We start from the raw sequence: 144179 nt of genomic DNA, 5'->3' as shown, positions 1-144179 counted from the left end.
AAATATTTAAGTGGGGCTCCCATACAACAAACGTGATTTTTTTGGTGTTTTTTTTGCGTAATGGTACGGAACCCTTTGTGCGCGAACCCGACTCGCACTTGGCCGGTTTTTTGTTAGTCCTTGCTTAATTTTGCGCACATTTTTCCTTTGTTCGCTTGTACTTAGTCAGTGTACTGTGCATAATACTTATACTTTGACAACGCTTTTTTTCGCATACTATGTACCAACTTTTATAAAATGGACCGAACAAATTCGGGCCTCAAATTTTTCATTTTGTAAATGTTTTGACATGTAACAGTATTCCAGTATTTCAGTTCATAGTCTATTATTTAAAAAAATAATAAAGAATCATGAAAAGATATATTCATTTCAAAGTAGACATGATTTAAATTTTAAATTTACCTCCGACGTTTCGAGGACGGCGTTGTCCCCGTGGTCTCGAGTGAGTCTTCTCCGAGTTAATCTTAATCGTGTATACATAATGTTTGGGAGGTTTGCGATACAAACATTGGAACGTATGACGATTTTATATGAAATGCAAAATAATCGCAGGAGCGGCTTAGTGTGGCGTGTCGTGTAAGGTGGTAAAGTAGTAGGCTATCGCCGCGCCCTCACGCGGCCGTGCTTGGAACTCCGCCTTTTCTTGCCCGCTAGATGGCGATAGGCTTGCGAACACATAAGCTTTAAAATCCTCCAACGTCTACTCGCCTTATTTTCTTTGTATTACAATATTTACGTAAAATAATAACCAGACAAGATATATGTTATTTGAATGTTGTTGCCAAATTTGATGTCATTTTAGCATGTCGTTTTAAAATAAACTCCGATTGTATGGCGGCGCCGGCGGGTCCGTGTGACTGTAACTCTTACGGACATCGTCTTTAAAATATCTATAAAAATCTTCAACCCTCATTAAACCATTTTATAAGCTCGCTAACTTTTTAAATTCCGGTCTAGCAACACTGGTAACTCGAATAAAGAAGCGAAACTCCAAAAAGTTTTCGGAAGTCAATAACAAAAGAGAGAACACGCATATAAAATTACCAAAGAGTTTTACGAGAGCGCGCAGAATGCGCCCGTAAACGTATCGCGAATTCGGATCCTCGTAATAAATTTATGGTACATAGAAGTTTCATATCTTGTGCGTTATTATCTTTTCAAAATATGGATCGTACATTTGGAGTCGTAAAATTGATGTGAGTTTAACGAGATTCTAACGGAGACGGTTAACCTCAAATATACACTTGAAGTGTTAAATCAACGACTACTGGTACTTTATGGCGTTCTCATGCCTTAACTCGATAGTATAGATATGAAGCACGATATTGGTGAAATTTGCCTTTTATGCAAGCTCTCATAGAAATATATTTTAGTGTACGGCTCCAATGGCGAGCGGTATAATGGGGTTGGCAACTGTCAAAGACTGTCAAGGGACTTAAGATAAACACAAATAAAACAAAACACAGGATTGTTACTAAAAAGCCAATTTCAGAAACACTAGGTCCACTATCCTTAAATAACAAAATAATAGACAGAGTAAAAAGTTATAAGTATCTGGGTTGTTGGTTAAATGAAGACTGGGGATCAGAGAAGGAAATACGGACGAGAATTGAAATAGCCAGAAACACCTTTCAGAAAATGAGGAAACTTTTAACTAACAGAAAAATAAACTTAAAACTGAGGTGGCGAATGGTTAAATGTTACATCATCCCAATTCTTATGTATGGTTCCGAAAGCTGGACCCTGAAAAAGAAGTTGGTCAACAAACTAAGGGCTTTTGAAATGTGGATTTATCGAAGGATGCTCAAAATTAAATGGACAGATAGAATAACAAATGTTAGAGTTTTGGAAATCATGAAAAAAGGTTTAGAAGTAGTATCAACAATTAAGAAAAGGAAAACAGCATATTTTGGACATATATATAGAAACAATAAATACAATTTACTGAAATTAATAATTGAAGGAAAAATTGAAGGGAAGCGTGGTAGCGGTAAAAGGCGCACATCATGGACTGGAAATATAAGAGACTGGTTAAAAGTGAAGAGCATAGATAGACTAATTCGCATGACTGAACATAGAGAGACATATAGACATATGGTCGCCGACCTCCTGGACGGAGATGGCACGTAAAGAAGAAGAACTGTCAAAGGTTTGCAGAGATGGCGCCATCATAGCTTGCCCCTTTTTCTATGAGATTTGGCTTAAAGGGCTGGCATCCAGGGCATTAAAAAAACAAAAATTTGACACAATTCTAGGGATTGACAGGGCAAGCTATGCTGGTGCCATCTGCTAATTATTTCGACCGGACAACCCCATTGGCGGTGCGTGCAGCGTAGCATCGAGATTAGAGTTGTGCTGTTCCCAGTAACATTTCCCATTTTGTATGGGGAATGTTACCAAGCGAGAAATTTCCCCATACAAAATGGGGAATGTTACCGGGAACGGCACAACTCTAGACTCGAGATTCAAGGGTTGACCAGATTGCACTGAGACCGTTCGTCTACGTTTCCATATTTTGTTTAACATAGAAGCTCGAGCTTCGAATCATTTTACATACACTGATTCAAAATATAAAAGTGCTTATAACATTTGAAACTTTCGCGTTTTGAACACATATTAAATCACATTTAAAACCACGCCCACGACCAGTGACACCTGTGTCGAAACGTCGGTAAATAAAGGTGACAAAATAAATTCGCGATAGACCCGATTGTAAATGTGATTTATTAGAAAAGCGCTTAAATAAGTTCTTGTTATTAATAAATAAATAAATAATTTCTTTATTCAGACACGGTGTTCCAAATTTGTTAGTTTGTTACTTAAAAGCTAGGTTATTTATACTAAAACAACAATAACAATTACATAACAACATAATTAATTAATAACAATTATGTAACAATTTTTTTAATAAAAAGTTTACCATCAGGCAGGTCGCAAGTTAGTTTCCTACCGTAGTGGTGAATAAAGTGTTCAACAAAAATTAGTAGGTAATATAATCTCAATGCGAGTTTCTCAATCAAGTTTTTGTAGGAGACAAAGCCTTTCATTTAAGCCTTCCTTAACATGCGAAACACATAGACACTTCAAATAAAAAGAAAACTGTTTATCCCTCCGCGCCACGTTTTCAAAACAGTATGACAACATAGCTCCATTTGGAGTCATCGACGCTTAAACGTATAAGCCGTTTTGTGGTTGAACTAACCGAACAAACAATCGTGGGTCCTCATTCCCCTGTTCGTCTTTTCATCTTAAAAGGTCATAAGTGGTGAGATTTTTTTAGGAAAAGGAGCGTTTTGGAATTGATTTGGGTGCTATCACTTTATTACTTCATTTTACGGTTGGCGAAACCTGGTAATGACCTTTCGTGTTTTTAGATTCGCGGGAGATTTGAGTTTACTAAAATATAGGTTGTGATCGATTTGTATTAAAATGAATAACGGTTTTTAAAGTTGAATTTTAAATTGGAAATTAATTGGATAACGGCCTGATTCGAACTTTAAGATACGTCTAAGTTACGATATGGATCGGATATGCCGGTGTAAAAAGTGACGTTTTTGTTTGATGAAACGTCACTTTTGACACTGACATATCCGACTCATACATTTTCGTATAATATAGCTGAGGTCATGAGCTTGCAGGAATCGAAATAAAAGCATTTAATGAGTTTTAGAATGTCTCAATCATTAAAATAAGAGCGTAACTTCGATGATTGTATGTGCACCGTGTGACTCTTAAGTTTGAATTATACAGGAAATTTCCAGTAAAACAGAATTAAAATGCAAAACTACAATAAAACAGAAATACGGACATAAACCGATACCTACACAACACCAACAATACTAGGGTGTCACAAAGAGCATTGAAAATCGGATCGTCAACTTGTCGGGGCCAGACATTTATTGGCGAATAGACGCATTGAGTTTGAATGAAAAACGACCTTAATACGTTGTGTTAGAGCTGTGGGTTGCCGCTTTTAGTGGATTGTGATTCGGCTACTGTCACACTGGTTGGACGTTCCTAGAAATATAGAATCCATTTAAATTTCGAGTTGCTTAATTCAAAATTAATGGTGTGTTTATATGCTTTCAATGGATTGTAATTCGGCCACACTGGTAAAGGGATATTATGTTCCTAGAAATATCGAATCGGTTTAAATTTCGAATTGTTTAAATAGAAACCAAACGTACTAGTCGGCGTATTTTTTTTACATGTTGTGTTTTCGATAAACATCCGTATAATTAACGCTCTATTAAACACAAAGCTAACAGGAATACTTTGCATGTCAACATAATAATTAAGTATATTTGGCCCAATTGGACACTTTTACTTTCTTAAACAAATCATAGATTCACTACCACGTTGTATGTAATCGCCAAAAACTTATTAATGGATATTTTTTAACCTAAATATATTGTTTATTTTTATCAATCCCATTCCATTGACACTGTTAAGTTTAACGAAAGACCGAACATAAATAATTTAATCAAGAATGCAATTAATTCTCTTTTATTTCGTCTAAACGAAATGTTTGTTTTCAATTCAGCGAATTATTTATTCCAATGGTCGTTTATTCCCTTCAAAGCCACGGTTCAGTAAGTTGACAAAATTATGTTTCTTGAGGCCGAATTATTTTACGAGCACAATTTTAAAACTAACTCAAATTTTCCAATATAACCTAGTTTTACGAAGTTACCAACTTTCTAATAAAAAATATCAAATAGCTTTTTCCCTTGAACGTTTCAAATGACGCATTTCACGAGCTAGTGAAGTATAGGACTCGCATCGGATTATTGGGAGAAATGTATTGCATTCCCGGAATTGTGCAGGATTTCATCTACCGTACGTATCAGTGCAGACTTATGACTTGAAGACAATTTATTAAGACTCTGAGCTTGATATATAGGTAGGTACGCCTTGGCAGCTTAGTGTAATAGAAAAGTTTTATTTAGTCGTATGGCATATTACAATTCATGGTCGCTTTACAGATTTACAACTTAATAGTTAGGTTCTTCACCCAATGGGCTGCGTTGTCGCTTAGCTTAAGTAAGTCCAGAGGATCTCCTGTGTACTTCCTTTTTGGGCACTCGCGGACTATGTGGAAAATGGACTGTACAGGTGCTCCACAGTCGCACATCGGTGTATCTCGCCACCCACACTTAAACATAAATTCTCCGGATCGCCCGCTTTCAGTGCGGAGTCTGTTTAGTTGGCACCATTCCCGTCTCGGGGCCGAAAAACCTTGCGGTTTGTGGGTGGGATCGTAGCTGGCATGGGATGCCCTGGGCAAGTTAGCAATCCAGTCCTCTCTCCATTTATCTTTGATGTTAAAACTGCTCTCTTTAAGTTCCTGTGCCGTATTGTATGGTGGATGTCGGGATTTTAAGCGTATATATAGAAAAGTTTGAAAAAATGCAACTGTTCTATGGAGAAACAATTTGAGTTTCTATATTTGCTGTGAGCGCGACAGTTAGGTTAGTAACACACTTTTGGCTATGGGGCACTTTACTGCAAGAAACGTGTTTAATATACATTTCTCGACTACATGGTATAAAACAAAGTCGCTTTCCTCTGTCTGTCCGTCCGTCTGTCTCTATGTATGCTTAGATCTTTAAAACTACGCCACGGATTTTGATGCGGTTTTTTTTAATAGATAGAGTGATTTAAGAGGAAGGCTTGTATATGTATACTTTGTATAGATTTTGTGTAAATTACTTCAACTACCCGTGCGATGCCGGGGCTGGTCGCTAGTTTCTCTATAAATTGACAATTTAACGTTTCCTGCAGAGGTAATGCAGTCGACTGCAGCAGTATTGCAAAGCGACATTACTGCTTATGTTGATGTTGCTGCCCGGAAATTTGACATTTGCGGCAGCAATACTGCAGCAGTAATGCTGGTGCAGTCTGAATCCGAACGTCACCTTAAGACTGTTGATAGATGTTAAATAATATGAAAATGTGGGCTCACATCACAAAAGCTTATAGATTTTTGTTACAATGACTAGTCGAGTGTCCAGCTGCCTGCTGCCCTTATCCGAGGAAACCCTTCAGCAGTACAATCATATCCAGATTGTCGGAAGGTGAAAACCTTATTATCATTTCCTCATCAACAAATTAAAATACCTACACAATTCGTGAAATATATTGTCTTCGGTTACCGCGATAGTTACTCATGAAATAAAACTATGAAAACGGATTATATCGCGTATATTGAATTTATAATACATCCCGACGTTTCGAACTCTTTACAGCGTTCGTGGTCAACGGGTGACTGAGGAAAAATTACAAAATGCAAAAATACCCACATACTAAAATAATGAACAATCATAGACTACAAACTTTAAGGCTGGTTGTACATGCAAAATCGGTTCATAAGGCTAGTTATACACTATAATTATTTTTCAAGTAAAGATATATATATATACGCGATAAAAAAAAAAAAAAAAAAAAAAAAAACTATGCCGGCTCCAACCCTACACCACGGACCCGAGAAGATTTAATTCCCTCCTAAATTGTAGGAGGGTATCCCAATATGGGACCGGCAACAAACTCGGCGGGACACATCTTTTCAAAACATCAGAATGTCCAGCATCATCCAACACTACGGTCTCACAGTCTATGTCTCGCTTGCTCCTTTATCAGGTGGACTACAGGATCCCAAGCTGGTGGTAGAGAAAAGCCATCTTCCCTATTAAAGTTTGGATATTTCTTAATCTCAATGGCCTCGCGCAGCATTCTGGGTATGTAACGCTTCTCCTTGGCAAGAACCAGAGGCTTATCAAACTTGATTGAGTGATTGGCTTTATCCATGACATGCTCACAGACAGCAGACCTAGGTCGACGGTGCTTGACATCAGCTATGTGTTCCTTCACCCGAGTGGAAATGCTCCGTTTCGTCTGCCCGACATATGATAGGCCACACTCACAGTCCAGCCTGTACACTCCTGCAGTCTGTAGAGGGGTATTGCATTTTACAGGCCTCAGGAATTGTGACATCTTCTTCATTGGCTTGAAATATGTTTTTATAGAAGCACGCTTCAAGATGTGGCTGATCCTGTCCGTGACCCCCCTGACAAAAGGCAGAATGGCAGGCCTGCGCTCAACTGTGGGGATCTTAATGTGGGACCTCTGGTTGACCCGCGGTATCCTGAGCTCGTTTGCCTGGAGCGCGCGCCTGGCATGCTGGAGCTCCGCGGCCAGATGCTGGTCATCACATATCCTCTGGGCTCTCTGAAACAAAGATTTGCCTACTGTAACAAGTTGACTGGGATGGTGATGCGATTTGCCATTTAAGTACCTATCAGTATGAGTAGGTTTCCTATACACAGTGCGACCTAGGGTGTTATCAGGATTTCTTTTTACCAATACATCTAAGAAGGGGAGAGAACAGTCTTTTTCCAACTCCATAGTAAATTTTATTTTGCTATGGATGGAATTTAGGTGATCCAAGAAAGTTGAAACACTACTTTTTGGAAGTATAGTAAAAGTGTCATCTACGTATCTTTTAAATATCTTCGGTCGCACAGGAGCCAATGAGAGTGCCCTCTCCTCGAAGTCCTCCATAAAGATGTCAGCGACTACTGGAGACACCGGAGACCCCATGGCCACGCCGTCGACTTGAAGGTAGAATTCACCATTCCATAGCAAGTAGCCAGATGTAAGGCAATGTTCCAACAGCTTAGCATATTCCTCTGACATGTTCTGCTCACATAACCTCTTCTTGACAATTTCAATGCAGTCTTGTACCGGTAGGCTTGTAAATAGCGACTGGACGTCAAAACTGACCATGATCTCATCATCAGTCAATGTTAGTGTAGAAGTTAGTGTAGAAGACTGTCTGGTGAAAAATCAGGTAAAGAAGGAAGATTTGGAGGCTATACGGCAGGATGTTTCGTCATTATTACGGAAAGCCAAGCCTCCGAAAAGGAATTTGCCTAGAGATGAATTGGCCGCGTTGAAAACGTTACGCGATGATCCAGACCTTACTATTCTTCGAGCGGATAAGGGAAATGCGACGGTTGTACTTAATACTTCAGATTATAACCAGAAAATTAGGGAATTATTAGCGGATACTACAACCTACAAACATGTAAAGACGGACCCGACTATGAAAGTATTGAAAACCACTAAAGAACTAATTAGTGATTACTCGGACAGCCTTGATCTGAATGTTGCAAGTCTAGTTCCTGACTGCCCCGTGCCTCCAAAGTTGTATGGGTTGCCAAAAATACACAAACCTAGTGCCCCACTACGTCCCATAGTGAGCCAGATAGATGCTCCCACATATAAATTGGCTCAGTACCTCGCGGGAGCCCTCTCAGCATTACGTGGTAACACTAGCACGCATACAAAGGATTCTTACCATTTCATCGGTGAGATTAAAGACCTAACATTGACTGATGATGAGATCATGGTCAGTTTTGACGTCCAGTCGCTATTTACAAGCCTACCGGTACAAGACTGCATTGAAATTGTCAAGAAGAGGTTATGTGAGCAGAACATGTCAGAGGAATATGCTAAGCTGTTGGAACATTGCCTTACATCTGGCTACTTGCTATGGAATGGTGAATTCTACCTTCAAGTCGACGGCGTGGCCATGGGGTCTCCGGTGTCTCCAGTAGTCGCTGACATCTTTATGGAGGACTTCGAGGAGAGGGCACTCTCATTGGCTCCTGTGCGACCGAAGATATTTAAAAGATACGTAGATGACACTTTTACTATACTTCCAAAAAGTAGTGTTTCAACTTTCTTGGATCACCTAAATTCCATCCATAGCAAAATAAAATTTACTATGGAGTTGGAAAAAGACTGTTCTCTCCCCTTCTTAGATGTATTGGTAAAAAGAAATCCTGATAACACCCTAGGTCGCACTGTGTATAGGAAACCTACTCATACTGATAGGTACTTAAATGGCAAATCGCATCACCATCCCAGTCAACTTGTTACAGTAGGCAAATCTTTGTTTCAGAGAGCCCAGAGGATATGTGATGACCAGCATCTGGCCGCGGAGCTCCAGCATGCCAGGCGCGCGCTCCAGGCAAACGAGCTCAGGATACCGCGGGTCAACCAGAGGTCCCACATTAAGATCCCCACAGTTGAGCGCAGGCCTGCCATTCTGCCTTTTGTCAGGGGGGTCACGGACAGGATCAGCCACATCTTGAAGCGTGCTTCTATAAAAACATATTTCAAGCCAATGAAGAAGATGTCACAATTCCTGAGGCCTGTAAAATGCAATACCCCTCTACAGACTGCAGGAGTGTACAGGCTGGACTGTGAGTGTGGCCTATCATATGTCGGGCAGACGAAACGGAGCATTTCCACTCGGGTGAAGGAACACATAGCTGATGTCAAGCACCGTCGACCTAGGTCTGCTGTCTGTGAGCATGTCATGGATAAAGCCAATCACTCAATCAAGTTTGATAAGCCTCTGGTTCTTGCCAAGGAGAAGCGTTACATACCCAGAATGCTGCGCGAGGCCATTGAGATTAAGAAATATCCAAACTTTAATAGGGAAGATGGCTTTTCTCTACCACCAGCTTGGGATCCTGTAGTCCACCTGATAAAGGAGCAAGCGAGACATAGACTGAGACCGTAGTGTTGGATGATGCTGGACATTCTGATGTTTTGAAAAGATGTGTCCCGCCGAGTTTGTTGCCGGTCCCATATTGGGATACCCTCCTACAATTTAGGAGGGAATTAAATCTTCTCGGGTCCGTGGTGTAGGGTTGGAGCCGGCATAGTTTTTTTTTTTTTTTTTTTTTTTTTTTTTTTTTTTTTTTTTTTTTTTTTTTTTTTTTTTTTTTTTTTTTATCGCGTATATATATATATCTTTACTTGAAAAATAATTATAGTGTATAACTAGCCTTATGAACCGATTTTGCATGTACAACCAGCCTTAAAGTTTGTAGTCTATGATTGTTCATTATTTTAGTATGTGGGTATTTTTGCATTTTGTAATTTTTCCTCAGTCACCCGTTGACCACGAACGCTGTAAAGAGTTCGAAACGTCGGAATGTATTATAAATTCAATATACGCGATATAATCCGTTTTCATAGTTTTATTTCGTGAAATATATTTTACAATCGTAAATTATTTTTGATGCTTGTAAACATGACTTTTACGTTCAATCGTGTCAATAATATTTCACCGTTCCTTTATCTTCTAACAAAGGCTGCCACGGCCACAGAGAACTGTTTTAAGTATTCCGTTTGCGTGCAGGAAGAACAGCGAGGCGATTTCTCGTCTATTACTAGTGAATTAAGTGACTTCGACATCTTCAATGATAATTGTGCGTAAATAAAGAGCGCCCTATTACTGGTTAGCGTATGCTTTCGACTCGATAACTGATTGGAATGAACTTAGAGGCCTATTAGCTAGGAACGTTTAGATACTAACTTCATTTAGATATTACTATACTCGTAGCTATAGCACAGGACACGCTATACATCAAAAATCACTTACGTTTCTATGTGTGAACGGCACGTCTGTACACGCGGCATGCGTCATAGTGTGAGTAAGTTCTTAAAAATAGTACTGAGCGGCCGGCAAACGGCCGTCAATCTGCTGTCGCGGGGCGAGGTAATTCGAGTCGGGGCGGGGCGGTGCGTGGCCGTTCTAATGATAAATTACTTATTCTGTGCCTATAGCGTTAAGAATGCAGTAAAATCATCACTGTCCGCCGACCTAGTGATGCTCGTACCAGCCAAACCAACCAACCAAATCGTTCAAATCGCTCGTAAAACAAAAGCTAGTGGTAAATATCAAAATGCTCTGCTTGCCGTACATAAGTCCTGAAAAACTCATTAGTACGAGCCAGGATATTCAACCGCGACCTCCGGATTGATAATCAGACGTCAGATCCACTCGGCCTAGTTACCGCTTCACTATTAAATCCATACTAATATTATAAATGCGAAAGTCTGTCTGTCTGTCTGTCTGTCTGTTCCCTCTTCACGCTTAAACCGCTGAATCGATTTAGATGAAATTTGGCATAGAGTCTCTGAGAAGGACATAGGATAGTTTTTATCCCGAAAATCATCCCTTAAGAAAGTAAAAAGCGGGGTGGAATTTAGATAATTAATGAAGTGTCTGCTAATTTGTGTGCATAATATGCTCAAATTGAATAATTGCTATAAGACTTTCTCCAGGGGCTATTCTTACTCTAGCTGGGGTTACTAAGTCCACGCAGACGAAGTCGCGGGCAAAAGCTAGTAAATAAATAATCGTTGAAATGCAGTTTCACGGAATACAATAGAATGCTCAATTAAAAAAATAACACTACGTTCGAATGCTTGGACTGGTGTTTCAGTTCATATTTAATTCATTTGAACGTACGTAATTGTTGTTGGAGACCGAATTGAAGCTAAAAACCTAGATCCATACTATCCATACTAAGATTATAAATGCGAAAGTCTGTCTGTCTGTCTATTTCTCTGTCTGTGTGTTACCTCTTCCTGCTTAAACCGCTGAAAATCATCATCATTCTCCTGGCGCATTCCCTATTTGGGGTCGGCCCTCCTGATACTTGATCGCCACTTGTTGCGATCTTTAGTCATTGCTGGCGTTAGGCCTAGCTCCGTCATGTCCTTGGAGATGGTTCTAGTCCAGTTGGTTGGCGGGCAGCCTCTGCCTCTCTTGCCCTCGTCTATAGCCATAACTAGTCTCGTCATGTGGTGTTCGTCGCTGCTTAAACCGCTGAAATTATTTGGTCGAAATTTAACATAGAGATGGTTTGAGTCCCGGGGAAGGACATAGGATAGTTTTTATTCAGAAAATCATCCCTTAAGAGGGTGAAAAATGGGGTGGAATTGAGAGATTTAATGAATTGCCGCAGTGATCTCTTAAACGCATTGTTCGAATTGGACCGTTAGTCGGTGTTCCTAAACGTTCGACTCGTCAAGTACGCGTTTGGAATAACAACTTAGCGGACAAAAATCCTTTGTTCCATTTCCAATAATAAATAGACTACGTTTGTTATTTCCCCTTCTAATAAAAAAGTTACCTTTCTTGAAGTTGAATCCGCGAGCACTGATATAACTTATCCATACTAATATTATAAATGCGAAAGTGTATCTGTCTGTCTGGCTGTTACCTCTTCACGCTTAAACCGCTGAACGGATTTAGTTGAAATTTGGCAAAGGGATAGTTTGAGTCCCGGGGAAGGACATAGGACATAGGAAATCATCCCTAAAGTGAGTGAAAAGGGGGGTGAAATTGAGAGATTTAATAAATTGCCTGATAGTTTATGTCAAGCTTATGCTTAAATTAAATGATTGCTATTACACTTTATCCAGGCGCTATACTTACTCTAACTGCTGTTACTGATTACTGAGCAAAAGCTAATAAGTAATATTTGTGCTAGTTACAGAAAAGTAAAAATTGTATTCAAGAAATAATTTTAAATGATGATATAAATGAAAAAAAAAAACAATAGATAAAATAGTTTTTTTGTTTTTATTGTGTACACCTCAATTGAAGATTTGTTACCCGTTTTCGCTCACCACATAAGATAAACCACACACCACAAAAGAGAAGATAAAACAGGCATTGAAAGGCAATAATTTGAAAGTAAGCTTTATTAAATTTGAGTTTATTTTAAATTGCCGAAGGCACTCAAATTCCAACCATCGTTAGCTAAATTAAAAACAAATTAAATTGAACACTTGAGAAAATATAAGTACAGTTTGCTATTCAGCTCAGCTGAAACTAATCTTCAGAAAATACAGCCCAGTAGGTACTAAATCTACGGCCCATAAGTTCAATACGTAATTAAGTAAGTACTTACAAGGGCATTTTCACTTAATTGTAAATAACGGCCGGTTAGCAATCGTCACAAAACTGACGGTCAATGTCAAATCCCATACATTTTGTCAAGAATGTGCCGTCACATTCCTAAAACACGACATCTTTTTTTTTATTCGAGTTTTTTATCCATTTATGAACATACTATACTACGATACGAATTACGATATTTAAGTGTCACACCTCAACGAAAATATTTAATTTAATTTTGGGCCATAGTTGGGAGCTTAGCGACTATTATAGTTGGGTGGTGTTGAATGTTATTAAATAAACAAAATAAAATGTAGTCAAATAAAAATCATAAATTTCATCATAAAGTAAGCATAAACCAACCAAGTTTTCGTAAATCTTAATAAACGAAACGTACAGAATGCAAAGTTGCAAACCCTTAAAACCGGAACGTATCAAAAACGTTTACACAAATCTGAAGAGATACGGCTGCATTCGTATCTCAGCTCGTCAAAACAAAACGAACAAATGCATAGTTGCATTAGCAACAATTCCAAACACGATCCAACTGCGTGTCGTAATAGCTTAGAGGGACACACTGCTGATGCTACTAGCCAACTTGTAAGACACATGTAGCACAGCCCTTAGTTCCCACACAGACGTGTACACACCTCATACACACGTCTGAGAACCCTCTAATCTTCATACACTTATCATTCATCACATTCACTCTAAATCAATCACTCAAATCACCTCGCGTGCGCCATGTTGGCAGTCCGATTCCGTTTGCCTTTCGAGATGCAACGCACGCGAATTGATGATATTCCGTGAGTGTTTATAATATTGTAGTTTATTTGTGTAAATCACAGGACCCTTTTAACCATCCCTGGATGTATTTTGTGTAAATTTAAAATGGCGGATTTTTTACGCCAAGATGCATGATGTCAAAAAGTTTCCTCTGAAGCATATCGGGTAGAGATTCTAAATGTTTGTTAGTTAGGAGTCAGACCCTGGCCATTTTTCAAACACTAGCCAGCGAAATGGCGCATTAATTATACCTGTGCTTACCGATATCATGTGCCATTTTAATATAATGCACTGTAAACATGTCTTCTCCATCAAGCTGCCATGATCAGGGTTCCAAGTGTAGCAAAGTTCATCAAAACTTTAGCCGCACTACTTCAGCTGTAACCTTGGCAATTTTTCAACCGCCAACCGGCATAATGGTTCATTGTTTACCGATATCAAGCGCTAATTTGATGACAAGCATTATTATAAAAGACGTGGCAACGGAGACATCCAGCAAGCTGTCATCATCACGCCAGCGGCAAACAAGCATACGGCCCGCCTGATGGTAAGCAGTCACCGTAGCCTATGGACGCCTGCAACACCAGAGATATTACATGCGCGTTGCCGACCCTTTAAAAACCTGTACACTCCTTTTTTGAAGAACCCCATACTGTAGCCCCTCGGGAAAACCTCGGCAGGGAGCTCATTCCACAGCCGAAGCGTCCGAGGGAGGAAATTCCTCTTAAACCGCACAGTACGCGACCATTTAGGTTCTAGGGTTTTTTCACTTCTATCACAAACAATGACCTAAATATGCTGCCAATACCGTATGCCCGTATGTCACGGTCTTCCCCGCCCTACAGCTGAAACCCTGGCCATTTTTCAACCGCCAGCCGGCATAATGGTGCATCATTTATACCTGTGATCACCGGCATGTGTGCCAATTCTATTTGTTGTATGAGTGTTAGATTTAAATGTTGCTATATTGTCTTTCTATTTTGTTATATTGTTATTAGTGGAATAAAATACTGTTCAGTTTGTTGCAAATTCTATTGGATTTTTCTTGAGGAATTGTTTTATATTGAATGTTTGTGTACAGGTACTTGAGTCAAGCCAGTGTTCCTTAGTTTAAGGATGTTTCCTATGTATATAAGTATTTATATATACACACGCGTCTTATTGAGCTTACTGTGGTTATCTGTTTGTGTAAGATTGTCCTTTAATATTTATTCAATTCATTCAAAATGTTTATTTCAGGTTAAAATGCCCATAGATACGAGTAAAGCAATATCAGATAATATGATATGTGGCATAAAGCCAAATGGACTGTATTGGTTATGTGCTATACTAACCCAAAGGAACCCAGTTAGAATAACATTGGGGACAAAATCAAATTATTCTATTCAATATTTTGATTTGTGTTTTTTAAGTAGTCACACTACTATATATAAATTATAAACTGTAATAGATGTCATATAATATATTAAAGAAAAAATTACGAAGCCCTCCAGTGGTGAAGGCCGGATACGAACCGGCGTCTAGATATCCGGCCTTCACCACTGGAGGGCTTCGTCAATTTTTCTTTAATATATGACATCTATTACAGTTTATGAACCTAGTTAGCTTTTGGCTTACCAATGGCTGCGGGTCCTCGTGTTGGCACTGGCCTCTGCTGCTGGTGGCCTTCCTGGTTCTTTCTTTACATTAATAATTAGGGAACACTTAATTAGCTCGGTTTTTACGGAATATTATTGGGAATTGTGATATAATTCCTCTCGCGATTCGAATGACACTGAAGTATTGACATTTATTTTTTATGGTCCTTTTGTGTCACCGGCCAGTAGCCGCGCTACTTCAAATGAGTTAGCGTAGCAATTAGGTGTAATACTAAACATAATATTTATATTTATTTAAACACAATTCCCAAACAGCCATTCAATAAGGCTGTGGTCACATAAAAATAAACAAACAATTGAATGTCAAGTACGACCGAGATCACAAATAATTCAAGTGCGGACTGACCCCTTGCAAATAGAATACTTTAGTAGTTCCTTTCAAAACGCGGCGAGTTTTCTAGTTGGTGCTAGAAAATGTAGCTAAAGTGTAGAGTTGTTTGTAACCGCATGTAATTTAGGTGTGAGCATTTTATAGTGAGTAGTTTAGATGATAAAAATGCGCTCTCGGACGCTGTTTATAAAGATAGAAGTTGCTAATAAGGTCTGTTTTTTTATTCCGTAGACTAAAATGACGTTTCATGTGTAAGACATGACATGACATTTCTTAGTACCACGTGAAATGTCATTCTAGTCTACGGAATAAAAAAACAGAATTGTACGTTACCAATCATTTATTCCGATATGTGACAGTTTCTTATATAGGTTCTATGAAATACAGGGTGGGCCAGTGATAAATGCATTTAATTTTTTTAAAATAAATAATCAATTTTTATGTTTTTAAATAAAAATTATAATTAGTATTTGGGATAAATAAATAAATTTTACGTTTTAAAAATTAAATCATCAAGATGTCGTCCGTAGCGGTTGCGGCACTCTTCCAATCTTGCTTCTAAATTTTGAAAGACTTTCGTTAGAAGTTGCCGAGATATTGATTGGATTTCTTGACGAATATTCTCCTTTAATTCTGCTGTGATTGTCGGATTATTGGAGTACACTTTACTCTTCAAGTAACCCCACGAAAAGAAGTCTGCCGAAGTTAAGTCAGGGCTCCTGACAGGCCAAGCAATGTCACCTCGCCTCGATATCAATTTTTGACGAAACATTTCACGCAAAACTTCCAGGGTCACGTTACTTGTATGGCAGGTGGCCCCTGTTTTGCTGAAACCATGTGTTGTTGTTGAAACCATACGATTCGTGAAGTTTCAGAGCCAGGAAATCTCTTAACACGAAAGTCTTGTTAAATCTTTCATAATTTACAAGCAAGACTGGAAGAGTGCCGCAACCGCTACGGACGACATCTTGATGATTTAATTTTTAAAACGTAAAATTTATTTCTTTATCCCAAATTCTAATTATAATTTTTATTTAAAAACATAAAAATTGTTTTTTTTTTTATGCATTTATCACTGGCCCACCCTGTACTAGCGTTATCTAGTTTGCGTCGGGAACAGCAACATCTTTGAGGTAATTTGGACAACAAACTAAATACTACATATCGGCTTGAACAGACGCTTTAGATCTATGTTCGTACATTAAGCTCAGTCTTCGGCCATCGTAGGGCGTCAAAGGTTACCGTAGAGACCAGTTTGCTTATTAACACCTTGCCACACATAACATAACATGTTAGATGGAACAACATTACAGCTCTTTTAACTATAATTTCTCGTGAGACTCAAACATATTTGTGGTATTTTCTATAAAAAGGGACCTTATTGTCGATGGCGCTTACTCCATTTTAAACGATGCTCCGATATAAATACAATGCCGCGCGACGCTGTGCAGTGTAAGCGCCATCGACAATAAGGTCCCTTTTTATAGAAAATTCCCCATTTAATGAGCTATTCGACTTAATAATACGTGAGTGACCCGTTTAAAAAAATAACATTACAGCCCATCGTTGCAATGTTGCAAAGTGCATTGACAAGAAAATATCATAGGATCAATTTGTTATTCTGATCACTTCTGATATTAAAATTGATTTTGTCTGAAGTAATGGACCTTTCAATGTAAGTATTCTTCAGTAATGGTACGCTGCAATAATTTTGCTATTTAAATATTACCTATACGTTGTATTCGATCTTGAAAAAACGACATTTAATGTAATATAAGAATTAAACAAGAAACACGTACAATTAATATATATTTCGAATAGATCTTACTTCGTCTTTAACTTAAGCAAATACCCGGCAAGTTCCGATCGCTTTGGTAACAAAAACTAATTGGAGTTCAGGAGTTACGGCCGCCTTATTAAACGGGCGCATGTCATGGGCGAGCAGCGGGTAAAGGATGCTTCCTGAGGCCCGTTTCTCAAAAGCTTGTAGCTTGTAATACAAGTGGAAGTCCCTTTCTAACAAAAGCTGTCAAAAAGTGACATCCGCTTGTATTACAAGTTACAAGCTTTTGAGAAACGGGCCCCTGGTAGCAAAAGATACGTTGCAGAAGATTTTCAGAATTGGAAATATTGCGCAAAACACTGCGTAGGGGGCGCCAATAGCACAACACCCGTAACCGCCTTGCTTGATGCATCAGTGTCATATTTATGTGTAATTTGTTACACAATCTGTAAAAACTTGTCAAAAACTGTTTACGGTGTTATATGTAAGTTACTCTATGGTTTATGGTTTGTACTAGTGCTGCCTCTGGAGGCAGAACATTGCAGTATTACTCCCTATTGCCGGAAATTCCTAGAAACTTTCAGGAGAAAGTTGTTATGCAAGTTTCCACTAAGAAAATTATCTTTCATATTAGGGGTTAGTTTCTAAATAAAAAATAGGTTGATGATCGAAATTAAACTATCGTGAGACATATTCCAAAATATTTAGATCAATACGGTTTCGGTTTTCGTGCCTGAGGAAGGATTCCTGAAAAATCTATACTAAAAATAATAGTGAGTGAAACCGTATTGATCTAAATATTTTGGAATAGGTTGATGGCTGGTAAAAATAGTTAGGTGGAGACTGTGGACAGTGATGGTTCGTTGTGGGCACTATCAAAAGACTTTTAAGTATGCAAGGAAACTAAGCAGTCGGGCAAAACCGAATGATACACCTTTAGCACACTATGCGAAGAAAATCGTCGTATACAATAGTTTTTTTTGGGTGAGATGGGAGTAGATCTGATGTAAAACTTCGAATGAAAGTAATGGGCAAGATACCTACTAAATTCAAATATTTTCATCACACTTAACTAGCTCAGTAAATGTGGAATTACACGCAGGCTTAGCGGGAACTATAGAAAAAGCGATTTCCCTAGGGAGTTATGAAGTTTCTAGTATTATAATTGACAGTTTTTTGTCTTTATACTTCATTTTTGTATCGCAAGTGTGATGAAAAACATTGTGTGTAACTCGGGGCGTAAACTTGAGTCTATAAATCGCTCCTGGAAGCCGTCGCTATTTATATATACTCTCGTTTGCAATATTTAACTTACGCCCCATATTGCACAATGTACATAATTGAGCCTACCCTGTACAATTAGTGTTAGCAAAATGGTATAGGTAATAATAAGGATTTTAAAAAGCCACGTTTCACTTGCCTGTATAAATATCGCCTCCGCTTATAACATAGAGGACATGAAAACTTCTCCCTTTAGTAGGCAAATATTGAGAATAAACTTCAAATGTTGGCTTTATTAAACCAATATTTATATTACTTAGTTTGAAATGCCAAGTTCTGGTTTACCTTAATGTTTGCCCAACTAAAGTTGAGACCCTAATTCAGGTAGGATTGCTTCAAATAATTACTTTACACTATTGTGTTTAACAAAACTTCCGTGAGACACAGACATATTAAATATATTAAAACGGGTCACTCACGTATTTTAAGTCGAAAAACGCTCGACATGTTTCACTCGTACCGAGGAGTCGCCCACCCTGCCGCCACCGGCGCCCGCGCCGAGTCATCGGGCGCGGAGGTTTGCAGCCCGCATAAGTCTGCGCCGGTCCGTCACCGACGTCACCGTCAACGCAAGCTCCTGATGACACTCTCAGGTTTATTATGTATAAACCTTCCTCTTGAATCACTATCTATTAAACAAAACGCATCAAAATCCGTCGCGTAGTTTTAAAGATCTAAGCATACATAGGGACAGACAGACAGCAGGAAGCGACTTTGTTTTATACTATGTACGAGTAGTGAAGCTGTGACTTTCAGCATTATAATCATCGTACCTTTTTGTTGATTTTCCTTTAGAGTAAAAAAAAAGAATTTTCGGTATAACCTCAACCTGGCTTTATAAATTGCTAAAAATGGAATTATGTCCTTTAAAAATCACATTGGGCAGGACCAATACAATCATGGTCTACATTCCGCAAGTTCTATGCAATGTTTCTTTTGTTTTTTTCTGATGAGTTTGTTCTCGCATCTATGAAAATATTTCGCCTTAGAATTCTCTGGAATAATAGTCTCACCTAATCTAAGATATTCGAGTTATTTTTGGACTATACAATACAAAACAATACAATACAATACAAATACTCTTTATTGCACACCTCAACCACCATAGTTGATTAGATTTTAGGTAGTTTTACGGTAATAGATTTTAAAGTTCGACTTCGAATGCCGTTTGCCGCAGGCGTGAAAGCCGATTCTGATCTATCAATTTGTAATTTTTTACTTACTGTTTTGACACTACGTTGAATACCGTCATTAGGAATATCACGCGCAATTATAACTGTGAGTTAGAGAGTTAGTTATCCCTAATATATTTGAAAGCAACGCCACGATTACTCTTTAACTTAAAGTGTCCTTCTTTCAATAGCTGTATTTCATGGGTCCCTTTGTTAAACATAATTATTGAAAGTCATAATGTAATGATTGTCATATTATCATCCGAAACCGTTAACTTTTTAGGATTTTCCTCGGGTTATCCTATAGATAGGTTAATTAGGTTAGGTTTGTTTTATGGCAATTCTGAAAATTTACGGGTTTCTGAGAAAAACCAAATTATGACTAATGATAATATGACAATCATTACATTATGACTTCCAATAATTATGTCAAACAATAGAGACCCGTATTTCATACGAATTCGACGTGGACAGTGTTGGCAAAAACTTGAGATAACTGTACTAGCCATCAAGGATGCTAAAAATCGGATTAAATGATGTTTAAAAAATTATTTCTCCAAATAAAATATCATCACAACAGACTACAGTCGGCAAAAAAAAAATGTTATCTTTTAAAAGGCTTTTTTTTATTGGGCTAAGTCGGCTGGTACATTTTGCGAGCACCAATTAGCGTGAGCCACACTACTTATCGGTGCATTTGAGCCTAACTCAATGTTGTGTCAAAACAAAATGAAAATCTTAACAAATGGTTTAATCAGAATCAGTCTCTTTGTAAGTTAAACAAGTCATCCGTTACCTGCACAAATTCTACAAAACAGTCGAGCTACCAAACTTTAATTCAAAGACAACGTCCCACTGTCGCCCTAACTTTATAACGATGGATCTAGAATAATCTAAAATCGGAGTGTGCACTGGATTAGCATTTCCCTATTAGTTTAGTACGTGGATAACGTCACGGGCGTAGATATATATCAAAATAGATAGCCCGTTGAATGGGATAATATAAACAATATAGTGTTGCCGTGAGAACCGATTATCATAAATTACCTACCCGATTAAGCGTACATTATCGTAACAAAATTTTGTGCCAATCTTGATAAAAAGATTGTGTACCTATAGCCTTACTACATTTGTTTCCTTTTTCTATTTTTAGTTCTTTTTTTCAACTATTGCACAGTAAAAACTATACAGTGACAAAAGGCGGACTTAATGCCACACGGCATTCTCTACCTGTCAACCGTTAGGCCAAACAGAGAAGCATAGTTAGTGCAGGGTATGTAAAAGAACACTAAAACTTGACACTAACTTAAAATTAATATGCACACATTATAAATGTAATGAGAAGATAAAATAAATATGTATATTATTTGTACTTTTATACAAAAACGTCAACTACTTATATGACTTTTACGGTTCATAACCCGCTGACAGACTGGAAATAAATGTGAAACTGTTCGAGTATCGACCCAAGAAACTTAAAAAGTTTCCATCTTAACCACTGAGATGGCTGGCAGTACTCACTCAACCGTGCGTTTCTCCAGAAACTTCCTGCCTAGCACACCAGAAGTAACAGAACTAATGTGGAATGTACAAAAAAAATACAAATGAATTTATTTCATTACTTTTTACAGCTGTTCTTAGTAATATTATAAGGGTTAGGTAGGTAATTAATACATCTTAAGTATAATAAAAAATCGGCCAAGTGCAAGTCTGACTCGCGCACGAAGGGTTCCATGCCATTACGCAAAAAATGAAAAAAAAAACAGCTTTTTTTGTATAGACTTACTTAAATATTTATTTTAATTTGTTTTTACTATTTGTTGTTATAGCGGCAACAGAAATACATCATCTGTGAAAATTTTAACTGTCTAACTATCACGGTTCATGAGATACAGCCTGGTGACAGACAGACAGACTTACTGTGAAGTCTTAGTAATAGGGTCCCGTTTTTACCCTTTGGGTCCATACCCAAGGGTTCCCTAACCCTAAAAAGGAGTATGAAACGCAGGTGCGTTTGCGGTGTCCATTTAAACATGTGTCTATGATCACAGGCCAAATATATGTACCCGAGTTCCCGCTTGTACAGTCTCACTACTTGACCGAGTTTGATACGGTATGCTATAGATACAGATACACTTTGGACACAAAACTTCATACATTATGTATATCTGACAGACTACGAGCAAACCCCGTGTCAATCTAGCAGTTCAATAGGGATGTTGACACATGTTGAATTTTATAACAAAATCTAGTGTAACATAGATAGGAAATAAGCAATTTATCACTATAATGCAGATATTAAAATAATATTTGGAAATAATACAAAAATACAGGACTTGAAAGTTTCAAAATTTATGTAATTTTTTAACTTCCAAAAAGGAAAAAGTAAGGGTACCCTTGGATTCCTTACATTTTATCCAAGAAAAGATTGTATAACAACTATATACATAAACGCAATATTTCACCGACAAAAACAGGCTCTCAGTGATCTTGACGTCACGTTCACTTATCGTTTTGTTAGGAGCGTTTCGCGACTATCGGACTTTGACTATCATTTCTGACTTTTGTATTGCTTTAATGCAATGGGTCCCATATAGACATTTGATCCTAAAAATAAACCTGATCGATTGATACCATTAATGAAAATTTGTCATCTAGCCTATTGAAAATATGGGTTGGCATTGTTGGCAAAAATACGTACACTAAAGTCGTGTTTGCTACATAACTTTCTCCTTAATGAGCATTCAGTGAACTGCAAAATTTATAACGGGGTTTGATAATAGCCGTTCCCGTAGTTAAAAATTAAACTGCAATGAAAATGGCTTGTAAAAGTTTTATTGTCCTGTAATTGCTTTTATTTAGCATAAAATACCGATCACATCGATTTCGTATCTGGCTCGCTTATTACGAAACTAACCCCGACTCGATCTGTTTCATTCCCATTGCACCGAGCGCTTTGTCAAATGGACGACGGCTTTTTCGATTATGGCGAAGGTACCGTTCGGATTGAGACTACACCAGCATTATAGTATGAATTTTCTCAAATGATTTTTACGCCTAAAATCCTAATCTGTTAAACAAAAGCCATTGTTTCTATTATGCAAGCGGTTAGCTCCGGTATCACTCCAGCTAAGGCGGCAGGAGGGACCTGCTGATCCGGCCGCAGATTAAGAAGATCACCAGAGGCTACCTGTCACACGCACCAGCTGACCTCGGCGCTCCCGAGACGTCCCCACGCGACCGACCCCAGGGCCTGCAGTACCAGCTTGCCACGTCAGGCGAGTATCCGCCTACGTCAGCGAGCCCAGACAGGCTATTTTTAAATTAACGGACCACTTCCAAGACCTCCGTTCGGCTTTTATTTTTAATATATTTCTTTGTTTGAAAGCGTTGGGACTTTAATTCAAATTCTCCTACCCCAACCGCTTCATTGGCAATCTTGATAAAATGACTATTTTGACGCTTCTTCCAGCAATGCAGTTGGCAGCATCACTGCAGCAGTATTGCATCGCAACATTACTGCCGACTGCATTACTGCCGCAAATGTCTAAATCAATATTGTTGCCCGGATTTTTGACATTTATATGTCTTTTTATTGAAAAAAATATAATAAATTTGACATTTGCGGCAGTAACGCAGTCAGCGGTAAAGTACGCGGTATACTGGTTCGCAAACTCGCTCGCTCAAATAGGAAGTATAGCTTGGAAGTGATCTCCTAAAATAATACAAGCCAATTCCGCGCTCCTAAAGTATGCTTTGTACAATTTATTGCTCTATTAGGGTATAATAATTGCCCATTTAAAGTTTGGAATTGTTTATAAAAGAAAATTATTTTTGTAGTTGCGGTTGTTCTGTTGTCTCGCTTATTCGTGCTTGAGATTTGTTATAGATGTTTTGTATTTACAGGCTGGATTTAAATATAGTCTGCATCTTCTCAAATGATATTTTCGCCGAAAACCCTAATCTGTTAAACAAAAGCCTTTGTTCCTTTTATGCGTGCGCGTGACCATTGTATATCAGCGAGTGGCATGCGCTCACCAACAATGGGCACGCGTACGCACATAAGGAACAATGGCTTTTGTTTAACAGATTAGGGTCTGGCGAAAAAATCATTGACGAAGATGCAGACTATACGCTGATTTATTTTATATACAGGCGTAGATGTAAGTTTATTAATAATTAATAATAAACATAATATTATATCGGAGTAGGGAGCCATATCGGCAGTAACAGGTTTCTTATTACTTGTACCGTTAGTCATACTTAGATCACTACGGTTTCACTCAGTATTATTTTTAGTCGCTTTTGGAGACATGTTTCGGACTCTTCGGGAGTCCTTCCTATGGCACGAGGCACGAGTGTCCGCGGCGGCTCTACTCCGTGCACTATCCAGTACCCACGCCGCTCGCCACGTCGCTCGTTGCGCGCGCGATGATGGGGCGCGGGCGGGGCCGCGGGGAAGTTGATTTAAATATTTTGAATTATGTCTCACGATAGTTTAATTTCGGTTATTCATACTCTTATCAACACTATTTTGTATGACATTTACATCAGTACATCCTTGTTTAATATTTTGACATTAATTTGTCTATAAGGGAATAAACAAAAGTCATTTCAAAGGTCAGATGATCTTTAAAATTTATTATTAAGGGGATTAAATATTTCGAGCGTAAGCCCTACAGAGTTTGACTGTTGTGAATATGAAAAATATTGTTTTATTGTAAATATAAATCGTGCGAAGCCACATTACCTTAAATAAAACTTCACAATTTCGGAGAATTACCTTTCAACAATGGGTTTGGGAATTCATTTTGCGAAAAAGAGATATTTTGTGGAATTAACATTTCGATGTTCAACTTTGGAAAAGCGTTAACATGGCATTTAACTTTTAACGATTCTGATATCAAAGTACAATTTCAGTGATGCTTTTATTTCAGTTCGTTTTCAGTGTAAAAGTACTTGTAGAGCTTTGACTCTCGGCCTTTAAAGAAATTTAAGCCAGTAAGCCAGAAATGTTCAGTATTTTCTTTGTTTAATTTTTCATTTCAAACCTTTTTTCATCATATATGTAGGGATTATAAAATATTTATACTTATACAGGTACCATATTTCTTTTACAAGCAGCACAAAAAAGAAATTTAGTAAAAATGAACGTGTGTTACATTATTCGACTCCTTAAAAATTACATTTAAGTTTAGTAAAAAGTTTTTTTTTGATTAAGTGAATTAGGTACTTTTGAAATTATACGCTTAGAAACCCCTAAATAAAGTGCCTCCCTTTAATTTATGAACCGCAAGCATGTAGACATCTCGAAAACCCCAGTGTAACGTGACCGTGAAATCCGTAACAACCTATGCGTAATCGAAGAGCTTACTTATACCGGTTTCTTTAGTCATTGACTCGCGTATGATAAGTAACATTGAGAAGGTTGCATATAGGTTAAATGCCTAGAATCCGAAAAAAAGTAACACATAATAACTTTTTCAATATACTTGCTCAAAATGACGATTTTATTCCACCGATTTTTGGCTCATAATCCTAGATATTAAACACGCGTGCTTTTTCAGTATATTATAACACTCGTGCTTTTTCATTATGTTATCCGACCGACTTAAAAAGGTAATAATATGTATGAAAACAGAGCCTTCTTAAATTGGTCGAGTACCCAGATTTTACCTGCCTACCGCGGCCCGGCCGGCGGCAGGCAGTATGACAGATTACTAACTGTTTTAAGAACTAAAATTTGATTAATATGAAAGTTTCTTTTTTTCCTCGCAAGTGTGTTGAAAAACGTCGTATGAAACGCGTGTGCATTGGTCATTACACACATCGGCTTTCTTATTGTGCTCGCTTACAGCTCGCGTGCACAATATCGCCTCGTAATGTCCAACTTAGCACACTTGTATCACAATGTACTATTTTTAAATATTTGCCACGGTAAAACTACCACGGGAAATAAATTCTCAAAAAATCATCCCATAAAACAGCTAACAAAGAAACAGTAGCGCACTCGTTGCGACTCAGGGGAGGGCTTTAAAAATTCCCGCGGTGCCCCGGGGCAATAAACACTACCGACTGCGGGTACACTTTGTAGAGCTTGCTGGTTTAGAGTTAAAAAAAAAGAAACTTCTTTCAATAACCTTTGGTTATTAGAAAAGGTTCGATGGGGGATGGGGAACAGAAATATTGGGGCAGAGAAACACTACTTATAATTGAAACAACGAGCCAAAAGTGCCTGTCACCTTCGAATACTTTTCCAAATTGATACATAAATAATATCTAGACAGTTCGCTTTCAAGTGTCTGAAATAGATTAATTATTCTATACAAATACCTTGAGACATAGATGGGGCATTTTCTATGAAAAGGGACCTTATTGTCGATGGCGCTTACGCCGCACAGCGTCGCGCGGCATTGTATTTATATCGGAGCATCGTTAATAATGGCGTAAGCGCCATCGACAATAAGGTCCCTTTTTATAGAAAATACCACAAATGTTTTTGTTAAGCTATCAGAGAATGGTAAATAGATATAATTTTGACGCTAAGAGCGTTTTCACATTGTCTGATCCAATATCGGATGTCGGAAGGAAGTATAATATAAGATAATATCTTATATTATACTTCCTTAAATGCAGAAATAAATCATTATACTAAAAAACTATTAAAAACGCAAAAAAGGCGCACTCAATGCCAATGGCACTCTTCTGCAGCTATTTTTGTTATAGGCGCCTTCCGACATCCGATATCGGAAAGGCGGATAAATTCAGCCATGTCGGAGCCCCCCGTCAGCTGTCGGACGGATAATATTTGTTTGTATGCGTATGTGTAGGCATAATGCTTGTTGTAGTGTGCGTGACCGCTAAAGATGGCGCCCGGGCGCGCCCCCGCGGCCTGACTACGCGGATGTAGGATCCCACATCCGATAATATTGGATCGGATAATGTGGAAACGCTCTAAGTCGGATACGCTACATTTGGCGCTGACTGCACTAAAAGGTGATACAGCAATTAGGTATCTCCTATGTATAAAATGAATTAAATCTTTATAACTTTTATTGTTTCGTTTTGACTAACAAACGGCTTTAGTTTAAGCAAGAAAAACCTCCAAATATATAAAATTTCGTTATTTTCCAAACAGGATCATTTAATTTTGAATATAAATTAAGTAAGATGCCTTTTCATCTTCTTTAATTTGAAACACTAGTGAAAATTTAATATAATGCAATATTAAATAGATATTACTCCTAGAAAAGTCATCACTGAGCTTACCCTGAGGACCCTAAGGGTCTTAGCCGAGATTCATCGGGTCACTAATGAAAGCCTGATCTAGACATAACTTTAATAAGCTAGGTCCTTCGAGGGATTGAAACACAATTCATTTTAAACCCTTTGACAAAATTGTATATCTATTTAAAAGTTAAATAAGCATTAATGAAATGAAATGAATTCTTTATTGTGGGGGGCAACTATTAGCTCAAAGATGGCCCTCCTTAAAACTAGCGCTCAATACCGGCGCGATTCGAGAAATGAATTAGACACTAAATATGAAATAGTAAAGATATGTGACATTTTACGGCAAAGGGTACCTTATGGCGGCTGGCGCTATCCAATATTAATTTGAGCGGCGTTAATAATAACGTAAGCTCCAACCGCCATAAGGTACCTTTACCCGGGGGACGTCACATATCTTTACTATTTCATATCTAGTGAATCTCTAATTCATTTCCCGAATCGCGCCGATAGTAGCGGATGAAACAACTCGTCAAATGTATCTGCCATCCTGTAATACTTTTCCACATAGGGATTTATCTTTACACTGAGCGTTCAATAGTTATTTGTGCAACAAGAGAGGAAAGGTGGTTTTTCTTGCGAGGGACTCAAAAACACGAGATGTAAAATAACTTTGCTCTCGTGTTGCACACATAATTTTTCACCTCAGTAGTGAGAACATATTAAAGGTTAAAATGTATTTCGAATTACACAGAATAAACAGAAAAAAAAGTATTTTACCGTACCGTACGGTACCGGTACGGTACGAAGTTCATGGCCTTCACTAAATTAAAAAGCTACATTGTTTCACTCCCTGGAGTGAGGAAAGTCGCACTTTCCTCACTCCAGGGAGTGACGAAAGTAGGCTTGTTCGAGCTGCTGAGGTGAAAAAGTATATGTCATAGTATACATACACATGATATAAGTATATGTTAATTTACACGATAAATGTATGTATGATAGGATGATTTTATACTTTTGATACAGACTGTAGGTATCTAAAATTTATCACCGAAGCTTATCAAATCTTAACGATTTACAATGAGAAGTACAGGGGTTGACTTGGCTACTCAATCCCAGGATTATTCGTGAATTTTGGCCAACTTAGCCATAAGATCTTGCCTTGTTGTATTGCAATTTTTGACATGCGTTTTTGACATTAAAGATTGATTGATTGATTGATTGTACCATATTCTAGCAAATAAAGATATTTTGATTTGAACACTATATCCTTACCCCCTTATCTTATCTTATCTTATCTATTAGCGGCTTGCCAACTTTAGTAAACGTTTATGAATAAGGGGGTTAAAATCTAACTCAAAGGAAAAACTAGTTGGGGTTCTGCTTGAAGATCGTTGCTGTAAAGGTACCTAAAGAAGCCCACTGACTATCAGTCCGCCGTACGATATCGGCCTGTCAGTTATTCAGAACTGTCAAATTTTTGTTCTAACTGACAGGCGGATATCGTCCGGCGGACTGATAGTCAGTGGGCCCCTTTAAAATCACATCCCATGTCCGCATTCAAACAAAAGAAAAATCACCGTGTTCCATGCTCAAAAATTCCAACAGAAACAAAATACAATCGGAACAAATCACCCACCGCTTGCGGCTGCGTTCTGAATTATTCATAATTCACGTGCAATAATAGCAGGTGAATATTATTTTTCTTTTATACAGCGTCACTGAATAGACGCCTGCGACCGAGCGATAATAACTCATCGATTGTTTACTACGAACCTAACAGGGTTGAATGGAACCGCTTTTTGCTCGTGTGTGGATGAGTTGCTGAGTCGTTTCGAATGGCTGAATGCTCTGAAAAAGGGCCACTCTGACTTTACGTAAAGAGAACTATAATGTCAGCTATAGCAATAAGTTAGAGTCCATAGAGGGGTCAGACGGGCAAATTTCATGGTATCGTAAAATTAGGTAACTTTAGTCCAATAAAATAAAACTATGAAAACTAATGATTGTTCATTATGTGGGTATTTTTGCATTTTGTAATTTTTCCTCAGTCACCCGTTGACCACTAAAGAAAGGGTTCGAAACGTCGGGATGTATTATAAATTCAATATACGCGATATAATCCGTTTTCATAGTTTTATTTCATGAGTAACTATCGCGGTAACCGAAGACAATATTTAGTCCAATACTGCAACAACAGTCGAATTTAGAATAGTACCTACTTCCCAGGTAGCAAAGTGACGTCAGCGACGTCATAATGCTGTCATAATCACGTCGCTGACGTCATAATGACGTATAAATGCTACCTGGGTTAGATGGTAGCTACATAATGAAAGGCATTCAAATACGAGTCTAGGTTTAAAAACATCACAGGAGTGTTTAATGCCTTATTTAGGATGACAAATTAGAACGGGCTGAGTCCGGGCCGGAGCTTACGGCGCTTAATTTTCTATAACAGGTGACCTGTGAGCACGTGATGCTTTCGATAGAAAACGAAGCGCCGGAAGCTTCACTCCGGCCCGGACCTGGCCCGGTCTAACGTGAGTCACTCTTTATGTACAGGTTCTGCTTTATGATGTGCTCAGGAACCGCATGTTACGACTGCCATTGCGACATTTGATTACATACTTAATAACACTTCATTTCTACTGATACCTGAAATGAGGTCAAATGAAATTCCTTTATTTTTCAGAGATGTGCGGATGATGGGAATGTCATTATTATATCGACATCGACATTATTAGGCAACAATAACATTTTCACAGATAAAAAAAATTGTAACAAGTTTATCTTTATGCTGGTCGTAATTTGTGGTTTTCAACGCACCATGGAGGGGTAAAATTTGATATCGTACTTACACTTTCGTTGATTCCCGAGTAGCATTTATACGTCATTATGACGTCAGCGACGTCATTATGACGTAATAATGCCGTCATTATGACGTCAATGACGTCATTTTGCTACCTGGGTTATAAAATCATCTACATATGGGCCATATATAATGATAGCTGTGTGATGTAGACCATAATAGTTACCTACCTGAATTTACGATAGGTAGTAGTAGAAATAATTAAAACAAAATTATACAATGACTTTTTTATTATTAACGTTTGCTTAACCTTCATAGTTTTAATTATTTTATTATTAACTAAATCACGTTTTATTTAATGCACAATAACATTTTATTAATAGGCAAACAATAAATCAGTATAGTAGAATAGTTTACAATTCAACTATATAGGAATTACATCGATATTGGATGAGGATATAAATAAGAATTAAAAAAATATTCATAAGTAATATATACACAAAAATATTAAATAATACTGCATATTGGATCTTGATAATTTTTAAACGTTTAAAAAAAGTTTTTTGTTATAAATCATTAATGCGATCTTTTAAGGTATGGAAAGAAAAATTTATTTGTACAAAAATGCGCAAATAACACTTTTAGAGCTTAAAAATATAATTTTATGAAAAACTTTAACATCATTAAAACAGATTTGCTAATATTTTACAAAACTATTTCACCAATATCTATTTACTGAATCACATCTAGGCATAACGTTTTAACAATTAAATAAACAATATTTTAGTACATTAACTAATTCCTGTATAATCAGTTAGTCATCATATTGCTAATATTAATCAATAACAGTAACAATAAACTGCAATTAATTTTACAAACGTAAATCTAATACTTGTTCATTAATGATGTGAAATATAAAATAATAATATTAGTTCATTTGTCCATTTATACAAGTAGGTATTCAAGTTTATTTTTCAGATACGAAATCAAACATCGGAGCAAAGGATATAGATTGAACGTTCCAATTTCTAACTTAAACATTATGATGGAAGTTAATTTAGCAATGCACGGTACTTCATAGTATAGAAGTTTAAAGATTTCAAGCCTGCAAAATACTTTAAATATATCGTTGCTTACAAAAATTGCATTGTATTTGAAATGTAACTTTACAATGTAGTTATCAGTGAATTAACAATAAAAACAGTTGTAAGTGCAGACAAAAAATGTGAACAGTATTGTTACAAAATTAATAAAATAACATATTCAAAATGACAAAATAAGTTATTTGACGACACTATTCCTCTATGTGGCTTTTAAAATTAAAGTAAACGTATTAAGGTTAGCGTATAAGTATCTTAAGTATTTACACGACATAATTACCTTATTTTTGGACTATTACTTATAAGAATTTAAACGTTATTTATATAATATTAAACATGGCCTTTGATTTCACAAATAACAATGTACTATATACAATGTAAATTATTCTAAAATCAGTCTATGTTAACGGTATCTATAAATCGAATGATAATGTTTCAAAATAACTTTTGATGCATAAAACTTATTGATGAAACTTCATTTCATTTTCTGGAATAGCGTGAAAGCAGAAATATTTCTGAATCGATTTAGAATATAGAAATTTCAAACGTAGGTAACAAGAGACTCGAGTGATGTGGACCAAACGCTTCTATCGCTCACATTTGTCAGAGAGTGCACTGTTCTACAGCGTCTGAGTGTTTGAACTATCCGTAGACACATATGACACTATTGAACTAGAATTTGTTGAGGCGCCCCAGTGAACTAGTTCTCTGCAACTCATGTGTGCATGTAATGTATTGATTTAATTTGATTCCGAATGCTGAATGTTTCTGAACTTTGAAGAGTCGAAGGAGTGAGTTCGTAGAATGAACTGATAACATGAAACTATTCATTTTGCTTAATATAAAATAATGATTCACAGAAATGTGTGTTAATTTAAATATCCAACCATACGATTCGTTTAACAAAGTTGTTACAATAGGAAATAAGGTCAATAAGGATAGGTGTGGCAAACGGGTAGATAAGTGTGGTTAGCCTTTACATTTGGCCCAGTTTTTGTAGTAGTAAAGTAGTAGTAAATCACTTTATTGTACAAAAATAGGTTCACATGACATAAATTCACATTTATTAGTATTTATTGCGAGTTTTGACACATTTGCTTCTTGCGTTTAGTGTGTTTACTACACTCCGTAGCCACAATTACCCATATTAAGCACATAAAAAAAAATGTTGGTAAAACTCAGACATATTAAGTAATTAAAATGAGTCACTCACGTTTATAAAACATAATGTTACTTGACATGTTTCGCTCTATAACGAGGAGCTTAAGAGCCGTTTGCTTTGGCTTACCGACGTAGACTTAATAAACTTGAGTGATCCGTTTGAATTTAATTTGTTAAAAAATTTACAATACATTTACAAATTTTCATCATACCGTTAAAACATGGCATTAATAATCAGAACACATTTGATTTAACTACGCAGCTTTGGCCCTCAGTTATTAATAAAGGCCTGTGCAGATTGGATGCATGTGCCTACACGTGCACGTGCGCGTTGTAATATACACATCCTTATGAGGGACGGCACACCGCTTGCGTGACTTGTGCGTGCACGGCTCCAACATTTTAGCGCACGCGCACGTGTGTCTACGCACACTTAGACCTTGTGCCCTGTCCTTAAATGACATTGCTTATAACTCCGAATGAACTACTTTTATTTAGTTAGATTATGCAATCACTAACTAAATCCGGGTTCAACTAAACCAGCTATCTTATTGAAGTCTCGACATATTTTCCTAATAATATTTTAAGGAAGAATTGAAGAAGTAGTACCATTATTGTAGGTAGGCGTGTTTCTGCTGCAGCGCCTGTGGAATAAAAAAATATGGTTTGAATTTTTCTCATTTGCTTGATTTTTCCAGTTGAACTCTTATAGCCTAGGTAATAAAGGTCAGTGTGTTAAAAGGCCAGTTAAAATAATATTAAAATTAAATTTTAGGTATCACAGTTCAAAAAAGAATTTAAATTCCCATTCCTGTATACGGATTCCGAAAAACGAAGTATGAAAAGGTAATTATAGTATGAATTTTATCTCAGATGATTTTTTTGGGCTCGGGCCCTAATCTGTTAAACAAAAGGTATTGTTTCCTTTATGCAGTTACAATTTAGAAATTTTTAATTTATTTGCATCTTATTTGGTTTCGTCGGTGAAATATTGCGTTTATGTATGTAGTCGAATGGTATCACTTTTTTTTCCCTTTTGTATCTTAAAAAAAAAATCTTTGAGGTCTTGTATTTTTTTTGTTGTAAAATCCAACATGTGTCAACAACCCTATTGTGCGCCCTGAGTTTAATATATTCAAATAACAACTTTCACCGTCTTAGTAGAGATTACCGAAGGGTCGAATGTAGGCTTTAATATGTATTCAAATTACAAATTAGCACAGGCGAGTCAAATAATTAAATCAACTAGCGTAATGTGGCACCTCATTAAAAAAACTGAAGCGTCCATCACTTCAGTTTTCTATAGTGAAGTGAAATGAAGTGTCGGAAGCGTCGGCTCAGACCCGGACCATTTTAGACTCGACGGTGACTCAGACCTTACGCTGGTTTCTCAAACCGTTTGCCTCACCCGCTTTCAATAAGCGATTGAATTGATACCCAAAAGTTCTCTCCAAAATTGCCGAAATTCCCGGCAACCTGTAAAACCTTGGCCTAGGGCATTACCTGTGAAACTACGACCTAAAGCCGAGGCGGGGTTCGCGCTCCGCTCCCGAAGTACTAAGGTTTGACTCGTCGACTTCCATATGTCGAATATGGAGGCCTCGCACCTGTAAAATATGAAATTATTCAATGTTTGCTAATAAACTACAGCCGTATCACTTAACTTGAATGATTTTACCTTTTATCTCAATTACTCTGAAAATATATTTCTGTTTAAAAATTTGCTCACCCAGACCACATAGGTAGTAAATGTTTGTAAATAATATAAATTTTAATAGAACGTCATTTTAAAGAAATTTACGGATTTAATAACAAATAATTTACATTAACATTTAACATGTACAATTTAAACTTATGCTAACAAAACCTAAAACTAAACCTTAAATATAAAAGACTTCCCCCAAATCACCTCCTTCCGGCATGGTCGCAAGGACGCTAGCGGCGTTACCCCTCTGCACCGCCAGACTTAGCCTCTGGGCAAAGAAAGCGCCCGCCCTATGATCGCCTGAGACGCCTATCAACCGGACCGACACTTCCTTTACAAAATTCTTGGTGTCAGTCGACCACGGGCCCAATGTCTCCATTGCAAGCGCCGCAAACTCGTACTCATTCGACAAGAACGCGTATTTGCGGCGCTTGATAGTTTGGGCCTGGTCCGCGGCAGTCCCAGGCTTCCGAGCCGACCCCTCCACGTGGGACGGAGCCAGCGTGTCCACGCAGGTGGCGTCCCACGCCAAAGGGCGACCCAGGCTCCAGGGCACGAGCGTGCAGCCATCAGGTCTCTTCCCGTCAGCTGCGCAGAGACCTGACGGCTCCAAAGTCGCTGGGAGAGAGGCAGTGCTGAGGGCGCGGCGGATTAAGTCATTTAGGGTGGCATGCCTGTAAAGCCTGCCAGCGCTCAATCTGCAGTGCAGGCCATGCCGCCCCAGAGTGTCCACCGGCAGGGCGCACCATAAATTAAATAAATTAATAAATAGTATAGCTTAACTTAGTAGGTGTATTAGTTATCAATAATCACGGAAGATACAGGCAAAAATATTGCTACACTACCGGCGTACACCATCCCTCAAATTATATGTACTCTGTTTTATAAAATAAACAATTTTTGTATTTTTTTTTTGTAAAGCTTCTTACCGAATCAGTAGAGTAGGCACGGGCGAGAGCGCAGCTGCCTCTAATTCTAGAGTGGCTTGGCTCGACGCGTAGCCATTGCTGAAGTTAAGCACGTGGTTAGCTGTGAAGCCAGGTACCTGTTGACAAGGAAAATACATTAACTTGCTGAGTTTTTTTTGACAGAGAGATGAATATACCCAATTATTGTTCTTCAGTCACCAGTTGACCCTGAACGCTGTAAAGGGTTAGAACGTCGGGATGTATTTTAAATTTATAATAGGTTCGCAATTAAAGCGATATAATCCATCTAAATAGTTTTATGCAGTAACCGAAGACAATATAAAAAACCGGCCAAGTGCGAGTCGGACTCGCGCACCGAGGGTTCCGTACTTTTTAGTATTTGTTGTTATAGCGGCAACAGAAATACATCATCTGTGAAAATTTCAACTGTCTAGCTATCACGGTTCATGAGATACAGCCTGGTGACAGACAGACGGACAGACGGACAGCGGAGTCTTAGTAATAGGGTCTCGTTTTTACCCTTTGGGTACGGAACCCTAAAAACGATCGAATTGAAAAACCTTATTTTTTTGTCGGTAAAAATGGCGCTGATAGTTTTAAATTCGTATAGTTAGTTATTAATTAATTTATTTATTTTTTTGTACAGAGGCGTCTATCATTTTATAGATGTACCTATCTATGCACAAGTTTCACTGTATACAAGCCAAAAATAGAATTTCTCTATTGATTTTAATTCAGTTCATTCTACAATAATTACAGATTATTAAATCTTCAAATTAAATATTACACAATACTTAAAAAATACCTAAGAACTCAAAATTATCTATTAAAAAAAGGCCAAAAATATGATGAATAAGAAGCCAATAAATTTACTTAATCAAAGAACAAATTTAACTTTCAAAATTTATTTCATGTTTCTAATACTTTTTAATTCAAACTTATTAAAATTTCATGAAGTTTAATTGTGTAATAGCTTTTATTTAGACCTTGAGCGTCATTCAAACATTGATTTTAATTTCACCTTGTAGACCGCGAGCCAGGCGCAAATTTCGTCAGTCATCGCCTCCCGGGCGAAAACTCGTATAGCGGTTAGGGGCTCTGTATGATGAACCCTCGTGAACGTCAGCTGCCGCTCCGTTAGTGGGTTGAGGAATGGCAGCCGCCGAAACGCGTAACACGGTCTTTCTACCGCGATACAACATAACATCTAAATTATCATCTGAGAAAGTATCAAACGGGAGGCGATGACGCCGATGACTGAAAAGTATTTTCTTTTTTACATGTTCTTGTGACCAGCTGACGGTTTTTCCACAGCGATACAAACGGCTAACGATTTTGTTTAACCACAATAGCATCTAAACTATCATCTGACAAAGTATCAAGCGGAAGGCGATGACAAAAAAAAATTATAGACTTTATTTGCTCCCATTCCTCAACCCACCAACGGAGCGGCAGCTGACGTTCACGAGGGTTCATCATACATAGCCGTTAACCACTATACAAGTTTTCGCCCGGGAGGCGATTGGTCATGGAAATCTGTTCCTGGTCCGCGGTCTATTGTGTGTTGTGCGCGAGTGAGGTGCGCAATGAGTGATGTCAGAATGATAAATTTACTCTACTCGCGACTAACAGGCAAGTACTAATAGACAGTTGTTAAGTACGCGACTATAGTGTCAAAAGTGACATTTTTGGTCGAAGAAATGTCACTTTTGACACTGACAGATCAGTATCTAATCGGAAACAAATCGAATAACTAAAACTCGAATTGGCTTGGTTTAGCCCGATTTTTAACAACATGTTACGGTTTTGATTTTCTTTTGATACTTAAGTGCGAGGATGAGTCTAATACTCGACCAAACAAACATTAGAGGAAAACTCACCATTTGCTCGTTGACGTACCACGTGACGTTAGCGGCAGGCAAAGATGGCGGCGACGAGCAGTTCGCCTGTATGTGGTCGCCGCCGAAGTACAACAAGCGGTCCGTCGACACGTTCGGGCTTGTTAGATCTTTAAGTGCGAGGATGAGTCTAACGTCACCAACGTACGACAAGCGGTCCATCGACACGTTCGGGATTGTTAGATCTTTAAGTGCGAGGATGAGTCTAACGTCACCAACGTACGACAAGCGGTCCGTCGACACGTTCGGACTTGTTAGATCTTTTAGTGTGAGGATGAGTCTAATACTCGACCAAAAAAACAGTAGAGGAAAACTCACCATTTGCTCGTTGACGTACCACGTGACGTTGGCGGCGGGCAAAGATGGCGGCGACGAGCAGTTCGCCTGTATGTGGTCGCCGCCGACGTACGACAAGCGGTCTGACGACACGTTCGGACTTGTCAGTGGGGGGTCTGTTGAAGAATGTTGGAATTAAAATTGTTTATAAAAGTCAAGGTAAAAATAATAGTACCTATGTTATTACAAAGGCATCATTACGGAAGCCGCAGTATTACTGCCGCCAATGTACATAATTATTAAATATATGTATATTTAATTATATATATATTAAATTTGTATATATGTAGGTATATTATTATTTTCTTTATGGATATTTGTGTAAATATAGTATCATAGTAGTCTGACTTGGATCTTTTTCATATTTACTCTTTACAATCCTGCACCAAACTAACTGTCTCTGTTTAGCCCAATGGTTGACTGGTAGAGAATGCCTCAAGGCGTTAAGTCCGCCATTTGTACTCTTTTTGTGTAAATTTGTGCAATAAAGTTTAAATAAATAAATAAATGAAAAATGTCAAAATCGATGTTGCTGCCCGGAATTTTGACTTTTGCGGCAGTAATGTCGCGCTGCAATACTGCCGCAGTAATGCTGGTTCTGAATCCGAACGGTACCTTTAGTCTCATAATGTAATATTTCATCGCTCCTAATAAAATATTCCGTAGATGGGGAAATATCGTGAGTGGGCAGATGGGGACTAGAATAAAAAGGTGCAGCTGATACGCTAAAACTTTTCTTCGGGCGAAACAAGTACTTAAATAATAGAAGTCGTGTAGCGACAGGTAAATAATAAAGACTGTTAGCCTCAGCTCTACGACTCAGGCCAATTCAGACATACACTGTCATCAGAATGATATTTGAATCATGTTATTATATTCGTACGTTTCGTCCGCGTCAATACACGTACGGATAAGTAAAAGCGAAATGCACGATCACTAAATAACATTAATTTGAATCATTCAGATGTCAGTGTACGTTTGAATTGGCCTCATCGTCAACGGCCTCCTAGTTTAGTCGGTTGTGATCCTGTCTACGAAGCCTAGTAAATCTCGGGTTCGAATCCCGGTAAGGGCATTTATTTGTGTGCTCATCATGGAATTTGTTCCTTATTAGTTAGTTATGGATGTTATTTATTTATTGAAACTATTTCACAAAATAAATCTTTATATAAAAAAGGCGTTATGTTAAACGAAATAATAATATAATTTATCTCATACCTCACTTATATTTTACCGTATTTAAAATTAATTATTAAATAAAGCACCGAAAGATTAATTATGAAACGTAGACAGCAGTTATTTTTAAACACAATTTCTATTTTAAACCCCGTATAAAACTATAAAGAGTAGGTAATTTGATTGTGACGTCACAATACTAGTGTTTCATATAAATTCCATAGTAGCAAAATCGTTTTGAGAGTTCGAAAAAAGACACTGATTTTACTAGTAGTCATATATCCTATTGTAATTCACACGTGATGCCACAATTTACAACAATAACGAGCACAACTTCATAATTATGGACATGGATAGTTTTTATGTTGAAGTGGTCTTTGACCGCAGGTAAAAAATAACGCTCAAAGACAGACCGTATTTAAATTGAACAGAGGAAAGGAAAAGAAAATCTTGACTCAAATCCAACTCATTAGAAAAGCTTTTAACTTAAAAAATCCATCATTAAAAATCCAAGAGAAATTTATGCAATTAAACAGATACAACTACGAAAAACAGGGGGAATTAAAGGAGGAAAAACGGAAGTTCCGTTTCCCTGGACATTAACCCCATATCTCTGAGCGGGAAATACCAGCAATTATTTAAATGGGTTAACTCTGGGGCGAGGTTCTGGCACAGTAAGCTTAGTAACAGCATGGCAATGATGTTAACTGACAAACGTAAGGTAAGTTTAGGCAGTTTAGCTAAGATGAAATTTGCAATAATCGCACTTAAACTATCGTGAGACATATTTCAGAATATTTATCAGTACGGTTTTTACTCACTATTATTTTTAGTCGCTTTTGGCGACCCCGCCCCATCAGCGCGTGCGCAACGAGCGACGAGGCGGGCGGCGCGGGCAGTACACGACGTACAACCGCCGCGGACACTCGTGCCTGAGGATGGATTCCCAAAGAATCCAAAACATGTCGCCAAAAGCGACTAAAAATAATAGTGAGTAAAAACCGTACTGATAAATATTTTAAGATGAAATTTGTTACGCGTTAACACTACAATAACAATAACACCTTTCCTAATTTTTCTATGCATACTAAGCTGGTACAGTAACTACGGGTGGCTTGGTGTACCTAAACATTAAATATTTTGGTTAGGTTAGGTTTCATTTTTACATGATTTGGCCAACCGATCATTTCATGAAATGATTAATTGCCACATACTGAAATGATCAATTCTATGAAATGAAAGTAGTGCATGACCAGTTCAAAATCGTAACAAGTTGTGAAACCATCAAGCGATCAAGAAAAGAGCGTACTCCCATCTTAAAGGCTGGCAACGCACTTACAACCTCTCTGGTGTTGCGGGTGTCCATGGGCGGCGGTAATCGCTTACCATCAGGTGATCCGTTTGCTCGTTTGCCTCCTATATTATAAAAAAAGAGCTCCTATACCTACAAGTGTGACGTATAATAAGCTGGTGATGATGTCTTCTACGTCGGACATAGTGTACTAATTGTTATTTGTTTTACAAAGGGCCAAAGTTGTTGTTTAACCTCTCGTGCTAATATTGATACCCGAGCAAGAGAAAGATCCCAAAAGTGGATTCTTGAGCGTTGCGAGGGTTTCAAGGCACGAGGGTTAAACAAATTTTGGCACTGAGTGAAACGCAACATTTTTCACCACACCAACGCAAGGAAAAACTTTAAAACATCAAACCGAATCAATTCAAAATCTTCTTCCTCTCCTTGTCCTTTTCCCATTATCTGGGGTCGGCTCTCCTAGTTATATTTCGCCAGGCTTCTCGGTCCTCTCCTCGGTCGGGTCATCTCAGGCGGGATTTGGGCTTCTTCCATATCCCTCTTCACTTTTGCCAGCCATGTCAGTCGGGGTCTTCCTCGTCGCGATTGTGTGGGGAACATACCGAAACCGAATCAATTCAAATTGAATGTCATTAAATATTTACCATTCAAAATCATCATTTTTTTTATACCACGTCGGTGGCAATCAAGCATACGGCCCGCCTGATGGTAAGCAGTTACCGTAGCCTATGGACGCCTGCAACACCGGAGATATTACACGCGCGTTGCCGACTCTAACACTCCTCATCATTCATTCATCATTTAAAAGTCAATTCCACCAGCCAACATAAGAACAACTTAAAATTTTCATTCTATTACTTTGCCACACATGTGGATAAAATGCAATTTTCTCATCCGTTTTTGAACAATCAAGAGAGTCTAACAGCTGGTGTGGTGAAAAATATAAACGGGATGAGTAGGAGCAAAACTGATATTCAAACCTCGATAACATTTTATTTTTACAAATGCAAACTGAATGGTATATATAATAAGTGTTCCGGACGTTTGTATTTTAGTTTTTATTTTATTTTGGGTAGTTCCATTTCATAGCTTTGACGATAAAAAGGAAAACCCACCTCACCCCGTAGTCCCTCATGATTGGGGTGAGATGGGTTTTCATACAAAGGTGATTTTTGGAAGATTGTTGGATCGATTTTTTTTATTATGAGTATTACTATAGCTCCATTTTCAATTGGAATACATTATGTTTGTAGCAGTAGCTTTAAAAACCCATCTCACCCCCCTTTCAATCCTTCTCTCCCCATTCATAACCCAACTCTCCCCGCGAACCCTACTAACCTCATTTTACGGTACTGATTCTTTACTACTGTGGCGCTCTTGTTGCATTTTTCAGTGCCACAGATTAAAATGAAGTTTACTGTTTGTGAACAACGGAATACCTACGGAATACAGCGAAACACGTTCGACGTGTTGCCTCTCTGTCGCACTTGTAAATTCGTACGTAAGTGTGACAGGGATACAATACGTCGAACGTGGTTCGCGGTAGGCCCTCTGGCCTCGACATTTGCAAGTGCAATTTCCAGTAAAAGATTCTAAATTTAAACGGATTTGTGAGATTCTCTCAATGTGACATACCTATGGATATTCGATCAAAAAGTGTAATGGGTTGTATTTGTCTTAGGTGTTACTGTTTATTACAATTGATTCTTTGGAAGCTACTCTAGTCACGCGGCCTCGCCCAATAAATTTCTAAATTAAAAATTAAACAGCAGAAAGTATCTAACCTACGACCACGGTTCTGCGTTAGACAATGAAAATGAAATTATATATACAGTGAAATTTTAACCACCGAACCGTTACTCTACGTAGTGACTTTATAGGTCATACTGAACAACTTTTATTATGGGACCAATGCCGAAATGGCGAAAAAACGGCTCTGATTTAAACTGTCACGATTGTTACTCATTTATTCACAACGGCGGGACTTAATCGCATAAATGAGTTTTAAATTTAAACAGCAGCAGCACTTTTTTTTACTTTTTCTTTATTATATGACATCTTTTTTTTCTAGCCTGTTTTAGTGTACCGCTGCTGGGCAAAGGCCTCTCCCCTTGATCTAGCGCCTCTTCACTCTTCAGGCCAGTTGTTGAGAAAGGTGTCTAGCTCTTCCCGCCATCTCCGTATGACATCTATTTCAGTCATAGACATAGTATATACAAGTAGTTATAGACGCGCCACCGAGCGACCGGGGGTAAGAGAAAGAATATTCATATGTATAAAATTATACTACGCAATTTATCCGGTTTGCATGTCCAATGTCTTTTCTCTTTCGCTATTATAAATTTCGGTATTTCGCCATCTTCTCCTTGCTATGATGCCATAACCCGACCATGAAAAAATGCCCGGTCGGTGATAAAGACAAAGCATGGCACTATTTTCTCTTTCCTCTTATAGGAATCGCAATAAGACTATCTTTCTCTACCAAAGAGTGTCAGGCCCTTGATTTCAGTTAATAAAAGAAGAAAGTTTATGGATGAAGTCAACTTACCTACTACCACCATCTCAGCGGCTTTAATATCCGTGTGAAAAAGCGGAGCGTCTGCTGACACTTCACACTGGTACTCCCCCGTTAGAGCTCGATCCACTTCTGTTAGAATCACCCGGTTCGCGTCCGAGCCTGCCACCTGTTGACAAAAAGCAAAAGTCAAGTCAAAAGCATTTATTTGTTCAACAAAAATTACATAATTTTTAAGAAAAAAAAACCGACTTCAATGGGGGATGCCGCTGAAAGCATTCTTAGATTCCAGACACTGAAATGAAAAAGACAGCATCTTTTGCCTAATTATGTAGAAAAGGAGGTAAACCGACCCACTTTTCTAGTAGCATTTCGTTTTTGTAAGGGTCGCAGTTCTAACTTAACCTAACCTACTTTTCTGGTAGCATTTCGTTTCTGTAAGGGTCACAGCTCTAACCTAACCTAACCTACTTTTCTGATAGCAGTTCTGTTCTGTGAGAATCGCAGTTCAAAACCCACCCACCCACCTAACCCACTTTTCTAGTAGCATTTCCGGGTCCGGGTCTGGGTCCGGATCCGAGTCCGGGTCCGTGTCCGGCTGTCCGGGTCCAGGTTTGGGTCAGAGTTCGGTCCGGGTCCGGGTCCGAGTTGGGGTCCATGTTCAGACCCGGGTCCGGGTCCGAGTCCGGGTCCAAGATTGGGTTTGGGCCCATAAGGAAGAGAACAAATCGCCAAACGTGAACTATGTGTCATTGAATAGTTCCATTCTGATCATCATCAGCAGTTCCACTTCATCAAATATCACTTTTTAAATGTATGTGCTGGATCTGTTGATGAAAATACAAAAATCACTATATGTATGCCTTTCACATTTGAGGAGTTCCCTCGGTTCCTCGTGGGTCTCATCATCAGAACTCGAGCTTGACAAAAATATGTCTTAAAAACTTAAGTTGCTTAACAAACATAAAGAAGTGGACAAATCGCCAAACGTAAACTATGCGTCATTAAAGAGTTCCATTCTGATCATCATCAGCAGTTCCACTTCATCAAATGTCACTTTTTAAAATGAAAATGCTGGATTTGTTAATAAAAATACAAAAATCGCTATATGTATGCCTTTCACATTTGAGGAGTTCCCTCGATTCCTCATGGATCCCATCATCAGAACTCGAGCTTGACAAAAATGTTTCTTGAAAACCTAACTTGCTTAACAAACATAACGAAGAGGACAAATCGCCAAACGTGAACTATGCATCATTGAAGAGTTCCGTTCTGATCATCATCAGCAGTTCCACTTCATCAAATGTCACTTTTTAAAATGGAAGTGCTGGATTTGTTTATAAAAATACAAAAATCACTATTAGTATGCCTTTCATATTTGAGGAGTTCCCTCGATTCCTCATGGATCCCATCATCAGAACTCAAGCTTGACAAAAATGTTTCTTGAAAACCTAACTTGCTTAACAAACATAACGAAGAGGACAAATCGCCAAACGTGAACTATGCGTCATTGAAGAGTTCCGTTCTGATCATCATCAGCAGTTCCACTTCATCAGATGTCACTTTTTTAAATGTAAGTGCTTGATTTGTTGATGAAAATACTAAAATCACTATATGTATGCCTTTAACATTTGAGGAGTTCTCTCGATTCCTCATGGATCCCATCATGAGAACTGCTTTTTGACGAAAACGGGACCAATCTGTATATATATACTTACAATCAAAAAAAGAATTTTCAAAATCGGTCCCGAAATGACGGAGTTATGGAGTAACAAACATTAAAAAAAAAAAAAAAAAACAAAAAAAAAAAACACAACCGAATTGAGAACCTCCTCCTTTGAAATCTTGAAGTCGGTTAAAAATATAGATCTTCCAAGATACAATAATCAATAACCTAACCTAATTCCATAAATTAAAAGTGATGACGCTACCCTCATTGTACATTTATGAGATAAGTTTATATGTCAAACATAATATAGGTCTATTTAGAAATAAGGCATCTACCACAATATATCCGTCTCGAAACGGCACTGTTCTGTGCTATCCTTACCACTCGAAGACAGCATTCTTTGCAAACAATGTGTTATGTATGTCTATAAAAATATTTAATAACTTACCCGTAGAAATAAGAAACTCTGACATGCCTGAATTTAAATACAAATTATACAAATTTTGCTTGGATAAATGTTATTACAGAATCGACGAATATTTGACATGCTTACGCTTATGAATATGAATAATAAACAATTAATAATGGAAATAATGAATGATGATGAATAATGATTATAATATATTGTATATCTTAGATAGAAATTAATAATTAGTATATGTGTTCTAACTGATGTAAAGTTAACTGATACTATATGATTGGTTTGCAATAATGCATGGTTTATTGTTCTGTATACTTAGTTATAGTACCTAGTTAATAAGGAATGTTTGCATGCTTCTTTAAGTAAAATGTACGCACTTAAAATTACCCACTGTCCAACTATGTTTACCACTACATTTTTTGCAAATAAATATCATCTTAAAAAAATATATATTTATTCCACATAAAAATAATCCATTCCATTTAATTCTGTTCAACATAGGTATATGTACATAAGTACAGGTCTCACATACATTATCATTGTATCACTATGTGGTGCCGTAAGGCGTACAATTTCAATCGCAATCGGTATAAATTATGTTTTTTTTAATGATGTTAAGCAGTCACCGTAGCCTATGTACGCCTGCAACTCCAGAGGAGTTACATGCGCGTTGTCGACCCTAACACTGCACCCTCGTTGAGCTCTGGCAACCTTTCTCACCGGCAGGAACACAACACTATGAGTAGGATCTAGTGTTATTTGGCTGCGGTTTTCTGTAAGGTGGAGGTACTTCCCCATCAGTTAGGCTCTGCTCTAGATCTGGAATGACATCCGCTGTGCTGTGCTACCACACAAAGCGAGATGACATTAACAGTGCCCATACCTCTTTTTTGGACGTAGTTTAAGGTATGGATGGTATAGAAAGGATCGCAATCTCTTATGGCAAAATTGTTGTAAAACTGACCGCGTTAAGCTTTAAATAATAGTTCCTAATCTCTCCGGTGGCGCTAGTTAGGCTCTGGGACATGAGTATAACATGAACCATATAAGGCAACAAATAACCCGACCAAATTACGTAGGTTGTTTTTGGTAGTATTTCGGTGCATGGTGGCGCCGCCTAATTACTGTTTTTTGATGGTCACTTTTCATACATAGAGATTTGGCTCCTTTATACAGTCTCCATGGTTTAAGGACATACCCGGATCCATAGATAAAGAATTTTCATCAATTGCACAGATAGGACCCGGAGTCTTACGGGAAAGGAATGAATAATTAATAAAGGAATAACTAAGTTATGGTCCACAAGTTTAAACGTAATTAAATATCAACACCAATCTTCTTTTTGTGTTGCCTGAGTTTTTTCCTTTTATAAATAAATAAATAAATATTATAGGACATTCTTACACAGATTGACTAAGTCCCACGGTAAGCCCAAGGAAGCTTGTGTTATGGGTACTCAGACAACGAATGAATAAACAATTAAAATGATTACCTTCAGAAACGCTGTTCTGCTGCGCTGTGCTGAATATTCTTTGAATGTCGCTACATTCAAAGAATATTCACACCTGAACGAAGACAATCGAGATAGTTTAAGACCATAGTTGGGAATTTTCGGACTATTAATTGGGTTAGGTTAGTATCGTCATGATGAAAAATAAGTGCCATGTATACAGGCGCCATCAGATATATCGGAGCGGCCGAGGTGTTCACAATATCTGAAAATGAGCTCTAACGCCTTGACAATAGAGGCGTGTTCAGATATTTGTGAGCACCTTGCCCGCTCCGATATATCTGATGGCGACTGTACATAAATGACGCGTGATATAAAATAAAAGATTTCTGATAAAAGCTTATCGGAAATGAAATGTTTGTCAAAAACTATTAAATTATAGTCTGACCAGCAATATATGATCACGCGCCATATTGCGGAATTTCACTGGAACTATTATCATACTATACAGAACTGTCACCCTGTACATGAAAATAACAGCGCCCTCTTGACAATGATCATATCGGTTAGGCTTTAAATGCGCCTGTAATGTAAAAAACCACAGATAAAAAATGACGACGGAGGTAAAAATACCGCATATCCCGGGTTATGTCAGGCTGCGGTGCGCTATATTCAGTAAAGCCCCGTCAGAGCCGTTAAAGTGAACAATTTTATTTTAAAACAACCGGTACCCTTACTATGAGGCTTATTTGAACTTAACAAGCCCCCTTATTCATTAAACTTAGCAAACCTTTGTTAAATCTTGTCTCTTTCTAACAAACACAAATATCAAAATGACAGGGATAAACGATGTTCAATAAGACTTGACAGGTGTATATGGATAACGCCTTTTGTGCCTATTTCATCTGTTTTTTACAATCTACTTTTTTCATATATTTTATGTTTCGTGGAAGAACTACGTAATTTATAAGTTATTTAAATAAATGATAAGGGTATACACTCATGGTAAGGGTATACATATTACCGTGCGGGATAAAAAAGCCGTAACTTTGTTAAATTCCATTGAAAAAAAACATGTCTTTTTCATGACAATTTTTTTACGGTTGCGTAAATATATTTGTTGTATGTTTACGTAGTAAGTATTTTTGCCGTTGTCTTGGCTTTTAGCCACGCCTTGCTAATTCTTAAAAGACTATTGTTTTTACAAAAGATAAGTTAAGGTTACCAAAAAGGTGTATTTTCAAAACATAAATAGTTATTACAATTTATGCATAAAGAGAAAATTATAATCCAACAAGAAAAACAAGAAATTGTAAAAAAAACACATTCTGTCCCGACCCAGAGCCGTGATGCAATTTTTTTGCGGCATTTCGGGACAAATCTTCAGGATTATACATACATATTTTCCAAGTTAGCGGCAGTTCTCTAGATCCCCAAATGCCAAAATGGTGTGCACATGAAAAGCGGCCTTAAATTACATATATACCAAATTTCAGGCCTCTTTTAGAGATTTAGAGCTTTATCTTTCGATTGTGCTATAATTCTTTGGGTCCATATACATAGTATATACAAGTAGTTATAGACATGAAACCGAGCGACCAGGGGTAAGAGAAATGTATGACAGCATAATCCTTTTTCTCTTTCTCCATCGCCTCCTTGCTATGATGCCATAACCCGACCATAAAAAAATGCCCGGTCGGTAATAAAGACAAAGTATGGCACTATTTTCTCTCTCTTATAGGAATCGCAATAAGACTATCTTTCTCTATCAAGTGTCAGGCCCTTGTTTGGGTCAGATATACTTACGTCGACCTTGATCTCAGCGACGGGGAACACTTTCGTGGCCGGCGACTCCTTAGGCACGTAGCGGTAGAACTCCATCATATTCCTGTACCACCGGATAGAGTACAGCTGGGCGCCTTCCAACTCGTAAGTACACATCAGCTCCGCGCTCGTACCAGAAAGCACAGCCTTTGGTACGTGAATGTGCAGAGATTTCAGCGTGTTCACTGTACCTGGAACAAGGATAATATGTTTTAACTTTGAACGCGACGCTTTTCGTGTGTCGTCATCGTGCTTTATCAGAATGCACAAAGGTTGATAATGGACTGTTACCGCGCGCGTCAGTTGACGTTTTTGGCGGTTAACGGGTTAAGATAAGATAAATGTTTTTGAGGAAGAATAATGGTGTGGCATATTGCAAGGTGCAGTTGAGTGGACTGGGAATTTATTGGATTTTTCGGAATTGCAGTGTCATAGTTTACAATTCATTCTCCATTCAGGTAGCTCACCTTTGGAACAGTCTCGCTGTTAAAATTAGACAGTCCAAATAGATTTGTTGTTAAAAAAGCTTTTAGTGAGTACTTTGCTGGCAGAATGGCAAATTCTTAGCGTCTCTATTTTGTTAGTTTCATCTGATTTCTTATGTATGTGTATCTTTATATATATTTTTTTACTTATATATATAGGTATGTAGGTATGTATTATACCTAATGTATTATTTATATTACATGTATTTGTTTAGTTGTATGAGTTGTGTAAAATACCTACTATGTTTTGTAATTACAACGTGATGTTGCACCGCCTACAAGTTATCTGCTTTGCCCGAAGGTTGACTGGTAGATAATGCCTTGTAGCAAAAAGTCCGCCTTTTGTACATTTGTATTTTCTTTTGTGTAATAAAGATTAAATAAATAAAACAGTTTGCGTTTGCAATGTCCGGATTGTGCGGTCTTGGGAAATACTTATTCTACTCCAAGTCAAGATAAGAGGTGAAACCTTATCTGTATATCTTGATAAGTAGTTCTTGATAATTTTTACCTCTTGAATACAAATTTGTTAAGTATGGGTTAGTATATTGTTACCGGTGAATTCGCAGTATAACTTGAGATACCGGTGCCGTTCAGATAAGACATTCTTACGGTAGATCGTTCGTTTGTGGTAAGATTCGGTACCTCATTTGGTAAAAAGCGATTGGACCGTTGTTCCAAAAGGTAGCAAGTTCGAATTTTCCCGACACGCTGCTTTTTTCATTAAAATAAAATCTGAAGAGTAAGCTAAGACAGATTTTAAACGCCGTTTTGTTTTTGGTTTGTCTGTCTGCTAATCGATACATCAAGGGCAAGTTTTATTATAAAATACATCAATAGTACAGTCAAGTGTAAAAATATGGGTGCACATATCATACTCAAAAATATGTAGGCAGTCGAAGGCAAAAATATCGATCCAGACAAATGGCTCAAAAATATGTGAACACGACTTTATTGTCTAAGGTGTAAGAGCGTACACATATTTTTCAGACTTTGTGAATGTATATATATTTATGCCCTTGACTGTACAACTCTTATTTTTTTTTTTTTTTTTTTATACCACGTCGGTGGCAATCAAGCATACGGCCCGCCTGATGGTAAGCAGTTACCGTAGCCTATGAACGCCTGCAACACCAGAGATATTGCACGCGCGTTGCCGACCCTTTAAAAACCTGTACACTCCTTTTTTGAAGAACCCCATACTGTAGCCCCTCGGGAAAACCTCGGCAGGGAGCTCATTCCACAGCCGAAGCGTACGCGGGAGGAAATTCCTCTTAAACCGCACAGTACGCGACCATTTAGGTGCTAGGGTGTGAGGATGAACACCCTGCCGATGGCGAGCGGTGCGGTGATAGAAAGCGGCCGTTGGCATCATGTCAAACAATTCTTCAGAGCACAGCCCATTGTACAAGCGGTAGAACACACACAAGGAGGCGAAGTCTCTCCTTAGACTTATGTCAGCAAATTTAGAACTATGAGACATATTTTTGAGTAGGTAAGTTATATGCACCCATATTAAACTCTTGACTGGTGTTGACACTGGACATAAGTGAAATAGTTTTTATATTCTCTTAAATTTTACATAAACTTCTTTAATACATATTTTCAAAGAAATCCAAAGATTACGACATCTCATAGCTTAGCGCGGACCGCGGAAGAAAAGTGATTACTCAACTTTAAAGTGACATCAACTTCGCAGAATGAATAACGGTCACCTCCATTATTTTATGATTATGACGCGGATGGTGGAAAAAATCAAACAACGTATTTACAAAGGCCCTGGCAATGATTATGTTAACCAAGTGTATTAAAATTGTCTTCGGTTACCGCGGTAGTTACTCATGAAATAAAACTATGAAAACGGATTATATCGCGTATATTGAATTTATAATACATCCCGACGTTTCGAACTCTTTACAGCGTTCGTGGTCAACGGGTGACTGAGGAAAAATTACAAAATGCAAAAATACCCACATACTAAAATAATGAACAATCATAGACTACAAACTTTAAGGCTGGTTGTACATGCAAAATCGGTTCATAAGGCTAGTTATAAATTCAATATACGCGATATAATCCGTTTTCATAGTTTTATTTCACAAGTGTATTAATAACAAGTAAGAGGTTTCGTTAATAAAATATAACTTTATACAAATTTTATATTAAAGGAAAAAAAAGAAAAATGGAATGGAAACTGAATTTTTTTCCTTTAAAATTTGTAGTATCGCTCGCAGGCAGGTTTTTGCTGGATAAAAAAAATAACTTTTTTACCACACCAGCTCGGAAAGGCACTCTTTGTACTCAATGATTTAACCTTTTGGACGCCAATGACCGATATATATGCACCGTAGGTTCAACGCCAAAGACCGATTAATCGGATATAAACCACAGAGCAACATAGACCTACATGCATTATGCATAAAGTTCAATTTCAGTTTTGACACGTCGGTGACGTGGCCTCTGGATGACAGCTTTTGTGTTTGACACGGCGTCGAAAAGGATAAAATAACTCAAGATACGAGTATGTTATAGGCATAAACATAGTATATACAAGTAGTTATAGACATGAAACCGAGCGAACAGGGGTAAGAGAAAGACATATTCATGTATTGACAGTTTCATGTATGCTGCCAATCCTTTTTCTCTTTCACTCTTATAAATTTCGGTATTTCGCCATCGCCTCCTTGCTATGATGCCATAACCCGACCATGAAAAAATGCCCGGTCGGTGATAAAGACAAAGCATGGCACTTTTTTCTTTTTCCTCTTGTAGGAATCGCAATAAGACTATCTTTCTCTATCAAAGAGTGTCAGGCCCTTGGTTATAGGCGTTCTAAAATTGAAGCGCTAAGCGACAAATTAATTATTATTAATTTTAGTCGCACCTGGGCAAGCGAGAAATGTGCACGTGCTAACGAACTCCCGCTCACCGAAAGAAAGACAAGCTGTGTAACATTAAAATTTGCCCCATCAGCGCGCGCGCAACGAGCGACGAGACGAGCGGCGCGGGCAGTGTACGGAGTACAGCCGCCGCGGGCACTCGAGCCTGAGGAAGGACTCCCGACAAGTTCGAAACATGTCGCCAAAAGCGACTAAAAATACTAGTGAGTGTAACTGTAGTGATCTAAATATTTTGAAATATGTCTCACGGTAGTTTAATTTCGATTGAAACGATAATATTTAGTTTTTGCAGTAACAGAGGTCGAATGTATAGCTAGAATGGTTCAAAAATATTAATCACACAAAACCCACATCTCACTACAAAAATGACTAAATTTAAGGCATTTGTCGTCACAATTTGCGAGTGCAACATTCCACGTCCATTTAACGAGCGCCGGGAAAATAAAACATGGCGCCAATAAAACACAGATCGCCTACTAGATAGAGCTTATGGTCAAATTCCCGTCAATTTCCTTGATGAATGTGGTTCACCGTTCGAAGTATTTTACAGATGGCGCCAGCATAGATTTTAACTGACAATCCTACGAATAGTGTTAATTTCTTTATTTTTTTGGTATTTTATGGTCTTTTAAGACAAATCACATAGAACAAAACTAAAGACAGACAAAACCTATGCTGGCGCCATCTATACAAACCTTTACAAAACAGTTGCCAACCCTATTGCTTTAGTTGCTGCATTGCTCATTCAAACCCGTCAAATATTACCCGTTGCTGCAAAGTCGCGGCAGTAACGCTGCTGTGTGGTCGTGACCCGAATGTCACCTTGAGGCGAGTTACGGTCACACATAGATGCTACTAGTTTATCACTCTATAAGTCCGAATGAACATATAAACATTAAAATCAAATCGAACTGAGAAAACTGGGAAATGTGGCTTGCAATATTAAAATCGCATGGGAAATAAATAGCGTTTATAACCGTTTACTCGTAAAAGTTAGGCTTTACAAAATATCCGAGGGTATTATCAAAATTTTGAGATAATTCGATAAAAATACATCCAAAGTAATTAGAAGGCTGTAATGCTCGAATATAGACCCAAGTATAATATATATTGAGACCGGTGACAAGAAATCGTCAACACTTCACATTGCGCGATCTACAGGAGGTATTCTATACAATAAAAGAGCACAGAGTGAAAAAGTAACACACGTGGCCATTGCAGCAATTGCCGCGAATGTCTAAATAGAAACTAACGAACTAGACGCGTGTCGAAAATTGTTTTTAATTGGATTGTTCGGTGGATGGTTGCGGATTGAAAAGAGCAGTACCTACCCGTACCATGAGCACAGGACGGACACGCCATACATCAAAAATCATTTGCGTTTCTATGTGTGAACGGCACGTCTGTACACGCGTCATGTGTGAGTAAGTTGCTTAAAAACCGAACTGAGCGTTCGCCACATCTCGCGTGGCTGAATGCCGGACAGGTCTGTGCCCTAGATGTCTAACCTGTCCAAGAATGACAATATGGCGGACGAACGTTTAAAACATGGAGACTATATAAAGGAGCCAAATCTCTATGTATGAAAAGTGTCCATCAAAAAACAGTAATTAGGCGTCGCCACCATACACCGAAATACTACCAAAAACAACCTACGTAATTTGGTCGGGTTATTTGTTGCCTTATATGGTTCATGTTATACTCATGTCCCAGAGCCTAACTAGCGCCACCGGAGAGATTAGGAACTATTATTTAAAGCTGAAAGCGGTCACTTTTGCAACAATTCTGCCATAAGAGATTGGCATCCTTTCTATACCATCCCTTGTTCGCCAGAAGCTCGTCAATCTGCTGTCGCAGGTAGGGTTACCAGAATTGATAATTTGAAATGGTAATTTAAAATGATAGTTTAATTCATGAAAATATAATAAAGTCATAAACACAAGCTGAATATTTCTCCAGCACCATCACTATCACTACAAAGTATAAAACAAAGTCGCTTCCTGCTGTATGTCTGTCCCTATGTATGCTTAGATCTTTAAAACTACGCAACGGATTATGATGCGGTTTTTTTTAATAGATAGAGTGATGTTAGACGAAGGTTTATATGTATAATAAATATGCATTGCACCCGTGCGAAGCGGGTCACTAGTATTACAATATAACATAATTTAATATAGGTCCCGATAAAACAAGAAAATGGACGTGCACTTTTCAATATTTACGATCATAAATTCTACTACAAACACACTGCGAACAGACAAACAGTGGCTATCCACAGGGAATACAACCCACGTCTACTGGTAAACATGTTGGCAAAAATGTGCAAACAATGGGTAAAGGGGCCCACTGACTATCAGTCCGCCGGACGATATCGGCCTGTCAGTTGTTCGGAACTGTCAAATTTTTGTTCTAACTGACCGGCCGATATCGTCCGGCGGACTGATAGTCAGTGGGTTAAGGGGCCCATGGCAGGTTTCGTTTGTACCTAGCAGGTTCTATACAGGGTGGCTAAAAAATCTCTTCTTCTTCTTCTTCTTCTTCGTCGTTCCCTCATGACTGAGGATCGTGACCAACAACTATATCCCTCCATTTAACGCGATCAAGGGCTATGTGGGCTGCCCTCTGCATGGAACCACATGCTTGTCTAATGGAATCCGACCATCTAAAAAATAAGTGCATTATAAAAATAAGGTTTTGGGATTATACTGAGCGACTATACTATGGGACAAACCACGAAGACGCGGAAAAAAATTACCCTCCCATAGAAAATGGACCAGCCAAAATGTATGAAATAGACAATTTCGGGGGTTGGTCCCATAGTAAAAGTTGCTCAGTATAATCCCGAAACCTCCCAACGGGAATGCACTTATTTTTTAGCCAGCGTGTATAACTCTATTGCTGTTTTAGTTAACGTACAGTGTTTTTCAGCCTGCAGTTTTTTGAAAAATCGTAGCACTTTTTTTAGATAATAAAACGGTTGCCAAAAGACTCTTGAGGCTTTTCTCTCGTCGATTTGAAGCCTGATTAAGCGATTTTTCGATTGACAGAAAAAAAACGAACATTGTTCTAAAACGCACCATTAAAAATGTGTAACTTTTTTACCCCAAAAGATATTAACATGAAAATTGCTTCTTAAAGTGCGTAGGGATCTTTTGATCGGATTTATCGATTCCTTTTTTTTTGGTAAAAATAACAATTCAATAACAATGGTATCCGCGATCCGCTCAGTGCTCGGCGTGCTGCGTTCGGAGAAGGACCTATGAACTCATTGCACCTTAAGTAGCTGTTTCTTCTTTTATGCTGTAACGTAGTAACGTTGCGTAACCTAGGTTACATTTATAAAAATTAAATTAAAGTATAAAATAACTAATTTCCTAATAAACAATAATACCTTAATAATAAAACACTTACCTATATACACTAAAATGAAATACATTAATATCATATATATATATATATATATATTATGAAGTCCCAACTTGTTTCCTCTTTTCTGCAACGCACTGTACTTGCGCGACATTCCTTTGTCCTTCGAAGTAACCGGCTGTTGGCGTTCCCCGCCCCGCGCCCTGCTCCCCGCGTCAGCCCACTCGCCAGAGCGCTGCGAGCCAGAGAGATCTAGCTTTCGACGCCGGCGCACGTTCGCTTTGCCTCCGTGCAACGCGACCCTAAACGTAGCCGGCGAAATTAATTTCTTACGGAAAATAAGTTCCGTAGTTCAGTACTAATTATTCGTTTTAGTGTAAAAAATCCCCATTGGGTAAGTGTTGAACATTTCTTATGCTAATCCTAAGCAGGTAGATTTAAATAATGTTTCTAACGGCTTATTTCACTATGCAATTCCTTTGTGTGATTTTTCTTGCCACGTAATTCAAAACTTAACTACTCATAGCATTACTTTTACTTCTTGTTAAAATGCTTAATTGTTTTTCCTTTTTTTTATTAGTTCTTAAGATTATTTAGTTTCCAGTAATTTTTAAATTCAAAATTTGACCGTTAGATTTTAAAATCAGTTTTTGTCTTATAACTTGTTTTCTTAGAAATTAGCTTCAGTGCAAAGTGTAAACTCCGTCTGACTGTACCATTCCGCACATCACCAACTTTCACCATCATCATCACGCAGTACTTGTTTCCTGCTTATGCTTTATGCCTTGTCGGGTACAGTCAGCGGAGATTTATTAAGAACCTTTGTTCACACGATGGAAATAAATTCCAGGGAACGTAGTTACGGCTGAAAGGTAGCCAGCAGACCAGTTCCGGTTCTTGAGCGGCCGATGCTGACGTCCCTCAGCGCGCCCGTCTCCCTCCCGCAGTGACTCCAGCAGCATCAGGGGAGTACTTGCGTGGTGGACAATAGCTCGGAGCGAAATCAGTGCCGGCCTAAACGTACCCTACCCTACGACGTTTTCGTATGCTTGCGGCGGAATTTCGGGAGAATATTAAGTTTATTATTTAACAGCGTTTACATTTATTTCTCTCCGCCTACCCGTAGCAATGCTTTCTCTCCTTGTATAAAGGTACCGTTTGGATTCAGACTACAACAGCATTACTGCTGCAGTATTTAAGCGCGACATTACTGCTAATTTCATTGCTACCGCAAATCTCAAAAATCCGGTCAGCAACATCGATTTTCGAGCAATGTAGTCGGCACTGTCGGCAGTAATGTCCCGCCGCATTACTGCAGCAGTAATGCTGCTGTAGTCTAAATCCGATCGATACCTTCAGAATTTCGAAGTCACTAAAGACTCTATGTTTCGCCATGTCCGTTTGTTCGTCTGTCGGTGGTAATGTAACTTGACTTATGGTTATAAGATGAAACATATCAAAACATGAAACAGTTTTTACATTTTTTCCTGCCTCGACTTGAATATTGCTCGTATGTAGGTACCTACTAAATATTAATAAAGCAATGTCAATTGAATTCGAATACTGCTTCATATTTCTCAGGGATTCTCAGAATTAACTGCAGCAAAATGTCTAGGCAGCGACATTTTCTGAATCAACATGAAACGTACTTGTGCAGAATAATGAATCTACAAACGTAACGCGTGATAAAACACAGAAAACATGGCTTCACTCTGGTAAACTTTGCTGAGTAATCACAACGCGCGAGTCTGCATAAAATATTCCCATTTGGTGCATATTAAAATAATATCGGGTCCGCAAACTCTAGGATTTTCAAATAGTCTGTTTCATTTCAACAAACAAACCATATATTTGGAGATTTAAAAAGCTTTTATCTCTTTGTTTGCCAGGTTTTCTGTGCAATACCCGGACAGCATAAACTAGATGTTAAACTGTGACGCGTTTTTAAGGTTTTCCGATATCAGTGCTGGTTTGACTAAGTGGCTTGTAAGCATGCCAAGTCCTTAAAGAAGGTAAAACGAGTAAAACCAGTGCACACCGGATGAATGTGCGAAGACGTGCACTAAAATGTTCGAGCCGTGCTGCGAGCGGTGTGCCGTCACTTGTAAGGATCCGCATGTTACAATTTATCTACTCTCCTCTATTCATCTCTCTGTCATCTTTCACTCTTCCATACTTTCTCTCTCTCTCTCTCTCTCTCCTTCTTTGTTGGCAGTGTCGCGGCCCTTCAGCACGCTGATCACTCATACCGCAAGCTCTACTGTAACTGGCCCCAGGCCAAACAGTATAATCATTACAAAAAAAAAGCGCACGTGCACGCGCAGGTCGCATCCGGTGTGCACTGGCATTAAGAAATGGCGGCGAAGCAACTGTATAGTCGTAGCGATAACATATCAAAAAAATACAGTGGTCACTGTCATTTTTCCATGAATATCTTTTTATTGCCTATTAGTGTCCTTATAAATAAAAATTTCGTATAAGACTCATGTAGGTATTGTAGATTGCTCAACATGTTTCGCTCTTAAAAAAAAAAAAAAATGAAAAAATGTTTATTGGTTCCTTACAAGTAGTTTACAGCATGGGATGGGATCTTCTTTTAAGCATTAGATATGCTTGTGACAGAAAACCCCGCTCTTCCGAAATCGCTAGTGTATAAACCATTATGTTTGTGTCTTTAAATCTAGTATTTAACACTTAAATCTAAAACTAAATACTTCTTTTATACTAAAAAGTAGTACTAGCATGATGGTTACAAAAATTTTTTTTATTAACAAAATTTTATTTTATTTTTTTATTAATATATTTAATTACATAATCACGTATTGGTGTAGCTTAAGCGTAATGTCGCCATGTCACGACAATAATTATGATACAAACTGTCTCACTGTCTCAAAATAAAGTCTGCTAATGATCCAGTTTGCGTTGAATTTTGTGTTAAGACATCTTGACAATCTGTCCAATTTGTCTCGGAAAGGGCTTAGCTGTCTGCGCGAATGACATGACAGATAACATCAATCCTCATTATAACTTTTTTAATCTTCAAAAACAAATCATGCGCCTAAATGTACCAGGCAATAATAAGTTGGTAGTACTGTCAGATTTAGAGAGCAAAGGAGGCGATAACAGCGGCGTCGTTTAGCGTTATGACCCAAGTTCTAACGACGTGCCATAAACTGAGTATTTACTTTCCTCACCATCGAAGCAAAGGTTTTGAGGTAAAAATGTACTGCACGGCTATCGTAAAATCTAATGCCTCGCGATCTCTACTTTCCTGGTGCCCGAAAACCTTTGTCTCTCTATTTTAATCGCTACCTTTTTGTGGTTGTAATAAATGATGGCGGGCTTTTACTTTAATGGGGTTACCACAAAATCTTTTTTACTAGTTTCATAAAACGGGTGTATTAAGGTTAAAACTCAACATGTAGGCCAGGAAATGAATGCTCAAAAAAGTTATAGAGGGAAATGCTTGGAACACAATTTTTAACTTCGTAACTTTGTTTTGACTATGCTACTTAATAGGAGGTGAACATATCAAGTCCCCGGCCGTTCGTAGCCTTTCAGCCGGGGGGAGAGGGGGGTTTGAAGGTTCCAATTTTCTGTTATTCGATTATATCTCGGAACCTATGCGTCTGAGTGACATGGCATTATATACAAAATAAAAGGTGAAATAGAAATAGAAATAATTTTATTTGAAGAAAAAGGGTACAATAAGTGTCTTAGGTTAAATGTACATTACATACAATCGTTTCGCCTTCTTCAGCTGTTTAAAACTTTAAACAGCATGCAAATTTATACATCGTTAATAATGAATTACCAAACAAATAAAAAAACTATAATCATAATCATAATTATAATCATTTATTTCGTAAATAGACACAAAACATACATGGTACAGAAGTTGAAATTGCAAGCATAAATTATTTTAATTTAACTTGTTAAACTTGTTACAAGTTTTAGTTTTTCGATATCTTGTGTAGTTTTTGAGATATCCGCTCTTAAAAGTTTATTTATGGCACTCAATTGTATCTTAATATCTACATCAGTGAAGCCGCTAGGCTAATCGGGGGTGCTGAATTAATTTATGGTATCACACAGACACCATTCCGAAGTAAAATCAGAATTCTAAAAAATACATTTTTTTAAACTCCGCACGCTTAAACCGCTCAACCGATTTCGTTAAAATTTGCTAAAGAGATAGTTTGAGTACCGGGACAGGACATGGAATAGTTTTTGTCATCTTTTGAGGGTGTGAAAAGTGGAGTGGATGTTTGTATGAGGAATCAATAACCGCTGAACCGATTTAAATTAAATTTGGGATGGTCTACATCTTTGATTTAGTTGTAAATGATACCAATCATGCCTTCAAACCTGGCGAAGAAGCTGAATTCCCCCCACACCCCATTTCACACCTTTAAAGAATAACTTTCGAGATAAAAACTATCTTATGTCCAGTCTCGGCACTCAAAATATTTCTATACCAAATTTCAATGAAATCGGTTAAGCGGTTTAAGCGTGAAGAGTAGTTTAAAAAAAAAGAGGTATTTGTTTAAAGTTTATATGTTTTTACTTCACATTCGGGATGTTAAACGATGCCCTCCGGGTATGCAGTTCGACGATATACGCAAAATACCTGGGTGTGAGTTCCCGGTACTTGTGCAAGTAACGTTCCCGGTGTGATGTGATATAGGCCCGTAGTAATTACCTACGTTTTAACGATGAATATTTTGATGGTAAAATTATATTTCCGCTGTTTTCCGAAATATATAGGTTTTGGATGTTTGGTTAAATACCAACATTTACCTACGTGTGTGGTGGTCATAATCGTGGGTTATGGGTGGGGGAACAGAATTGGCCCGTGGATTGCATAGCAATTTCTTTTGTTCCCTTCGATTAAAATAAAAAACAAATTCGTTTATATTTTCTAATATTCAACTCAAAGTCCACTGCCAATTTCCCCGTAGAAAATAACTCGCTTTGACTATTTCATTCTTCAAACATTTTTAACTAGAAGCATAATCCGTAAAGAAATGGTGAAGCAACAGCGTTTCCGGCATTCTATCTAACCTACGTAGGAAGTGTCTTCCATACCAATCATTGCGCTACATTGGGCTGACTAAAGGTACCGTTCGTATTCAGACTATACCAAAGTTACTGCAGCAGCAACCGCAAATGTCAAATATCCGGGTAGTAAGATCGATTTCGGCAGTAATGTCAGTGCGACATTACTGCCGAAATCCACTGCTGCTGAAATACTGCTGTAGTAATGCAGCCGACTGCAATGCTGCAGGAAACGTCAAAAAACATTTTATCGAGAACTTTATATTAAATTTGACCATATTGCAGCGCCGCAAATGACAAAAACGATGTTGCGATACTGCCGCAGTAATGTTGCTGAATTCTGAACCCGAACGGTAAAGTTGACGTAATAAATATAAAGTAAGCCGATCTTGTTCGAACTTGTTCGAGAGATCGGCTCACTTTATATTTCGTTAATCTTACCTAGTTAAAGAATCGTGAAAAAGCGGCATTTCACCCCGCATTAAGTACCTAAGCCTAATAAGTACGCCTATGTAAGTACGTACTGTAAAACGGGGTGGCTTTAGGAAAATTTGAGGTTACTTTGATAGAGTTTTGAATGATTCACGGTTAGTTTCACTAGACTAGACTTATATTGACCGGCACCCGCCCCCGACCCCCGTGCACCCGTGAACATGATGCATGTAACTAACTGCGTCGAAATATTGGGAGCTCACAAATAATACAAAAGGTAATCACGGTCTACATATATCCCGGTCAATATAAGTCTAGTTATTGATAGTTGTAAAACGGCAGTAAAATTACCATTATTAATTATCTACTGAAACAGTTCGTGTAACTAGTTAGATTACTATATAGGTACTGATGTTTACCTACTGGAAAAAATCTCGCATAAAATATATCTTCCGTATCGTCTTAAAAAATTGTTATTTAAATAGCAATCTATAGGCAACTTCATGTTTAAGTTGAACATATATGGAGCAGATCTGCTCCTAAGCATACCAAAGGTTGAAAACTGAAATTTCAAAGTCGCCCCTGTATTTGAATGCCACCCCGTTTTACGCTAGTGTATTCCATACCAATCATTGCGCTACGGTAAACTTGGGCTAACTGCGATTTATTCTAGCGAATTTAAACTTATACGTTTGAGTTTTTAAAGACTGGAACGATTGTCTACTGTAGCTTAACGTGGATAAAACTGATAAAAGTGTACTCGTAGTTGGGCATTTTCACTTAAAAGTAAACCATTGACTTTTTTCGAAAATCCATCAACTTTTGGGTTCTTTCCACTCAGAATCACAAGGACTATCTATTTAAAAAGACAAAAAATGTGTCCCCAAAAAAATGACACTTGTAACGCATATTCACATACATTTTGTATGGACCGTTACAAAACTGACACCCAAAATTTGTATGAAAACTGGGGACACTTTTTTAATAGTAATGTCACTGGAGGGCTTCGTCACTTTTTCTTTAATATCTTCTTCTTCTTCCTCGCGTTATCCCGGCATTTTGCCACGGCTCCTGGGAGCCTGGGGTCCGCTTGACAACTAATCCTAAGAATTGACGTAGGCACTAGTTTTTACGAAAGCGACTGCCATCTGACCTTCCAACCCAGAGGGGGAACTAGGCCTTGTTAGGATCAGTCCGGTTTCCTCACGATGTTTTCCTTCACCGAAAAGCGACTGGTAAATATCAAATGCTATTTCGTACATAAGTTCCGAAAAACTCATTGGTACGAGCCGGGGTTTGAACCCGCGACCTCCGGCTTGAAAGTCGCACGCTCTTACCGCTAGGCCACCAGCGCTTTTCTTTCATATATGACATCTATTTCAGTTTATAATTTATATATAGTAGTGTAACTACTTAAAACACATTAAAAAAATTTAATAAAATAATTCGAACTTGCCACAAATATCATCACAATCATAATAGCACTAGACTTATATTGACCGGGATATAGACCGTGATTACCTTTTGTATTATTTGTGAGCTCCCGATATTTCGACGCAGTTACATGCGTCATGTTCACAAGTGACTGAAGATAGCGGGTGGGTGTCAAAGTTGTGTAGAGAGCGCTCTGTCAACCCTCATTCTTGCGCGTCGGCTGCGTTCACTTTCAACGTTACCAACGGTCGCATTCACACTTGTTGGTCCGGTCGCGTTCACAATCGTTGGTCTGTCCAAACACACTACACTCACGGTGTCACTACGCGTGTTTGATTCGGTCCCCCGGTCAATATAAGTCTAGTGAAACTAACCGTGAATCATTCAAAACTAATCATGATAGCACATTAATAATCAGAAAAACCCTCACATATCAGAATAATTCCCACTCACGGGTTAATTAACTCAATTAATAAATAGCGAAGCGGAATCACTATTATTTGGTCGTCACGCAATAATTTCTCGTCACGTGACGAAACAATTTCGCGTCACGTTAATTATGGTCTCCGCAGGAAGTGCCGACTACGACACAATTTGTTTGTTTTGTTTATAATGCTGGATCATGTGTAGGGTGACAATGCAGTGGGATAGTTTGAGGACTTTAAGAATATTCCGTTGCTTGGGGCCTTGGAGTAGTCAATCGTAAGCTTTAAGTGCTAATTTTGGGTAAAAACGGGACCCTATTACTAAGACTCCGCTGTCCGTCTGTCTGTCTGTCACTAGGTTGTATCTCATGAACCGTGATAGCTAGAGAGTTGAAATTTTCACAGATGATGTATTTCTGTTGCCGCTATGACAACAGATACTAAAAAGTACGGAACCCTCGGTGCGCGAGTCCGACTCGCACTTGGCCGGTTTTTTTTATTACATCAAAGTAATTGGAAACGGTCAAATATGTCACAATAGTGTCTTTAATACATGTTGTGCTGCTTTCAAACATACATATTGACATAATTATTGAGACAAGCACAGCCCAGACAAATTTAAAATTCTAAATTCGGAGTTTCAACTATTTTTAAGTTAAAGTGATTATCATTCCCCTTTTTATTTGATCAGTCAAATTAATACCAAAATGAAACCAACACAACAAATTATAACAAAACGAAACGAAGAAGGGCTATTAATAATTACTTATCATCAATTCATCAACCGGTGATGAACAAAATGAAATGAAATTGGTAGATCATTACCAGTAGAAAGTTGCTGAGCTTTTAAACTAGTTTAAAATTAGTTTGTATATTACAGTTTTACTTACTAAACTAAATAAGTTCAAATCAGCTACATACAGCCAAGCCTCAAGCCAGTCCGTAGCAAGTAGAATATAATAACTTCTTACCAACCGATTTAGTTAAACAGTGTATTTTCTAGTTAGTTTTAGTGTTTTTCTTTAGTTTTATGTGTACGTGTTTGTTTTAGTTTGTAGTACATTGCTGTAACGTCCGACTTTTTGTTTGGTTGTAAAACCCAAATAATCGTATTATTTTTTCCACCATTCTGATTTCTTTGTAATTTGCACTAAATATTGCTGTATAATTTGAGACACGGTGTATAAATAAAATATATTAAATACTTACAATCTGTTAAACAGTAGGTAGACCTATAATTGTTATCATTACATGCACTTTAGATGACTATAGGTATTGTCAATTATGGTGTCATTTTAAACAGTGTTCTTTAGGACAGACTCGTAATAATACTGATAGTATATTTATGCTAATGTACTAATAATGACGTAGAGGAGAAGACCGCCAGGCTGAAGTGGGACTGGGCGGGTCACGTCTGAAGCATGCATCCTGATAGGTGTGCTAGTATAGCCACCAAGTGGATGCCGCAAAATAAGCGCGGACCTGATAGGTCAAGACGGAGATGACGGGAAGAATTAGACGCCTTCATCAGTACCAGGAAAAAGCACAACAACAGGAGTTGTGGAGATAAAGGGAAGAGGCCTTTCAAACATCAAATATTTATTCAGCAAATAGGTCACAGGGGCACTATTACTATGGTTAATTCCACTCAAAAGTAAAGTTACATAGGTACTTATAACATATAGCCCGTATATACTTAAACAGACCGGTCTCCACAAACAGCACCCGTTCACGATTCACGAGTATGACGCGTATGTCATCCATCGCCTCCCTCAACCTTCATTCGGGAAAGTGGCGACCCGATCAACGACGCCACCGTCAAAACCCCGCCATCAAAACTTTTAAGTGAGCATGACATGTTCAAGCTGCCGGGCTGTATTATATATAAAAATTAATTCAGTGCCCAGCAGCAGTCAGTGGGACACTATAACGGGCTAAGAAAAAATATTATGCTCAAACGTGTGGTCACCACGCGCGGACAGGGTGACAAGAGAAATTTCCCAGGGAAGTTGTGATTAACTACCCCGACGCAGACTTCCGTTACTGATTAGCAAGAAATTCGCTTGCTGGCTACACTACTTTATTTCTTTTACTTTTGGGGTTCAGAACCCCTAGTTTAACTTTCGTTCGATGGCGTGACGTGACGTACACGCTTGCATTAAGTCTCATTTTGTATGGGATTTTGAACAGCGCCGGACGATTTGGTACGGCACGCGCGTCATTCAACTTTTGTTGACAAACCTACCAAGACGAGCACCAAGCAGTGACCAACGCGTTAAATCTGAAACTATCTAAGTAGCCATACTGCCGTGTCCTTGTTCATCCCGTGTCACGGTTTTGGACTAATGTCCCCTACTAATGATTGGCAACATGTAAAAAATAATTAGAAGAAAATTAGAATTCGCATTTTAATATAAAAATGACGTCATTCTGTTATCATTCGCTCGTACGTCTCTCTCGCGCCAATGCATGTGTGGAAGATAACAAAATGACATATTCGCTGGGTTTTTTTTTCAGATTCGGTAAATACTCTTCAAGTGTTTTCAATTTATTGACGACCGGCCTGGCCTAGTGGGTAGTGACCCTGCCTGTGAAGCCGATGGTCCTGGGTTCGAATCCCGGTAAGGGCATTTATTTGTGTGATAAACACAGATATTTGTTCCTGAGTCATGGATGTTTTCTATGTATTTAAGTATTTGTATTATAGGTATTATATATATATCGTTGTCTGAGTACCCACAACACAAGCCTTCTTGAGCTTACCGTGGGACTTAGCCAATTTGTGTAAGAATGTCCCTATAATATTTATTTATTATTATTTATTTAATTTGCTATTTTAGGTAAATAAGGAAATATTCAATCAATTATACTTATTTCCTTCATCAATCACTTATAATCCAGTAACTTTGTTATGTCTATGATGTTGGCTCAATGAATAATCCAGGTTAGACCTCGAGCGCCGAATGCAATTTTGTCAAAAATCGAGAAACGCGAAAATTACGGTTTTCTTTTAGATTTGGGCTATTATAAATTATAAGGGACGACCGGTCTGGCTTAGTGGGCAGTGACTCTGCCTATGAAGCCAATGGTCCCGGGTTCGAACCCCGGTAAGGGCATTTATTTCATATTTCATATATCTTTATTGCGTCCATGTTCATTTTACATAGGATGGTATTGAAACATTATAAAGTCTGTACATGGTACCCTGTTAGGGCATGGCAATATTATCTTAATACTAATGGTGACATTTATTTATTTGTGTGACGACACAGATATTTGTTCCCGAGTCATGGTATTTTTCTATGTATTTAAGTATTTGTATATTACGTATATTGTTGGCTAAGTGCCCACAACACAAGCCTTCTTGAGCTTACCGTGGGGCTTAGTCAATTTGTGTAAAAATGTCCTATAATATTTATTTATTTATTTATTATAACCCTAAAGGACTAGTTTACGATAGTACCTTCTCAGAGCGTTTTTAAAGTACACTAAATTTGCTACAATACGAGATTATAATAGCAAATACTCGTAGCAATAAAATTGTCGCAATCGCAACCTGTACCACGCGTTTAGGTCGCGAGATTCACGCTCCGCCTCTATGGTTTGTTTTCAAAACAACATCATCTCATGGCGCATCGCAAAATACTGGTTCTCTGTGCCGGTTCTTTAAGGATGACTCACGTTAGACCGGGCCGTGTCCGGGCCGGAGCTTCCGGCGCTTACTTTTCTATGACATGACAGGTGATCACGTGATGCTTTCCATAGAAAATGAAGCTCCGGAAGCTCCGGCCCGGACACGGCCCGGTCTAACGTGAGTAATCCTTTACTTAGTAATAAATAATAGTTTAATGTTTCTTACCCCATTGCTTATCTACGTGATGTAAATTTGCGATGCTAAGATTGTTTTCGGCCCGCTCAAGGAGGTTAATTTATCTTCTTTCCAGGCCGATTACACACCGAAATGATTCGCACCATTAACCTCTGTAGACGGATATTTAATTTTGAATAGGTAAGTATTTGAGGGAAAATAGGGAGTAAAATGTGTAATTTCTCTAATTTTGTCCAGAATACGATGGGGTTTTTATTTTATTTTTACAAGCTTTTTACAAATCATTTAACTTGCAATGTACCTAACTATGTATGTACGGGTCAAATCTTGCAAGTTAAAGACCCACTTCCCGGTTTCCGATGAAGCTGAAAATTTGCATACAAACGTAAGTCGGCAGACAATGCAATATATTTTTTATATATATTGTTTATTTATATCAATCAATCAATATTATGGTACCATCGAGCTGATCTGATGATGGAGACAGGAGGTGACCATAGGAACTCTGTGATAAAACAACGCAACCTAATTGTGTTTAGGGTTTTTAGAATTGTCTCGATGAGTGTTAGTTGCCTGTGTTAGAAAAGGACAGTCCGCGATAAAAGCTTGTATCAAAAATGATTTTTGCCAAAACTTATTATCGTACGAGAAAGCATTTTTACGCAACGTCTTGGTCGTTGGCGCACATCTCACGCACGTCTTTCACTTTATTTTCGCATGCACCAATTAGCGTGAGCGATCTTCAAGGTCGGATTAAAATAAATTCAAAACGTATCAAAACCGTAACAAGTTGTTATATCTGAATCGGGTCCCAGTTTTATTTTAATGATAAATTATTAAACGCGTAAAATTCCATTTACGTAAGTCGCCTAATCACTGACACTATACAGTTTTTTTTTTAAATCTTAAATCAAAGCGATACTGGTAAAAAAACACTAGAACATGATTAGATTAGATTAGATTAATTTATTTCTTATTGAAAATGACATGATATTTAACAATGTCACAATGTTTATAAATAACATAAACTTTTGCAGAAATCGCGAAGCGTCTGGTTGACGTAACTGGTGACCGAAGAGCTGGCGGCTTTCTCGCACAACGTATCAGCATTGCGATACAGCGGGGAAATGCCGCCACCATCCTCAAGGGCCTATTTTAGATTTAAGCTAGTTATTAATTTCGTTTACGTAGTACCACTGTGTATATCTTGTATGCAAATAAACAAAAAAAAACACATGAACTCACAAAAAGTTTGTCAAATTGTAAAAAATTATAATTCAGTAAAATAATTAAAAAATAAAAACAAACAAATCATAACAAAAAAACTCTAAGTCAAATACAGTGAGATAAAATGTCAGAGAATAATGATAGTAATACTAAATACAATGTCAAAAAATTATCTGTTCCAGAGTATAAATAAGCGGTCAAAATGTATATATTGCTAGGGCACCCTAGTTAATATAATTTCAGAATTAATCATGTAAGGCAAACGTCAATCAATCAATTAATCAATCAAATATTTATTTGCTATAAGCACAGTTGCATGCATGCAAATACAGTTCAAAGTCATAGTGCTCGACATGCTACTGACCTATTGATGACACCCTGCTGTCACTGTTAAGGATAACTCACGCTAGACCGGACCGGGGCCGGGCCGGAGCTTCCGGCGCTTCGTTTTCTATTGAAAGCATCACGTGATCACCGATCAGCCGTCTTAGAAAATGACATGTCGGACGCCACGGCCCGGGCACGGCCCGGTCTACCGTGAGTCATCCTTTAAGATGACGTTCGAATGACAACTGCAGCTGCATTACTGTTGCGGCTTCGTTGTTGAGGGTTCCGTACCATTACGTAAAAAACGGCATAAAATCAAGTTTGTTGTATGGGAGCCCCACTTAAATATTTATTTTATTCTGTTTTTAGTATTTGTTGTTATAGCGGCAACAGAAATACGTCATCTGTGAAAATTTTAACTAGCTATCACGGTTCATGAGATACAGCCTGGTGACAGACAGACGGACAGTGGAGTCTTAGTAATAGGGTCCCGTTTTTACCCATTGGGTACTGAACCCTGAAAAGAAAATAGAGCGAGAAGTTTTGAATGTAAAGGATGAGGTGCGTGTAAAGGGGGGCCAGTGGGTTTTGGGTGGGTGTGGGTGGGGGGGGGGTGTCAGTGGGCACTGACTATCAGTCCGCCGGACGATGTCGGCCAGTCAGAACAAAAATTTGACAGTTCCATACAACTGACAGGCCGATATCGTCCGGCGGACTGATAGTCAGTGGGTCCCTTTACACCTAATTATTTGAAACCCTTGCTCGTGATTTTGTCTGATGATTCGTTACTACTCTCCGTATAATTTTGTACGAATATTACTGTTCAGTTAACTTGTCACCGACTTCTAATAACAATATTAGCGGGTAGTTAGCAAAAGCTGCCATTTACCGCCGGCGACTGGCTATCGCCAGCCGAAGGCTACAACAATGGATTCGAACAAAACCGCTATTGATATCTCTAAGCTTTTTATTTCTCTATAGCTTTAGGTTACTAGGTACTTTACCTCTAATTACAGTTTAATGACATTGTTATATAAAAATCATTTTCATATAATAAAATAAAAGAAACGCACTCTTTTTTAACCGATGGAGTTTTCAATTTATCGGTATTTATATTCACATACCTATGTATATAACTATTTAACTATATGCGTATTTTTACCCCGGACAACTACATAGCTGCAGTCGGGTCGGGAGTAGCGCACGCACCTATTACCCTTAGTGTAAGGCCTGAGTGGACGCTCGAAGCGGAGCGTTCGGCGGGGCGTGCAGCGTGGCGTCGGGCTCACAAGTGATTTGAGCAGCGTGCACTAAGGCCGCTCCTATACGTTTGCATTTGTTTAACATGCACGCCGCACGCCCCGCCCCGCTGCACGCCCCGCCCCGCTGCACGCCCAACTCGAGCGTCCACTCAGGCCTTACTCTTAGGTTTAAATGATGTTAGCAGCATTTAAACGTCATAATGACGTCAGCGACGTCATTATAACGCCATAATTACGTCATTATTCCGTCATTATTTGTACGAGGCAGGAAGTTTCTGGAGAAACGCACAGTTGAGGACTGCCAACCATCTATGTGTAAAGGCCTGAGTACGCTCGAGTTGAGCGTGCAGCGGGGCGGTGCGGCGTGCATAATAAACAAATGCAAACGTATAGGAGCGGCCTTAGTGCACGCTGCTCAAATCACTTGTGAGCCCGACGCCACGCTGCACGCGCCGCCGAACGCTCCGCTTCTAGCGTCCACTCAGGCCTTACACTTAGTGAGAATCTTCTTATAATACTTTAGTATATTTTGGTAACAGTACGATTCCACTAGGTACTATGGCTACTCTAAACATGAGCGACTAAATCTTATGTACACAGTTAAACACAGACCAGATGTACGATTAAATTGTTACATATTCATACTCCGTATGTTCTGCATTCAAGTGAGAATAATGCACTCCACAAAGCGCTTAAGACAAAATAATCAAGCAATTGCTGCAGTCCGGTGGGCTGCGAATTAATCTCGAATTATGTGATGCAACAAGGAAATTTAGTTTGTGAAACGATAATAGAGTAGACAATAATCTTCATAGTAAAATGGATACAAGTTTTCAAAATAAACGTTGAGCTACTTATCGAAACCGGCAGAAAAATTAAATTACTTGTCGAACTATTTATTATGTGCCAGTATTATTAAAGGTTATTTTATTTCGTTTGCTGACATGCTCTTAACCGTTTTTTTTGACATTCGTCACCGCTGCCTCTTCGTCATCAAACTTTAGGTAGGTATTGAGTGATAGTTACAATTTTTTTATTATTATAATCGAAGTTACAAAATAACAAAATTACTTCAAACACTTTCAGCAAACTTTAATCAGCAAGAGTGCATTAAAATATTTGTAGCTACACTGAAGAGAAATAGCGGGGTGCGCTGTATAAAAATATTTTATGCATGAAGAACGTTCTGGGTTCTAAGCTTGATACGCCTCTGTGGAACTAAAAGGCAAAGGACCCCCCTTTACAATTTTCGTCGAAAATAATATAGATATACATTTATGGGTTAAATAAACTTATGTCATTTTTAGTATGGACACGTATGGATCAATGCATGTCAATTGTTAGCAAATACGTCAGTATAAGGTATAAGGTAACATTCTGTCAGTTGAGAGTCACACGAACCTAGCCGCCGCCATACAATCGAAAAAACCTTTATAATATTCCTATAACAGGGTGGCCAAAAAATAAGTGCATTCACGTTGGGAGGTTTTGGGATTATACTGAGCAACTTTTACTATGGGACCAACCCCGAAATTCCGAAAAAAAAAAACCACACTTCTATAAAAAATGGAACAGCCAAAATGCAGCCGAATTTTTTTTCCCGATTTCGGGGTTGGTCCCATAGTAAAAGTTGCTCAGTATAATCCCAAAACCTCCCTGGCAACGGGAATGCACTTATTTTTTGGCCATCCTGTATACCTTCTAAAATATTCAAATTGAGAATTGAGTTACACGTGAAGTATTTTGTTTCATTTTTAACAAAATTAACAAAACATGGAGCAATCACTAGTAGGCATATAGGAAAAGCATCGATAAGAAGGCTCCGCTTCCATGCATATTATTAGCTATCAGTTACCTTCTTAACTCAGTCGGATAATATAATGAAAAAGCACGTGTTATAATATACTGAAAAAGCACGCGTGTTTAATATCTAGGATTATGAGCCAAAAATCGGTGGAATAAAAACGTCGTTTTGAGCAAGTGTGTTGAAAAATTAAATTACACTAGGGATTCTGCTTACCTATTCTCTGAAAGTCAGTTGTTACACTTTTTACCGTTCCAGTTCTTCCGCAATATTAGCCAATACGTAACTTTGAGGCTTCGAAATTCGAAACTTTCAACCTTCAATTACGGTTGAAATTTTCACCAGCGGAGAAGCTAAGTATCAATAACCCAATCACTGATATGCTAGCTGACTGTGTAATGAACATTATGCCGTATTACTAGGTTGACGTTGCATTTAACCTGTGTTGTAATGACTTTAGTTCGCGAGTTTGCGTAGCAACATTGAAATTATGCGCTGAACGGTATGGAGGGTAGTTCTATGCGATTATTCAGTCGCCCCAATTGCGTCATTACCATGCCCACATTATCGACGAACTGCGTATACTTAAATGGTGAAGTCATTTTCGGTTATCTTGTAACATCCTGGAAGGGAGAATTGAAAAGACGAGAGGCAGTAGAAAGCCTAGAATCGACCGAATCGAATTGACGACCGGTTTGGCCTAGTGGGTAGTGACCCTGCCTGTGAAGCCGATGGTCCTGGGTTCGAATCCCGGTAAGGGCATTTATTTGTGTGATGAGCACAGATATTTGTTCCTGAGTCATGGGTGTTTTCTATGTATTTAAGTATTTATATATTATATATATCGTTGCCTGAGTACCCATAACACAAGCCTCCTTAGGCTTACCGTGGGACTTAGTCAATCTGTGTAAGAATGTGCTATAATATTTATTTATTTATTATTTATTTTGTAGAAAGCCTAGAATCACATATCTGAGCCAAGTAAAGAATGCATCGTACGAGCAAATCAAAAGTCTGGCTCAGGAAAGAAAGGATTATTGGCAATTACTCCACCGACAAGAGCAAAGCTCTTAAGTTATGATGATGTGATGATGTAAGACTCCCGTGCTTCTGCTATTCTTGTCACAATGATCCTGTTTGCTTTTATAAAACGGCCAATAACGTGGTGATGGTAATGAAGAATCAAAACGCAGTACAAAATCGCATAGAAGCCCGGATGGTTTTTGACAAGTTGTGACTATTGTTACTAGTGTATAGAACCGGCACAGAGAACCATTATTTGATTATGAGTTGCCGTTTTGACAAAAAACCACAGAAGCGGTGCGTGAATCTCGCGACCTAAACGCGTAAGCGCCATGACTTTCACGGCGCTTACGCCGTTTTGGTCGCGTGGTTGTGATTGCGACAATTTCATTATTAAGCATGACTTCTCTATAGTTATGGATGTGATATAACAATTCTTGTGTGCAGATCACAAGGAGTCTTAGTAATAGGGTCCCGTTTTTACCCTTTGTGTACGAAACCCTAACAAGGCACAGTAAAAACCTAATTTACTTCCCTCGGGGTAATTGTGCTTCCAACAGTTTCTACATATGAAAACTTTATCATAACCTCATTTAAGTGTTACATTACAACATGATAGTTGTGATGATCTACTTTAAAATCGGCTTAACAACATACATACCACAATTTTTTTATTTTATTTAAATTAAATTGCTTATTTTGGAACAATTTTTACGGTAGCTTCAAAATAGATTCGGCGCGATTCGAGAAATGAATTAGATTCACTAGATATAAAACAGTCCCACGGGTAAAGGTACCTTATGGCGTAGTAACTATTTATTAATCTGTGCTTATGGCGATTGGCACTTACGCTATTATTAACGCCGCTCCAATTAATATTGGATGGGTACGACGTGCGCTATGCGACGTAGGCGCCAGCCGCCATAAGTCACCTTATTTATCTTTACTAATTCATATCTAGTGAATCTCTAACTAATTTCCCGAATCGCGCCAATTGTAATTTCGTTAAAAAGCCTGAACTAACTTTTTATCGCCTTAACTTCATACGGGTGATCTCAAGTGCGTAGATAATTAGATGCCACCACATCGCTCACCACGTCGAGCAACCGCACAGATTATTTGCTCGCTAGATGGTGTATGTGGGGTCTCTATTGTTTCCCATAAAGTTTTAAGTCATAATCTCTCTGCTTAGCCTTAAGGTTGACTGGTAGAGAATGCCTTATAGCATTAAGTCCGCCTTTTGTACTGTAAGGTTTTTCTTTTGTGCAATAAAGATTAAATAAATAAATAATCTTAATGTATTGTTTGTCGGCATTTTCGTTTGTCATAACACGGTTTTCTCAGAAACACTTCACTTTTCAGGATTGCCATATAACAAACCTAACCTAATCTAACCTAACCTATATATAGGATAACCCTACGAAAATCCTGAAAAGTTAACGGTTTCAGAATTATTGACTAATGGTAATCAGACAATCATTACATTATGACTTTCAATAATTATGTCAAACAAAGGAAGGTGTGGGTGAGATAGCTTGCGCATTTATTTTTATACATATATATTTTTTATTATACTGGATAAATCACATTTATTAACATTATAATTGATCTAAATGCATCGTTAAACCATATTGGTGGTGAGCAACTCGTGCACTGTTAGTGCTTGAAAATGGAGACCTAGCCTCTTCAAAACATGTCGCTAAGTGACTAAAAATACGTAAATTTAAAGATAAAAAAAGTTTCTTATTCAAGCAAGCATATTACAATGCGCTTATGAACGCCAAATAAAGCTACGCCGGCTTTAACCCACCTCTGCCCCGAGAAGATTTAAATCTACCCTCAATTGGAGGAGGGTATCCCAATATGGGACCGACAACAAACTAGGCAGGACACATCTTTTCAAAACAATAGATAAAGATAGATAGATAAAGCGTTTATTTGTTTGCTGCAAATACACACAATTTAGAAATATCGTCAAACAGAAGAATACACAATAAAGAAAATACACAATCGATTAAAACAAAATACAAAATCTTATAAACATTAGTGACATAACACCAACAGGAATAGCGGAAAGACTTGCACTGTGTGCATTGCAGCAACAGCAAAAGGGTGCCGACTCAGCTATACGCTTCACTCTTTCAAGCAAGGCACTGATATTCTGTTACACAATTTTGTACCTATTATATTGTATCGTTATGCGCAATCTACGGGAGGTAACCAAGCGCCTAACCGCACCCACTGAATTACCACGTGCATGTTCCTGACAGAGCCTACCCGCCCATTGTTTCCGTAATTGCTACTGTTAAGGTGGCGTTTTTGGCCTTTTGTGTTAAAAGCTTTATGGGGAAATGTAAAATTGGGACACATTTGATATAATTAAAATGAAGAGTGTTCTTATTATGACACGAAGTTGGGGAGGTATTTAGCCGTTTATTAAGGCTGTCAACAGTGGGTGCAAGGGTGTGTCTTGAAATGGATGTTACTGAAGCAGTTTTTTTAAAGAAACTATTTATTTTAGGAAAGCAAAATAAATATATGTTAGTTTTTTTTTTGGAGTTTTTTCATCTTTTATGATATCTAATTAGTTTTATCGGTATTAATAACTGTTTACAAATTAAGATTGTAAATAACAAATTTTACATGTCAAATTCTACAATACATACATACATGTCATATAAAATAAAACATTACAAAAATCTTAACCTAAACTAGAAATTAACAAACACAAAAACTATTCACAAAATTCGCCCCGCGCCCCTCCAGACGCAAAGGAGCCCATCACGCTCGCCGCGTTGCCACGTTGAACAGCGATTGACAACCTTTGCAAAAGGAACGACCCGGAGCGAGGGTCATGACCACTCTCCCGCAACCGTCTGCCAACTTCCCTAATAAAAGTCTTGGCCTCAGCCCCAATAAAAGTCTAGTAGTAGTAGTAGTAGTAGTAGTAGTAGTAGTAGTAGTAGTAGTAGTAGTAGTAGTAGTAGTAGTAGTAGTAGTAGTAGTAGTAGTAGTAGTAGTAGTAGTAGTAGTAGTAGTAGTAGTAGTAGTAGTAGTAGTAGTAGTAGTAGTAGTAGTAGTAGTAGTAGTAGTAGTAGTAGTAGTAGTAGTAGTAGTAGTAGCAGTAGTAGTAGCAGTAGCAGTAGCAGTAGCAGTAGCAGTAGCAGTAGCAGTAGCAGTAGCAGTAGCAGTAGCAGTAGCAGTAGCAGTAGCAGTAGCAGTAGCAGTAGTAGTAGTAGTAGTAGTAGTAGTAGTGGTAGTGGTAGTGGTAGTGGTAGTAGTAGTAGTAGTAGTAGTAGTAGTAGTAGTAGTAGTAGTAGTAGTAGTAGCAGTAGCAGTAGTAGTAGTAGTAGTAGTAGTAGTAGTAGTCTAGTGTTAGTATTCATTATATTTCAAAGATCTTGGCCGTACTCGATACATGATTGAACAAAATCGGCTCGTTAGACAAGCAAAGCAAATTGGTCTTAAAATCGCCATTAAACGGTTCTTTGTCTTTATTTTTTGGCGTATGGGTCTGCAATTAAAATCACAATTTCAAAACATTTAAGTATATTACCGCTAACAAATAATTTACACAAATAATACACATTTTATTCCCTCGCCCAGGCCCACTAGCGACAGTGCTATCTCATTTACTTCGATATAAATAGACTGTGTGCGCGGTTTAGGTATTGACAGCCGCTTAAAGTAAAAACCACGACAACGCAAATCCATACTAATATTATAAATGCGAAAGTCTGTCTGTCTGTCTGTGTGTTCACTCTTCACGCTTAAACCGCTGAATCGATTTAGATGAAATTTGGCATAGAGATAGGTTGAGTCCCTGAGAAGGACATAGGATAGTTTTAATCCCGAAAATCATCCCTTAAGAAAGTAAAAAGCGGGGTGGAATTGAGATTATTAATAAAGTGCCTGCTAATTTGTGTGCATAATATGCTCAAATTGAATTATTGCTATGAGAATTTTTCCAGGCGCTATACGTACTTTAGCTGCTGTTACTAAGTCCACGCAGACGAAGTCGCGGGCAAAAGCTAGTAGTTAATAAGTCACTAAGCCAAGCGCAGTTGCTCTCTCTTTAAAAATTCATTACTACAGAAACATTATATTCTTTATAATAGTTAATTAAAACATCTTTAGTTTCCAATGCCAGACAATGTTTCTCTAACAATACCAAGGTGCTAGGACTTTAATAACTGTCTGCACTGTGTTCGCAAGGCATAGACACCTTTGTTTACCATTAGGGCTATGGACGGTATAGAAAGGACGACAATCTTATATTTATGGCAAAACTATGGATGGTATAGAAAGGATGCCAATCTCTTATGGCAGAATTGTTGCAAAAGTGACCGCTTTCAGCTTTAAATAATAGTTCCTAATCTCTCCGGTGGCGCTAGTTAGGCTCTGGGACATGAGTATAACATGAACCAACAGATAACCCGACCAAATTACGTAGGTTATTTTTGGTAGTATTTCGGTGTATGGTGGCGCCGCCTAATTACTGTTTTTTGATGGACACTTTTCATATATAGAGATTTGGCTCCTTTATATAGTCTCCATGGGCAAAACTGTTGCGAAAGTGACCAGCTTTCAGCTGTAAATAATAGTTCCTAATCTCTTTGGTGGCGCTAGGTAGGTTCTGGGACCATGGGGTATTGTAATATATAGGAGACTATGACATGAACCATAAAGGTATAATAATGTAGAAATTAAATGCGGGAGGGGCAACATATAACCCGACTAAATTACGTAGGTTGTTTTGGTATGTTGTCAGGAATGTTAAAATGTCTTTTAATTTTGTCGTAGAACATACGCATTCTGTCCCTCAGACGCACATCTATTATAAAATACTAGGTGTATGGTCTAGGTACTTCGGTGTATGGTGGCGCCGCCTATTTACTGGTTTTTGATGGACACTTTTCATAATTATATAGAGACTAGCTTTGGCCCGCGACTTCGTCTGCGTGGACTTAGTAACCGCAGCTAGAGTAAGAATAGCGCCTGGAAAAATTGTCATAGCAATCTAAATGTGAGCATATTATGCACACAAATTAGCAGGCACTTCGTTAATTATCTCAATTCCACCCCGCTTTTTACTTTATTAAGGGATGATTTTCGGGATAAAAACTATCCTATGTCTTTCTTTTAATGAAGGCGTTCCAATTTATAAACTCGTTTCCACCTGATTGACACAACCTATTTAAAATTTGGAGGATATAACCAAACGAAGACATGTCTGTAATTTTCTGTACAAAACAGCCTGCCGATTTTTGCGGGGGAGGGGCACGTAACGTAAAAATAGCCATGTCAGATAAACGTCAGTCCATACATTGTGTATGACCATTGGCCGCCTATTTTCGACAGAGGGGAACGCCTGTTAATGGCTACTCCGTTTGGTTATATCCTCTAAGACTTAAAATCGCAACCATAATTAACTAAAAACACTATTTTTTTCCACGCAAAGACTGGATCGTAAATATAAGTTCCATTCGTCTTAACGAGGAATAAAATTTGAACTTTTACAACATTCATCAAGACGTCACGAGCAAGGCTTTGAATAATAAAACCTCGACCAACTCTGTGAGGAAAGTTGGGGTTAAAAAATTCCCACTGAATATTATCTTCGTTCAAGAAACGTTAATTACAAATCTAATTAGATAAACGATGTGATCTTTTTAGACTTTTTTATAAGTCTTTTTACATTGCAGTGCGTAAAAAGTTTCGACTATATCTTGCATGTTTTACAGTTACAATCTTACATTTTGTTTAATGATGAAGTATACTCGTAATTTTACAGTACATATGGTGCTATTTTACCGCACTAGTGCAATAATAAGCTCATTACGCAACCATGTCGAAATTTCAAACTGTAAAACGTTGTACAAATATGTGCGAATAGGTAATTCGCAACTCGTATCGACTTAAAACACTCCCCTCGGTCGTGTTTTAATTTATCGCCACTCGTTGCGAATTTCCCATTTTTCGCACTTGTATCGTAATGTACTATTAAGGTATTAACCCAACTAGTTCGTATATAAAAGAGATTCTTAAAAAACTTATGATAAAGCAGCATCTTATCTACATGAGTGGCAAAGTCAGTTGATTTAAACTTTGAATTGTTACCTCATGTTAGCCATGTTATGCACAAATACAGTCATACAGGCTAATAAATAAATAAATAAAATAAAAATGTTATTTATTTAGGTATCAACCCATTACACAATACAATGATTGATACATATTCAATATCCTTCATTTGGATTTAATTTGTAATGTCTTACAGTTAGTGTTTTCCTGCGTTGTGTGGTTATAATTTTACAAGCTTTTTTAAAGGCAACCATTTCTAACTGTCATTTAATTCTAGAAAAATGGCGTGATAAAGTAAGTCATTCTGGGACTGAATGAGATCGTGTTTCAAACATCTCATTTCCGCTACTGAAAGAAAAAAACCTATTTTTTCAACATTAGTCATGTCGTTTCGTTTTTTATGAAAATTATGAATAATGAGACTTCAAAAAGCGACGAACAAGGTTCTATGCACGGGTTCTACTGTCCTTAGATGTTGAAGCAAATAAGATGTCATGTTTTGTGGACAATTAATGTAAAAATGACAACAGGTAGCCTGAATGTAATTCAGCCCATTATAGCCTGAAATTTTTTAGGCATCAGAATCGAAAAATGTTTATTTATGTAATTATTTAAACTATTGCACAAAATACAAAACATATATATGTAAAACAAAATGTGAAAACATACATGTATGTATGTGTATGTAATGTAAGTAGGTATGTGTTCTAGTAGGTACATTATATTGTTCTTGAGGTCATTTTAGGTCATTTAAATATTTATCAATTTTTAACTTTTCCATACTAAATAGGGTGCCATATGACACCGCTAGGCCAGGGTAAAAACAGGGTAAAAATTTGGGCTAAATCTTGCTAACAAGATTAAAGCTCCGATGTCTGACTGAACTGAAATTTTGGTTTCTGGTTGAAAACAAAGTTCACCATTGGACTCTTTAATAAAGCGAAGTACCTAGTAACATTAAGTTTGGACTCCTAACAATATCAGAATTGTCCAATTAGAAGTGACCACTAGTCAAATCAGTTTCTTTTTTCGAACTGTCAAAACGATTTTGCTACTATGGAATTTATATGAAACACTAGCATGTGACGTCACAATCAAATTACCTACTCTTTATAGTTTTATGCGGGTTTTAAAATGGAAAAAGTGTCTTAAAATAACTGCTGTCCACGTTTCTCTATTAATCTTCTGTTGCTTTATTTCATGCATGGTGTAAAACAATTTATTTTAAATACAGTCAATAATGTCGAGCTCACTAAAGTTCGCGAAATAAATATGACACGGTCATGGCCTCAGAATTAAGAGATCTGCCTTCTTTCGTGTTTTTTACCGAAAGCACCGTCCTTTCGTCAACGCTCAACAACACCGTTAAACACTTATAAGTTAGTGTAGGTACAGGTACAGGCATGGATAAGAAAAATAACGTAATTAATAACTAAAAAGCTGCTGTCAATAAATTCGATTTTCAAACAAATCTTCGACTCCAAAACATCACAAATATTATTTCCGTATCATTACCAAAGTAAACGCCAAAACAATAAATTACATTCAGAATTCGCCTTGAATACCTTTTCAGCGAACCAGGCTCAATAGACGAGAAATTGAAGCGACGAAGAAAATATCCCGTTGGATTAAGAATGAAGATTTAAAAAAGAAAGAGGGCGAGAAAGGGTCGGGATAAGCTGTGAATTGCTGACAGCACGTCTACATTTAGTGGTCGAGGAATATGCTAGCAATTATCGGCTCGGATGAATAGGGCGGGGCGGTTTTTGCGACGATATTTTGTCGACATCGATGTTTTATGTTGTTTTTGTTAAGGTTTTGCGTATGTTTGTAAATTTTTGGCAAGTCCACGTCAGTCGTAGCTTAGTGTTGTTAAATTAAGTATATATAATTAATATACATAAATAAATAAATAAATATTATAGGACATTCTTACACAGATTCACTAAGTCCCAAGGTAAGCCCAAGGAGGCTTGTGTTATGGGTATTCAGACAACGATATATATAATATATAATACTTAAATACATAGAAAACACCCATGATTCAGGAACAAATATCTGTGCTCATCACACAAATAAATGCCCTTACCGGGATTCGAACCCAGGACCATCGGCTTCACAGGCAGGGTCACTACCCACTAGGCCAGACCGGTCGCCAGATATAAAATATAAATAGAAAGAGCGACTTAAATGGAATGATGGTGTGATATCACCTTGAAATTAAGTCATACAGGAAATTAACGTCACACTTATGATTTAAAAAGAAGCCAAATCATAATTGTGAAGATTCAACTAGAGTATAACTTACGTTACAAATGTCTGATTTTTGTTCTGATGGCCATGATTTGACTAAAAAATGTAACTAACCAATACCGGACTCTTAGCATTCTTAGAAATTGTATTTCTAAGCGACATACTGGTATAATAATGGTATAAATACTTTGTGAACTGTGTGTATTTGGAACCATCCCAACCCTCCCCAAATAATAATAAACGAGATTTCCCTTTATGTAAGTATGTAGGTATTTTGAAGCTAAACTTAAAACTTTAACATTTGTTCAGCAAATAAGCCACAAGGGCACTTTTCCACGTCAACATTGAATTTACATATAAGCAAAAAATTATAATAATACATCAACAATTATAATTATAATATACAACTAACTGCAACTACCAATTCAAACTAACGTATCACAATTACTTAGAGATGTATTAGGTCTCTTAATTTCGAATTACATAAAAAATAAAAAAAGTATTAAAAGAAACACAGATAGATTATATAGTTTATCAAATTATCCTTATAGATGTATAGGGTCTCCAAGAGTCAAAATCCTGTAGAATTAACACATTCATTAAGAGATAAGAAACATACGAGGACCGAATGACGTCTCACTGTAATTATACTCAAAAATAAAGTTACTAAATATAATAACTCGTGTTAGCTTAAGCAGACCAGTCTCCACAAACAGCACCCGTTCATGAGTATGACGCGTATCTCAGCCATCGCCTCCCTCAACCTTCATTCGGGAAAGTGGCGACCCGATCAACGACGCCACCATAAGCAAAGACTTTTAAGCGAGCATGACATGTTCAAGCTACCGGCCTATATTCATATTAAAATAGTAATAACATAAACGGTATAGCTTCACATAATTACTAACCTAAATTGACTTAGAGATGTAAAAATAAAATTAATCAGCATTATAAGATTTATAAGTACACTAGGCCTCAACGAATTTAGATAAGTGCATTAGCATACATATATTTGCTCAGTTATAGCGTAAAGTCAGTTTTATATCGAGGGACAAAAAAGATAGGATAAAATATAGGATTATATATTATTATGTAATAACATCGATAGAAACAAACATTAACGTGGAACTGACACATCACTAAATCGATAACGCTTCCAATGCCGGGCTGAAATAGTGTTGTTCTGGGCCCAGTTCGGACATATTAACAATTGTCGACGCGCGATTCTACTCACGGATTGGAACTAAAACATTAATTGAATTTTCTCACTTCAATTGAGCCGCTTCGTTATTTTTGCGGGTGGACATGATAGGTTTATTTTCGTAGCTTTTTGTGGTATTATTTTCGTTTCCGTTAAAAATTTAACGTTTGTTAAAATGATTGGTTACTTTCGGCATGCTGAAATGTTTTTAATCGAATTAATAATTCGAAGTTGGAGGTTCTTAATTCGTTCGGATCTTTGTTGTTTTATCCTTGTTCTCCAATTTTACTAAAGGTGGCTAGATCAATTCGGAAAGTTCTTTATTGTTTGAAACAGCATAGGTAGGCAGGTAGGAACCTACGTACTTCACTGTTACTACTATTGCCATCAGGTCAGGATCTGATGAAGGCTTTCTGGAGAAACCTAGATATTATCACTTCAAATATTGAACTCGTTCAATCGTGATTTCAGTTAATAAAATGGAAAATTCCGATCCCCATACAAAAATGTGATATCTCCGAAATTTCGGAAAAATTTTGTCGGCACATCAGTAACTATCCTAACATAATTCAATTTGAAAAAAAAAAAAATTTGCCACTGATGAAGAAACAGTGTAACATTAGTAATAGAATAGTACTCCCTGACGTATCGGGAACGAAATAAATCTCGGTAACGGGTGGACTCGAAGTATTCTGTGCCAGTGCTTGAAGATAAAGGAAATACTTTACGGGGTTCTTATTTGAAAAATCGGTACTATGTTTTTAAAATGCTTAAGCATTCTAGACCTCCAGTCTTCCAGGAAGTTAACTAAGGTCACCAAAGAAGGCCCGTAGTTATTTTTCCAATATGACTTGGAACTCCGGTGGCCATTTAAGAAGTGTAACGCCCTTACGGTAGATGTCGCTAGGGTCCCATAGACCCATATAGTGGGAATATTTGCTGACTATGGATGAGGTCTTGGTGGCTCAGTTGGCAGAGCGCTGGAGTATCGATCCAGAAGCCGTGGGTTCAAGTCTCACCTAAGGCAGTATTTTTTCCACTTTTAAATTTATTCTAAGCTTAATAGAATCGATCACAGACGTTTCTGCTTGTTAACAATTAATTTATCTTTATGCGTACAATCTATTACGCGTACAAGCGCAACGCGGGACATGTTAGCTAAAATCTTAAAGATATCAAGAATATCAAAACGGGATATTTTTGTATTAATTTTGCTGTGGTGCGCTGCTTTGAGTATGTTGGAGCAGCATGCATGGATAGCGTTCAAATTTAACAAGCCTAGAAATTAACGATTTAGGAATTTTATATATTAACATTATTTTATTTGGTCGTAATTATTACCTAATCTTTGTCTTAACGACCTTTTTCGCTCAGGCTCAAAATAAATCAGTTGAAATTCGCAATTCATCAAAAAAGACATATTAGAGGCTGCGGTGGAACACATGACACAAACATACACAAGTACATTCTTAGACTACTATAGTTATGACCCTTCGCTTTACTGTATTTAGTCAGGTAAAATAATCGCACGCTTTAAATTACCTAACCACCATTGAATCTAACATTTCTTCTACAAGACGAACATCGAATCCGACAGCCACAGAAAGCACAAGATAAAGGAGATTCACCAGAACCAAATAAAACTTCTTTCACAATCACTTCCACTCACTCGCACTCACTCGATCACCTCGGATTCCGACAAGCTCGGATGCTGTTGACTGAATAGTGCGAGAGTCGAGGTCTCGGAGACCAGTGTAGTATGACCTTGAGATTTGTAGAGATTTGTTACAAGAATGATCTCGATCTCGGGCAAATTATTTTTTCCAGTTGCCTGATGGAGCCCTGGTGCAGATTGGTAACGCAATTATTTTTCCAAAATATTTTTCAATTGATTTCTCGATCCCGCTCCGCGACACCGTATTGTTATTTGCGCAGCTTAATTAGTTCGGCTGTTTTTTCTCCCGATTCGATATTACCTACTATATACAGTTCGAGAGTGTTCTAAAATACGATTTACATCGACCATGCCGCCCAGATGGCAGCCATTGTTTTACAACAGATGGAGTAGCTTTCAGAATAGTTGAAAACCATTTTTGCAGCGTGCCACATCTATAAGTAAGATTACTTGTCTTCAGATTGAGGCGTAGATATTTTACAGGGACACGCAGTTTAAAATTTTTGTAACTCTTTAACACCGTGATACCATAAGACGAAAGTGGAGGACCCGCGCGAAAGTCAACCGTAGTGGCGTACTCGTAGCTATATGGTTAATACTTGTGCATCAAAGTATGAAAAAATATTTTCCATAATGTCAATATCCAAAGAGGGAAATGGGGACTACGTTTGTATGGAGAAGCGGCCGTCACCTTTCCTCATAAAGACTGATAAAATCACTCTTCTTAGGTACAAATGAAGTTACTTTAAATTCTTTTCTTAAGAACTTTAAATTCTTTTATACTAGTCCTCGGTAATCTATAGGAACGACACGAGATTTTAGTCGCCAAATGGCTCTAGGAATTGCACTCGAAAGCTCCCCGGACACTGCTTTTACGTGATTCGTCTTGTGGATTGGCCGAATAAGTGGTGTTACGTGTGTACAGCGAAATACGTACGGGGAATATCGTTAGGAGTGAATGGCTAGGCTAGAGAAGTGTGCTGAGATGTAGTGGTTAACCACTGAAAAGCTAGTTTTCGTTTGTTAGATTTATAAATTTATTAAAGATAGATATAACTCCGTCTTACAAAAAAAAGTATACAGTCTTAGAAAAAAAAGTTGTCTCGAAAATCACGAAAATTTGATTCTCGATCAGATGGCGCCACTACCTTACGCCTACTCTCGTATACAGGGCGTTGACGGTTTCGTTTGCAATTTAACAATTTTAACGCATATCAGTGAAAGAACATGGGTCAAAATCATATATTTGTTCTTAGAGCATAAGCGGTCTTCAAGGTCATACCAAAATAAGATCAAAACCATAAAAAAATTGTTAAATCTGAACCGGGCTCGCTGTTCAAGTAAAAGTCATCTTTAAACTTGTCATTAACACATTAGGTGACACCAGTGTCATCTCATTGGGCATAGCATTTGGAGCACTAGGACTTTGCTGGGTATTCAAGTTACAAACATGTGTCATCATCCCTGTCCTAGTCGCACAGTGCTACGTGCTAAAACCAAATTTTTTAATAAACTCAAGAAGAAAATGCTTGTTTTTAGGGTTCCGTACCCAAAGGGTAAAAATGGGACCCTATTACTAAGACTCCGCTGTCCGTCTGTCCGTCTGGCCGCCTGTCCGTCTGTCTGTCACCAGGCTGTATCTCATGAACGGTGATAGCTAGACAGTTGAAATTTTCACAGATGATGTATTTCTGTTACCGCTATAACAACAAATACTAAAAAGTACGGAACCCTCGGTGCGCCAGTCCGACTCGCACTTGCCCGGTTTTTATTTGACAATCTGGCCACATTTATTCCCCGCTAATGTAGGCGTCACACGTTGCGGGCACTTTGCATATTCATAAAACGCCGCATGCTTAAATTCACTTTCGCGTCCGGGATATGTAATTACTGCTGGAGTTCGGATAGTGAGCCGAGTAAAGTTTAATGAGATGCTTTGAAAGGGTATAATAAAGCAGAAATAATTCTGGGTAGATCAGAAGCATGAAATGATAAGTCCGGATTCGTCTATGTGAATTTTAACACTGTTATGTACGCCACGGGGTGTAGGAATTCCATTCGGAGCGTGGTAGAGCCTAAGTTGTATTTGTATATTTATTGATAAAGTTAAGAGTACATAAAATAAAATTACAAAAGTAAACATCGTTTTAACTTAAAAACCAATCATAGCATACATATATATCTTAAAGCGAAAAACAGAAATACAATAATGTGTCATGTCAGTCGTAATTATAAATTAAAATAATGCAGAATTTGGTCACATCATTATAAATTAGTGTATAGTAATCCATATAATAATGAATAAATTACAAATAAAGATTCACGATGAAAATAATGTCCCATTAAAAGCAGCGAAATTAGACTTTAGCATCGTGTGTGTGGATCAATGACACCCTGTCGAAAAATTCGTCGATAGTGTAGCAGGCCATCTCTAGTAATATATTTTTAATTATATATTATAAGTTTTGTTTAGTGAAGTGGTTTTGTGTGAGAATTTTCATAATGACAGTGTATTTTTATTTTATTGTTGTTAATATTCAATTTGTACGAAACTAGTTTAAGTAGGTTAAGTTAGGTATATATTACACTAAAAATTTGCATGCTGCATGGTCAGTTAAGAAAGATGGGACTTGAAAATGCATATTTTATAGAAACAACTTTCCTTTTTAACGCAAATAAATGATTATGATTATGAAATACTACATCAAATTTAAACTGTAGTGAGTCATACTGACACTGAGTTAATTATACGGTTTAACTCGAGTATTTTTAATCACTCGCGCTTTCGGAGTGCCTACGTCTCGATTTTCAAGCTGCCGCGCGGTATTAGTGTATTGCCTTGGTAATCCATACTTGACAGTTCGTAGACTAATATTATTAGTCTAATAACGTTCGAGCAATGGACATGGACATGGAGAGAGAGAGGAGGGCGTTGTCGGTTCGTGGCGGTATGTTATTCCGAGCGTATTGCCAATGTTTTTATACTGGCGGCCTGTGGGCTAATTTTAAGCAGAAGTCCTTTGACTCTCTGAGGGTCCAGTATAACAACATTTTCAGGGCCCTGGTGAGGCTCCCGCGATACTGTAGTGCCTCTGGCATGTTTGCGGACGCGCACGTAGATGATTTTTATGCCATTATGCGGAAAAATAGCATCAGTGGTACACCGTATACGTGGGAGCTCCAACGGGATCCTGAAAATGATAGCCAACAGGTTAGATTCAGTTGTTTTGGGACGATATATCGAATTGCATGTTCACAAACATGCAGTTCGATAGATCGGCCACAATAATTTGTAATTAATTTTTTTAGTGTAGGTACTGTTCTGTAACAGAACATAGCCTGTAAGTTAATACTAACAACTATGGACTGTAACTGTCTGTTTTTTTTTTTTTTTATTATTATAATGGGCCCCTGCAGAATATCAGCGTGACGCGTGACATTACTACCGACTGCATTGATTAAAATAAATGTATTTTATTTATTTCTACGCTTCTCAGAAAAATAATTGAAACAATATTGACGTACAACTCGGGAACAAATCAAATTATTTTTATGAATTATTTTGATTTGTATTTGCTAAGTAGTCACACTACTGTATATAAATTAAAAACTGAAATAGATATCATACAAGGATTCTTATAGGCACGTACTGTTCGCCCTTAGAGTTGGTCAAAGGCGCCTAGCCTTTCAAAGATAGCATACACCAGAGAATTTGGGACGGGTACCGCCGTGGCCGGGTGGTCTAGTGTGGTCAGGACGTTAGCCGCGTAAGCTAAAGACGCGGGTTCGATTCCCGCCTCGGCCACCGGTGGAATTGATCACTTTTTCTTTAGTGCATGATATCTATTTCAGTTTATAATATTGACGTAATTGTCAATTTCGCTTGGTCCGTGTAAACGGTTAACTATTTCTATACGTCATTTTATATTTTGTGTATATAGGTACTAGTGATGTGGAAAACCGGGAATTTTTTTCAGGTGGTAATATTCCCAGGAAAGTAGGTGAGAATATATTTTTCGTAAATTATATACGTTTTTATATAATACAGACAGAAGTTTTTCTGTTCTGAGACCCAGTAGTTATCTGACAGAAACTATTTACCTATTCTCATCAATAATATCATCTATTTTATTAAAGACACACTCACCAGTCTCACCTGATGGTAAGCGATGCGGTCTAGGATGGAGCAGGCTTACGAAGTTTTTTTACTCTCGATTTGAAAATATCCAACGTAACGTGGCCTTGGATTAGATTTGCAAGAAGTTCCCCTCCTTAGCCGTACGCCTACGCCTTACTTACTTACTTACTTCGCTGGCTCAGCGACCCGAAGTGGATCTTGGCCTCCGATACTAGGTTTCGCCATTCGTTCCTATCCTGTGCGATCCGACGCCATTCAGCCGCCTGGATGTCACATAGGTCCTTCTGGACCTCATCGATCCACCGGCCTACGCCTTAGCCTACGCATAATAAAACCGGAAACAAAGCGCTTAGTGCGAAGCAGTGGCAGAGTAAAATAATAATATACATTGATTAGGACCAAACAAATATAACATTTTTTCCACATTGTAGCATATTAAATGGTTCCCTATTCGGAATTTTCCTCAAAGAGAACATTCCTGAGAATTCCTGAGAGATATTTCCTTATCACCGCACTAGTAGGTAACGACTAACAAAGAGTGAAGCTTACACCGCGCGGCATTACGCTCTCATGCGATGTAGGTTAAAAGGCTGCATTAAGGTGCTGTTATACTGGTATACTGTAATTAATGTGCTAATGTATGTCTTGGCTCAGTTTGCCAGCTTTCTTACAATTGCTAGGTGCTTTTAGAGCATTTCTTATACAAGTATAAGCTTCACTAGACTTATATTGACCGGGATATAGACCGTGATTACCTTTTGTATTATTTATGAGCTCCCCCGTTCAGTCACCCGTGAACATGATGCATGTAACTGCGTTGAAATATCGGGAGCTCATAAATAATACAAAAGGTAATCACGGTCTATATCCCGGTCAATATAAGTCTAGTGAAACTAACCGTGAATCATTCAAAACTCTAAGTATAAGCTTCTTGGAATACGTGGGTGCAAGTTCTATTACCAGGCTTGACCGTATATTAAGGTAGTTTGTATTTTTGAAATAAAACTATGAAAACGGATTATATCGCGTATATTGAATTTATAATACATCCCGACGTTTCGAACTCTTTACAGCGTTCGTGGTCAACGGGTGACTGAGGAAAAATTACAAAGTGCAAAAATACCCACATACTAAAATAATGAACAATCATAGACTACAAACTTTAAGGCTGGTTGTACATGCAAAATCGGTTCATAAGGCTAGTTATACACTATAATTATTTTTCAAGTAAAGATATATATATATATACGCGATAAAAACTATGCCGGCTCCAACCCTACACCACGGACCCGAGAAGATTTAATTCCCTCCTAAATTGTAGGAGGGTATCCCAATATGGGACCGGCAACAAACTCGGCGGGACACATCTTTTCAAAACATCAGAATGTCCAGCATCATCCAACACTAAGGTCTCACAGTCTATGTCTCGCTTGCTCCTTTATCAGGTGGACTACAGGATCCCAAGCTGGTGGTAGAGAAAAGCCATCTTCCCTATTAAAGTTTGGATATTTCTTAATCTCAATGGCCTCGCGCAGCATTCTGGGTATGTAACGCTTCTCCTTGGCAAGAACCAGAGGCTTATCAAGCTTGCTTGGTTTTTGCATGTACAACCAGCCTTAAAGTTTGTAGTCTATGATTGTTCATTATTTTAGTATGTGGGTATTTTTGCACTTTGTAATTTTTCCTCAGTCACCCGTTGACCACGAACGCTGTAAAGAGTTCGAAACGTCGGGATGTATTATAAATTCAATATACGCGATATAATCCGTTTTCATAGTTTTATTTCATGAGTAACTATCGAGGTAACCGAAGACAATATTAGTTTGTATTTTGTTTTAACATTTGGGTACATAAAATAAGCTTGATTTTACCTTCGCCTCGGAAAAACAATATCCGGTAATCACCAAAATATCTAAGGTTGCTAAAAACTCAAGATAGATCAAACGATATCAATAATACTGAAGTAATTGAAACATCTATAATAAACGTGGAGAGTCAAGAAGGTGAAGACGTGAGATAGTCAAATTTCTTTATCAGTTTGTGTCAGGTTTGTGATTTTCTTTTCGGTTCATGGGTAATACCGACATACATATTTTTCGAACACTATTCGCACACAATTCGCGCCACGACGTTCAAAAATTGTCGCGTAAACATGAAACTATGCACTTCATTTTTACATTTTCTAATTCTTAAAGGTATCTACCTACCATCCTGTGTGTCTGTATTTCCATTCATTCATCATTCGTTCAACTCACCTCTCTGAGGACCTCTATTTTACTCGGATATCGTATTGAGTCAATTCCTTCATGCGTAATATTTGGAGACTACCTCAAGTGTTCTCATCCACACATTCCGTCGTTGAATCAAAATGGCCGCCATGTATGGGAATTATGCGGAAGCGAAACTCCAATTATATTTAGAAGTTGCCAATTTAAATTAGACTTTAAGAAACATGAGTTAAGGCAGTTTTTGTATTTAGTGGCAGCTGCATTAATGAAAAAATTGATCATTAAATTCATCTAAATCGGTTCTGTGGTTTAAGCATAAAGAGGTAACAGACAGACAGACAGACTTACTTTTGCATTTATAATATTATTAGGCATGAATCTTTAATGCCTATTATAATTAAATTTTGCTTAACCTTGGGTGTTGGGCAAATTAGAAGTTTATTTTTTTTATTTACGCTATGAAATCTTCTGCTTCCTTCCCTTATCCCACGTTATGTGGGGTCGGCACAATATGTTTTTCTCTTCCATTCTCCTCTATCTTTCGTCACCTCAGCTCTTACTCCTTTCTCTCTCATATCCTCTTTCACACAATCCATCCATCGTTTTCTGGGTCTACCATTCGCTCTCCGTCCATCAACATTTACACTATGAAATATGTTCTGTAAAAATATATTAAATATTTAGGGTTGGCAATTACGAATGGTAAATACGGTAATAAATAACCTACTCTAGCTGCATGGCAGATGTGAACTCTTTTCATCGCGTTTTTAATCATATATCCGGCGTTACCTCTGTGACTGTGTCCCGGATAGGCCGGATATTTGGTTTTAACTGTTGGAGCCTGGAGACTATATAAAGGAGCAAAATCTCTCTGTATGAAGTGTCCATAAAAAAACAGTAAAAAGGCGGCCACCATACACCGAAATAATACCGAAAACAACCTACGTAATTTGGTCGGGTTATTTGTTGCCTTCTGTATGTACCATACATGTCCTACTCATGTCCCAGAGTCTACCTAGCGCCACCTATTTACAGCTGAAAGCTGGTCACTTTTGCAATAGTTCTGCCATAAGAGATTGTCGTCCTTTCTATACCGTCCATATGTTGGAGCTTTATCGACCTATCAACTAGCATAGACACGTCCTTTTCAGATAGTCCCACAGAAAAAAGTCAGGAGCTGTTCAATCTGGTAACTTGGTGGCTAATCAATCACCGTTTTGCCATGCGCTGATACCAGTATATAATTATGTATGACAACATCTATAATGTACGTGCATTTTTAGCGAATAAAAAGTTTGAGTTTGAGTTTAATTTTGAGTTTTTCGAAATTGACCGCAATTATGTAAGCATTTTCGCAGTACAGGATTGGAAGTAGAATGTTTTGATAAAAAAAGCCATTTATAACTAAAACAAGTTGTTCGAGCAAAACACGATCCATAACGAATTTGCGGTGGCTATACAAAATAGTTTTCATGTAACAATTGTCAAATTAGCCACCAAAACGAAATGGCGGCAAAAAAAGGTTAGGCTTAGCAATTTTTAGACTTGGACAAAGTTTGTATAAAATTCGAAAATTCATTATCTTTTTCAAATAGCGCACATAGCTTGATAGTCAAAATTGTTTTTAAACTAATTTAATTTAACTTTGCCCTATTTTTAGGCACGATTCAAACAAATTCTAACTTCGTCGTGAAATTACAGAACTGGCACGAAACACAAATTATTTAACAATTTTGCCACAAATTAAGGTACGACATATTATTTCACGTTAATGCCGACGAAATATTCTTGCACAGACTACCTCCATCAAACTCCGCATTGGAAAGTATTTTAAGAATAAGAATAAGAATAAGAATGATTTATAACAGTACTGTGTACATTTGTAGGTGGTAATCATGATACAATTACAATTTGTTTCAACAGTTACCCATTTCGGGTATGCAATACTTAAGTAACTTATGAACTAAACTTAAAATAACATGCAAAGATATTTACAAATTAATTACATTCCAATTAATATCAAAATATTCTTTCAAACTATAAAATGTTTTTTCTAGTAGCCAGTTTTTTAACCTTACCCTGAATCGGTTACCTTCAAGTGTTGTAAAACAAAGCGCACTCATCAAAGACTAGTGGTCTCCATCCATACACATAATATTTGCTCTTAACCATGCTTTGTAAAGTAGCTACAGCCGCTAGGACTTCCTACCACTAAGAGTAGTCTCCGGCTTATTAAAATGACATGTTTGAAGACATATTTTTTACAACACTAAGTAGCTTCTAACCGCAACTTTGTCTGAATTTAATGATGATGATGATTGATAAAAACTAATCTGTGTCCTTTCTCGGGCCTCAAACTATCTCCATACTAAATTTCATCTAAATCGGTGCAGAGGCAGAGATTTAAGCGTCAACAGAGAGACATACATAGTTCTTTTAGCGTTTAAAATATTGACTATACATATATTATATAGTAGCGATCATTTCATTATTGAATAATATTTTCCTCCAAGGAACAATTCCATGGAAATATTTGCATCGAATTTAAACTGTTGTGAGACATACTAACATTAAATAATGACTAAAAACAAGTGAGTCAAAACCTTAAAATTATTTAAATATTTTCATGTTCATATTAGTGATAGAGGCTCTGGAGTTGCAGGCGTACATAGGCTACGGAGACTGCTTAACATCAAGCGGGCTGTATGCTTGTTTGCCACCGACGTAGTAAAAAAAAGATATTGTTACTACTTCCACAAAAATAAAGACTTGGGAACTATAAGCTACACCAGCCAACAGGTCGGTTTGTAATAACAAAATCGGTTTAGGATAAGGATGAAAATGTATTTCTAAATAAGTTGTTATTTTCTGAATTACTCAATCATCATCATCATCATCATCATGTCAGCCGATAGATGTCCACTGCTGGACATAGGCCTCCCACAAGGCTCGCCATTCCGACCGATCCTGTGCCGCTCGCATCCACCGAATTCCCGCAACTTTCACCAGGTATTCGCTCCACCTCGTTGGAGGCCTACCGGCAGTTCGTCTTCCGGTACGCGGACGCCACTCCAGAACCTTCCGGCCCCACCGGCCATCAGTTCTGCGAGCAATGTGCCCCGCCCACTGCCACTTAAGGTTTGCAATTCTGCGAGAATTACTCAATGGGTATAGCTAATTATTTTTTCAGTGTATGCACATGCACTATCTAGTGGTTCTGTTCTGTGTATTTCGGGAAACAACACAAGTTATTAATCCTTTAACACCTTTATTTGACCTCGTTAAGCATATCCCAACTGCATTTAAATCAATTCTAGGTTTTGTTGTCTTACAATAAGTCTCAAAATTGAATACATTTTCGACAGACGGGTTGATTATCGCGGCAGTTTTCTTCGCAAATTTATCCAACCATGGGTTAAAGAGCAAGTGGGAATTCGAGGAAGGCTTTATTCAGGATTACACCAGCCTTAATAAAACATGTTAAGCCGTGGATGTCATAACATTGGATAAGTACTGCTCTTGTATCGTTTCGGTAAAAAAAGTATTGAGGGTTCTGCTTTGGGCATTTAAACGAACCAGTGATAAATAAATATTTTGGCAGAAATTTTTCACAGATCGATCTAGCCCCAAATTATGTAAATAGCTCGTACTATAGGTACTTATTAGGCGACGATATACATACTTAGATACATAGATAACATCCATAATTCAGAAAAAAATATTAGATTAGATTAGATTAGATTAGATTAATTTATTTCTTATTGGGAATTACATGATATTTAACAATGGCACAATGAATCTAAATAACATGAACTCTCAAAAAGATCGTCAGATAGTCAAAATAATAATTCAGTAAAATAAATAAAAACAAACAAATCATAACAAAATAAAAAAATTAAAAGTCAAATACAGTGAGATAAAATGTCAGAAAGTAATGATAGTTATACTAAACACAATGTCAAAAATTATCTCTTCAGAGTATAAATAAGCGGTCAAAATATATATATTGCTAGGGCACCCTAGTTAATATAATGTCAGAATTAATAATAGTATTGCAAAGTCAAATTAAAATAAAATTCTAATTAACAACGTTAATTAGCGATGAACACACAAATAAATGTCCTTCCCAGGATTCGAACCCAGGAACAGAACCTCTTGCTTGATAGGCAGGGTCACTATCGACTTTGCACGGGTGTCCTGGCACAGCCGGGGCTGCCGGGGGGCGCCATGGTGGAGTGAAGTGTACTCGATCCCATGGCGCTCTCGCAAACGGCAAAGAGTGTGAAACGCCGGAGTGGGTTTAGTGAGTAGGGCCAAGTTCTCCCCGCCAGCTGAGAGGGGACAGGAGCGGCGAGTCCCACACACCCCCCCATCAATGGCCTTCCCGCGGCCGGGGGGACGGTGCGTAAATGCATTTCCCACTCCGAAAACAAAACAAAAAAGGGTCACACAGCCATATTGGGATACCCTCCTCCAATTGAGGGGGGATTTAAATCTCCTTGAGGCAGAGGTATAAGGTTAAAGCCGGCGTATATGCCTACTTGAATAATAAACTTTCTTTCTTTATCTTTATCTGTATCAAATATTTATTGTATAACAAGCCGTCTATAGAATTTGAGTTGTACAAACTCACCAAAATTGAATAAATAAAACTTACGGGATAATCTTGAATTGAATAGATCTTGTAACAATTTAGCGCCTAATTCAGAGACCTAAAATAATAAACGGGCATTAATTTTAATTTCTCAAAGTATACTTGAAATTCCCGGCATCCTTTTAAAATAAACCTATATGTACGCCATCAGATGTATCAGAGCGGCCCAGGTATTCACAAATGTACCAACAAAGCCTCTATTATTAAGACGTTAGGGTGCATGTTGAGATATTTTAGCCGCTCCAATACATATTATATAATAAGTACAATATTATACATAAAGTACGAGTTCGTTTTTAACGGTATTTCTAAAGTAATTATATGTATCTACGTATAAACTTATTTTGAAAATCTAAATAATAAAGAAGCGCGTTATTATAGTCTTCATCTTTTCAAATGACTTTTTAGTTTAAGACGGTAATCTGTTAAACAAAAGCCATTGTCTCTTTTGTGTGAGCGGTTGGCCACTTTGTGCCATTGTGTGTGAGCGCCGCACGCGCTGTGGCATGCGCCAACACACAATGCCACACAAAGTCCGACAGCTCGCATAAAAGAGACTTTTGTTTAACAGGTTACCTACCTTCTTAAACTAAAAAGTCTTTTGAGATGATGCAGGCTAATACAGTGTGGTTAAAAAAAAAACCGGCCAAGTGCGAGTCGGACTCGCGCGCCAAGGGTTCCGTACTTTTTAGTATTTCTTGTTATAGCGGCAACAGAAATGCATCATCTCTGAAAATTTCAACTGTCTAGCTATCACGGTTCATGAGATACAGCCTGGTGACAGACAGACAGACGGACAGCGGAGTCTTAGTAATAGGGTCCCGTTTTACCCTTTGAGTACGGAACCCTAACAACGGACCCCAAGAATAAAGATAAAATATTTGGCAACGAATATAGAGTTTAAAGGAGAGTTATAGCCTGCTTAAGTCTGTCGTCAGGGATTGGGTCGGATCTCTAGCACTTTCAACGGCATTTCCAGTTAGGTTGGCGATAATTAAATTGTACAAAATGATCGGCATTTTGTTAGGTTGGTCTTTCTCAGATAAAACTCAAAAATGTGTTTTGCTTATATGGTGAGTTGTAAAGTTTTAAGTATATTATAGAAATACGGCACAACTACTTATTTATTATATTTAATTAATCTTTATTGCACGTTATAGTAGGAGTAATTGTCTTCCTTGAAAAATTCTCTGCCCTTCAAACAATGGTCAACCAGAAATATTAATTAGGTGCAGGGTCTTTTAAAGTAAATGAAATCGTAACGTTAGACGAATATTTAAGCTATATTAATAAACTAAATTACACCATAAACTTAATTATGGAATTTGCCAGCGACATGCCGAGGTGATACCATTTCGTGGCATTTTCTCTTTTTATGTTTCTGTTTTGTATAATTTTCTATTTTTGTGTTTGTGCTCACAAATAAATTATTCCTATTCTATTATATTCTTTTCTATTTATATTCTTATACAAATAGACACGTTATTATGTCAGAGAGTGTTATAATGTCAAGGATTAGCAAATATTTTACTACAATAAATATAGAGAAGTACATAATCTATACGCTAATGTGTCCATAAATCAATAGATATCATATACTGAAGTAAAAGTGACCAAGCTCGTCGAAATTATTCAGTTCCTATTATATCACAGCTGTTTCAGTAGTACGGGTAAACTTTCTTGCTATGCAAAAATTTGTAACGCATAAAACCCCGTACCTCAACGGTAATTTGGCTCACTTTCTCATTCGCTATCTTAGCCTGCTCTAATCAAAAGTCATTTTCGTAAAAAATGTTCTACGTGCCTCCTTTACGCAATTTTCTTCAGCCCAAAAACCCCTTTGTTTGAATATTCAAATAAAAATGTTAAAAAATCGGCTATAACTGTCTGTTTAGGGGAGGTTTCTAATTTTGGATTTGCATAATAAGACGATGAGGCCCGGTTCCAGATCAATTTCGGATAAATTGGAATAATTAAAAAAGTACCTACAGATAATATATAAAAGAAACGAAGAAAAGTCTGCAGAGATTAAGTCTGAGTCTTAAAGTAAAGGACTCAAAGGACTGAAGTCTTAACCAATTATATGAGTACAATTATATGGGTTCTACGTTACGCTAACGCTAAATTTAATTTAATAAGATATTCGATTGTGGTTAGTGCCACTGGTTCTCAGTAACTTACGTACCAAACTTCTGATACATAAGTTCGATAAACTCATTGTTACCAACCAGGGCCCACAGACTATACATTAATTATAGAAGCGCCAAACTGCACAGGATTTCCAGAATCTTCAAAGAGAAACACCGCAATTTGATTAAACATCCCTGGAACTTTGAAGAAGCAATATCAAAACTTACCTGACTATAACAATAATTATTATTCCACAAACGCGCGTAAAACCACCCCGAACGGGCATAACGCGGCATAACACACTAAATTGCCCAAGTTAGCCTAAGTGTGCCAATTCTCCGAACACACGGCTGCCTAACTTTGCCCATATTTAATTTAGGATGCACAATGATTATCCTGGTCAATAAAACACTTGAAGATATAGGGCGAAGTTTAAGAGAAAGGGGCTGCGACCCTCGCTCTGGTTCTTTCCTTGTCCAACAGATATGCGCCATTGGGCCATTTGGGCCATTCAGCGAGGTAATGCCGTCCGGGGGATAATCAGAGTGGGGGCTAATATTGTATATATTAAGTTATTTAGTTTGACTCATTCTTACGTTTATTTTAGTTTATAAGTAATTTGTGTTTATAAAAAAAATGTCGGACCAAGCTAACTCCGCATGGCAAATGTCTATGAAAATATGACGTTTATTAGCTTTAATAATAATCAAATATCTTGAAGATATTATAAATGGACTGTAATAATTTAAGCTTTGTGGCGGATAATAATGAATTTAAGTGTCGCAAGTGGCCATTTCAAACTTCTGGAGATAATTGAAACTATGGAAGTTCCCAAGATACTCGGACAGAGTCAACCTAGTTTGGTACTCTCATCTGATACTGTAATGTAAGCGTAAACATGATTCTTAGTTAATAACAAGACCGAAGTGATCCCATAAGTGTTCCGTGAACAAAGTTTTGTACGGAACACTAAAAATTACTCTATTCTTTATACTCATCTCTTTGCAACGACAAAACATTGGTCAAGGAATTTGAATTATGCGTACCTTTGTCACAGTGATATCACTATGAAAGCTGCTAGTCACTGTGACAAAATAATAAGTTGCACAGATATTATATTCCATTAAATAGGAAGTTTGAAAATGACTTCAGAAAATCATTGTGCACAAACTTTCAAACAAAGACCCGAAAGTAATAGTAGGTCAAAGATAGTATATCAATAATCGGAAAAAGGATAAGCAAGTGAAAGTGACCCCAAACTTTTTGTTTACAAATTGAACTTATCAGAATAAGAAATTCCGGGCCCGGGACTGTATCGAAGAAAAAGTTACGGAGCAGATAATAGAATGAATAATGATAGGTTCCGATGTAGTCAAGTGGAAGAATGCAGAAATATAAGGTATATAGGTTCGAATTTAGGTTATTGTAAAGTATACCTTTTTTTAACGTTGGGGAAATGCGTTTACGCATGCCACCTGGTCCGGGGGAACCAGGAGGGATGACGGACTAACCAGAGGACTACCGTCTAAAACCACCAACGAGTGCCGAATCCGCCTTAGATGGGGTGCCGCAGGGTAGCTATCAGCATTCGACCGCATATTGTAAAGTATACCTAATAATTATGTGTGCAATAACTAAATAATATTGGATCAGAATCCTAACTCGCTTCGCTTAATACTGGAGCAAAGTTGAATCAAAATACAAATAGGTATTTTATTGATGGATCATAAGTTGGTTATTTTTTTTTTAATTAAGGGAGCAAGAATATAATTATATAATATTTATATCAATATACGTACGATTAATTTAAGTATAAAAAGTCATATAGATAGATAGAATAGTCTTTATTGGCACACCTCAGTAAAAGATACATTAAAAAAAAAAACAATTGGTTGAAGAATTGATGTAGTCACAGTATTAAGTCACGTAAAATTAATCATTCATTTTATTTCCTATTTCAATATTTTAGGTACATAAAGTTCTATAACTGAAGCTAAAATAAAGTGCTAGGGTGCGTGACTCAAGGCCCCATTTCCAAGGCGGAATTACAACGAAACTTTAACTATGATTTAGCAATTTTAAAAGCCAGCTCAAGGTCGAGACTCGCCCAAATTCCCGGAACATAATTGCTGGCCCTAAACTATTAGTGACCAACTAGGAGAAACTGACGAATTCCTGACGCCAAACATCCCAACTAATGTTGCGAATAGTTCTAAAGCCGCCGACGAGTGGACACAGGGGACTATTTAGCAGTATTCAGCAGTATTTGGAACTAAATGCATAACTTGGGAGGTTTGTGACATGCTTGATGGCTGGGTTTTGGTTGGTGATGGTTTTATCATAGATATAACTCCGTAATAGATGGATACAGTCTAAGGAAAAATCGTGCCTAGAAAATCAAGAAAATTTGATTCTCGATCAGATGGCACCACTACCTTTGGCCTACCTATAGATGGCGTTGACGGTTGCGTTTGTTATTTAACAATTTTAACGCATATCAGTGAAAGAACATGGGTCAAAATAATATAAAAATAATTAATACAAATATTGCAAATAAAAAAAATCATTTATCCATATCTAAATACATTTTTTTAAATTTTTATTTTTAGTTTTAATTGTGTGTCGATAGATGGCAGTGAATTTACTAGGGTTACAAAATTTACTATGACAGTACCGGTCTATCCTATTATATCTTTGGTTTTATTAATCCTTAACGTAAACAGAGCTGTGTTTTAGGTCTAGGAAGGGGAAAGCGAAATTGTAGATTTTATATTGAAATTTTACATGTTTTTCGTCAAGGGCAGTTTCTCAATAACCCTTTTGCAGACATAGTAGGATGTATCGACCACACACGCGCCAATAGATTTTCAACCTTAGCATTTCGATTTAAGGTTCAAATCAGATTGCATCTTCGGTAAATCTCACTTGTTTTCAAATTAATCATCAAAGCTAGATCAATTGGAATATCACTAGACTTATATTGACCGGGATAAAGACCGTGATTACCTTTTGTATTGTTTTTGAGCTCCCGATATTTTGACGCAGTTACATGCATCTTGTTCACGGGTGACTGAAGATAGCGGGTGGGTGTCAAAGTTGTGTAACAATACAAAACATTACAAAAGGTACCTAATCACGGTCTATATCCCGGTCAATATAAGTCTAGTGAAACTCACCGTGAATCATTCAAAACTCTAATTGGAATAATTGATTTTTTGGGAAAACATTGTAGATTGGTGCGGCCTGGAAAAGGGTTAAATATTTACACGAAAACTAGACAACATTATATTTGCATGGATATTGCCATTTGCTAGACACTTAAAAAAATTACATTATGCAAATTTAATAGATAGCCAACTTTTTGAATTCCACTTTTGTAAGGATTAACCGTCAAAACGTTTAATACAATTGCCTTTTACTAGACTTATATTGACCGGGATATAGACCGTGATTACCGTGATCACGGTCTATATCCCGGTCAATATAAGTCTAGTGAAACTAACCGTGAATCATTCAAAACTTTAATTGCCTTTTATTTGAAAATATTATTCAATCAAACTGAACCTTATACACCTGTATAAGAATTAATAATATAACTAGCTGGCGGCGACCTCGCGGTGAAATGACCTTTAGTTGTATTAATTATTCTGTAAAATTTAATTGGCAATTCGTATTCAAGTCTGCTTCACAGACGGTAGATTTTATTGGTGGTTTGATATTAACAAGTTCACAAAATAACTGGATTTATTAAATGAAGCCAGTAAATGTAACACAGCTGGTAATTAATAAATATGCAGAACAAACTGATGCGTTTCCAATTGATTACTGCATCGGAAAATTAAACTGAAAGTAATTATTAACCAGGCTCTAGTTCAGAAATATTAATACTACTTACTTACTTACTCCTCTGGCGCAGCGACCCAAAGTGTGTCTTGGCCTCCAACACGACAGTTCGCCACTGATCCCGGTCCTGTGCAGTTTCTCGCCAGTCTTGGACCTGGAGCTCGCGCAGATCAGCGTCCACCACATCCGCCCATCGGTACCTAGGTCACCCAACCGGGCGGCGTGCTGTCGGTTTTCCAACGCTCTTTTCACCGCCCGATCGTCTCCCATTCGCTCCAGATGGCCGAGCCACCGAAGCCTTTGCGCCTTTGTCACACCAATGATGTTTGGTTCAGCAACTAATTATTCAATTTCGCCGTTTTTGCGGATTCTCCAACTGCCATCGGGTCTCTGCGTTGGACCGAGGATTTTGCGGAGAATCTTCCTCTCAGCCACCAGCAGCTTACTTTCCTCCTTCAAAGTTAGTATAGCATAATATAGCATAATTATTAATATCGTTTCGATCAATATTTGAGTTGGCTCCGAGTATCATCTTATTGCGATTTAGAGCTAACGATCTTGATGAAAACGTTATCGTATTTTATCAATCGAATGCAACTACTAACGGCTTGATTCTAACTTTAAAGATTCGTCAAAAATTTGCTAGATAGGATATGGATCCATTGTCAAAAGCGACGTTTTTGTTTAAAGAAAAGTCGGCCGAAAAATCAGGCCGTAAGATCTATCAACCTATTCTCCCATTAGCTGAATGATTTTTGAAGTATTTTTTCAGGAATAAATAAGTGGGGCTTCATCAGGAAGGGCTGAAATATTCAAAGTAGTATATTATGGTCAATTAATGCCGTGATTTAAAAAAAGCGGCAAAATTAGAAACTTTTTTTTATCGATAACCGTGCGATGCGTTTTTTAAACGTATTGGCACCGTAGCCAGTTGCAACCTTTATTATTATAGTAAAAGATTATTGGCTTTAAATTAGTAACCAAGTGCCTACTTCAAAAATTGGAGAGAATAAACAAATGTAAAGAAAGGTTCATTTTAAACACACATTATTGGTACTTAAGTACAACAATTACTGACATGGCGGAAATGCGGACGTCGAACATAAAGATGTCCTTCTGTTCTGCAGGAAAACAAGAAGCTTTGAGTAAAACAGTGTGGGAATGCCGCCGGGACAGTAACCTGCAGCTTCAACTCCAGGGAAACGGGCTGAATGAACGCAACGTGCGATCGACAGCCCACCTGTTTCCGGGCGTCTTTGTATTACACTATGTCTGCATCACACTGATTTAAACTTTCACGATTTTATACTCATTATTATTCACAACGACGGGACTTAATCGCGTAAAATAAGTTTTAAATTTACCTCCGACGTTTCGAGGGCGGCGTTGTCCCCGTGGTCTCGGAGAAGACCACGTTGTGAAAAATAATGACTTTACATAACTTTTTCTATTTTTTGTAATTTGGAAAGTAAACCAGCATTTAATACTCCACTCTTATTTCACCACCTAAACAACACCTGAGACCAGCGAAGATTTTACACTATGTCTTCATCATTATACATGCTATTAATTTAATGCACAAAGTGACAAATTAATAGCATTTCCCCCTAACGTGCATTTCAGTAAATGCCACATAACTCCAGGAATATTATCCACGTATTCAATCGGAAACAATCGATAAGGTCGCTTGGTCGTCAAATTTTCATTACCGGGCCTTGTACCGGTAATTGTACAGGCACCGGATTTGGTAAACTTGATTAAAATTGCCGCGGGGGTTACTTAGCGGTAAATAATGTAGTTTTGAGCACGAACGTTATTACTTGGGACTTTACATACTACGACAATTTGGTTGTAATAGAAGTCCATGCGTCATTTATAATATGTATTTTTAACTAGGTATAAATGAATATAAATGAATATGATCTGGTTGACGTAACTGGTGACCGAAGAGCTGGCGGCTTTCTCGCACAACGTATCAGCATTGCGATACAGCGGGGAAATGCCGCCAGCATCCTTGGTACAATGCCTCAAGGGCCTATTTTAGATTTAAGCTAGTTATTAATTTCGTTTACGTAGTACCACTGTATATATCTTGTATGTAAATAAATTTGTAATAAAAATCTTATCTTATCTTATCTTACTATGTTGTGGCGTCAAATAAATGTATTTTCTTTCACTAGGTATAAAAAGAGTTAAACTGCGAAATCTATATGTGACGTTTTCAACCAAAAGGTACCACATTGTCGGTTGTCGATAAGGTTGATTTCTAATTGAAGCTATATGGAAATAGCGCCTTACTGACAAGCTACAATAAGTACCCTTTTGGTTGAAATTGGCACATATATTTGTCCTGAGAAAGTACGAATGTTGTGATTATGAACGCACTTAAAATAAAATGATTATTATTGCTCTATTCTTTACAAATTTGTAGTATAATATTAATAAGTAAAATATTTTAAATTGATAGTTTTATTTTGTCACGTTTATTGCGCTAACTGGGTTGTTTTCTACATAAGCAGGTTTTGATCCTATGAAGACAGTTAGCATCGAAACGTTTGTCGAAATTTCCAAAATAATGTAAATGCCAACTGCCAGTAAAAAAAATAGGATGGATTTCCTGAAACCATTATCGTAAAACAGCGAAATATCGAGAAGCCAGCGATACTAACCCATTCAAAATATATTCTCGTTTATAAGTATAGAATTTTTTTCTATAACGGGAGCTTCAAACACAAAATATAAATAAATTACATACGAACACATGAAACATGTCACTAGTATTGGAATGTTCTGAAAAACAAAACACGGCTGAAATATGTCCAATAACCTAACACAGAGTGACGACCGGCTTTGAAAGCGGGAATGCAATGTTAAAAAGTATTTTTCCCCTCACTAGCTCGGAAAGCAGCCTATTATCCTTTAAAACAAGCGGGGAAAAACGCATTTTATCCACTAGTGGGGAAAGTAATTTGACCTTGGATGGAGCGTGTTTAAGTAGCTTGACAAATAACAAAACGTAAGACGCTCATGATAATGGTTCGTTCGATATTAATTATCATTAAATAAATGGTTTGAGAATCTAATAAAAAATACCAAATTTAGCTTTATTTAATAATTTTAAGTCATAAACCTTAAAATTCCATAAGAAACTAGATTTTTTGTAATGATGTTAAATATAATTCTGAACGCACAAGTTGAGTCGATGCAATTTCAAAACGCATCGTTGACATTTCATACGTCAGAACAGAAATGTCAACATTGTCAACAAAATTTTTACTGTTCTTCTCACCGACTCAATTATCAATTAGTGATTTCAGTGATGAAGATGATCTAACACCTGTGGATGTTGCACTTTCCTCGCTATAGTGAGGGGAAAAGTTTTGTGTTACACACGGGTGCAAATGTATTTTACTTCTCGTGTGTTGAAACACTCGCTACGCTCAGGATTCTATTTTAGAACCACTCGCTTCGCTCGTGGTTCAACTATAGAATCCTTTCGCTTGCTCATGTTTCAATTCCACACTCGCGGGTAAAATACAACTTTGCACCCTTGTATAACAAATAACTATTTTTGGTTTATTATTTACTCGTATTTGTAGAGGTACACAAACATAATATCTGTGAAACTTTATGTTGAACGGAATAAATACAATCGGTAAATAAAGGCCATTTTTAAATTTTGCGACGTGTAATATATAAAACACGTGTGTGTTATAACATAGGGTAGCTCTGGCTTATACTCGTACTGAAAATTATTATTGTACTTTTATTTTAAATTTTCCAAAGTTTTTAACCATTACAAATCAGGGACCCGTCCACCTTTTCCCAGAAAAAAAGCCTTCAAATAGCTTAGTCGTTTATCGAATAACGTTAGGATTATTCGATTAACGACTAAGCTATTTCACTTTGAATTCTAGGAAACTCTAGGAAGGGGTTTCCCTTTCAGAGATACCGCTACAAATGAAAGGAAAGCTGTCAACGCGCTAGACACAAGAGGTTAGCGCTTAGGAACTGGTATCAGACATTCGAAAAGAGAACTGCTTACCCGTATTATGGAGCGCTTAAAAAGCCAAATGAAAGGGTTTTAGAGAGTAACGGCTTTGGTAAGCAAAGCGTTACGAAATACCCCTTTCAAAACCTTCGAAGGGGATACCGGATCGGGCCCCTATTATAAATGATGACTCTGTGATTATGAATATAATACTCTGCTTGTACAGAGATATACAGTCAGCAATTCAACATTAATAGTCACGCCAAAAGTATCTGCCACCCTGGATAACTTTCCAAAATAGAGTTAAATTTCTAGAGTTCACATTCAAGATGTATGTTACACTATACTTAATTGTTCTACATACGAGAGATCTCTTTTGGTTAATCTCTTAGAGAATGGTAGGTAGTTACTTTTGTTGTGTAGTATGATCCGCTACTTTTGGTGCTCACTGTACAAAAAGAACAATAAATTCATTTTTGTGTTCCTTACTTTTTATGTTACAAAATACTTGCAAAATATAATTTAAAATGCAACGTAGTTGCTATAAGGAATCAAAATTTAAATCAAGTAGAATTGCGTCGTATATAGCTACAGCAAATCTCCAGGGAAAGTTACCCCACAGTTTAATCCGTTGCTCGAGCACCTCCGTAAATACGCGTAATACGTATGAATGATGAAGTGTCGCTTGACCCGAATACAGCTGTTGAGTTATGAGTTCATTTATATGCGGAATAACACATGTCCAAGTTAAGGGAACTTGCGGTACCTGCTTTCCATCAAAAGGGTGGAAGTTACAATTGGGTGACAATTTACGTTGAAACTTATCTACATTATACAATATGATAATTTATCATTGCACGTCTTAAGTTGAAGTTTCTGAACACTATTGCAAATAGACGCGGGAAAATGATTGGACACTTAATACGACACGACTACTTCTTTAAAACTATCCTGGAGGGGCGGATAGGAAGGAAGCGGGGTAGAGGAAAACCCAGACGCAGCTTTTTAGATCAAGTGAAAGAAAAAGTAGGGGTCGTGTCGTATCAAAAAGTCAAAGAGCTGGCGCGGGATAGGGAAAGCTGGAAGATACTCCACCGACAAGAGAATAACTCTTAAGTTAATGATGATGACGTCTTAAGTCACACAAAACCGCTGTTAAAATGCCGCTCCCATAAAATCGAAATTACGCTCTAATTTTATAACGACTTTCTTAAATTACACGAATCCTGGCATAAATATTTACGTAATAAATATATGTGTAGTTTTCGTTGCTAAAAACTGGTAACCCTACAAAGAAAATAGAGCAAGTTTTTATGTAAAACTTATTTATTAAGTTTAAGAAAATACTGAACTTCTTCTTCCTACCCTTATCCCACGTTATGTAGGGTCGGCACAACATGTTTTTCTCTTCCATTCTCCTCTATCTTTCGTCACCTCAGCACACACTCCTTTCTTTCTCATATCCTCTTTCACACAATCCATCCATCGCTTTTTGGGTCTACCATACGCTCTCCGTCCATCAACATTCATCCCTAACATTCTTTTGCCTATATGGCATTCATCCCTCCTCATCACATGCCCATACCACGCTAACCTACTACTTCTTATCTTCTCCGTTACTGGTGCTACTTTCAAACTTCCCCTAATATACTCATTCTTAATCCGATCCTTTCTCGTCACTCCACACATCCATCTCAACATTCTCATTTCCGCTGCGTGCACTCTTCTTTCATCCGTCACTTTCGTCGCCCAGCATTCTGATCCATACATTACAACAGGTCTCACGATCGTACTGTAAATTTTCCCCTTAAGTTTAAGAGGCATTCGTGGTTCGCAAGTTGTTGCCTATTGCAAGTTTAAGAAAATTCTGAACAATTTTAATAATGGGTCCTATTTCAAATTCGCAATAAATGACTGTACTAAAGAAAACTTACAAATCAATTCACCTAAAATAAATTAGAGAAACTGTCTATTTTCTTCTGAATTTTGAATTTGGATACATAGTCAAGTCTAGTATGATCCACATATTCCCTTCGCGAAGCGGAGAATGGTTAAAAAAACCTTTTATATCCATTGTCTGTGAATATCTGAGAAAATTGCTAATTTGCAGGGCCTTCTGCTCCATTGGTTGGCGCCATTCTTTTGTATATAGGACATCGCGTTAAAGCCAGTAGAATTACAAGAGGCATACGCGGCACAATGCGTCCTTATTCGGATTTACATTTTAACGACCCGCCCCGGCTTCTCACGGGTGCAATGCTAATATACATAAACCTTCCTCTCACTCTTTCTATTAAAAAAGCCGCATCAAAATCCGTTGCGTAGTTTTAAAGATCTAAGCATACATAGGGACAGACAGACAGCAGGAAGTGACTTTGTTTTATACTGTGTAGGGATGTCGAGCACTCGGCTTGAAGAGCATATTCGGAAAGGCAAAATGGGAGAATGCCAATTTGATAAGAACAGAGTGCAACGTGATTAAGAAAATCATGTAAAAATTTAAAAATGGATCCAAAAATTCGCAAAGAATGGCTGTACCAAGCTATAATGTATTCATGATTATGTAATTTTTTTCTCGATTGTTAATATACTCATAGTAGAAGATGTCTGTATGGCCCACACATTCTCTTTGCGAAGCGAAAAAGGGTAAAAAAACCTTTTACATCTAAATGTCTGAGAAAATTGCCTATTTGCACGGCCTCCTGCTCCATTGGTTGCCGCTATTCTCTTATACATAGTACATCGCGTTACAGCCAGTAGAATTACAATAGGCATACGCGTCACAATGCGTCCTTATTCGGATTTACATTTTAATGTCGAGCGCTTGAAGAGCATATTCGGAGAGAGAAAATACGAGTTAAATAGGAATATGTGATTTGATAAGAACATGGGGTGGTGTTTAGTTTTTTTAAAACCCCACGCGAATTATTAATTATATGAAATTACCTCTTCTACGTTTAAGATTGGAGTAAAATGCATTCGTACAGTAAAAAAAAATTCCGACCCATTTCGTACCTTGTCACAGTAACAATTTACAATCATTATGAAAGTTGCTAGAAACCTCATACTATTGTCACTGTGACAAAGTAAGAAATGGGTAGGAAATTAAATTCTTCCATTCCCATTTACAGAAGGCCAATAAAATTCAAACATACATTCGGTTACCATTCGTGCGTGTTTTTCGCTCATACTTATTCGAACATATATATTGGCGCGAGTGAGATGCATAAGAAAGATAATAAAACGATATCATTATTATTTTGACATTTCGAATTGGCCTCAATGTCGCATTTTTCAACAGATTCTAGTGAAATTTTGTGAGCAGGTTCGACAATTATTTATGGATTTGTTTGTAAATTTAATATAGGGGAGCCATGTCATTGTGTATTCGATAGGGATTGTAAACCAGTTTTTGTTTGTATTAAATTTTGGTTAATAACCGATTATTAATCGGTTTTTCCACCACACACTTAAAACCAGTTTACATTCCCTAGTATTCGCAAGACCTGCTCATAGGGCTACTAGTATTAAATTGGTAGTATATTTTACGTATTGAAATACGCCCCCTAACCGACTGTGATGTTATTATTGTGTCGTATAATGGCTGTTTTGATTAATTTGTGTAAATGGGTTTTGTAGTTTGGGGGTTTTGTTAGTTGACACGCCTAATTGGCGAACTAAGTAACAGAATGATTGTGATGCTCTTACGCAAAAGGGTCAGTGTTATTGAATAGGTACGAGGATTTGTATTTGCAATATTAACGTTAAATTCGGATAGCGACTGCAGCAGCCTAAAGGTGACATTCCGATGGCAACTGCCAGTTACCAGAAAAAAAATACCTTTACTGTTGGGACGTTATAGTTGGTCAAGCAAATCGTCAGTAGAAAAAAGGCGCGAAATTCAAATTCTCCATGGGATGATATCCCTTCGCGCCTACATTTTTTAAATTTCCTGCCTTTTTCTACTGACTACATTTGCTTGACCAACTATACTGATGCAGCTTTCATTTTATTTGATAGAGTTGCCGATGTTTTTTTTACTTAAGTAATTACAAGGTGTTCCGGACCTTTAGGAGGCGTGCACGGAGCCGAAGCCAACATGTAGAGTCCCTTCTGATACTTTAATGAAATGTAAGGGGTACACCGCGGATGCTGCCCTTGTCAGTGTCATGGGACGCACGCAGAGGTAGCACCCGCCAGGATGTAAAAACTATTAAGAGTTAATGGAATCTAAAATAAACTAGATTATTGGGTGAAAGCGATAGAAGCGAAGTACTGAGCTATGGCATAAAAAACCGGACGCCTGCCTAATAAAACGGATACATATTGTTGATAGGTCAAGGGACAAAATACAGATCTTTTCGGGGGCTCTGAAAAAACGTATGTACCTAATGCTAAATAAATCCTAAATATTATTTTCGAATATGGAGTAACTCACCGCGTTAAAAATCTCACAAACCTAGTTCCTTTAACACAAATTATAATTCTCCAAACTGCAAAAAATATTCAATATTCTCAAAGCCAGCTGCCGTCAACCTTTTTTCTCGCCAACCGAGCATGAAACCATGCAGATCAGCCTAGTTAATTAATAGTTAATGAATTCGGGCGCTGGAAACAAGACTTTATTACCATAAACTTGATATTAGCATACCCCTGTTAAGTGGCCGGCAATCAGGGCCCAATTAGAAGGGCCACAGGTTGCCAAGCGACATGACAGTCCGGTTATAAACATGGGAGTTTGGGTGTGGTGTAGACTACCCTTAACAGACTGCGTTATATAAGCTGTGGCACCATTCGGAATCAAATTATTTTTATGAAGTAGTCAAACTGAAATAGATATCATACACTAAAGAAAAAGTAACCAAGTCCACCGGTGGCCGAGGCGGGCATCGAACCCGCGTCTTCAGCTTACGCGGCCAACGTCCTGACCACTCTAGACCACCCGGCCACAGCGGTAATGAGTACAATCGCGTACATATATCTAGTACCATCTAAAATAGTCAGCCAGTATAAGTAAAAATATTTGAGCTTAACCCGGTTAATGAGATATTTATTGTCTTCGGTTACCGCGATAGTTACTCATGAAATAAAACTATGAAAACGGATTATATCGCGTATATTGAATTTATAATACATCCCGACGTTTCGAACTCTTTACAGCGTTCGTGGTCAACGGGTGACTGAGGAAAAATTACAAAATGCAAAAATACCCACATACTAAAATAATGAACAATCATAGACTACAAACTTTAAGGCTGGTTGTACATGCAAAATCGGTTCATAAGGCTAGTTATACACTATAATTATTTTTCAAGTAAAGATATATATATATACGCGATAAAAATAAACTATGCCGGCTCCAACCCTACACCACGGACCCGAGAAGATTTAATTCCCTCCTAAATTGTAGGAGGGTATCCCAATATGGGACCGGCAACAAACTCGGCGGGACACATCTTTTCAAAACATCAGAATGTCCAGCATCATCCAACACTACGGTCTCACAGTCTATGTCTCGCTTGCTCCTTTATCAGGTGGACTACAGGATCCCAAGCTGGTGGTAGAGAAAAGCCATCTTCCCTATTGGGATCCTGTAGTCCACCTGATAAAGGAGCAAGCGAGACATAGACTGTGAGACCGTAGTGTTGGATGATGCTGGACATTCTGATGTTTTGAAAAGATGTGTCCCGCCGAGTTTGTTGCCGGTCCCATATTGGGATACCCTCCTACAATTTAGGAGGGAATTAAATCTTCTCGGGTCCGTGGTGTAGGGTTGGAGCCGGCATAGTTTATTTTTATCGCGTATATATATATATCTTTACTTGAAAAATAATTATAGTGTATAACTAGCCTTATGAACCGATTTTGCATGTACAACCAGCCTTAAAGTTTGTAGTCTATGATTGTTCATTATTTTAGTATGTGGGTATTTTTGCATTTTGTAATTTTTCCTCAGTCACCCGTTGACCACGAACGCTGTAAAGAGTTCGAAACGTCGGGATGTATTATAAATTCAATATACGCGATATAATCCGTTTTCATAGTTTTATTTCATGAGATATTTATTATTAAGTCGATGAAGATATAATTCCAAAATCGTGAAACCTCTGAATATTACTTATAGTCTTACCGCTTAATTCATTTAACTGAGCCTTCATGAAATCGTGTCTTATTCTTACAAAATAAATACAAAGATGACGGAAGTCAGACGATTATCAACAGCATGTTGATTTGACAAACGTTTTTTAATACATTCATAAAATATCATTATCCTCTATTTACAGCCTACGCGCAACGTCCTACCTATATCTACATAATTATAATAAACTAGCTTTTGCCCGCGACTTCGTCTGCGTGGACTTAGTAACCGCAGCTAGAGTAAGAATAGCGCCTGGAGAAAATCTCATAGCAATCTAAATTTGAGCATATTATGCACACAAATTAGCAGGCACTTCGTTAATTATCTCAATTCCACCCCGCTTTTTACTTTCTTAAGGGATGATTTTCGGGATAAAAACTATCCTATGTCCTTCTCAGGGACTCAACCTATTTCTATGCCAAATTTCATCTAAATCGGTTCAGCGGTTTAAGCGTGAAGAGGGAACACACAGACAGACAGACTTTCGCATTTATAATATTAGTATGGATGGATGGATAAACGTATACGTACCTACTCAGTACAACATTTATAACCACTACTAGTTAATCTATTAAGTGCGGACTTCTGCGGTGGCTTTGATGGATCAGAGCTAACTTACTAATACATTCTAGGATATTAGAAATGCGGTGAAATGCTCTTGATACTTCCAATGCTTTGATAAATAGAGCGAAATATTATTTTATACCTACATTTTTACGGTAGCTTTTAGGGATTGGTTTTGATTGAAATAATTATATTTAATAAAATTTAAAAATTTAATAGTAAGTCTTTGAATGAAAGTAAGAGAGACAGACAGACACGCATTTTTTCTTAGTGAAGATTTAAATAATTTTAATAGAGCGATAAACGATAACCCGTAACGGTCACCCGTTGACCACGAACGCTGTAAAGGGTTCGAAACGTCGGGATGTATTATAATTATAAATTCAATATACGCGATATAATCCGTTTTCATAGTTTTATTTCATGAGTAACTATCGCGGTAACCGAAGACAATATGATAAACGATAAATTGGCAAAGTATCAACATGATCTTCTGATTTCTTTGGAAAAGGATGAAACAGATTTAGGCGAAGCGCCCACGTAGCGGCGTGGCACCGCTCCGCCGCGCGGCACGGCGGCGGCGGCCTAAACCGCCTAGTCTGGGCCAACGACGCAGCACCACCGCGCGGCGCCGTGGGCCCGGTCGGGGCGTCTTACAGAATGAACTTTCTCAAATGATTTTTAGGCCTCAGACCCTAATCCGTTAAACAAAAGCCTTTGTTTCTTTTATGGAGAGGCGCCTTAGTCGCGTGCCGAGCGCGTGGCAAAGCAACCATGTCGTTAAAAAGCAACTATCGTGGTAGTATTAAGGTAAATGTAACAGCTCATTCTGAGATAACGAGATTTGGTAATGAAGGACGAACGGTTACCCGTGTGGCCTCAGAATACAGAGCTGCTACATACATTTGAACCATATAAATAGGATGGTAAAAATTTAGAAATTGTTCCCGTTCAGTCAGTAGCGGTAGCATTAGTAACCGCTGAACAAAAGAAACAAAGGCTTTTGTTAAAACAGATTAGGGTGTGAGTCGTAAAAATCATTTGAGAAAATTCATACTATACCTACATCGCTATACAAAACCTTGCGCCGTGCCACCGCCTTCACCTTAAAATAGACCATTACTACTTTCATGTAGTCACACTTAAATGAGGTTGTGATATAGTTTTTTTTTTGTTTTTTTTTTTCATAATAAAATTAACTGCTGGAACAGAATTACCCAGAGGGGAGCAAAGTAGGCACATTTTAGAAAACTGGCAAATGAATATGGAAATTTTGCTGAGTCTATGTTCAGAATTTTCGGTTTATAATAATGATGACTATAAATAATACAAATATTTTTGTTTGTGAGTGAATTGAATGTTTTTAGCCACTTTAAACTAATAATTTCATAATTATTATGTTTATCTAAAGCTGTGTCTGACACATTTATATACATGTTGTTGTTAATACCTACTCTTGTGACCTTTCGCCACCCCTTTATACCCTGTGTACACTCGACGCGAAATAACAATAAATTAGGTGCTTTACTCGTACAGCTATGCCCTAAAAAAGATTAATGGGCAATTTTCATAATTTTGCTATGCTCACACACGCTTAGTAACTATTAAAAATGTTATCCTTATTTTGAATTGTGTTTTATACATTTAAATATAAAAAGTAATAAAAAAATATAGAAATCTGAAACACCTATTGACATGACATAAATTTATTAATTTTCGCTTCTATGTTGTCTGAAAGTCTGTTGTTTAACCTCTTCTTTTCTGTATTCTTTGTACTGTTTACTGTAATGAGGTGTGCAATAAAGAGTATTTGTATTGTATTGTGTGTTCAGATATATGTGAGCACCTTGGCTGCTCCCATATAATAGAATTATTGGATGGTGAGTGTACATAAAAGCCAGGAAATTTCAATCAGGCATTTTGAGCTTCACAATAGGATGAAAACCTCGGGCCCCTCTGAACGCAACAAATTGTTTCTTTAATAAATTACCGAAAAATCTCCCATTTTAAACGATTGTATAACTGTGAAAACAATAATATCGAAAAATATCAATTTACACGATAGTTTACTTTCATTTTAATATAAATTCGTGACGAGGATTTCAATTTCGTTTACAGTTTTGTAATAACAAAGAGGTGTATTTATTTTGATTGCAATCCAGGCAGTTACATCGGTTTAGACATTTAGCGCAGCGATGTCGCGCCACAATACCGCAGCAGTAACGTTGCTGTGGCAGTCGTTATCCGAATGCTAGAGGCTTTGTTGTTTTTTCTTGGGTAAACTATCTTAAAATATTTTTTTCTACTCGTCGAGTATAATCTGTGACATCTGTGTATTACAACTTCATATGCAACACTACAACCAATCTCTTTTCAACGTTGGATAGTCTATGGCACTTCCGACTCAAGCATAAGAATTTTATCGATACGGTTTAGTCAATTATAAAAATTTTGAAAATAGAACTTCGTGAGACATATTTCAAAATATTTATCAGTACGGTTTTTTACTCACTATTATTTTTAGTCGCTTTTGGCGACATGTTTCGGATTCTTTGGGAATCCATCCTCAGGCACGAGTGTCCGCGGCGGTTGTTCGTCGTGCACTGCCCGCGCCGCCCGCCTCGTCGCTCGTTGCGCACGCGCTGATGGGGCGGGGGCGGGGGGCGCGGGGCAGTCCGCAGATGGAGTCGTCAAGTGAAGGTCTGGTAGGGCGGCTGTATCGAACGAAGTCAAGCACACTGCACTCACTATGTCCCCGCGATCGTCACAACACACTTGCCGCTTGACCCTAGGTATTATAGGCTTCCATGCAGGTGGCAACATCCAGCCTCCGTCCCGATTGAAATTAGGGCGGCGTGAAATTTCAATCGCCTCGCGAATCTTACGCGGCACAAAACATTTCTCCCGTACCAGTAATCTCGCTTTATCGAAACGAATGAAATGGGACGCGCCTATATCGTTCGCATGCTCTGCCACAGCTGAGTTCCTGGTGTCCATGTTCTTTACGCTGCGTATGTGTTCCGACAACCTAGTGGAGAGATTCCTTCCGGTCTCACCGACATACGCCCTACCACAATCGCAAGGTATCTCGTATACCCCCGGGCTCCCCAGCGGGTCCTTGTCCTTTGGAGAGCGCAGCAACTGCCTGACTTTGGTATGGGGTCGGAAGATTGTCCTAATGCTAAAACTTCGGCGTAATAGGCGTCCAATTCTATCCGTTATCCCCTTAATAAAAGGCAAGACGACAGGTGCTCTCTCGACCGTTTGTACTTGCCTTAATGTACCCGTACTTGCTGCTCGCTGACTCTGTCTCCAATTGTACCCATTGCTCTCTAATACCTGCCTTACATGCTGCAGCTCCTCTTGCACGTACTGCGGGTCACATAGCCGTAAAGCCCTATTGATGAGCGCGCGTGGAACCGAAGACAAATGTGCGGGGTGATGGTGTGAGTCAGCTTGCAGGTACCGCTCAGTGTGTGTGGGCTTCCGATACACTTTATGAGTCAACCGGCCATGCTCGTCCCGCTGCACCAAGACATCCAGAAACGGGAGTGCCCCATTGCACTCCCTCTCAATGGTGAACTTAATCTTGGCATGCCGCGCGTTCAGATGTTCGAGTAACGGGTCCAGATCCTTGTGTGGCACCACAGCAAACACGTCGTCCACATATCGCAGCCACAGTCTGGGTCTATGTGGGCAACTCTCCAAAGCCCTTTGCTCAAAATCCTCCATAAAAATATTGGCCACCACTGGTGCTATCGGAGAACCCATTGCTACCCCTTCTATTTGCAGGTAGTGTTCCCCCCGCCACACAAAGTATCCACTGGTGAGGCAAAACTCGATCAGCCTCATGTACTCGGCGAGTGAGTCGTCGCGGCTTGCCATTCGTTTTATAATCTCAATCGTTTCCGCTACCGGCACATTCGTAAATAAGGAGGCTACATCGAAACTCACCATCAACTCGTCCTCTTGCAACGTAACGCCTTCAAGTAGCTGCACAAAATGTGTAGAGTTTCGTACGAAACTGGACGTTTTACCCGTTAGAGGTTGCAAGAGTCCCGACAAGAAACGGGACGCCTTGTACGTGGGTGAATCTATCTGGCTCACAATGGGTCTCAGGGGCCAGTCGTTTTTATGGATCTTAGGTAGCCCATAAATCTTTGGGGTGGTGGGGTTTAACTGACGCAGCATTTTAGTCTGATCCTTGGCCGATATCGCACCGACTAAACTGTTGAGCCTCGATGTTACACGCGCTGTAGGGTTATACGATACTTTCTTATAAGTGTTTGGATCTCCTACTAGCTGTGTAACCTTCTCCTCGTAGACCACTGTGTCCACGACTACAGTAGCATTCCCCTTATCCGCCGGCAACACCAGAATATCCTCATTCTTTCGCAGTACTGAGAGTGCTAATCTCTCTTGCTTACTGATGTTGGGCTTAGGCAGCTTACTTCGTCGCAACAGCGAAGATACATCCTGTCGGAGGCACTCAGCTTCCCTATTCGGCACTCTATTGCGTATGATAGCGTCCTCTATGCTGGCCACGATGGTCTCAACAGGAAGAGACGACGGAGTCAAAGCGAAATTTAGGCCTTTGGACAACACACTACACATATCGGCCGTTAATGATTGTTGCGACAGGTTAACAACACTCCTGCCACTAGCCTCATTTGTCCGCGACGTATTCTCGAATTTGCTCTGTGTTTTGATCAGGCGCTCGAATTTACTACGGTGTGTGTTTATCGTATTTGCTCTGACGTACTCCGCCCTGCTGAATGTCATAGCGTCAATTTTCTCCCATATATCCGCACGTAAACACTGAGACAGGCCGATATGTAAACCGAACAGCTCCTTGTTTACGTTCGATATTTTACGACGATAATCCCGAACTACCCTCACCATGAGTTTATAATTCGTTGTTTTGAAGAACGTTTCGTAATCCCGGATGCACTTCACAACTTGGATACGCGCAAATTTCGGTATAACACCATGATCCCGGCACTGTATCACATATTGTAGACCACACTCGAGTTTGTTACGTTTTATTCTTAGAGCCGCGAACCGTTTCACTCGCGTTTGCCATACCTCACCGTAAAGGTTTGCAATAATCGCACTTAAACTATCGTGAGACATATTTCAAAATATTTATCAGTACGGTTTTTTACTCACTATTATTTTTAGTCGCTTTTGGCGACATGTTTCGGATTCTTTGGGAATCCATCCTCAGGCACGAGTGTCCGCGGCGGTTGTTCGTCGTGCACTGCCCGCGCCGCCCGCCTCGTCGCTCGTTGCGCACGCGCTGATGGGGCGGGGGCGGGGGGCGCGGGGCAGTCCGCAGATGGAGTCGTCAAGTGAAGGTCTGGTAGGGCGGCTGTATCGAACGAAGTCAAGCACACTGCACTCACTATGTCCCCGCGATCGTCACAACACACTTGCCGCTTGACCCTAGGTATTATAGGCTTCCATGCAGGTGGCAACATCCAGCCTCCGTCCCGATTGAAATTAGGGCGGCGTGAAATTTCAATCGCCTCGCGAATCTTACGCGGCACAAAACATTTCTCCCGTACCAGTAATCTCGCTTTATCGAAACGAATGAAATGGGACGCGCCTATATCGTTCGCATGCTCTGCCACAGCTGAGTTCCTGGTGTCCATGTTCTTTACGCTGCGTATGTGTTCCGACAACCTAGTGGAGAGATTCCTTCCGGTCTCACCGACATACGCCCTACCACAATCGCAAGGTATCTCGTATACCCCCGGGCTCCCCAGCGGGTCCTTGTCCTTTGGAGAGCGCAGCAACTGCCTGACTTTGGTATGGGGTCGGAAGATTGTCCTAATGCTAAAACTTCGGCGTAATAGGCGTCCAATTCTATCCGTTATCCCCTTAATAAAAGGCAAGACGACAGGTGCTCTCTCGACCGTTTGTACTTGCCTTAATGTACCCGTACTTGCTGCTCGCTGACTCTGTCTCCAATTGTACCCATTGCTCTCTAATACCTGCCTTACATGCTGCAGCTCCTCTTGCACGTACTGCGGGTCACATAGCCGTAAAGCCCTATTGATGAGCGCGCGTGGAACCGAAGACAAATGTGCGGGGTGATGGTGTGAGTCAGCTTGCAGGTACCGCTCAGTGTGTGTGGGCTTCCGATACACTTTATGAGTCAACCGGCCATGCTCGTCCCGCTGCACCAAGACATCCAGAAACGGGAGTGCCCCATTGCACTCCCTCTCAATGGTGAACTTAATCTTGGCATGCCGCGCGTTCAGATGTTCGAGTAACGGGTCCAGATCCTTGTGTGGCACCACAGCAAACACGTCGTCCACATATCGCAGCCACAGTCTGGGTCTATGTGGGCAACTCTCCAAAGCCCTTTGCTCAAAATCCTCCATAAAAATATTGGCCACCACTGGTGCTATCGGAGAACCCATTGCTACCCCTTCTATTTGCAGGTAGTGTTCCCCCCGCCACACAAAGTATCCACTGGTGAGGCAAAACTCGATCAGCCTCATGTACTCGGCGAGTGAGTCGTCGCGGCTTGCCATTCGTTTTATAATCTCAATCGTTTCCGCTACCGGCACATTCGTAAATAAGGAGGCTACATCGAAACTCACCATCAACTCGTCCTCTTGCAACGTAACGCCTTCAAGTAGCTGCACAAAATGTGTAGAGTTTCGTACGAAACTGGACGTTTTACCCGTTAGAGGTTGCAAGAGTCCCGACAAGAAACGGGACGCCTTGTACGTGGGTGAATCTATCTGGCTCACAATGGGTCTCAGGGGCCAGTCGTTTTTATGGATCTTAGGTAGCCCATAAATCTTTGGGGTGGTGGGGTTTAACTGACGCAGCATTTTAGTCTGATCCTTGGCCGATATCGCACCGACTAAACTGTTGAGCCTCGATGTTACACGCGCTGTAGGGTTATACGATACTTTCTTATAAGTGTTTGGATCTCCTACTAGCTGTGTAACCTTCTCCTCGTAGACCACTGTGTCCACGACTACAGTAGCATTCCCCTTATCCGCCGGCAACACCAGAATATCCTCATTCTTTCGCAGTACTGAGAGTGCTAATTTCTCTTGCTTACTGATGTTGGGCTTAGGCAGCTTACTTCGTCGCAACAGCGAAGATACATCCTGTCGGAGGCACTCAGCTTCCCTATTCGGCACTCTATTGCGTATGATAGCGTCCTCTATGCTGGCCACGATGGTCTCAACAGGAAGAGACGACGGAGTCAAAGCGAAATTTAGGCCTTTGGACAACACACTACACATATCGGCCGTTAATGATTGTTGCGACAGGTTAACAACACTCCTGCCACTAGCCTCATTTGTCCGCGACGTATTCTCGAATTTGCTCTGTGTTTTGATCAGGCGCTCGAATTTACTACGGTGTGTGTTTATCGTATTTGCTCTGACGTACTCCGCCCTGCTGAATGTCATAGCGTCAATTTTCTCCCATATATCCGCACGTAAACACTGAGACAGGCCGATATGTAAACCGAACAGCTCCTTGTTTACGTTCGATATTTTACGACGATAATCCCGAACTACCCTCACCATGAGTTTATAATTCGTTGTTTTGAAGAACGTTTCGTAATCCCGGATGCACTTCACAACTTGGATACGCGCAAATTTCGGTATAACACCATGATCCCGGCACTGTATCACATATTGTAGACCACACTCGAGTTTGTTACGTTTTATTCTTAGAGCCGCGAACCGTTTCACTCGCGTTTGCCATACCTCACCGTAAAGGTTTGCAATAATCGCACTTAAACTATCGTGAGACATATTTCAAAATATTTATCAGTACGGTTTTTTACTCACTATTATTTTTAGTCGCTTTTGGCGACATGTTTCGGATTCTTTGGGAATCCATCCTCAGGCACGAGTGTCCGCGGCGGTTGTTCGTCGTGCACTGCCCGCGCCGCCCGCCTCGTCGCTCGTTGCGCACGCGCTGATGGGGCGGGGGCGGGGGGCGCGGGGCAGTCCGCAGATGGAGTCGTCAAGTGAAGGTCTGGTAGGGCGGCTGTATCGAACGAAGTCAAGCACACTGCACTCACTATGTCCCCGCGATCGTCACAACACACTTGCCGCTTGACCCTAGGTATTATAGGCTTCCATGCAGGTGGCAACATCCAGCCTCCGTCCCGATTGAAATTAGGGCGGCGTGAAATTTCAATCGCCTCGCGAATCTTACGCGGCACAAAACATTTCTCCCGTACCAGTAATCTCGCTTTATCGAAACGAATGAAATGGGACGCGCCTATATCGTTCGCATGCTCTGCCACAGCTGAGTTCCTGGTGTCCATGTTCTTTACGCTGCGTATGTGTTCCGACAACCTAGTGGAGAGATTCCTTCCGGTCTCACCGACATACGCCCTACCACAATCGCAAGGTATCTCGTATACCCCCGGGCTCCCCAGCGGGTCCTTGTCCTTTGGAGAGCGCAGCAACTGCCTGACTTTGGTATGGGGTCGGAAGATTGTCCTAATGCTAAAACTTCGGCGTAATAGGCGTCCAATTCTATCCGTTATCCCCTTAATAAAAGGCAAGACGACAGGTGCTCTCTCGACCGTTTGTACTTGCCTTAATGTACCCGTACTTGCTGCTCGCTGACTCTGTCTCCAATTGTACCCATTGCTCTCTAATACCTGCCTTACATGCTGCAGCTCCTCTTGCACGTACTGCGGGTCACATAGCCGTAAAGCCCTATTGATGAGCGCGCGTGGAACCGAAGACAAATGTGCGGGGTGATGGTGTGAGTCAGCTTGCAGGTACCGCTCAGTGTGTGTGGGCTTCCGATACACTTTATGAGTCAACCGGCCATGCTCGTCCCGCTGCACCAAGACATCCAGAAACGGGAGTGCCCCATTGCACTCCCTCTCAATGGTGAACTTAATCTTGGCATGCCGCGCGTTCAGATGTTCGAGTAACGGGTCCAGATCCTTGTGTGGCACCACAGCAAACACGTCGTCCACATATCGCAGCCACAGTCTGGGTCTATGTGGGCAACTCTCCAAAGCCCTTTGCTCAAAATCCTCCATAAAAATATTGGCCACCACTGGTGCTATCGGAGAACCCATTGCTACCCCTTCTATTTGCAGGTAGTGTTCCCCCCGCCACACAAAGTATCCACTGGTGAGGCAAAACTCGATCAGCCTCATGTACTCGGCGAGTGAGTCGTCGCGGCTTGCCATTCGTTTTATAATCTCAATCGTTTCCGCTACCGGCACATTCGTAAATAAGGAGGCTACATCGAAACTCACCATCAACTCGTCCTCTTGCAACGTAACGCCTTCAAGTAGCTGCACAAAATGTGTAGAGTTTCGTACGAAACTGGACGTTTTACCCGTTAGAGGTTGCAAGAGTCCCGACAAAAAGTCGGTGCGATATCGGCCAAGGATCAGACTAAAATGCTGCGTCAGTTAAACCCCACCACCCCAAAGATTTATGGGCTACCTAAGATCCATAAAAACGACTGGCCCCTGAGACCCATTGTGAGCCAGATAGATTCACCCACGTACAAGGCGTCCCGTTTCTTGTCGGGACTCTTGCAACCTCTAACGGGTAAAACGTCCAGTTTCGTACGAAACTCTACACATTTTGTGCAGCTACTTGAAGGCGTTACGTTGCAAGAGGACGAGTTGATGGTGAGTTTCGATGTAGCCTCCTTATTTACGAATGTGCCGGTAGCGGAAACGATTGAGATTATAAAACGAATGGCAAGCCGCGACGACTCACTCGCCGAGTACATGAGGCTGATCGAGTTTTGCCTCACCAGTGGATACTTTGTGTGGCGGGGGGAACACTACCTGCAAATAGAAGGGGTAGCAATGGGTTCTCCGATAGCACCAGTGGTGGCCAATATTTTTATGGAGGATTTTGAGCAAAGGGCTTTGGAGAGTTGCCCACATAGACCCAGACTGTGGCTGCGATATGTGGACGACGTGTTTGCTGTGGTGCCACACAAGGATCTGGACCCGTTACTCGAACATCTGAACGCGCGGCATGCCAAGATTAAGTTCACCATTGAGAGGGAGTGCAATGGGGCACTCCCGTTTCTGGATGTCTTGGTGCAGCGGGACGAGCATGGCCGGTTGACTCATAAAGTGTATCGGAAGCCCACACACACTGAGCGGTACCTGCAAGCTGACTCACACCATCACCCCGCACATTTGTCTTCGGTTCCACGCGCGCTCATCAATAGGGCTTTACGGCTATGTGACCCGCAGTACGTGCAAGAGGAGCTGCAGCATGTAAGGCAGGTATTAGAGAGCAATGGGTACAATTGGAGACAGAGTCAGCGAGCAGCAAGTACGGGTACATTAAGGCAAGTACAAACGGTCGAGAGAGCACCTGTCGTCTTGCCTTTTATTAAGGGGATAACGGATAGAATTGGACGCCTATTACGCCGAAGTTTTAGCATTAGGACAATCTTCCGACCCCATACCAAAGTCAGGCAGTTGCTGCGCTCTCCAAAGGACAAGGACCCGCTGGGGAGCCCGGGGGTATACGAGATACCTTGCGATTGTGGTAGGGCGTATGTCGGTGAGACCGGAAGGAATCTCTCCACTAGGTTGTCGGAACACATACGCAGCGTAAAGAACATGGACACCAGGAACTCAGCTGTGGCAGAGCATGCGAACGATATAGGCGCGTCCCATTTCATTCGTTTCGATAAAGCGAGATTACTGGTACGGGAGAAATGTTTTGTGCCGCGTAAGATTCGCGAGGCGATTGAAATTTCACGCCGCCCTAATTTCAATCGGGACGGAGGCTGGATGTTGCCACCTGCATGGAAGCCTATAATACCTAGGGTCAAGCGGCAAGTGTGTTGTGACGATCGCGGGGACATAGTGAGTGCAGTGTGCTTGACTTCGTTCGATACAGCCGCCCTACCAGACCTTCACTTGACGACTCCATCTGCGGACTGCCCCGCGCCCCCCGCCCCCGCCCCATCAGCGCGTGCGCAACGAGCGACGAGGCGGGCGGCGCGGGCAGTGCACGACGAACAACCGCCGCGGACACTCGTGCCTGAGGATGGATTCCCAAAGAATCCGAAACATGTCGCCAAAAGCGACTAAAAATAATAGTGAGTAAAAAACCGTACTGATAAATAATAGAACTTCATACATTTCGATAAAATATTTCGTTTAAGGAGACTGATTCAATGCAAATTAGCATACTTAAACACGCTGCTGCGTCGCATCTGCTTTGTGATTGGTTGGCCAACAAAAACATTTTATTTTACGCTTTAAATTTAGCGCGGAGCAGGTACCAGGGCCTCATGAGTTACGAGGAAGTGTCGTTGACCAACCCGCCGGGGGTGCCGGGCCCGGCGGCCGGGGTGTGTACGAGTATGAAGGTATCGCGGGCCGCGGCAGCTCGCGTATCTTAGCTGTATGCTTTTGGTTTGTTTACCTATATGATTCTACTAGTTGAAAGTATTATTTTTTTGTCTCGTAGAAAAAGTATTGTATACAATAGTGATATAGTCAAGCTTTTCAATCTCGTACCTTAACTTAAGCAACTCAGCAAGCTTCGTTGCTTAAACACGGTACTCGACTGAAAAGCTCTCTATTATATCACGATTGTATAAAATACTATTATAGTACACTCTTTACGAATTTCCTACTTTTCGCACTTGTATCGTCTTCTTCTTCTCAGCATGTTTACGTCCACTGCTGGACATATGCCTCTTTCATGTCTTTCCAAAGTGTTCTGTACGCCGCGCTTCTATGCCAGGTCGGCCCTGCTGTCTTTTTGATGTCGTCAGACCAACGGGCTCGCGGTTTTCCTTCGCTTCGGCTGCCCAGACGAGGTCTCCAAAATAGTACTCGCTGGCCCCATCGGTCGTCATCCCCCCCCCCCCCACACACACACACACACACAGATATGGCCGGCCCACGTAATATATTATAAACACATATAACTTGCAAATAATTTCAGGCACACCTTTACATCTCCTTTCCATTATCCAACCATTACGCGGCAAACGTAATCAGAAAAAAACAATTTCATTCTTCAGAAAGCCCGCGCTATATTTTAGCGGAAGCGTGTAATTTTTTTAAGAGGAAAGAGGACGCTTCTCTATACAAACCATAGAGTAACTTATACTAGAGCGGTACTGTCATAGTAAATTTTGTAACCACAGTAAATTCACTGCCATCTATCGACACACTTACTTTAAAACTAAAAATGAAGATTTATAAAAATACGATAAAATGTATTTAAATATGGATAAATGATTTTTTTTTATTTGCATTAATTATTTTTATGATTTTGACCCATGCTCTTTCACTGATATGCGTAAAAATTGTTAAATAACAAACGAAACCGTCAACGCCATCTATACGACAGTAGGCCAAAGCTAGTAGCCCCCTCTGATCGAGAGTCAAATTTTCTTGATTTTCGAGGCACGTTTTTTCCTTAGACTGTATCCATCTATTACGGAGTTATATCTATCTTTGATACAAACGTAGTCCCCAATTTGTTTCCTCTCTGAATATTGACATTATCCATCCATTAGTAATTATATTATCATCGTACTTGCCAACGTTTAAATGCTGTTTGCCACAATTCGTGTTAGGTATTTGAGTTTTGCATATTGTAAATTGTATTAATGTTAAATTAAGTTTGTAAGTGGTGGGATCGATGGGGTTCCAATCAGCAAAAGGCAGTGGTTGACGACATAAGGTTTTTTATTTTTCAACTTGGCAGATTTGTACAGGGTATGTAACAGTCCTCAAAAAGGAGGTAACACTGTCCGAGTAAAGTGTAGGACCCACAAGATATTGCAGGAGCAGCTATTCTACGAAAGACAAACGTACGCGCGTTCTATCTCGACGCCACCGCCATCTAGTGAGCGGTTAGCATAATAATGTCTAATACATGCCATGAAATTACGAAAGACAAACGCTCGCGCGTTCTATCTCGACGCTAGCGCAATCTAGCGACAAATTGGGTAAACTTTCCGTGTTTTAATTGATGTTATGTTACAAGTTTAAATTGTATTAATGTTAGTTTCTGAGCAATATAATAAATCATTCATTAGTGGAAACTGTGTGGCTTGTGAATGTGTTATCTGATTTACTATGTGTGTTGTTTTTGGCTGTTTGTTTCCCAAAGGTTTAAATAAATAAATAAATTATTGAAAATATTATTAAATATTGTATTTATATCCACCACAGTTGATTTTGATTTTCAAATTGTAAATTATTATAAGGGTTAGTATTTAAAAATGGTTTTTCGCTCCAAAATCTTATATTTAATTATAAAAAAATCGAAGTCAAACGAAGGGGTTAACGCACCAACTGCCAACGTTTTCGTAGCGCTACGCTAGTAACTAATTCTTGCGTTTTTCTGCTTTGTACAGAAAAGCGACTACGTACAGAGAACTCGCCGAGCTGGTTCCCGGCACTCAAAGTATTATACATCAAATTTTGCAGAAATATTTTCCATAATGTCAATACCCAGAGGCAAAAAGGATAATATAATAAGATATAGCGGTACTGTCATAGTAAATTTTGTAACCACTGTAAATTCACTGCCATCTATCGACATACTTTAAAACTAAAAATGAAGATTTATAAAAACACGTTAAAATGTATTTAAATGTGGATAAATGATTTTTTTATTTGCATTAATTATTTTTATATGATTTTGACCCATGTTCTTTCACGATATGCGTTAAAATTATAAATAACAAACGAAACCGTCAACGCCCTCTTTACGTGAGTAGGTAAAAACTAGTGGCGCCATCTGATCGAGAATCAAATTTTCGTGATTTTCGAGGCACGTTTTTCCTTAGACTGTATCCATCTATTACGGAGTTATATCTATCTTTATCCAGAGGTAAATGGGACCTACGTTTGTGTGAAGAGGCGGCCGTCCCCGTAATTTTTTTAAGGCCTTTTTAAAGGACAAAACGGTGCGGTGGGCCGTGTCTCTGAATTAATGAGACGATTTGTCCGCGATGAGGTGCCAGCCTTGGAATTGAATATAATTCAATTTATTAACGGTATGCGGCAGTTAATGGACTTGCGGAATGATCATTTGCACTTAGGGTTATCTGTTGGTGAATCCTATACCTTTAAACGCGCAATTATTTTATATACTATATTTTATATAAATATAAATATTATAGGACATTTTTACACAAATTGACTAAGCCCCACGGTATGCTCAAAAAGGCTTGTGTTGTGGGTACTCGGACAATATATTATGTGGGTTATCTGGGTTATATATTTCGGGGATCTCGAAAACGGCTCTAACGATTTCGATGAAATTTGCTATATGGGTGTTTACGGGTGCGAAAAATCGATCTAGCTAGATCTTATCTCTGGGAAAATCATTTTTGAGTATCTATATGTTTTCAGAGCAAAGTTCGGTCTCCCAAACTTAAAGTAAGCTAATTAATACCTTATTAAATTGTCTTTGGTTCAATATTTAATTTTTTGATTTGACTTCACTTTGAGGTAGAAACAATGAATTTCTACTTCTGTGTATTTTCCATTTTTACAAAAATTTAACTCCCATACAAAAACCTGTGTCAGAGGTTAGTTTGGAGACTTCCTGACTACCAAAGATAAAATCCATTAAATTGGTATAACTTATTCGTAACATGATATTCCTAAAAGCAGAATACAAGTTGGAAAAATGGAAATGCAATTGAAGCATTGTGGAAAACGGCAAGTGAAGATTGTCAGATTGTCAAATTGCGTTGTTCAAATTTTTCTAAATACATTGCAATAAAAATTATACAACTCAAACAATCCCATTCTTTTTCAGTATTATTTTATTTCTATTCATAGTATCTTGTATACGGATTACTAAAAAAATAAACTGCTTCATAATTAGCAACGGATAAAAAACCGGTCAAGTGCGAGTCGGACTCGCCCATCGAGGCTTCCGTACTTTTTAGTATTTGTTGTTATAGCGGCAACACATTCACGACTCATGAGATACAGCCTGGTGACAGACAGACAGACGGACAGACGGACAGCGGAGTCTTAGTAATAAGGTCCCGTTTTTACCCCTTAGGTACGGAACCCTGAAAAATATACCAGATAATTCACTACTACTTTTTTACTGAGCCACTCTTTACCGTACACAGGAGTAATGAAGCTGCAGTTGACATTCGAACGTCATCATTATGTTCAGATAATTCTGAACGCTTTACCCGCTCCGCTACTCTTCTCTGCTTAGTTGCTGGCGGCTTATTTATTGACTGCATACAACCATAAATAATATTTCCTGTAACACCATTGAAAACTTTTAAAATAAAATTAAAACGTGCAAAAGAAAATTTAATTTGTAATCAGTACTTAAACCGCAAGCGTAGCAGTGCTACGTCGCCGTCGTAGCGATCTACGGCGTAGCATGCTGCTCACGTAGCACTCATTGAGTTTCGCAATTAAGTAGCTCGATGTCTTTCTTACTGAATTCTAAAGCAAGGAAGGGTGTAAAGTTTGTTTGCGATTTCTGATAAGATAAGTATCAATTTCGACGTCTATTTGCTACTGAGAATTAATTATATATATTAGCAGATATAGAGAATTAATTATATATATTATCTCAGATGATTTTTTCTGGCTCGGGCCCTAAGCTGTTAAACAAAAGTTATTGTTTCCTTTATGCAGTGGTTACACTGCTTACTGCTAATAGCCCCGACATAAGTAACGGGAACAAGCCCGTTTAAAAAGCAAATTTAGCATTATATTTATATGGTTCAAATTCATCAAACAGCCCATTCGGAGATAACAGTACGTTTTGTTATTTCCAAAGAAAAGAAAAGATCACTCTGATTGTTCTCTGAAGGAGCTGTCACATAAATTTGAACCTTAATACTGTCACTATAGTTGCTTTTTAAAACACATAGTTGCTTTGGCACGTGCTGAAGACTGCTCTTGAAAGAAACAAAGGCTTTTGTTTAACAGATTAGGGCCCGAGCCCGAAAAAATCATCTGAGATAGTTCATACTATACCGCTCGCAGTCTTCGTCGGCCCGCCAATGCGTGCTCCCGATGAAGATTCTCCGGAGCGGAACATGTCAAGCAATATTCGACTTAAAATGCGTGTCACCCGTTTTAATAATATTCAGTACGTATGGATGTCACGGAATTTTTGTTATTATTTTACCGTGAATAGGTTGAAGAAATTTCACTGTTGACATCTGCGGCCCGTTTCTCAAAAGCTTGTAACTTGTAATACAAGCGGATGCAGGGGTCGGAAACCGGTATTTGCTCCATACAAAAATACCGTTATTATTACGTTCTTTTTCGTTCTTTTGTTTATAATTTCATTTTTAATGGGACATTTTAAAAATGCAAATTTTAATTTTTCTAAATACGTGATTCAGTCCTACGTAATGAGCATAAAATAATTCAAAATATTGGCCCATTTCAGGGTTTTTTAAAAAAACCGGTTCCGAGCCCGAGCGGATGTCACTTTTTGACAGATTTTGTTAGAAAGGGACTTCCACTTGTATTCCACAAGTTACAAGCGTTTGAGAAACGGGCCCCTGACAGATAATAGCCTTAACCGTTTCATAACAAGATTATAAAATTCGAATAGCCCGTACCCATTTTCCTTAAAGCAAAAAGAAAAATATCAGTGACCAAAAACTGGCCAAGTGCGAGTCGGAGTCGCGTACGAAGTGTTCCGTACCATTACGCAAAAAAGGCCATAAAATCACGTTTGCTGTATGGTAGCCACACTTAAATATTTATTTTATTCGGTTTTTACTATTTGTTGTTATAGCGGCAACAGAAATACATCATCTGTGAAAATTTCAACTGTCTAGCTATCACGGTTCATGAGATACAGCCTGGTGACAGACGGACAGACAGACACATAGACAGACGGACAGACGTACAGGCGGACAGACGGACAGGCGGACAGACTGACAGACGGACAGACCAACAGCGGAGTCTTAGTAATAGGGTCCCGTTTTTACCCTTTGGGTACGGAACACTAAAAAACACCTTCCTTGTTCCGAACACGCCACACCTAATAATTACGATCGCATCGTAAATCCGCAAAATTCCCAACAGATTTTTTTTAGGGCACTTCTTTACGCAGACATCGAACCCCGGACCAATCCAATAACAATAAAAAGAGTAATAAAAACTATATTATTTATTGACTGAATGGGGAGGCAGGGGACCAAAAGGCACCGCGAATAGATATACGAAGATTACCACTAATAGATTCCGCGACGTGAAGCGTTTATGAAGAAACTATCAACTTTTTGGTTATTTCTACTGAGAATCGGGCATTTTTTTCTGTAGTGATGCACTGAACTTTTTTAGGGATATGTAAATTTAATGTTATTTATGCCCAGAATCAATGTCCCAAAATTTTCATACATTTTACGTACTTTCCATTTCGTTACCGCCGTACTCGGCCGTGCAAAGTGTTTAAAAAGGTAACGGAATGGAAAAATTAAACTTTGGACTTTTTTCTCTTAGTAGGAATGAAGGAGCTCGTGATTCTGAGTAAGAAAAAAGTCCAGTGCATCACTACAGAAAAAAATGTCCAATCACTATTATCGATTTAAAAATTTGTTCGCAATGGATGAAACTAAAATTTGCGATGGAGCTTTCATACATAAATCAGACTCACGGCCTGATTCAAACTTTAAGATAAGACAACAATTTGCTAAAGATACTATATGGATCGGATGTTTGAAGGAACGTCACTTTTGACACTGACATATCCGATTCATATCGTATCTTAAGCAAATTATTGATGTAATCGAATCAGGCCGTGTTAATTATGTTACGTGATACATTTATTGGGCAGATTTATATCAGGTATATCGCGAATTTATTTTATTATGTTTTTTTCCGACGTTTCGGCGCAAGATAAATTCGCGATAAATAAGCGCTGGTGGCCTAGAGGTAAGAGCGTGCGACTTTCAATCCGGAGTTCGCGGGTTCAAACCCCGGCTTGTACCAATCAGTTTTTCGCAACTTATGTACGAAATATCATTTGATATTTACCAGTTGCTTTTCGGTAAAGGAAAACATCGTGAGGAAAAAGGACTAATCCCAATAAGGCCTAGTTTCCCCTCTGGGTTGGTAGTCAGATGGCAGTCGCTATCGTAAAAACTAGTGCCTACGTCAATTCTAGGGATTATTTGTCTAGCAGACTCCAGGCTCCCATGAGCTGTGGCAAAATGCCGGGATAGCGCGAGGAAGAAGAGATGTTCAAATCGCGAAAGTTTTAAATGTTACATCTATTGTGTAAGTGATCTGTACGTGTACAGCTTCCCACTAAAACTTCCTGTTCTGATTGATTTAGTGTACTAGTTGTACCTTCTTCTTAACGGTTTATCTTTTCTTTATTATATAGATTACAAGATAAAGGTCCCCATTCAAAATTTACGGCTTTTTATGACATGGCATTCAGTAGAAACTGGGAAAAAAATAGTCTCATTAAAAAAAAAATACGGCAAACGTAATGTATAGCAGTAATTTAAATAATGACCCAGCTAAAATAAAATATGTTTCAGAAGGAGAAGAAAGGTGTATTTTGTAACAGATATCCAATATCACAATTTTGAAAAGTTATGAAAGAGGAATTTGTTTTCAATCAACCAGTTTTGTTCAGCTTTCTTAATATTTGCAACTTTAATATTGAAATTCAAAAACATATTTTAACAAGAAACATTTACACGAGACTGTTTTGTTTTAATGTTTTCATCTGACTTATGCCAGGGATATATCGAGAAATTTTTTAATAAACTATTTTATTATCAGTAAAATAGGAATCTATAGTTTCTTTCTAAGTTATTTTTTTTTACTAGCCTAATTTAGTGTCCCACTGCTGGGCAAAGGCCTCCCCTCGTTTCCTCCACTCGACCCTGTCGTTTGTAGTGTCCCGCCAATCCGGATAAAATGCGTCCAAGTCGTCCCGCCATATCCTTTTCGGCCTGCCTGCACCCCGGCCAGCACCATCTATGGTGTTGCGTGGGTCCCACTCGGTAACCATTTTGGCCCACCTTTCAGGGTGCATGCGGCAGACATGCCCAGCCCAGTCCCACTTAAGCTTAGCGGTCTGGACACCTACATCTACAACTCGAGTTCTGGAGCGCAGTTCCGTGTTTCTGATTCTATCAGTTCTGCGAACACCTAGTATACTGCGGTCCATCGCTCGCTGGCAAACCTTGAGTTTGGACTTTAACGCCTCAGTTAATGACCATGTTTGAGCACCATAGGTTAGGTTAGGTTCTTTCTAAGTTATAATTTAATTTTTCATTATACCTAATGCAGCAAAAAGTAACGTAGAATGCAATTATATTGGTGTGAAAGTATCGACTACCTGAAGGTTATCTGGAAGAGATCGCACTATACAGATAAGACCACCTGTTGTTTATCTGCCCTTTCTATATTTATTTTAAAGTTGTGCAATACATAGGATTTGTATTGTATTGTATCGTTACTTTTTCTAAGTCTGAGATGGATTTTCCACACAATAAAAATATTCCTAAAGCTTTTGTTGTTTAAGTAAAATCAAACATCGGTACATCAATTTCAATCAGCCCAACGCTACGTACACCCAATTTACCGGCTTAGCAACGACAGGTATAGAAAAAACAGTTACATACCATTATATTCACAAAAAAAGCACTTTATAACAACACACATAAGATCTCAAATTGAATGTCTTAATGGTTTGGGACGGGAAGCAGGATATTGCCATAAAATGCTTTCAATAATAACGTGAATTGACAAATGACAGCAGAATAGAAGATTTATCGGCTATGTAGCAAACAGTTTATAAAATCACGCTGTGTAGGTATGACACAGTGATTGTGACGACGAGTCTTTTGATAGAAATATTTCTATGCTTAATCCCTCCTAATTTTATAAATGTAGGTAATATTATTAATTCGAAAATAGCTGTCTTTCTGCTTGTGACATTTTCACGCTTAAACCGCTGAACCGATTTATAGATGAAATTTGGTATGGAGATAGTTTGAGACCCAAAAAAGAACAGAGTAGATTTAAATATAAATCATGATTTCAATAATATAAAGTTCTAAATAAATAAAGGATATTTAAATCAAAAACAGGAGCACTTTCTCAACTTGACACATTCAATAGAAACAAACTCACGCCACCAATTCTCTTACCATCAAACATTCTCGTCCGCAGCAACTACAAGAATAAAAGATGTTTTTCGGTACGCTAAATAAAATTAGACCGTCGTAAAAGTACGTTTTGCACGTACCGACTTTGACCTTTACGAATAAAAATGCGGGCTGCCTTTGTAATTTAATATACTTACAAAAGAAATATACTTGAGTATAATTGCTGAGGGTCATTGCTAAGGCTTTTACGTCATATATTAATAACTGAATTTCTTTTCGGGCAAGATTAGGTCATGAGTTTCAGACAAAAGGTAAGTCTATTTACTTAGTCCATTTTAGGGCGTCCGCTAGCTGGTACGGTTGCACAGAGCGGGTGAGCGGGTTAACGAAAAATATTATGAGCAAAAACAGAAATAAATATACCATAGAAGACGCAAATGCATCTACTTCGCGTGTCCGAACCCCGACCAAGCGTCGAGGTTGACAGTTGTTGCAGCCGGACGTCTGTAAAACTTAAAAAGCGATAGAATAAAAAGCTGCTTCGTTGCATGATAATTTACTGCAACAGCCCAAAAATTGCGAGCACTCAAAGGCAAGAACATATTTCCTATCACAGATAAGTAATTTTAAAATTATATTATGCGTAACTTTTGTATGAAAAAGTAGTATTTGCGTCATTTAGCGTATAATTATATTAAATCTGTGTGAGCAACGCTTACTGGCGCAGACGCTGACGACGGATTTTGCCTACAACAACGACTTCGCTCCTATTCCAGTATGACAGTACGCAGCGAAATCGTTGCGCGCTCGCGGCGATATCGCTGCGCGCTCGCCTCGCTTTCAACGCGCTCGCAAATCACCAATGTAGCCCCCGCTCTTAGTGTAAAGGCCTGAGTGGACGCTCGAGGTGAGCGTGCAGCGGGGCGGGGCGTGCGGCGTGCATGTTAAACAAATGCAAACGTATAGGAGCGGCCTAATGCACGCTGCGTATTACTTATGAGTCCGACGCCACGCTGCACGCGCCGCCGAACGCTCCGCTTCGAGCGTCCACTCAGGCCTTACACTTAGACTACAACAGGCCACACCTAGAACTATTTTTTGTAGAAATTACAATTCACATGAGTACAGGGGTCGGTTTCTCAAACGCTTGTAACTTGTAATACAAGTGGAAGTCCCTTTCTAACAAAAGCTGTCAAAAAGTGACATCCAGTATTACAAGTTACAAGCTTTTGAGAGTTTTGAGAAACGGGCCGCTGGTCGCAAACGTTGTTTGACCGAAACAAGCTGTTTCAGTTAAATAAGATAAGATAAGATAAGATGTTTATTTGTAAAAGTCATGTACATGAGATGTTATTGAAGTTATACAGGAAGCTTCCATGACACCCTGTCAGGGCACACAAATTGTCTTATATCTAGCTTATTACTAAATTACATTTAAATTTCATTTACAGGCCATGCATGCTATTAATAATAATTGGTTAGAGAGATTTTTGTATATGTATGGGGTATAAATAATTACAATAATAAGCTGACTATACTTTATTATAATTATTTATTATCTTTTTTTTGTGTTTGTTTTTGCACGATATAGTATTTATTTAGTACTATATATTTATGTATGCTAGTACATATTTATTTTATTGTATAATGCTATTGATGTATTTTAGTTATTCGTATACGTTAATATTGTAGTTTTCCTTTTCAAATAATTGTAGTTTTCCTTTTCAAATATTATTGTACGTTCTGTAAGTTTGTCTATCTATCTAATTCGATTTTTCCAATCATTTACTCTAAGGTTAGCTGGAAGAGATCCCTTATAGGGATAAGCTCGCCTTTGTACCTAAATTTATATGAATTTCATGTTAACAATCATTAACTACTACTACTACTACTACTACTACTACTAGTACTACTACTACTACTACTACTACTACTACTACTACTACTACTACTACTACTACTACTACTACTACCACTACTACTACCACTACTACTACTACTACTACTACTACTACTACTACTACTACTACTACTACTACTACTACTACTACTACTACTACTACTACTACTACTACTACTACTACTACCACTACTACTACTACTACTACTACTACTACTACTACTACTACTACTACTACTACTACTACTACTACTACTACTACTACTACTGTACTACTACTTACTATGTATTACTACTTACTTTACCAAAATAGCAAAAACCTAACTATATTTTTAGGTAGGTACGTCCGTATGTATCAACCAAGGGTTTGATTGATGGCTGTAGCTCGCTTTAGTGGAATTGCTGCCGCTAAATCAATATTAAGGAGTGCGGTATTGATACGGAAATATAACAGAGTGAATGGAATGATTTCTGAGGAAATAGACCATGGAAGTTGAGCGATATTTACACAAGTATAGGCGTAGTATAAACGGGATGAATCGAGGTCATATTCACATTATTTTTTGAAATAAATAATGGTTATCGTTTGCGATTTCAACCTGCCTAGAAGCTCATGGCTTTAGGGTCGTGTCTCTGCAGTGTGCACCGGTAAAATAACAATAAATCCTTCGCAATCATCGGAACAATTGAAATAGTTATTTGTGCAACAAGAGAGGAAAGTTGGTTTTTCTTGTGAGTGTTTATTTTGAATCCCGAGAAAGCGAAAGACTCAAAAACACGAGATGTAAACTTTGCTGTCGCGTTGCACATATAATTTTTCACCTCAGTATTTAGAATATATTAAAGGTTAAAATGTATATCGAATTACACAGAATAATACAGAGAAGCAAACAAAAAACGAATTTATAATACAAGTATGAAGTGACAGTTCATGGTCGTCACTAAATTAAAAAGCTACTTTGTTTCACTCCCGGGAGTGAGGAAAGTCGCACTTTCCTCAGTGACGAAAGTAGGCTTGTTCGAGCTGCTGAGGTGAAAAGTTAATTGATCTTCTTCCTTGTCTTATGCTCATGGCTGAGGGACGTGACGAATGTGCACTTCACTATTGCTCTCCAAGTCACTCTGTCTTGGGCCCAGTAATTGCCTACAATGTGGCGTTTGTCTCTGACGTTATTATCTCTAAACTGAAAAAGATATCATACACTAAAGAAAAAGTGACGTGGCAAAGGCGGGAATCGAACCGAAAAATGAAAATCTGAGGAATAATCTTCCCAATGATAAATGTTAATATATTTTTCCTTTTTTTTTATTGTGGGACGTACCACATTTTTACAATCTATAAATTGTATATACAGATGTCAATCACAATGAAAAAATCAACGATGATCAACTCTGGTCAACGTGGGACTCGAACCCACATCCTTGGATTGCCGGTCCAATGCGTAACGCATTGCTTCCCAATGATCCTCATTTTGTTCGTGTAACAAGCGATATTTCATACTAGTAGTAGTGGATACGTATTAAACAAATGCCGCAAATTTATTAATATAAAATGCAAGTTTATTATTACAAATGATGGCTGATTGAGAAGGTGTACAACAATCGTAAAGATTTTTGACGATGCATGTAGCTACAGAATGTAAATAAGTTTGTTAATAGTATGTTTATGCTTAGTTTATAAGTAGTTTTAAGGAATTTTATTGTATGTTCGCAAAGGGCAGCTGTTGATCAAAATTTTGGTACAGATCATCCTATATGTAACCTTCACAGTGGACAATAAAAAAAAATGTTATTCTTATTCTAAATATTATGTATTGCGGGCCAAGTGGGAAATAAACGGACGAACCTGGCAAGGGCGTTTTGTAACGCAAACACAGTTCTTATTTTTACTAAGGTATACATAGCTTTACATACTATCAAAATACCAATAAAAACCATTACCAATGCACGTTATATCCAATGTTTAAGTATCAACTAGAATTTATTTACACACTATGTACTCTATGTATTTCTGTTTAATTGTTTGTACATAAGTCTGCATAAATGAAAGTAGCTTTATACGTCCCTTAATGATCGTAATTAGAAGCATTACTTCCAATTAGGTACTCCGTAAAAAATTAATGCCTTTTATAATTATTCTCGGCGCTTTCGTTTTAACTTCAGATAAAAAAATTAAGCTAGGCAGGTACTTAGTTTTGCTTAAACACTCACTTTACTTACACCTTTTTACTGAGACGCTTTTAACTCGCTTAAGTATTTGTACTTAGTTGGATACTATAATAAAAAATAATTAATTAATTGAATCACATTTAGAAACGGGTCTATCGCGAATTTATTTTGTTACCTTTATTTACCGACGTTTCGACACAGGTTTCACTGGTCGTGGTGGTGGTCACTCGGTGGTTCTAAATGTGATTTAATATGCATTCAAACCGCGAAAGTTTTAAATGTTAAATTTAATTAATTGGTCGTACTATAATAAAAGTTTCGTAATATTTAGGTATAATGTAGTAGCTTTGATATTAATTATATTCTATCAGTATTCGGTATTTCTCTAAGATTCCCACGTCATAGGCTGAGCCCTAGTGTGAGGATCACTTTACTGCTTTTATTGAAAATTCTGTATTTCTTGTTTTTTTTTTAACGGACTCAAAAGAGAAGTTTGATGGCATACATAGGGTTAAAGAATAAATTTAAAACAAAGAAACAACGTTAGGTACGAATACAATAAAACGATATGATTGTTTCAGAGAATAAAGTAACTCTTAATCATTAATCATCACTTACCTAATATACCTATATGTACAGGCAATAATGGTCTACACAAATATAACATAGACAAATTAAAATGAAAATTAAATTTGTTACACAAATAGCTTAACCCTTTTAATAGGAAATTATTAAAAAAGATTATTCTATGCATCTGTTTTTAAGTTAACGAAATCCAGCCCCAACATAAACGTATCATTTTGCGTCTTAGATAAAAAATAAGTACTTACATGGAAACCTATAACATAATTATTTATTAGATGATAAAACAACAATCTTGGGGAAAAGGTCTTATAAAAACATTAAATAAATTAGGTAATTTTCCAATAACAACGTTAAATCGTTTTCCTGTTCTAAAGAAAATTTGTTTCTTTCTCGTTTTCATTGTTTTCGCAGGCCATTGTTATTTTTGGCAAGAATTGATCCGTTCTTATGATATGTTTATACTGTCAGCAATGTTGTTTCTTGGTATTTATATAAGTAACATTATAGGACACATCGATCCACAGCCCATTTCGAACGTACACTGACATCTAAATGATGTCATTTAGTTATCGTGCATTTCGCTCGTACTTGTCCTTACATGTATTAGCGAGACGCATACATAAATGGTTTTATTCAGATATGTACCTAAGACAAATAATAAAATCGAATTTAAACTGTTGTGAGACATACTAACATTAAATCATTTTACGGTCAACAAGTACCGGTCAACAAGTATTTTACGGTAAGTAATAAGATAGAGCGGTATTGTCATAGTAAATTTTGTAACCCCAGTAAATTCACTGCCATCTATCGACATACTTTAAAACTAAAAATGAAGATTTATAAAAATACGTTAAAATGTATTTAAATATGGATAAATGATTTTTTTATTTGCATTAATTATTTTTATGATTTTGACCCATGTTCTTTCACTGGTATGCGTTAAAATTATAAATAACAAACGAAACAGTCAACACCCTCTATACGAGAGTAGGCCAAATCTAGTGGCGCCATCTGATCGAGAATAAAATTTTCGTAATTTTCGAGGCACGTTTTTTCCTTAGACTGTATCCATCTATTACGGAGTTATATCTATCTTTGGTACAAGTGAGTCTAAACCGTAAAATGATTTAATAATAAAATTCTCTTACTACTACACACTTATTTGATAAGAATAACATAGAATTTGAGGCAATATTCCATCGACTTAGCATTTGTGTGACCCTATTAGCTAAGTGACAATAAACCCGATAAAACGAAATAGTCCATACGTTTTAGAGAATGTAACCGAATAAAGACAATGTTTACGATGCTGTATAAACTAGGGCCGTAAAATCGTTTCAAGGGACGAGCGGGCAGCGTGTTTTGCCGAAGAGAATCGCATATCTTAGGGTCTGTTTCACAATGTCCAAGTAAAGTCCTGAATAAGCTACTTGCCACTTATCTGACGAATAAAGTCATCGTTGGCGTTTCACAATCTCCAAATAAGCTTTATCTGCTGGATAAAGTGCTTTTTTCGTCGGAAATTTTATCTGGCAGTTAATTTATTTGTTAATTAGCTATCCAATACTTTACTAAGGTGTCGTAATAAAGCGGTCAACATTGGCAGTTATGTTAATGTTTAATCTTTAGGATAACACCCTTGTCACATTCTGAATAGTGAGCAAAACACAAATGAACGAAGAACGTGTAAGACACTTCATATTTTTTTCGTTCTTTAGTGTTTTTTTTTGTTTTCTTGTATAATCAATAATAAAACAAATGTCAAAAAAATACGTTTTTGGAGCGTCAACAAAAACAATCAGACACGGACATTTATTCTTTTTCTTAACAAATATACCAAAGTATTGAGAATGTTTTTCATAATATAATGTTGATTTTAACGGAAAATAAAAAATAAAATGAAACTATAAAATAAAAAATTAAAACGGATTACTACAAACTTATTAACCCTTAATTTTTTACTTCCCTAATTTTAATCAAAGTACAGTGAGCTGAATAATTGCATGACTATATAATAAATAATAATAATAAAAGAATTTAATTTCGGACATAAATCCATAGTTGTTAGTTACATATTACATTAACTTATAAAATAGTGTTAGTAGAATTACAAAACTAATCTTAACCTACATACCTAAATATAAATTTAACTATACTTAAGATGAATAAAATTGAATTAATTTAGAAAGTGGCAATACAATTTTGCGGCTGTATGTACAAAAATCGCTCGCTTTAGCTGGTATGAACAAGCTGAACTGTTTCTACCATAGACAACCTTATTAAGTAGAAAGCTAGATAATATAAACATGAATGGGGATATTCTGTCGCCAGCGTTCGGATTTTGTATGAAGAGAATGACAACGGAATAAATTAAGGATTTTATTCATATTGCAAATTTGCATCACAAGTACCCACATAAAAGATTGAAGTTAAATAATAGAAGGTTAATGTTTTCATCATAATTAAATTAACTTTCGGCAAAAGAGTAACTATATTATTCTTTTGTTTTTATTGACTTTATGTCCTGATTCTAGATTATTAGTTTGTTTATCAGCAAAGGTAATTAGAGTTAGACCAAGAAAAGTCTGCAGAGATTTTGACAGCACAAGCGGTGCCAGTGTTATGTATAGGTACGTCATAATTTCATAGATATTTGACGTTTAAAATAACACCTGCACTGCGTGCGCTGTCAAAATCTCTGCAGAGTTTTCTTGATTTAACTCTAGAAATTATTATTGAATACCACATAATAGAACAATGCCTTTATGACAACTTATAGTTCACGAATTAAAATTTGTTCCGATTTGTTGAACACCCTGAATGGCGAATCGATGCATATATGGCAGTTTCACACACGCACGCGCCGTGCCGGTTAGTATGGAACCACCGAGAAAACGAGGCGCGCAAACGCTAGTGTTAAGGGCTTATAAGAATATAAGTCATGCCTTACGCATTAATGCAGGTTTTGTCCAAAATTACCCATTTTAGGTAATTATTGGTTTATTTTAACATAAATCATGGATACAGTCGTTGATAGGGAATGCAAAACCGAATTTCATTCTACGGAAAAATCGGTTAACAACCGAATATTAACCGAATTTTCATACAAATAAAAACCGTTTTTGCATTCCCTAGTCGTTGACAAAGCATAGAAGATTGTTTACAGGGGGGCTCAACAAAAATATTCATATCGTCGCTATACTCACTACACTCGCTATGTATTGCTCGCTAGGCTATGTATGATTGTTTCTTGAGTGTGTTATTATCAGCAAAGATAGATATAACTCCGTAATAGATGGATACAGTCTAAGGAAAAAACGTGCCTCGAAAATCAAGAAAATTTGATTCTCGTTCAGAGGGCACTACTAGCTTTGGCCTACTGTCGTATAGATGGCGTTGGCGGTTTCGTTTGTTATTTAACAATTTTAACGCATATCAGTGAAAGAACATGGGTCAAAATCATAAAAATAATTAATGCAAATAAAAAAAATCATTTATCCATATTTAAATACGTTTTATCGTATTTTTATAAATCTTCATTTTTAGTTTAAAAGTGTGTCGACAGATGGCAGTGAATTTACTGGGGTTACAAAATTTACTATGACAGTACCGCTCTAGTATAAGTTACTCTATGTTATCAGGCATCGTAAACTGCGAGCGAAATCCATTAAAGTACTAGGGTTTTAATACATCTAACTGGTTGTCATACGTCATTTAAATGGATTTCGCTCGCAGTGTACGATGCCTGGTTATTATGGATATATTAATTTAAGGTGCCTACTAATACTAGCTCTAAGTAAACTTTTGTTACTAACAATTATGGACATTATGTTTCCGAAATAAATTATTTGAATTTGAATTATACTTACTCAACCTGATATCTGCAACAATCATTTGATGGAAATGTCGCTTTTCTTTCATTCGGAATACGGGTGTTTTTGTCATCAAATCAGTGTTGCAGATACGAGGTTGAGTAAAGCGGCGATATTATAACTAACTGGTGAAGGTCGCGGGAATTCGGTGGATGCAAGCGGCACAGGATCGGTCGGAGTGCCTTGGGGGAGGCCTATGTCCAGCAGTGGACGTCTATCGGCTGACATGATGATGATGATGATGATTATAACTAAGGATAGTACAAGTCAGCTGTCTCTCTTTCTGCTTGCAGCTAACTGTAAGTATGTTCATTTGTAATAAACAAAATGTATTTATCATCATCATCATCAGGTCCTAAGCTAATTTCATCCAGAAGTGAACCGCAATCTACCGAATGTCGTCCGCCCAACGAGCCAACGGACGCCAGGCACTCCTATCGCTAATATTATATTATAATATGAAAGTCTGTCGCATGCACCCGGAAAGGTGGGCCAAAATGGTTACTGAGTGGGACCCACGGAGCACCATAGACGGTACAGGCCGGGGCTCAGGCAGACCAAAAAGGAGATGGCGGGACGACTTGGACGCATTCTACTCCAAATGGTGGGAAAATGCCGATGACAGGGTCGAGTGGAGAAAACGAGGGGAGGCCTTTGCCCAGCAGTGGGACACCAAAGTAGGCTAATAATAAAAAATATATGTGAAAATGTAATATATGAAAACTCACCAATGAACAGCAATACGACGCAGGTGGCGACGATTTGCCCGACTGTCGCCATTTTGATCTCTGCTTCTCTATTTCATTATTATATGATCACTTTAGTTCACCAGTCATTTTATTTTTCTTCACCAAACATAATCACTTAACACATTTCGTTAGTTCACTTTTGATTATAACTTCATTATTAATCATTATTTTACTATTAATTATTTGTTTTACATTCACTAATCATCAAATTTTGTATTTACACAACATTAATGAATCTTATTTTATTTATTTTGGCTTCTACATTATTCAATTGTTTCTCTCGCATTTACGTCAGGCTAATACAATCCCAGATCGGGGCAAATACATTCCTCACTTGTCTACGTTTGCGGTCCAATTTCCGCTGCGGTCGGCTCCGGTACGAAGCTCCTGTAACAAAGTAGAGTAATACTATTAACTTAAGGACTATGACACAGAGTAAAAGGTATACAGTGGACCGACGCCTTTGACATGTACCGAGCTACTAACAATGGCGATGTATGCAGCTCGGTTGCGCGCGGTACACCCCTCGCCCCTCGCACCCCGCACGATTGCCCTGTCTAGACCGCTTCGTAGAATGACTGTATTGTTTTATAGACTGACTAGGTAATGCAAAACCGGTTTTTATTTGTATGAAAATTCGGTTAATATTCAGTTGTTAACCGATTTATCCGTAGAATTAAATTCGGTTTTGCATTCCCTAACTGTGACTATGATGTGGTTGAAACACAGATTACTTAGTAGATGGAGCATGTCTCGCGGTCACTACATAATGGCGCTCTAATTAAAATTGTGAGAGCGCATTCGCTCACTTCATTTGCCAAGCCAAAACCAGGGGGCCTAGCAAAGATGACCGTTCGCAGAGAAACGAAACGAAGTGCTATCTGTCTCTATCGCACTAATATAGAAGAGTGATAGAGAGGCAATAGCGTTTCGTGGCTAGGTCCCCTGCAGACTATGTAGGACGTGTTCGTTTGTAGCTCCTATAAAGATCCTCGAGAGAGCGAGAGCGAGCTTATACACGCGGATCACATCACAGCAGATGAAGACGGCTTTTAATCTTGTGAATTACAAACAACGAGGGGCAATTTAAGGATAACGGACACACCCATAAAAATTTTAAAAAAATAAACCGGACAAGTGTGAGTCGGACTCGCCCACTGAGGGTTCCGTACTGTTTAGTATTTGTTGTTATAGCGGCAACAGAAATACATCATGTGTGAAAATTTTAACTGTCTAGCTATCACGGTTCACGAGATACAGCCTGGTGACAGACGGACAGACAGACTGATAGCGGAGTCTTAGTAATAGGGTCCCGTTTTCACCCTTTGGGTACTTTGAACATTCTGTAAAAAACATCTATCGACATTTTTTGAGGCTGGGTGTTATTTACTCGTTATTCGTTATTCATCATTAAAAGTAATGGTATATATATAGTATACTTTAATTGAATGCAGCTCATACTTTTTATTTTATAAACAAATGCGTTTTCGCCTACATTAACTAAACATACAACATTTTGCTCCAACACCAGAATCAGAATCAGAATCAGAATGCATTTATTCGTTATAACATAGGTACATTGTATTGGTCTTATAGTTAGAGCATATTGCGAACGCTATGATTTGCCGCTAGGCGTACGAATTTGTTTACCTATATAAACTAAGTTAAACATGCGCCAGTCTAAGGTATTCATGCTTCAATAATCAAATCAATTACAAATACACCAACCCTCATACGTTTGACTCTCACGCCCAAAAACGGTATACCTATATAGGTAAGACCGCTTGCTTGCTGTGACCTCGAGTATCTGTAAAAGCTTCGCAATGCGCCGTTTATTCTAGGTAATCTATAATCTCAAGTGTCTCTGATTCAATCAAGAGCGTGCTGGGTATCAAACGGGCGAACAGCAATTGGTATTTGAAGAGTATTTGTATTGTATTGTATATCTAAGTTGCTTGATGTAATTGATAGGATTCAAACTACTTGACGATAAGACATCGTTATTCATGTGAATTAATATAATATTACTGGGTTCAGTCTCTAATTATAATTACGAAGCTTGTTTGGTTGAACGTAATTCGATTTTATGTTTTTACTTTACAACATTTTTTGTTTATTGCTACAAGTCGTATAAAAACCGGCCAAGTGCGAGTCGGACTCGCGCGCCGAGGGTTCCGTACTTTTTAGTAATTGTTGTTATAGCGGCAACAGAAATACATCATCTGTGAAAATTTCAACTGTCTAGCTATTACGGTTCATGAGATACAGCCTGGTGACAGACGGACAGACGGACAGCGGAGACTTAGTAATAGGGTACCGTTTTTACCCTTTGGGTACGGAACCCTAAAAATGATTACTTATATTATAAATAAATAATAATAAATAAATATTACAGGACATTCTTACACAGATTGACTAAGTCCCACGGTAAGCTCAAGAAGGCTTGTGTTGTAGGTACTCAGACGGACAGACGGACAGACGGACAGACGGACAGACGGACAGACGGACAGACGGTCAGACGGACAGACGGACAGCGGAGTCTTAGTAATAGGGTCCCGTTTTTACCCTTTGGGTACGGAACCCTAAAAATTAGAAGCATGATGTTTTAAGTTTTTACTCATTTTTACACGACTGCCCAAAAAAGGAGTGTATTGTTTTCAGCGTTCATGTTTGTATGTATGTGAGTTTCTTTATTAAAAAGGTGTAGCCGACGAACCCAGCGACCTGTTTGCTGCGCGCGTGCTGGCAGCCACGCCGGGACGGATGCCGCTGCCAGCGCGCGTCTTTTGTTTTATAATATAGATTTTTCTCGTGTTCCTTGCATTGAGCGACAAATGTTTGGTTTTCACAATCTTTGTTTTATGTGAAAATAGCTTGTTATTTATATATATTCTGTGTTTCTTCATGTGCCATTGTGTGTAAATGTTGTGTAAACTGTACATACAAAGTTTTCGCGTATTATTCAACATCTGCGGCCCGACAGCCTACAAAAGGTATGAATATTCTCATGTCTAGTGATAAAAAGTTCGTTTAATATATTGCCCCTGACCTTTTTGGCCTAGTGGGTAGTGACCCTGCCTGTGAAGCCGATGGTCCTGGGTTTAAATCCTGGTAAGGGCATTTATTCGGTGATGAGTACGGATATTTGTTCCTGAGTCATGGGTGTTTTCTATGTACTTATTTAAATATATATTATATATATCGTTGTGTAAGTACCCGCAACACAAGCTTTATTGAGCTTACTATGGGACTTGGTCTGTGTAATAATATCCTATAATATGTATTTATGTATTTATTATATCTGCATATGCTGTGCTAATATATAAAAGCAAATATTTTATAGGTATTTTAATATAAGATTAGCTCAAATAATGTAATATAAGTAAACGAATATGGAATTGATCCAACACAAGAGAACAAAAGTTTCTAAATTGGGACATTACTGACAGCTTTGTCATCGCTGGCTTAATATTTGGCTAAAGGCCAAATTATGTAATTTGCCAAATACACAGCAATGCAATCTAGTCACTAGATTAGAAATTCTCTTGTTAAAATTCGGTCTCTTTCAAATTTAAAAATGGCGAATAGGGACAAACTTAACAAATACTTGTTAGATTTGACATATGTCTATGAATAATACCATAGAGTAACTTATACTAGATCGGTACTGTCATAGTAAATTTTGTAACCCCAGTAAATTCACTGCCATCTGTCGACACACTTTAAAACTAAAAATAAATATTTATAAAAATACGATAAATGTATTTAAATATGAATAAATAATTTTTTTAATTTGCATTAATTATTTTTTGATTTTGACCCATGTTCTTTCACTGATATGCGTTAAAATTATAAATAACTAACGAAACCGTCAACGCCCTCTATACGAGTGTAGGCCAAAACTAGTGGCGCCCTCTGATCGAGAATCAAATTTTCGTGATTTTCGAAGCACGTTTTTTCCTTAGACTGTATCCATCTATTACGGAGTTATATCTATCTTTGATAATACAAAATGTCACCAAAATTGCAATTTTGCATACTATCAAAAATTTTTGTTTTGTATTCAAAGATCCACACAAATCACAAAAAATCATAAGAAATTCTAACATAAAAAAGTGATTCTTTTTTTAGGGTTCCGTACCCAAAGGCTAAACGGGACCCTATTACTAAGACTCCACTGTCCGTCTGTCCGTCTGTCTGTCTTCCAGGCTGTATCTCATGAACCGTGATAGCTAGACAGTTGAAATTTTCACAGATGATGTATTTCTGTTGCCGCTATAACAACAAATACTAAAAAGTACGGAACCCTCGGTGCACGAGTCCGACTCGCACTTGGCCGGTTTTTTTATATTCAAACTATAGTAATTGTTTAATTTACATACAAAGCTACAAACTGTTATGAAAAATTCGAATACCACTCCCATAACTGTTTTTTTTAGTATTCAAACAACCGAAATTGTTCATTTCTCATATAAATTCACAAGATGACATAATTATCGAACACCCACCCTCAACCGCGTCCGTTCCATCTTTTCCTCAGTCACCCGTTGACCACGAACGCTGTAAAGGGTTCGAAACGTCGGGATGTATTATAAATTCAATATACGCGATATAATCCGTTTTCATAGTTTCATTTCATAATTATTAAGTCATAATGTAATGTAAAAACCGTTAATTTTCAGGATTTTCGTAAGGTTATCCTATATAGGTTAGGTTTGTTTTATGGCAATTCGGAATACGTATTTCTGAGGAAAACCAAATTATAGCTAACGAAAATGCGGACAAACAATACATTATGACTTAAAACTTTATGGGAAACGATAGAGACCCTACAAGCTGCCGTTAAAAAGTCGAATAGGTACTACTTTCAAAAATATTGTCTGATTTGTATAAAAACAAGGAAAATTTATCAATTCACATACGATTAAGTATAAGTCACAAAATATATAATGTCACAACACAAACTTCCACAAAAACTCGAATGCCGTGTTCAAAAATATTTTGTATTTAAACA

At 38.2% G+C, this 144179-nt stretch overlaps 1 protein-coding gene and 1 non-coding gene across 2 annotated transcripts; one reads left to right on the top strand and one right to left on the bottom strand.

Annotated features, from left to right (window-relative positions):
* Positions 1-32269: 32269 nt before the first annotated feature.
* Positions 32270-139243, bottom strand: LOC134755204 (uncharacterized). Its single transcript, XM_063691729.1, has 7 exons — positions 139145-139243; positions 47298-47506; positions 41985-42120; positions 36931-37064; positions 34715-34830; positions 33584-33687; positions 32270-32724 (listed from the first exon to the last, which is right to left on the bottom strand). Exons 1-7 carry the CDS (start codon positions 139194-139196, stop codon positions 32624-32626), a joined length of 852 nt encoding a protein of 283 aa, XP_063547799.1. The 5' UTR covers positions 139197-139243; the 3' UTR covers positions 32270-32623.
* On the top strand, positions 85832-85905 carry Trnat-cgu (transfer RNA threonine (anticodon CGU)). Its single transcript has one exon. It is a non-coding gene; the product is annotated as a tRNA-Thr (tRNA).
* Positions 139244-144179: the final 4936 nt, after the last annotated feature.

This window comes from Cydia strobilella, chromosome 2 (genome assembly GCF_947568885.1).
Source record: "Cydia strobilella chromosome 2, ilCydStro3.1, whole genome shotgun sequence".
NCBI classification, from domain to species: Eukaryota; Metazoa; Arthropoda; class Insecta; order Lepidoptera; family Tortricidae; genus Cydia; species Cydia strobilella.
Note: the sequence above shows the minus strand (reverse complement) of the source record. Positions and strands in the feature narration are given on the sequence as shown.

Bases quoted from the DNA above. Each gene is read 5' to 3' on its own strand.
- LOC134755204 (XM_063691729.1), bottom strand. From the start codon at position 139,196: ATGGCGACAGTCGGGCAAATCGTCGCCACCTGCGTCGTATTGCTGTTC. The intron at 47,507-139,144 runs GTGAGTTTTCAT...TCCTTGTTCCAG, and splicing joins CGTCGTATTGCTGTTCATTG to GTACAGTGAACACGCTGAAA. The intron at 33,688-34,714 runs GTAAGAAGCTTT...CATATTTTACAG, and splicing joins GTGCCTACTCTACTGATTCG to GTGCGAGGCCTCCATATTCG.